This window comes from Zingiber officinale, chromosome 7A (assembly GCF_018446385.1).
Source record: "Zingiber officinale cultivar Zhangliang chromosome 7A, Zo_v1.1, whole genome shotgun sequence".
In the NCBI taxonomy this organism is placed as follows: Eukaryota; Viridiplantae; Streptophyta; class Magnoliopsida; order Zingiberales; family Zingiberaceae; genus Zingiber; species Zingiber officinale.
In genome coordinates this window covers 45,834,995-45,979,173 of record NC_055998.1, presented here as the reverse complement: position 1 = coordinate 45,979,173, position 144,179 = coordinate 45,834,995, and the positions used below count along the sequence as shown (strand labels likewise).

At 38.9% G+C, this 144,179-nt stretch overlaps 1 protein-coding gene across 2 annotated transcripts; it reads left to right on the top strand.

The window, feature by feature from the left end:
- Nucleotides 1–66,085: 66,085 nt before the first annotated feature.
- LOC122001378 (peroxidase P7-like) lies at nucleotides 66,086–105,072 on the top strand. Of its 2 annotated transcripts, XM_042556094.1 has the most exons (4): nucleotides 66,086–66,450; nucleotides 104,113–104,304; nucleotides 104,376–104,928; nucleotides 105,022–105,072. In XM_042556094.1, the coding sequence occupies exons 1-3, from the start codon at nucleotides 66,226–66,228 to the stop codon at nucleotides 104,925–104,927; spliced, it is 969 nt and encodes a 322-aa protein (XP_042412028.1). In that variant the 5' UTR covers nucleotides 66,086–66,225; the 3' UTR covers nucleotide 104,928; nucleotides 105,022–105,072. The 2 variants fall into 2 exon arrangements, with proteins under 2 accessions (XP_042412028.1, XP_042412027.1); XM_042556093.1 differs by having other exon boundaries at nucleotides 104,376–105,072.
- The last annotated feature ends 39,107 nt before the right edge of the window (nucleotides 105,073–144,179 follow it).

The following is a 144,179-nucleotide window of genomic DNA, read 5'->3' as shown; positions in this document are numbered from 1 at the left end:
AACAACAGATTTAATTCAATATTAATCCAAATCTATAAACATCTTACCCCAATCCATATCAGCAATAGCTACCTCTCTGAAGAAAATCCAAATGCAGCTATGAGGGACAGAAGCTGCTGACCTTCCTAACCTCTACCAGAATTGGTGGCTCTATTCTGCTATGAACTCGTGAAATAATCCTTCCCACCACAAGGATCGCCACGACCAAAGATCTCAACCCAACACACCGTAAATTAAAATCAACACTTCCTCCATTGAGCACAAGATCAAATACTCAACCCTCACCTTTCTGTCATATTGTCGGATTAGAACAGCTTGATCGAAAACTTCATGTCGAACCAAGCAAGGAGATCTAGCACTATCTCTAAAGGTAGGGGACCAACCGGAGTGGCGGATATAGTGGCTATAGCTAGGGTACGACATCAAGCGATCCGTCAATACGAAGAGGGCTCGGCTGGGGTGAAGCATACTGGAGGAAAAATATCGGATGGCTGGAGGTGCGGCACACAAGTTCTGTGACGAGGAATGGGAGCTAGGGCTCTGATTCCCCCCACCTCTTGGTTAAAGTGGCCAGCGACTCAACAAAGATCGGAGAGAGAATCAGTCGAGACTGCACTGATGGTCGGATGCGGATGGTGGCGTTCTCGGTGATTGAACGATGTCGGCACTTAGTGAAATGTTAGAGAAGTGGTGGCACGAGCAGATCGTAGGAGGGCCTGGCCGTCACCCCTGTCTCGGCTGCGTCCCATGCCGATGACCGTGCGCCTAAAATATCCGGCCCTCATGGTCATCGTCGTCGCCATCTAGTAGCCGACGGCTGGTAATCAGAGTAGCACGGGTTGGCATCACGTGATAGGGGAGAAATCACGAGGGAGAGGGGGAAAAGAAGTGTTCGGCGATTTAGGGCACGAGTGGGGATTTATAAACTTAGTCATTATAATTAAACTCTAGGTTCATTTCTCAATCAACTCTCATTTGATTGATATTCCAAATATATCTCCTCTGAGCCCAATAGTTATATCCCCTTAAAATATATCATACTATTGGGTGCTACTCAGAATTTCGTCCTATTTCCCCTGTACAAAAATTTATACAAGCACAAAACTTTTCTTAGCAACTCATGTGCTTTCCAAAAGTTAAACTTGGATTGCAAATGAAACTTAACATTATTAATCCAAGTTCAACTCATGTGTTCATCAGAAGTTAAACCATATTACAGAAGTTGATTAAATATCTATTTCAAGGATTGACTTCTAGGTCGTTGGCGAGGCACTAGGTCTTCTTGGGTATGGGAGCATCCACCACTTCCTAGACAAAGCCTTTCAAAGAAATTGAATATTTAAACTCCTTACAGTAAACCCTAGGTTTAACTACAGAGACCTCAATCGAAATACAAGATCGCTAGCCTCTTGTGTTGGTATTTCAGGATCCATACAAAGGAAAACTAAACTAGTACACAACGGAAACAATTAACTAGTTATACCTTTCTTTGTATCTTAAAGACCTCATGGTCTTCTGCTATATTCCTCTCCTCCTCTTAGACATCATGTGGGCGACGATCTTCCAAGACAACACCACCCGAACCACTTCTTTTCCTCCAAGATTTCCAGCCACCAAGGGATGCTAGGATAGGGAACCTCCTTCTCTTCTTCTTCTCCTCCAAGTAACCGGCCACAAGAAGATGGACCCTCTTGATGTCGTTGGCCCTTGGTAAAGGAAATAAGGTGAGAAGAGAAAAGGAAGAGGGCCGGCCAAAACAAGGATTCAAAGAGGAGACTTAGGTTGTGTTCTCTCATAAGGCACCATCTACCTCTCTTTTATAATCCTTGGTGAATGTAAAAAAGGAAAGATTTAAAATTAAAACCTTCCTTTTAATTCCTATTATGTGTGGCCGACCCTTATTTGGGCAATCAATTAAGGACAAATTTTAAATTAAAATATCTCTTTTAAACCATTGTGGATGACTACAAAAAGGAAAGATTTTAAAATTAAAATATGTCTTTTAAATCTCTTTGTGGATGGCTATAAAAGGAAAGTTTTAAAAATTAAAATCTCTCTTTTAAATCACTTAGAGGATGGCTATAAAAGGAAAGATTTTAAAAATTAAAATATCTCTTTTAAATCCCTTTGTGGATGACCATAAAAGGAAAGTTTTAAAAATTAAAATCTCTCTTTTAAATCCCTTGGAGGATGGCTATAAAAGGAAAGATTTTAAAAATTAAAATCTCTCTTTTAAATCCTTTTGTGGATGGCTATAAAAGGAAAGTTTTAAAAATTAAAATCTCTCTTTTAAATCCCTTGGAGGATGACTATAAAAGGAAATATTTTAAAAATTAAATCTCTTGGAGGATAGCTATAAAAGGAAAGATTTTTAAAAAAATTAAAACTCTCTTTTAATTCCTTGTGGTCGGCCCCTTACTTGGGCACCAAGCAAGGCTTGGCTGGCCACCTCTTGGGCTCCAAGCAAAGCTTGGCCGGCCCTTGCTTGGGCACCAAGCAAGGATGTGGCCAACCCATTACTTAGGTAAGAAGTGGACTTGGTTGGATACGATGCTTTATACATAGAGGCTACAACAGGGACCTAGAGGAGGAATTGACTTTGGCCTCCTGATAACTTGAGCTTCCTATGTTCGACCTGAACACCCAACTCAAGTTCATCAATAATAGCTCATACCACTAAAGAGTTATTATTGAACTACCGCACCAATCCCACATTACATTATGGGTTCCTTCTTATCATGAGTACATTAATCTCCCTGTGTTTAAGATATCGAATATCCATTAATTAAATGAATTACTGACAACTCACTTAATTAACTTCTAGCTCCAAGAGTAGTACCACTCAACTTCATTGTCATGTTAGACTAAGTCCACTTGCAGGGTTTACATGACAATCCTTATGAGCTCCTCAAGGGGACATCATCAACCTAGATAATTAGGACACAGTTTCCTTCTATAATCAACAACAGACCATATATTAATATTATTTCCTAACTTATCGGGCCTATTGATTTAATGGATAAATCTCACCCTTTGATAAAATAAAGAAATAAATACTAAGTACATGTGCTTGTTATTATATCAGGATTAAGAGTACGCATATCCATAATAACAAAGGTTCTGTTCTTTTATGCAGTTAGTATAAAAGGAACAACCTCAAATGGTCCTGCTCAATACACACATAGTGTACTAATGTAATTTTATAGTCAAGATAAACTAATACTAAATTACACTACAACCATTCCAATGGTTTGTCCCAATCCATCTTGGTTGTGAGCTTCTGTTTATAATTTATAAGGAACTGATAATATGATCTTTTGTGTGACACCACACACCATGTTATCTACAATATAAATTAAATGGACAACTGCATTTAACTAAATGCAAACATTTGACCAATGTGATTCTCATTTCAAAATAAATGTTTATACAAAAGGCTAGGCTTTTAGTATACATTCTAACAATCTCCCACTTATACTAAAAGACTATGCTACCATATATGCTGCCATACATCTGATCCCCATCCCCTCAACATGCCTATCAAAAGCTCTCATCGGAAGGGCCTTAGTGAAAGAATCTGTCAGGTTATCTTCTGATGCAATCTTGGCGACAACAACTTCTCCTCGCTTTATGATGTCTCGTATCAGGTGGTACTTGTGCTCAATGTGTTTACTTGCCTTATGGGCTCATGGTTCCTTCGAGTTTGCTACTGCACCACTATTATCACAATAAATTGTGAAAATTTTGGGCAAATTAGGAATCACATCTAAGTCCATTAAGAAGTTTCTGAGCCATACAACATCTTTGGCTACCTCAGATGCTGCCACATACTCAGCTTCCATGGTGGAGTCCGAAACATATTTCTGCTTAACACTCCTCTATGCTATGGCTCCACCTCCCAAAGTAAACACATACCCTGAGGTCGACTTACTATTATCCCTATCGATTAGAAGTCCGAATCCGTGTAACCCACAGGGAGCAAATCATCTACCTAGTAAACTAGCATATAATCTCTAGTCCCTTTCAGGTACTTCAATATATGTTTTACGGCAGTCCAATGTCCTTGTCTTGGGTTACTTTGATATCTGCTAACCATGCCCATGACAAAACAGATATCCGGTCTCGTACATAGCATCGCATACATTAGGCTTCCTACAGCCGAAGCATAAGGAATTGCCTTCATGTCGTCTATCTCCTTTGATGTTTTAGGAGACATCTCTTTAGATAAAGGTTATCCATGCCGAAAAGGTAGAAAAACTTTCTTGGAGTTTTGCATGCTAAAACGAGATAGAATAGTATTGATGTATGAAGCTTATTCTTTTCTTGCGATCCCTTATTACTTTGATCCCAAGAATATGTCCACATTCTCCTAAATCCTTCATATCAAACTCCTTAGACAACCATACCCTTACGTCTGACAACACTGTGACATTGTTCCCAATAAGAAAAATATTATCTACCTATAGTACAAGAAATACCACCACGTTTCCGTCACTCTTCTTGTATACACAAGACTCATCCGGACACTGAGTAAATCCATAAGACTGGATCACTTCATTAAATCGGATGTTCCAAGATCTTGAAGCTTACTTCAGTCCATAGATAGACTGATTGAGCTTACATACAAGATGTTCTTTGCTCTTCGCAATGAATCCCTCTGGTTGCTTCATATGGATATTTTTTTTTAAGACTTCCATTAAGAAAAGCTGTCTTGACATCCATTTGCCAAATCTCATAATCAATATAAGTGACAATAGATAAAAGAATCTGGATAGACTTAATCATGGCTATCGGTGAAAAGGTTTCATCATAATCGATTCCCTTTTTCTTAGTATATCCTTTTGCAACAAGCCTTGCTTTGAAGGTTTCCACCTTCCTATCTGTCCCTCTTTTTCTTTTGTAGATCCATTTACATCCAATGGCTTTTACACCATTTGGTGATTCTACAAGCTCCCAGACTTGATTAGAGTACATAGATTCTATTTTAGAGTTCATTGCACTTTGCCAAGATGCTGCATCTTTATCTCGGAGTGCTTCATCATATGTCTAGGGATCAAGTTCATGTTCACCAAGGATCAAGTCCGAAGATTCTCCCAAAAACATGAATCTATCAGGTTGCCTAACAACCCTCCAACTACGATGAGGCACTACTTGTAATTATACATCATTTGTGACACGTGTTGTAGTTTCTTGTGGTATCTCATCTTGTACCATTGGTACTAAAGTAGACGTGTCTTCTCTTATTTCCTCAAGAACAATTTTACTCATGGGCTTGTGGTTCAATATATAGTCCTCTTCTAAAATCGGGCATTGGTGCTAATAATGACCTTCTGATCTTTAGGACTATAAAATAAACCACCTTTCCTTCCTTTAGGATAACCCACAAACAAGCGAACTTCTGTACATTATTCCAACTTATCAGCGTCTCCTTTCAGCACATGTACTAGACTACCCCAAATCTGAATATGTTTCAGACTAGGTTTACGCCCATTCCATAATTTTGTGGGAGTAGAGGTTACTGACTTAGAAGGTACCAAGTTCAGAATGTACACTGCCGTTTCCAGAGCATATCCCCAAAATGAATTTGGTAATTCTGAATAACTCATTATTGATCTAACCATTTCCATAAGAGTCCTATTCCTTCGTTCTGCCACACCATTCTATTGGGGTATACCAGGTACAGACAGTTGTGATTGAATCCCGACCTCTGATAAGTAATTCCTAAACTCTCCTAAGAGGTACTCACTACCACGATCAAACCATAGTGCCTTGATACTTTTACCATGACGTTTCTCCACATCATCATTACATTCTTATCAAAGCACTCAGACTTCCGGCACATCAAGTAAATGTACCCATATCTTGAATAGTCGTCTATAAAAGAGATAAAATATTCGAAACCACCTCTTGCCTAGATAGTCATAGGTCCACAAAAATTAGAATGAACCAATTCCAACATATCTATACCCCTTGGCCTTAAAAAGTTTCTTGGCCAGTTTTCCTTCCAAGCAAGATTCGTAGGTTGGAAAATTTTTCACCACTAATGAACCCAAAGGTCCATCAGCTATTAGTCTTTGAATCTTACTCAAGTTAATATGACTAAGCCTTAGATACCAAAGATATGTTTGGTTTATTTCCAAAGGTTGCTTTATCTTATTAGAATTAGAAGATGTGTTATTAATTTCCATTTGTTGTATCATGGGAGTTATTGTATTTAGAGTATATAAATTACCAACCAACGTACCAGAACAGATAACTATCCTATTTTTCTTGATAACTACTTTGTCATCAGAAGAAATAGAATATCCATCCATAAATAGTTTAGAAATTGAAATAAAGTTCTTTCTAAAACATGGTACATAAAGACAATTTCTCAAAATCAATGTTTTATTTCTATCAAAAGATAAATAAACATCTCCCACTACAACAACCGCCACTTTTGTAGCATTGTTTATGTAGACAGTAATCTCCCCTTCATGTAGTCGTCGAGTTTCCTGGAACCCCTGCAATGAATTGCAGACATGATCAGTGACTCCCGTATCTACACACCAGGTACCGGTAGATAACACCACTAAATATGTTTCAACCACTAGAGAATAAGATATACCTTTATTATTCTCCTTTATACGAGGACAACCCACTTTCCAATGTCTAGACTGCTTGCATGTGAAGCACTTGTCCTTCGGCTTCTTCACACTTGCATGCGACCCAGTCCTAGAGATCGATTCACTTTCTTTGTTGAACCAACTTGTTTCTTTTTCTTCTTTCTGCCTTTCAGCTTAGAAGCAGAAACATTTTTAGCAATGTGAATTTGAGAACTTTGATGAAATAGCCCTTCTACAGCTTGAAGTTCAGTCAGAAGTTTTGCCAACGAATAAACCCTTTTTTTCATGTTGTAGTTCAGGTGGAACTGCTCAAAACTTTTAGGCAGCATTTGGAGAATGATATCGACCTGGGGTTCCCCATCGATTTCTGCTCCAAGGACTTCCATCTCATTCAAAAGAGCCAGCATTTTGAGGATATGATCCGTTACGAGTGTCCCCCCAGTCATGGTGGTCGTCATCAATTTTCTCATAGCCTCCTGCCTAGCAGCCCGATTCTGGTGTCCAAAGAGTTCCTTGAGTTTGCGCATCAAGTCCTAATGTTGATGTTGCAGCACATTTGACATAGAAGCCAAAATATAACACCACGTCATCTCATCTGCCCTGACCCATTTCTTATGATACTCAATCTCCTCTTCACTAGAATCGCTATTAGGCAGGCTTGGACAGATCTCAAAAAGTATGAACTTGTAACCTTCAGTAGTTAAGACAATGTCCAAGTTTCATTTCCAATCAATGTAATTGGGACCAGTAAGTTTGTTTTCTTTCAATATAATAGCAAGAGGATTGAAAGCCATTTGAAATCCTAAGAATCATAAAATATTTGGTCAAAACTTTAGAATTTAAAATAATATTAATTCCTCAAACAATATCATTTAAATTCACCAACACCTCAAAACACCGTGAATTTTATATGCCATGATAGTGTAGACGTATACAAATTCAAACATTTATAAGAGGCGGTTTTACCCATTAATTTTATTATCTTGTCAACCTAACTTTATGACAAATAAAATTAATTATTGATTTTTTTTCGGTCACACAAATAATAGTAGTGACTCCGATGGAGAGGATACTATTTAATGCACCTAAGTGTATACCATTACTTGATGCTTAGTCCATTAAATAAGATTGTGGCCCATTAGATGGAGAAGATCACACAAACCTAAATAATTTCCGATAATCATCTATAAATGGAGTTTGATCTAGTGATCTGCAAACAAACTCATCCGATGTGGAGGAAGGCACTCAAAGCCAATGCGCAAGTTTGAATGCATCACTTACAAACTAGTAATGAAGACCGTGGAATATAAATAATTCCTCTCCCACTTAGTTATTTAAAATGAGAAATTTTAACATGCAAAAACACACAACACATATAAACAACATAAAAGGCAATAAATATAAAAAATATTTTTCCAACTATTATGGCCTCATCCATAGTTGTCCTCCGTCTGCCACCAACCCTAGCCGCCGCCAACGGGTCATGTCGTCGCGTCTATCTTGCTTCCTTTTCCACTGTGCCTCTGGTCCTCAAATAGCACCATGCCTCGCAAGGATACGATCCGTGACAAAAATAAAATTTTACATTTATCAATCCTATATTCCACAAGGGATTGTACATGTAATCTAAATTGAACATAATGTAAAATCCTAAAACTAATACAGCTCCTGCTATATTTAATAATTACAATCATGCACACACATAAAATGCCCTCGACATGCCCGAGGGTCCAAATCACACACAAACACAATAGGGTCATAATAGTTGGAACTAGGATGTCTGCAACCACAGAGTTAATCTTTTTACACATCCTACTATTATCCTGCCTAAATTTATGTATGAAAAGTACATAATTTAACTAAAAACCAAACACACAGAGGCAGAAAACTAGCTCTGATACCAAATGTTGGGTGCTACTTGAAATTCCGTTCTGTTTCTCCTGTACAAAAATTTATACAAGCACAAACTTTTCCTAGCAGCCCATGTGCTTTTCAGAAGTTAAACATGGATTGCAAACGAAACTTAACATTATTAATCCAAGTTCAACCCATGTATTCATCAAAAGTTAAACTATATTACAGAAGTTGATTAAATATTTATTTCAAGGATTGGCTTCCAGGTCGTTGGCGAGGCACTCGACCTTCTTGGGTATGAGATCATCCACCACTTTCTAGAGAAAGTCTTTCAAAGAAATTAAATATTTAAACTCCTTATAGTAAACCCTAGGTTTAACTACAGAGACCACAATCGAAGCACAAGATCGCTAGCCTCTTGTGTTGGTATTTCAGGATCCATACAAATGAAAACTAAACTAGTACACTGCGGAAACAATTAACTAGTTATATCTTTCTTTGTATCTTAAAGACCTGTTGATCTTCTGCTATATTCCTCTCCTCCTCTTGGATGTCCTGTGTTGGTGCGGTTAGCACTAACGGTCTAACTCAGGTTTTGATGAATGACAAATCAGGTTAAGTTAGGTGTGTCGTGATCTAACACTCTGACCGAGTGTGCAAGATAAGTCCAAACAGGTCGACGGGCTGACCGAATGTCTGGCACGAAGTCCAAGCAGGTCGACGGGCTGACCGGACGCTTGACGAGAAGTCCAGTTAGGTCAACGGGCTGACCGGATAGCTGGCGAGAAGTCCAAGCAGGTCGACGGGCTGACCGGACGCTTGGCGAGAAGTCCAGCTAGGTCGACGGGCTGACCAGATAGCTGGTGACAAGTCTAGACGGGTCGAAAGCTGACCGGACGTCTGGCAGGTGAGTAAAGGTAAGTCACTAGAAGGGAGTGACTGTGAGGACGCGTTCCCAGGAAGGGATCATTTGGCGTCGATCCGGCTTAAATCCATTTCGGATATCTAAGTCGAGATCTTGACTAGATTTCGGTCTCGGAAAGACGGAATCTAAGTCATACTATCTTTGTCAAACTATAAACTGAACTAACACTCTTTTTTGCAAGTTATAAATTATATATTTGCCTCAGACTAATCTTGTCTTGCAGGAGAAGAAGCCTTCTGGAGAAAGGAAGTCCGGGCGCCCCGGGCGCCCGGAGGTCTGGGCGCCCGGAAGGGATCCGGGCGCCCGGGAGGCAACTTTTATCCAAACTCGTCGTCGCCACGTGGAGCTCACTGGTTGGACCTGCCACGTCCCACCAGGGCGCCCGGAAGGGATCCGGGGTGCCCCAAGCTTCATATAAAATAAGGGGCAGGGGTGGAGCTTTAACAACAACTCAGAACTCTCTGCTCTACTGTGCTCTTGCGACGCCTTGAGGCTACTCCGACAAAGCGCTGTCTTCAGTTTACTTCTTTTCAGTTTGTCGGTATTAATTTTTTTTATTAGCATTCCTGCAATTCTTAATTGTAACATTCTTCGAATTGCTAGTGAATTGCCCAACGAAAGCACCCTTGTGTGCGGGCCTTGGAGTAGGAGTCGCCAAAGGCTCCGAACTAAGTAAAATTGGTTCTTGTGTTAGCATTGCATTGTCTTAATTTTTCCGCTACGTTTAACTCTCTTATCGACGAACATTTTTCGATATTCACCCCTCCCCCCCTCTATCGAACATCTACGATCCAACAAGTGGTATCAGAGCAGGTACCGCTTTGATTTGGTGCAACCACCAATCAGACAAGGGGGTGATTTGCTTTTTATTTTTTTTTCAAATTTCAGCTTTTCGTAAAGATCCAAACTGGTATTATTACCCTTTTGGAAATTTTTTTTCATCATAATTGAAACTAAATTGGTCCAACACCAATTTAGTTATTTTTATTTAATTCCTCCCGCACTACTAATCCAAGACCAAGTCTTGGAACCTCTCTATATTTTTTTGTGTGCAGATTAAAAATGTCACAGATCGAGGGCTTCAGCACAGTGCGACCTCCCCTCTTCAACGGGGATGATTTCCCGTACTGGAAGATGTGAATGGAAGTGTATCTCAAGACAGACTTTGACCAGTGGCTGAGCATCACAAGACCCTACAAAATACCAGTAGACAGTTCCGGGAATCTACTAGATCCAGAAGATTGGACAACAGACCTAAAGAAGAAGGCATCAACAGAGAACAAGGCAATCAACACCTTACAGTGCGGATTGACTAGAGAAGAACTGAATCGGGTCGGACCACATAATAACGCTAAGGAGCTGTGGGACAAACTGATCGAGCTGTACGAAGGAACGAGCGACGTTAAGGTAACAAAACGAGACTTGCTCTTAAATAGAATTTTTAACATAAAAATGTAGGAAGGAGAAATGGCCAGCCAACTCCACACAAGAATCAAAGACATTCTCAACGGACTCCACGCAATAGGGCACCAAATGGAGAATCGAGACTTAATAAGGTATGCCCTAAATGCTTTTCCACGCAATAGCTTGTTGGCATCTATCGTAGATGCCTACAAGATATCAAAAAATTTATCTAAATTAAAATTAGATGAGTTTTTCTGTGAATTAGAACTGCATGAGAAAACTAACACCGGGGTCGAGAAAGGTGTAGCTTTATTTGCAGGTTCCTCAAAAGAAAAGAAGAACAAGTCTGAACCAGAAAAAGATTTTGACCAGAACTCTGAAGATGAAGAACACTTGGTGAACCTAGTAAGGAAGATGTTCACCAGGAGGAAAAGAAGCTTCAGCAAGAAGGACCTTCAAAAGATCAATTCTCCAACTGAATCGAGGAGAGTGACGTGCTTCGGATGCAACAAGAAGGGCCACTACAAGAACGAGTGCCCAAGATTGAAGATCAACAAACCGAAGCCAACCAAAAAGAAGGCCCTCAAGGCGACGTGGGACGACTCCTCCTCGGAAGAATCGGAAGCAGAGAAGCACCAGAGCCACCTTGTGCTAATGGCCCGCGAAGCAGAATCAGAAGAAGAATCGGAAGACGGGTCCGAACCCGAATCGAGTCACGAGTCCGTACTCGTTTCCGAAGGTTCCAAAGAGGTATTCCTAAAATTAAACCGGAAATTTTTTAAAATTATTTCGTGCTTAAATAATAAATTAGTTAAATTAGAAAATGAAAACAAAATTGCTCCTCGAGGAAAATCAAATCCTCAAGGAACAAGTTGTAAATAATAAACCAACTCAAGATCTAACACTTAAGGAGGAGAACTCATCATTAAAATTATAAATTAATAATTTAAAAAATATGTTAGAAAAATTTACTACTAGATCAAAAAATTTAGACTTAATTCTAAATAATCAAAAAGCATGTTATAACAAAACCGGACTCAGATATAAGTCGAACTCAAATAAAACGTTTAAATCATTAATAACCCAATACAAGTCAACGAACAAAGCTTGGGTTCCGAAAGCGTGTTTGACCACGCAAATAGGAGCTAACCAATATTATATCCCTAAAGATAAAATATATTATATAAAGTCAAATAAACCAAATAAAAAACCAGAATACAAACCTGAACAAAAAAATTTAAAATCTAAACATAATAAAACTCAACAAAATGTAAACTATCACCAAGTAAAATATAATTATAAAGGAAATAGATATAAACCGAGAACAAAATTAAATTAAATGACCATTAATTCAGGGGGAGGCTCCAGAATAGTTGGCATCTCCAAAACTAACCTACTCGACAGGGTAATTAGGATTAGTTAAAAAGGGTTCAAGTTTAACTTGAAAAATGGTACTGGTGAAATATTGGATGATAGTACGTTAGGGAAGCTTAGTCTATGCATGTCTAGGAAGATATGTCTTCGACCTGGTGCATTTGGTTAAGTGGAACTGACTGAAGCTACCCTTTATGTAACGACCCGACCCTCTTGGCCCATTTGGCGGCCCATTTGGCGACCTCTCATGTCGTCGACCGTCGGCTCTTATGTCGTCGGCCCATTTGGCGACCTCTAATGTCGTCGATCGATGACCCTTGGCCGTATCGTTACTCTAAACCTCGAAGGCATGGTTACTTTAATGATGTCCAAGTGACTCACCATAGCCCAGAAGTTTATCCAGAGAACGCCTATTTGTTGAACCTAAAGCTAAACCTGAATCAAACACAAGTTAAAAACAAACCTTAAAATTGAACCTAATTCATCTCATAAAATTATAGGATTCCCTGATTAAAACATAGATCGGGTGAGATGACAAAGGAATTAAAATTAAATTTAATTAAAATTAAAATTAAAATTAAATTAAATTATAATTAAAATTAAATAAAATTAAAATTTAAACTTAAATTTTTTTTACTTAAAAATTGTTTTAAAAATTAAAACTTAAATTTTTTTAACTTAAAAATTATTTTAAAAATTTAAATTTAAATTTTTTTAACTTAAAAATTATTTTAAAAATTAAAACTTAAAATTTTTTTAAATTAAAAATTATTTTAAAATTAAAACTTAAATTTTTTTAACTTAAAAATTATTTTAAAAATTTAAACTAAAATTTTTTTACTTAGAAATTAAAACTTAAATTGTTTTTAACTTAAAAATTATTTTAAAAATTAAAACTTAATTTTTTTATCTTAAAAATTATTTTAAAAATTAAATCTTATTTTTTTTAACTTAAAAATTATTTTAAAAATTAAAACTTAAATTTCTTTAACTTAAAAATAATTTTAAAAAATTTTAAACTTAAATGTTTTTCAACTTAAAAATTTATTTTAAATTAAAACTTAATTTTTTTTTCATAAAAATTATTTTAAAAATTAAAACTTAAATTTTTTTTAACTTAAAAATTATTTTAAAAATTAAAACTTAAATTTTTTTAACTTAAAAATTATTATAAAAATTAAAACTTAAATTTTTTTTAACTTAAAAATTATATTAAAAAATTTAATACTTAAATGTTTTTCAACTTAAAAATTTATTTTAAAAATTAAAACTTAAATGTTTTTTTTTAAATTTATTAAAACTTAAATTTTTTCAACTTAAAAATTATTTTAAAAAATTTAAACTTAAATGTTTTTCAACTTAAAAATTTATTTTAAAAATTAAAACTTAAATGTTTTTCAACTTAAAAATTTATTTTAGAAATTAAAACTTAATTGTTTTTATTTTAACTTAAAAATTATTTTAAAAATTAAAACTTAAATTTTTTTTAACTTAAAAATTATTTTAAAAATTAAAACTTAAACTATTTTTTTAACTTACAAATTATTTTAATAATTAAATTGTTTTTAACTTAAAAATTATTTTAAAAATTAAAACCAAAAATAAAAAGAAATCAAAACCGGAGTCAAAAACTAGGTGCGAGCGTCCTTGGTATACGGGCCCGGGGCGCCCGGATGGGCCCGGGGCGCCCGGATGGTTCCGGGCGCCCCGCCCCACTTGCAACTCCTCTATTCGCTTTCGTTCAAGCTTTTTCCAAGCTTTACTACGAAAGCATTCAAAATTAAATTTTTCCTCGTTCTATGGTTAATACGCGACCGCGAATCAACCGAGATCGTCAGTTCTAAAAAGATTTTTTAGCAATGGCTCCTCGGTAAAATTCTTGTCTTCTATTTAAAATTTTAGAATATTGTTGCATGTTTGTTTTCTTTAATTAATATAATTTTGTTTTATAATTTAGGAAACGTTCTAAATCTGGTGTTGGGCCCTCTACTCCCAGTGTTGACCATAGGTTTCCCACTGATGAGCTTAGGATTAAGTTTGAGTCGACCATTTACATGGCCATTAGGACCAAATGTATAGATAGAGCGTTCTTTTTACGCTCTTGCGTTCTAGCTATAGAGGCTATAAACCACTATAGGTTGCAAAACCTTGTTGAATGTACTAGCCCAGTAAACATAAGTTTGTGTGCCGAATTTTATAACAACCTAGTAAAAGTAGACAACTTTACCTATACCACTAGGGCAGCTGGCACTAATATCACGCTGTCCCCTACTACCATCCGTAACTTTTTGGAGTTACGGTAGTCTACCTGTCCCTTTCAGTGCTATCCTCCCAGGGAGCTACCATTTGGAGATCCCTACTCGCATATTTCTCTTAATACGATCTATTCATATTTTTTTGGGGGCGAGCGAGTACCCACTATGACCCAGTTTAGGTCAGTTACCCTTCGAGTCCAGGACTACACCCTCTATAGGGTCTTAGTCTTTTGCATTCTACCACTGAGCACTCGGGACATCGCGATGATGCGCTCATTCCACTCCTTTCTCCTCTATGCCCTGTGTCATAGGTTAGATATTGATATTAGCCTATATATCTTTTCCACCATTATCTACTCGGCTAGATACGTGACTAGTGGGCGAGTTCATATGCCTTACTGTCACATTCTGACAGCATATATGTCCTCTTTGGGAATTGATGTCACCAGAGGTGACATCCTCTATATGACCGAGTTTGATGTTATAGGAGCTAGGAACTTTTCCCTAGCTAGTATTCATATAGATGGTGAGGGTATCATGACTTGGCAGAGGGGGGCACAGCACCAGCCTGACCCGGAGGAAGCAGAGCAGGATGAGTTCTTTCTCGCACTGTTTCCTGATGAGGCCGCTCCTGCACCAGCTCGAGCCCCACGTCCCGCACCTCGCACTCTAGCCGATCGAGTATCCGGACTAGAGAGAGCTATGTCGAGCCTCCAGCAGGAGTCCTCCAAGTTTCACCGAGACATACGGCGAGAGGTCTCCGATCTTCGACGAGAGGTGCGACAGGAGGTCTCCGATTTGTGACGAGATGTGCAGTAGGAGATCTCCGACCTGTGACGAGACCTACGAGAGGACGACCGGACTCGTCACATTGAGCTATTGGCACTGCTTCGGTCGTTGGGTTCCGGACCACCTCCTTCATCATCTCAGTAGTCGTCATGGTTACATAGCACTGTTATGACACTATTACAGCTTTTGTAGTACATATTGTTCTATTGATTTTCATTTCAGATCTGATTGGTTATACTCTAATTTAATAGACTAGGACTTTTCAAAATTCAATAACTATTTTCAAAAAAAATAATTGTTTTAAATTCTAGGTTAAAATTGTTTTATCTTTTTAAAAAACTTTCCTTCTTTTAGAATTTCAAAACAAGTTTAGCCTTAGACTAGAGAAATCCCTTTAGAAATCATGTTCCCCCAGGACTAGTATTTGAGCATCTCACCAACACCCTAGGTTTACTTTGCTTGTGATTGACATACATAGAATGGGGTGAGATATATAGGCCTACTGCCTGTACTTAAGATGTTTATGTCAGTGCATCAAAATAAGTCTGGACGTTAAATACAAAACATACATTGATCAAGCTAAGTTACTCAGTTAAGTCAACTGCTAACTGATTACAATGAACTTAACTTGACTAACTAAGTGAAAGCTGCTATCTTCTGATAGTCAGTAAGTAGCTAATTGGTTAGACAACTATTTTATATGTCAGGTTTAGAGGGAGAATTAAATCAATAATTAACACCAAAATTATTTCTCCACCTTAAACACAATATCTTTTCTAAGTTTTTTTTTTCAGTTTTGAGATTAAATTTTAGTTTTCAAATTTAAAGTTTTTACAAACTTAATCAGTTTTGAAAAGTAAATATCTTTTAAAACTTAGCTATGAAATCCTTAATCTTGAAAACTTATGTGTTAAATTTTCTAAACTAGCTTTTATAAAACTATATTCTTCAATTAGATTTTATAAACTAAGATTTTGAATCTATTGCAAACTTAGTTTAGTAAATATCTATTAAAACTCAGCTTTGGAATCTCAGGTTTGAAAAGTGTTTCAAAATTAAACTTATGTTTGATAAATATAGTTTTGAAAACTTAGTCTTAAAATTTTGATTTTGAAAACTTATGTTTGAAAATACTTCAAAATTAAAACGTATTTTGAAAATTTAAACTTGATCCTAAAATTTGAAACTTATACACTTATATTGGAAAATTAGCTTTTCAAATTTCTAATTAGAAAATTCTCTTTGAGTTTGCAAAGTCATTTTTGAAAATTAAAAATGATCTATAAAAATTAACTACTCTTTCAAAACTTAGCTATTTTCTAAAAGCTAAAGCTAATGTTTTCGAAAGTTTAAACTCTCCCAAGTTAACTTGACATCATTCCTTACATTCTTTTTATGTATTCTGTATTTTTGAGTGTTTAACTTTTGTCCTTGTTTGATGAATGCCAAAGGGGGATGGATAGGTGGTTAAGTTAGAGAAACAAAATGTCAAAGTTAAAAAACTAACTTAAACCTCATGCTGGTTTTTACTCGCATATTTTTCACTAACTTAACCAGGTTATCATTCCATCAAAAAGGGGGAGATTGTTGGTGCAGTTAGCACTAACGATCTAACTCAGATTTTGATGAATGACAAATCAGGTTAAGTTAGGTGTGTCGTGATCTAACACTCTGACCGAGTGTACAGGATAAGTCCAGACAGGTCAACGGGCTGACCGGATGTCTGACACGAAGTCCAAGCGGGTTGATGGGTTGACCGGACGCTTGGCAAGAAGTCCAGCTAGGTCGACAGGCTGACCGGATAGCTGGCGAGAAGTCCAAGCGGGTCGACGGGCTGACCGGACGCTTGGCGAGAAGTCCAGCAAGGTCGACGGGCTGACCGGATAGCTGGCGAGAAGTCCAGACCGGTCGAAGGGCTGACCAGACGTCTGGTAGGTGAGTAAAGGTAAGTCACTGGAAGGGAGTGACTGTGAGGACGCGTTCCCGGGAAGGGAATATTAGGCATTGATTTGACTTAAATCCATTTCGGATATCTAAGCCGAGATCGTGACTAGATTCCGGTCTCGGAAAGACGGAATCTAAGTCATACTATCTTTGTCAAATTATAAACTGAACTAACACTCTGTTTTGCAGGTTATAAATTATATATTTACCTTGGACTAATCTTGTCTTGCAGGAGAAGAAGTCTTCTAGAGAAAGGAGGTCCGGGCGCCCGGAAGGGATCCGAGTGCCCCAGAGGCAACTTTTATCCAAACTCATCGTCGCCACGTGGAGCTAACTAGTTGGACCTGCCACGTCCCACCAGGGCGCTCAGAAGGGATCCGGGGCGCCCCGAGCTTCATATAAAAGAAGGGGCAGTGGTGGAGCTTTAACAACAACTCAGAACTCTCTGCTCTACTGTGCTCCTGCGACGCCTTGAGGCTACTCCGACAAAGCGATGTCTTCAGTTTACTTCTTTTCAGTTTGTTGGTATTAATTTTTTTTTTATTAGCATTCCTGTAATTCTTAATTGTAACATTATTCGAATTGCTAGTGAATTGCCCAACGAAAGCACCCTTGTGTGTGGGCCTTAGAGTAGGAGTCGCCAAAGGCTCCGAACCAAGTAAAATTGGTTCTTGTGTTAGCATTGCATTGTCTTAATTTTTTCGCTGCGTTTAACTCTCTTATCGACGAACATTTTTTGATATTCACCCCCCCCTCTATCGAACATCTATGATCCAACATCCTGTGGGTGATGATCTTCCAAGACAACACCACCCAGACCACTTCTTTTCCTCCAAGATTTCTGGGCACCAAGGGATGCTAGGATAGGGAGCCTCCTTCTCTTCTTCTTCTCCTCCAAGTAACCGGCCACAAGAAGATGGACCCTCTTGATGTCACTGGCCCTTTGTAAAGGAAACAAGGGGAGAAGAGAAAAGGAAGAGGGGCGACCAAAACAAGGATTAAAAGAAGAGACTTTGGTTATGTTCTCCCATAAGGCACCATCTACCTCTATTTTATAATCCTTGGTGAATGCAAAAAAGGAAAGATTTAAAATTAAAACCTTCCTTTTAATTCCTATTATGTGTGGTTGGCCCTTATTTGGGAAATCAATTAAGGAAAAATTTTAAATTAAAATCTCTCTTTTAAACCATTGTGGATGGCTACAAAAAAAGGAAAGATTTTAAAATTAAAATATCTCTTTTAAATCCCTTTGTGGATGACTATAAAAGGAAAGTTTTAAAAATTAAAATCTCTCTTTTAAATCCATTGGAGGATGGCTATAAAAGGAAAGATTTTAAAAATTAAAATCTCTCTTTTAAATCCCTTTGTGGATAGCCATAAAAGGAAAATTTTAAAAATTAAAATCTCTCTTTTAAATCCCTTAGAGGATGACTATAAAAGGAAATATTTTAAAAATTAAAATCTCTCTTTTAAATCCCTTTGTGGATGGCTATAAAAGGAAAGTTTTAAAAATTAAAATCTCTCTTTTAAATCCCTTGGAGGATGGCTATAAAAGGAATGATTTTAAAAATTAAAATCTCTCTTTTAAATCCCTTGGAGGATAGCTATAAAAGGAAAGATTTTAAAAAATTAAAACTCTCTTTTAATTCCTTATAGTCGACCCTTTGCTTGGGTACCAAGCAAGGCTTGGCCGACCACCTCTTGGGCTCCAAGCAAAGCTTGGACGGTTTAAGATAATAACTCATACCACTAAAGATTTATTATTGAACTACCTCACCAATCCCATATTACACTATGAGATCCTTCTTATCATGAGTGCGTTAATCTCCCTATGTTTAAGATATCGAATGTCCATTAATTAAATGAGTTACTGACAACTCATTTAATTAACATCTAGCTCCATGAGTAGTACCACTCAACTTCATTGTCATGTTGGACTAAGTCCACTTGTAGGGTTTACATGACAATCCTTATGAGCTCCTCAAGGGGACATCATCAACCTAGATAACTAGGACACAGTTTCCTTCTATAATCGACAACATACCATATAAATAATATTATTTCCCAACTTATCGAGCCTATTGATTTAACAAATAAATCTCATCCTTTGATAAATTAAAGAAATAAATACTAAGTACATGTGCTTGTTATTATATCGGGATTAAGAGTACGCATATCCATAATAACAGAGGTTCTATTTTTTTATGCAGTCAGTATAAAAGGAACAACCTCAAATGGTCCTGCTCAATACACACATAGTGTACTAGTGTAATTTTATAGTCAAGATAAACTAATACCAAATTACGCTACAACCATTCCAATGGTTTGTCCCAATCCATCTTGGTTGTGAGCTTCTATTTATAATTTATAAGGAACTGATAACATGATCTTCTGTGTGACACCACACACCATATTATCTATAATATAAATTAAATGGACAACTGCATTTAACTAAATGCAGACATTTGACCAATGTGATTCTCATTTCAAAATAAATGTTTATACAAAAAACTAGGCTTTTAGCATACATTCTAACACATACGAGATCCAATTAAATCCCAGGAAATTTCTAAAAATTCTTGAAAAATCCATTATGGTTATTTTTTTTAATAACACTTATTATTGAATTATTATTTGGGTGACATATCTTACATTCTCTCTCACTAATAAAAATTTGGTCCACAAATTTACTTCACAATTTAGGGATCCTCATTTAAGGTGACTGTTGCAATTCTGTGTTCTTTGTTTGTGTTAACAATTTCTGTTAAAGCCCTTTGTTAGCTGTTAAGTCAGTTAGCTTAATAGAGTAGTTAATTTCTATAGTGGTCAGTTAAGTTAAGGTTTGATACTTGCAATTTGGTAGAATTTCATTCATGGTAAGTTTGAATTGTGGAATTTGACCTCTTATTAAGAACTATTTGATTCCTGCAACAAATAACTGTAGTGTTTACAAATTTATTTCTTGTTTATATTTCATTTCAATACAAATCCCCATTTCATAATTAGAAAACCCAAAAAGAGTGTTCGAATCCGAAACAAACACAATGCTAGCGTAATCCTTGAAAAATTCGACTCGGGCCTTATACTAAAATATTTCTTTGTGTAGTTGTGGGTTTTTGATCTTAATATTAATTTGGGAGTTTATTTGTGACATCAATTTGGATAGTTATCAAATTTTGACGTCGTTGGCAGGGAGAACGGTATTTGATAATTTAGGATTGTTCTTTATTTTGGAAAACTTTAAAATTTTTATTGTTTCAATTGCTTTCATGTCATATATCCATGTGTTAATTTTATATGTTCTTGAGTCTTCTGATTTTATTTTCTAGTCTTCAGTGTAAGAACAGGAAATTCTTTTTATCATGGATCCATATTATCAGCATTTTGGAGATTGGAGTCAGAGTTATTATTATCAGCCTCAGACTGGGATTTATGCTCCTGAATATCAATATGAGGAAGTACAAGAACAATTTATAGAGTCAGTATGGAAATGCAATGAGGTTATGCAACAAATGAGTGAGCATCAAGAGCAAAAATTTGCAAGGATACAGAATATTCAGAGTCAGTTAGATCAGATTGCATTATCCATCAATCATTTACAAGCACAAAACTCCAGTGAGGAGATGGATAGTAGTGATTCTATCAGGCCTGACCCTACTCCCATTTCTTTGCAAGATTTTTCTAATTTAATTTGTGATGATGAAGTAGTTGTTCAGATTTCTGATTCTACTAATGTTGTTGCTTTAGATGTTGAGAATGATGTAGGAAATGAAAATTTGTTTGATGATTTATGTGTAGGGGAATGCTTACTAGAAGCATTACCTCAAGAATCACTTGGATTTGATGATGATGAGGATGTAAGTGTAGGGACTTGTGCTATGGAGCCAAGCACCCAAGAATCACTACATGAAGTTGTACATTCTCCAAAACCAGAGCCTGAGCCATTACTTGATGAGGAAGAGGTAAAAATCACCACTCTAAGTACCTTTCAAGATGACAAGGTGAGTATTTCTTATGATTTTTTAGAGAATTTTATAGAGATACCATTCATTGATTTTATTAGATGTAATTCATTTCTCGATATATTTTCTACCCACACTAATATTCTCCTATTTTCTTCTTGTCCCACACGTGTGTGGGAGGTGTTTTACTTTATTGATTGTGTAGGAGAAGTTGAGCTTCCAGAGTGGGTACTAAATCTGAACCGCCTTAGACCTCCAGAAAGAATTTTCAAGGGAAAAAGGATTAATAAGAAGAATTTGAGTAGAACCATGATTACTCCGCTTCCGGGGTGGATTCTACTTCTAAACCTTCTTCAACCATCGGGAAATGAAAGGGGAGTTGGTTCTAATTTAGCTTTCTTTTGCATTTTAATTCATGCTTTGTTAATAAATTCTTTTTGAGCTACTTTCTTTAGTTTCATACTTTACATTTGCATTTTGTTTCCACACTTTGCATTTAGTTTAGTTTTTATAGCATTTCATTTTGAATAAAAGTCTCTATGGAATTGTTTAGTAATATCTTTAAGATGGTAAAAGTTTCTTAAATTCGACCATCAAATTTTAGGTCATGGGACATGAGTGGATGCTTTACTTACATGATGTCGGTTAGTTTGGTGGTGGATTCCAATTTGATTAGTTGAGCTTGTTTGCATGAATAATACCTAGAGAGGACCACTTTAAGCCTATACTCTATTATTTTCTTTGTGTGGCATGCACTTACAACAATTGAAACTCTAGAACTTGCTTTCCTTCTTTTCAAAGTCACAATAGCATATGTAATCATGGAAATTAAGGATTGTTTTCATTCTTGATCCCACATAAATTCCAATTCCTTTCTTCACAATTTTCTTAAACATTTTCCTCTAGCATTTTAACCTTTGATTACTTTTGCTTGGTCCATTTCATTGAGGGTATTGGTTGACTATCTTGATGAGTTAAATTTGCAAGATGGATTAAGGTTTAAGTGTGGGGGAGGTAGTTTGCAAATGTTTAGAGATCATGATGATTGTGGATGATTACATGCTCTTGCTATTTATGCTTGATACATATAATGTGCAGTAATTAAAGCTGGAATTTGAAGGTTCTGTTCTTTGGTTTTGTTTTGGATAGTTGTATTGTTAATTACAACAGTGTTATATTCACAAGAGATGAGATTATGGAAGAAGTTGTGTAATGCATCAGTATCAGGTGTGAATCTGAGAAACAAAGAAGCATGAGGTATTGAAATGTCTTAATAATTCAGATTCTGATTTCTAGGGAAATGTATTCTGTTTTATGGCAATGCAGGATTTGAGAATCACACTTAATTGTCATGATCTACATGTGAAGTTCAGAAGACTTAGGACATGTAGATGGTATCATTTGGGTCATTTAAGAACTTTTGTTTAATGTCAATCCTCAAGGATGCTAATATGAAATTTTCACAACATAGTTTCATTGATTTAACTTCAGCAATTTAAAGCTTACTGCAGTTACCAGCTTAAGTTGTGGAAATTTGAGGCTGTAAGGAATCAAAGTGCTGATACTTAACCTGGAAAATATACTGTAGGAAATATATTTCTGAAGCTGAAAATTGAGTCTACAGTTTCTGAAATTTACAGAAACTGAACCCGAATTCTTATTGCAATTTTCAAGTGAAGTGGAGTTTGATTTGAAATGAATGGAAGTTAAGCCATGTTGATGCATTATCAAATGAACTATCTTTTAAGGCTTACTAGCTAGACAATTTTGGCTGAAATATCATTGAAGTAAAATATGAAATGCAGAAACTGTGCAGATTTATATAGGATAAGTGCTGTCCAGATCAAGGAAAGCAGTGAATGAAATTGGAAACTAAATTACAGTTTTCAATTCAGAAATGAAATTTCATTGAAATCTCTGTCAGCAGGAAGTAGAAAACAAACTACTATCATCTCTGTGTTAAATGGAGTCTTGGTTAAGCTGAATCATAGTTTTTAATTTCCGAAATGACAACTAATTGAAGAACTCCTTGACAAAGAAGAATTTGATGCCAATATGTTTATGTGATTTTTAGATAGCAACAATCTAAATTTGAACTTCTAATATTCCATAGCAGAATGATACTCTCATCCTAGTTAGATTCTATTTGATTCAAGCTGAAGCCACCTCAGAATTTCAATGCTGAAACTTAGTCCTTAATTCTGAAAATTCTGATTTTAAATTCTGAGTTCTGAGCTTAAAATTACAGAGATACCTTAAGATTTTTGGAACTATTATGGAAAAGAAATGCTGGAAATGCTGTTATGAATGAAGTGCTCTTAAGATTGTATGTTAATGTATCTATTTCTTGAGTTTTATCATGTCAAGAGCAAGTTACAATTGCTTTGGATTTAGAGACTTAATACTATGTTGATACATTTTAAGCTCTAGGAGACATATGTTGGAAGAAGATGTTGATGTGCTAAATGCTGCAGAGATGAGAATGAAGTTGAAATTTACATGTAAATTGCAGAATTGTTACACGACATAAATTCAGAATGAATTTGCAGTGAACATTGCAAGAATTCTGCTGGGACACAGAATGAAGAAACAGGGAGCTTTTGGTAGCTACTGAATTTGATTTAATGGACTAGAATTAGAAATTTAATTGGTGGTTATTCCCCTAACGAAGCACTTGAAATAGCATTATTTAATCAGGAATGAAGGAAGATAGTGATGAATGAGTGTCTTTGAATATGATTTCCCAGTCCAGATTTTTGAAATTCTGAACCTTGTGTGGTTTAATTCATCAAGCTTTGCTGGAATTATTTTCTTAAGTTCTGATTTGTAGTATAATTAATTGGATTCCTGTTGAACTATGCTTGTTTCAGACTACCAGAATTTGAATTTGTAATAAGGGACAAGTGCAGGAAAAATCAGATTAATTGTACAAGGCTGAAATATTGAAAATCAAAGCTGTGTTACTTGGGAAATTTTGATTTGTTAAAGATGAAACTAATTGAGATCAAGCTTGAAGTGATTGAATGATAACTGAAACAATTTTTAGGGATAGAATGTTGGAGCTTGATCAAATTCAACTAAACATTCTAACCATTCGAAGTCAAAAAGATGGTGTTGAGCTTTTAAATTTTCTTGTATCATGTTGGTATCAAAATCTGTGGGCAACCCTCAAATCAGTTATGAATTTTACTGGAACTTTGTTAATTTCAATAACAAATGGTATTTTTGTATTTCTATGTCTTCTACAAGCTGAATGGACAGATTTCTAAAAATCTGCTGCTGAAAAGTAGAAATAGGAAGCTGAAGGCTAGGTTCTGAAATACAAATTTATGAAATTGAAATGCAGAGATTTCAGAGGTGGTTTGTTCATTTGATCATTGCTATTAAAATTTGTAAGTTCTTTAAGAGTATATGGAATGCTATGAAGAAACTGTTTAAATTCAATCCATATATCATTTAAGTCATTACTTGGGTTTTAGATTTTCAAATTGCATAGCTTCAATGCATTGTTGATAATCAGAGGTTGCTACCATCTGATGTTTGCAAAGGAAGATAAAAAATGTTCAGTGCAAAATTGGAATCCTGTCTTCAGATTTTTGGAGAAGCATAAACCATAACTGTTAAGTAAAGAGAGAAGATGATACAATGTAGTATTGGGAAGGAAATTGGCACACCACACTACATTCTTTTTGTGCATTTTTTCTTGCTGATGTTGATGGGATTTAAGTTAAAGTCTAATCATACAACACTAATGTGAAGAAGTCTCAAGCAATAGATTTAAAAAATGCCATTCGAATGTTTGAACTGTAATGCTAAAAACTGAAGAAGTTGCTGCATTTAAATCCTTATGTACAGAATTTCAAGGTTCTGAAAGTTTTGGTTCTAATTTTTTTTATTTCAATGATATTTACATTATGGGCTTACTGATTTGGTTATAGTTAGTTGAATCAAGTGGTTGTAAAAAGAACAAGAACTTAAATGGAACATGATTTATGAAATTCTGAGCTTGTCTTGTGAATTCCTCAGATGAATTATAGAAGTGCTGAAATTTTCAAGAAATGCAGAAACATTCAATAAGTTACATTCGAAATCATGCACTTGGAATACAAGTAGAAGTTGCAACTTGTTGTGCCTACTTTGGAGATGAGTTACAACAAGCTAGAGTTGTTCAAATATGAAAAACATCCTACTGAAATCATATTTCTGAGGCTGAAACTAAGTTCCCAGTTTCTGAAATTTTCATAAATTGATTATCAATTCTCATTTCAATTCTCAAGTGAAGTGAGAGGAGTGTAAACAGCTTGTTGGATTGCTGGAATTCGTGGGAATTAGTGAAGATTAGTGAAACTGAATCTGGGAAACTGAATTATATAATCTGAAGTTCTGAAATTTCATATTGTTCCATATTTCTTTTCAAACTGAAAGTTTCAAAAGTATAGAAATGACACCAATAACTTCAAACTGAAATGCAGAACCTAAAACCAGTAATTTCAGAATTTTGTAATCATGTTGTGGGTTATGAAAACAGAGTGGCTGAGATGCTGAAGTGTGTAGAAATGGTATTTTGCAGCAACGAGAAGCTTGGAAAATGTGTATCAATTATAGAGTGCCAAGCTTCTTGTGCAATTCCCTAATTAGTGATATATTCAAGTTACATTCTTGGTTTATTCATTGACAAAGAGTGTTTCTAATTATCCAACTGTTTCAAATTCTGAAGTCATGTTGTGCAATTGTGTGCCAATTTTTTTCCCTTGCAGAATTCTCTAGCAAATGGAAAAGATCAAGGAAAGCTAGATATATATGACTTATATATTTTTCAAGCTGTATGTAGACTGATTTCTGTGATTTCAGTGGAGCTTGGAGTATAAATCTGTTGTTGATGAGTGTTTTAACTATTGACTGCTGCTGTGGTATTGAATGGTGGATTAGAAATTTGTTTCCGAGTTTTAGAAGTGCAAAGCTCATAGTAGTACCCTGTCACACTTCTGTAATCTTCATATCTGCAAATGCAGATTAGAAACACTAAAATCTAAGTTCTGTAATGCAAAAAGTCTTTAAGTTGTTAGTTGTATCAAAGAATCTATAGCTATTCTGAAATGGACAAATGCTGTAGAATTTGCAAGTGATGTGAAGTGTTTGTGCCCAAATTTCTTTTGCAAACCTCAGGACAGTAAAATGAGCTCCTGCTGGAGCTATATCTGAATTAAGAAATGGACAGGAGATGGAGAATAAAAAATAAAAACAGTGGTTTAAAGTGTATTAAGAATTAGATAGCATGATGTGTTCTATTGTCTGAGTCGATCAAGATTTTAAGTGTGGGGGAGGGAACTCTTCTTGGCAAGTTAATGTAAGTTTATTTTAGTTTCAAAATGCTGAAATTGAAGTGCAAAAACAGTGAAGAAGAAAGGAAAAATAGTGGCAAAACAAAAGAGTATCAAGTGTAGAGATAGAGTATTAAAATTTTTGGACAGCCATCAAATTAAAGGGGAGTTTAGCTTGATCTTTTGTATTGATAATGACAAATGATATTCATCTTTTACACATCAAAATTGGTCAACTTATCAAGTATATTCCTTCAATTCTCTCATCTCCTCAATTTTTCACTAAATTCTTTTCTTTTGCCTATTTCATTCATTTTTATTGTTCTTCTTGCTTTCATTTCTATTCTTGTTGAAAATCCTTTTGATTCATGTATGCTATGTTTATAGTGGTGGAGAATTAGAAAATAAGCAAGCTTATGGTAGTGAAATGTTGTGAGTTGTATTGAGTGAGAATATACTCATCAAGTATATTGTTAAGTGTTGCAACATGTCAATTGTAAAAGAGGATGTTAAGACAAAAGAAGTGAACATCTGCAGTTGAAACTGCATTCTGATTTGAAGGCAGACCAATTTGCTATTCTGATATGTAATGAATGGAAGTTAAACCATGTTGACTCGTAATCAAATGAACTTTCTTCCGAGTTGGCTGGAATGAATTGAAACAGAATTAGCAGAACTTGAGGACAGTGTACAGTTAGAATTGGAGCTGGGAAGAAGAATTTTGAAATTGCAGACTGATTTCAACGAGTCCATTTCTGTATCTAATTTCCTAGTTGAATCTAATCTGAGACGAATGAAATTCAAGACTCTTGCAATGCAAAATTAAATGAGTTATTTTATGAAGTTTATTGCTGAAAATATGTGTTAGAGTGTCCTTGTTTCAGAATTTAGAAATTAACAGTTGGAAATTGTCCAAATCATTTAGTTGAACTAATTTGCTGATTAATTGCCTGATTTGGAATCAATGAAGACTCAACCTCGAGTTTAGCAGAAAGTAAAAGAATTTCGGATTGTAGGATTTAAACAGTGAGCTGAAAAGTAGGAGCTGGACTATGAAAATTTAGATGAAGAGTTTAGCCTAATTTGCAACCATACTCAGTTAAGATTGAAAATTTAGAAGTCCATGTCATGGCCGGAATTTAACATCACATAGTATTCTAGTTCCATGTCTTCCACCTCAAGTTGAAACTTGTTTTCTTCTTTGCTTGATTAGAATTAATTCTTTCATTTACATATGAATTTACTCTCATTTCCAATGGTTGTAAATTTTCATGATTGTGCATCTTAATATCTGCGATGGAGGTAAAAATTAGATGAAAAACAAGCTTATGGTAATGGATTGGCTATGAGTAGCTTGAGTGATCTCCACCTTTGCAAGATTTGAGATTAGGAAGAGAGCCACTTCAAATTACCTTGTGAGACTTAGAAATGTTATCATTTTCATCTTATTCATGATGGATGAAATTATTTATTGTTGAACTAAGGCAAGAATAGAGGTCATGAATGTGTGAGTCTATGAAACTTGATACTTACATGTAACTTCCTTTTACTTTCTTTTGGAGATGATCAAGCATAGTTAGGAGAAGGAGGTACCATCTTAGTCGTTATTTTAGTTGGTTCACTTGCACGAGGCGTGCAAGAATAAGTGTGGGGGATTTGATAAGCTGTGATTTGATACATTGTTTTTGGGTTGATATGTGGTGCTTTTTATACATTTGCATATTCTAAGTTCCAATTTTAACCATATTCTTCAAACAAGGTCTTTGATGAGCTTTATGATGTTTTTCATTTTTTTAATGCATGATTTATTCCTCATGATGTGAATGTGGTCTTGTAGGGTAAGAATGGATTCATGTTTCAAGTGGAGGCTTGGTCTACCAAATGAAGTAGTGTACAACCACATTTGGGCTCAACTAAACCTGGATTTCAATTGATTTCATCGAGCCTAAACCCAAGCTAGAGTACACATGAACCTTAATCAAACTTAGGTCTCAATTGGAAAAACCCTAAGTATAAAAACAGAATTTGGCACGGTGAACAGTGAGCTTGCGCTACTGTTCATCGTGTCATTTCCCCGACAATGGCGCCAAAATTTGATAACAAGTCAGTCACACTCGTAAAACAAATTAACAATGTATATTCACTGAACCCCTTTAATTCCACAATAATATTATAATAATGAGCCCAGGATCGATCTCTTGAGGAACTAGCAGTCGGATGATAACCTAGGATTGTACGTTATTCTCGTTTTTTGGGGATTTTAATATAAAATGGAGTTTAAGCCTTGAATCTAAATCTAACAAATGAAAGCACAGCAATTAAGAAATTACTCTAATGCATAAAGGAAACCTAACTAGGTGCCAATAATCCAACCATAACGTATTGTCACCCTACGTTGTGATTAAACCATTAACACACATTTAAACTAGTAATGAAATAACAAGGCATGAATGGAATACGATCTATAGCAGCAATTAAACCTGAACTACAGAAACTAAAATACTCAACAGTGCTACAAATTAAGTTAAGCAGTCTTAAGAACAATTTCAAACTCAATTAAAACTAAATTACCCAAATCACTTGAATTAAAACAATTAAACTAAAAAGATCTATAATTAAGGAATCCAAATAGCATAAACTGAAATCTATATCTATCAACAGTAAAATAATGCAAAAATTAAAACCCTAAACCATCTCAACACCAAACCAATCTTCACACGACAACTTCTCCTTGCCGTCACACAAGGAACATCCATGAAACCTCACTTACGCAATCAGGGAAGAAAATCTCAGTAGCTACACTCAGCTCAACCTTTACCAGATTCACCAGACACCTCTCCAAGCGAAGCTGACGAAGATCGGAGCTGCCAACTTCAAGAAATCTGACAATCTGTGAGCTGCAACCTCAGATCTGATGTGGAGAAGATGAATGATGGAATGTCGTCGGGAATGGCCCAGTAGTAGTGGAGGAACACCGCCAAAGCTCACTGATGGGAAGCGGAACCAACAATCGGAGGAACATCTCCAAATCGGGCGCGGCAGAACAGAGAATCGCAGAGCAGAATTCTCGTCGTAGGAACGCCTTAGAGTGAGGTCAAATCACCGGAAGCTGGTCGCAAGCGTCTAAGAGCATCGTCGCCGATGAAGTTGGCCGGAAAATGGGTCTAGAAGTCGAGATGGGGTCGAAAATCCCAGACAAACGCCGCGGGACGTGAAGCTACATGAGGAGATCGACGAAGCCAAAGGGTACTGTAGCTTCTGTTTTGAATCTGATCCAGATCTAAACGGACGGCTGAAATTGATTTGGAGCTTGATCAACAGTGGAAAGTCACTTAAAATCTGATCCGAAGGTACTGATCTTGATCTAGGGTCTGGATCTACTCCCCCTTAGGTCGGATGGACCAGATCTTCTCTGGTTGGCTCAGATCTATCAAATCTTTGATGAACGGCCCATAATGTTCTGCAACTTGATCTTCTTGTTTAAACTCCTATTTGAGCACAAATTCGGTTCAAATAGATTCAAATCCAAGATCCTTTGATGCCTACAAAATAAGAATCAAATATTAGCATCAAATAACACAAAAATAAAATAATTTGTGATTAAGTCCAAAATCGATACAATGCATAAAATGTGATGTAACCATGATTTAAACCTATGAAATCAACATCAAACCATGCATGTATGAATCAAAATAATACAGTAAAATCATGGTTATCAGTAACCACCAAGCAACATACTCATATATCACTCCATCCAAATATCATAAACAAATCTTCAACCGTAAGAGATGACTCTGTGAGTTATGAGCTCACCCTGCTTCCCCTACTCCCACACTGCTATCTAACCAACTGTGGATAAATCAATTGCCTCTAAAATCCATAACACACACTAATAGCAAACCTCTAACGTCCATATAATGTGCTCTGACTATCCATCTGTCTGAGGGTGAAAACCTTTACTATAACAGAGCTCCATACTCACGATCTTCTACAAACTCCATGATGTTTTTCTTCTTGTCGTTCCACCAATAGGAACACCTCAAATCTTAATACATGCGGGTTCCGCCTAGGTGGATAGCAAATCCGGAGCGATGAGCCCCGTGAAGTAATTTCTCCATAACCGGGTGAGATTGAGGTACACATAATCTGCCTCAGATATACATAATACCCTCGTCATCTCGGGTGAACTCCATCTGCTAACCGGAAGCTAACTAGCTGCTAATGGAATGTAAGCGCTGATCATCGACCTGGGCCTCTCAGATCCTCATCCTTATTGATGACTGGGATGTTGGGTTTTTCGGGCCGCGAAAACCGCTTTTTCGCGTCGCGGAAACCCCGAAACTCCCTAGCCAACGGATCTGTGCGAAGAGTATAGAACAAAATTTTTACATGTACGAGTTTACTAACTAGATCTACTCTTAGATCTATATGTTTAGAAAATTACCTTGATGCGTGCCCTTTTCGAATCCCGCTCGTCCAAGGAAGTGCCAGATCTCAAGATTGTCAACGTAGACAATCCTCTAGAAGTATCCACACGAACAAGATGTGTTCTCTAACACACAAGGATGGAGAAGAGAACACCACAAGTGTGCTAGCACTTCTTGATGCTCTCGGATAGGGTTGGAAGAAGAAGAAAGGAAAAGAAGAGAACACACTCCTCTAAAAAATCTCTATGTGACTTTCACTAACCTTTCTTCTTGGATTAGACTCACTCTCCTTTCTTCTCCCTTGCTTGAAACCCACGACCAAGAGAAGAGAAGGAGCAAAAAGAGAGCTTGAGGAAGAAGATGATGTGAATGTGAGTGAATGAAAAATTCATTCTCATTCAAAATCAAAAAGGTAACCCCCATTCTCACTAAATGTGGCCATTAAAGAGAATAGATTTGTAACCCCCATGAGGTGGCACACTTTAATGATGTGGCACATCATCATTAGTCCTCCTAATGCCAAATCACTAATGATGTGGCAAATAGTCAAGTCAAACTTGACTCTTCCTCTTCCTCTCAAGTCAAGTCAAACTTAACTTAATCTCTCTCATGGTTGATCTAATCCAACCATTTAATTCAAGCCAATTTAATATAATGAATCTAATTCATTTAATTAAATTGATTCAATGAGTCATAATCTAAATTAGACTCATTGAACACATGAATCAACTTGAGTCCAACTCAATTAGCCCAATTAGGATTACTCTTAATCCAATTTGATTCATCACATAAATCTAATCCTCTTGGTTCATCATATGAACCTAATCTCCATCCACTTGTTCTTTGTGTGTGACCCAATAGGTTCTTGTAACGTTGGCAATGCCCCTAAACCCATTTAGGGCCATAAGTAATGAGCGGTATCTAGCAATACATCATTACTACCCAAGTTACAAGAATGTTGAGATCCAACATCACCTTGTGACTACTAATTGTGACTCCTCACAATATATGACAAGTGTCCTTCTATCCTAGACATCTAGATTGATTAATGTGAGGCATAGACTGTGTCATCCTCTAATCAATCTAAATCTTGAACTCCAAGTAGACTCACTCAATCAAATGAGCTCAATATCTCATATTGCTCATTTGGGCATGACCACGCACTTCGTGGTCTCACTCTATCAAGAATATCGATGTCTCTCCCGTCATATAGGAGGGATAGATCCCATCTACATCACTCATATCCCTCTGCATAATTTGTTACATACCCAGTAATCGCCTTTATAGTCCACCCAGTTACGGGTGATGTTTGACGAAACGAAAGTACATAACTCCTTATGTAGGGAACCATAGTAACTTCAGGTCTAAGGACTAATAGTCATGCTAATAGCCACATGAGAAAGTATATGACACTCATATAACGATCCATGATACTTTCTCATGGTGGGTCATTCAGTATACATTCTCCAATGCATACCCATGTGTCAACTTGATATCTCCATATCCATGACTTGTGAGATTAAGTCATCAAGTTGACCTACATGCTAGCCTTATTGTATTAACTTTGTCCCTGAATGATAATACTCAACTAGGAATGATTAAGAGTAGTGTTCCCTATATCATCTCACTATCGATTCAACCAATTGATTGATATAGGTAAGAACCTTCTACTCAAGGACGCTATTATACTTAGTTTATTTGGCACCAATACAAGTAAGTATAATAACCAAAACAAATGTCTTTATTTATTTAAGACTATGATACAACAAGTTCATAATATAATCATCAAATGATTGGCTCTAGGGCTCTAACTAACAATCTCCCACTAGCACTAGTGTCAATCAGTGTAGGCTCTAAGCCCCAATGACCTAGTGTGACCATCATGCTTTCTCTGTGCCAAAGCCTTGGTCAAGGGATCTGCGATGTTAGCCTCTATAGGTACTCTACAAATCTTCACATCTCCTCTGTCGATAATCTCTCGAATGAGATGGAAGCGCCGTAGTATGTGTTTGGTCCGCTAGTGTGAGCGAGGTTCCTTAGTCTGTGCTATAGCTCCATTGTTGTCACAATAGAGCTCAATAGGGTCAGCAATGGTAGGAACCACCCCAATTTCAGTGACGAACTTGCGAATCCAAACTGCCTCCTTTGCTGCCTCTGATGCAGCAATATACTCGGCCTCTGTCGTAGAATCAGCTACTGTGTCCTGCTTCGAACTCTTCCAGCTCACAGCACCACCAACCCTGACTGCGATCGATAATCATCCTGGTCGGTCTGGAAGCTAGCATCACTATAACCCTTTACAGCTAGCTCATCATCGCCTCCATATATTAAGAAATATTTTTTAGTCCTTCTTAAGTACTTAAGAATATTCTTGATCGCTATTCAGTGACTTTCACCTGGATCTGACTGGTATCTGCTTGTCATGCTCAAGCATACGAGACATCAGGTCAAGTACATAGCATGGCATACATGATAGATCCTATGGCTGAAGCATAAGGGATCTGATCCATGCAGTCTCTCTCCTCTCTAGAAGAGGGACCTTGAGTCTTCGAAAGACTCACGCCATGTGACATCGGCAGAAACCCCTTCTTGGAGTTCTGCATGGCAAACCGAAGGAGTACCTTGTCAATGTATGTACTCTGACTTAGGCCAAGCAATCTCTTAGATCTATCTCTATAGATCTGTATCCCTAGAATGCGGGATGCCTCACCTTAGCCAAGTCTTGACAGACTGTAGCAAAGGGATGTCTTTCCCAATGAGCAGTATGTCATCCACATACAATATGAGGAAGACAACTATGTCCCCTACAACCTTCTTATAGACACAAGGCCCATCTTCGTTCTTAATGAAACCAAACTGTTTGATTGCATCATCGAATCAAAGATTCCAGCTCCGAGAAGCTTGCTTTAATCCATAAATGGACCTATGCAGCTTGCATACTCTGCTAGTATGCTGTGGATCTACAAAACCCTCAGGTTGTGTCATGTACACATCCTCGAGCAGGTTTCCATTCAGAAACGCAGATTTGACATCCATCTGCCATATCTTATAGTCATGGTATGCTGCAATAGCAAAGCATGATCCGAATGGACTTAAACATCGCTACTGGAGAAAAAGTTTCATCATAGTCAATACCATGAATCTGCTTGAAACCTTTAGCTACCAAGCTACCCTTATAGATAAGTCCATCCATGTCAGTCTTTCTCTTAAAGACCCACTTACACCCAATGGGTTTTTACCCCTTCAGGTGGATCAACCAAAGTCCATACTTAGTTGGTGTACATGGATTTCATTTCGGATCTCATGGCCTCTAACCATTTCTCAGAATCTGGTCTCATCACAGCTTCCTGATAGGTGGTAGGTTCATCCTCTAAGAGTACTACGTCATCATGGTCAGACAAGAGAAATGAGTATCTCTCAGGCTGACGACGTACCCTATCAGACCTGCGAAGAGGTATGTCTACTTGAACTGATTGTTGTTCCTCAACTCTTTGTGGAACAACATCATCCACAACACTTTGTGATTCCAGTTCAATTTCTATCAAGGCTTCAGTGCTATTGTTCGCATCTTGAACTTCTTCAAGATCGAACGTGCTCCCACTAGTCTTTCTAGAAACAAAGTCCCTTTCTAGAAAGACCCCAGTCTTTGCCACAACTACCTTGTGCTGACTGGGAATGTAGAAGTAATATCTTTTAGTTTCCTTGGGATATCCAAAGTAGCACTTGTCAGATTTAGGTCGTAACTTGTCTGAGACTTGACGTCGAACGTAAGCCTCACAACCCCAAATTCTCATGAAAGAGACCTGGGCATCTCTCCTAGTCCATATCCTATATGGTGTCTTTATCACGGCCTTGGATGGAACTCGGTTGAGTATAAAAGCTGCCGTGTCTAGAGCATAGCCCCAAAGATATATCAGAAGATCTGAGTGACTCATCATAGATCGTACCATATCTAATAAGGTACGATTCCTACTTTCGGATACACCATTCCACTGTGGTGTTCCATGAGGAGTGAGTTGGGATAGAATCCCACACTCAGCTAGATAGTCACGAAACTCATGGCTAAGGTATTCTCCACCTCGATCTGATCGAAGTATCTTAATACTCTTGCCAAGTTGGTTCTGTACTTCATTCTTGAATTCTTTGAACTTTTCAAAGGATTCAGACTTATGTGTCATCAAGTACACATAACCATATCTACTGAAGTCATCAGTAAATGTGATGAAGTACCTATAACCGCCTCTAGCAGCGACATTGAAAGGTCCACATATATCACTATGTATAAGTCCTAACAAGTCAGTCGCTCTCTCGCTGTGCCCACTAAAGGGAGTCTTGGTCATCTTGCCTAGTAGGCATGACTCGAACGTCTCATAAGATTCAAAATCAAATGAGTCCAGCAAACCATCCTTATGGAGCTGGGATAAGTGCTTGTCATTTATATGACCTAAGCGACAGTGCCAGAGATAGGTTTGGTTCGGGTCATTTGACTTGAACCTCTTGGTATTTATGTTATAAATAGGGCTTTCAAGATCTAGAATATAGAGTCCGTTTATCAGAGGTGCGCTACAATAGAACATATCGTTTAAATAGACGGAACAACATTTGTTCTTTATTGTAAACGAGAAACCTTTCTTGTCCAAACATGAAACTTATATAATGTTCTTAGTTAATGCAGGCACATAACAACAATCATCTAATTCTAGTACAAGCCCAGAGGGCAGAGATAGATGATAAGTTCCTACATTAATAGCAGCAACCTGTGCTCCATTGCCTACTCGTAGGTCTATCTCACCCTTCGTCAATGCCCTGCTATTTCTCAGCGCTTGTACATTAGTACAAATGTGCGAAGCACATCCGGTATCTAATACCCACGATGAAGAAATAGAGAGGTTGACTTCTATAACATGTATACCTGAAGTAGAAATCTTATTTCTCTTCTTCTTAAGATCTTCTAGGTATTCTTTGGAGTTCCTCTTCCAGTGCCTTGCTTGTCCTTGATATAGGTGACAAAAATGTTCAACCATATCGTAAGCGCCCATCAACTCATGTTACTTCTGAAGCTCAGAGTTCATGGTTGCGAGCATAAGACAGGACACATCTAATGCGTCATCTTGATGCTTCTTGTAACCATCTCGGTCTGCTCGCATGGCAGTGGCAGGAGGAGCCTCCGGAATGGGCTGCTCTAGAATGTACAATTTACGTTCTTGGGTGAGAACTATTCTCAGGTTCCTGTACCAGTCCAGGAAATTTGCTCCGTTGAGCTTGTCCTTCTTAAGGACAGAACGCAGAGAGAAGTTGTTCGTGTTTGACGTCATGGAAATTCTACAACAGAAATAGATGCAGAAATAAATATCATATTCTTTTAAATCATTTAATTAGGCCTTCAACTAAATGATGCTCCCACTAAATTCTATAATTCATGTGGGACAAGATCCAGATCATACTAACCCTTGAGTTAGCTTTGGCTAATACGCCCAACACTTAGTATGATCTGTAGGTAACTAATTACCAATTACATCTCTATGCAACTCTTGTTTATAGGATCAAAATTCGCATTTATATTAAAACTCGAGTTAGCTTTGGCTAATACGCCCAAGAGTTAATATAAACGTGATTTTGACATATCTACCAACCATTGGATAATGCCTATAGTTAAACTCGATCCAATTGAGTTAACTAGTTACTCAATCTAATTGAGTTGTACTCACCCATGCGTTGATAGGCGGGACCAAGATTGTCCCTCCGTACCCTACCAAGATAATATGTGTTGCTCTGCTTTGGCAGATTCAACAACGACATGTGATCGAGGTAGTAGTAGGTATCACGGCACGGTAGGCATTTTGAGTTGTCGTGATTTAGATCTAATCTAAATGTCGATGTTGTATCATATACTCGATATAGATCTAATCTAATCGATAGAGTGCATCTTGTACACGATGTAGATCTAATCTAATCGTAAGGGTGCATCTTGTGCACGATTTAGATCTAATCTAATTCATTAGGCACTAATTAATTACTTAATTAACTAGCATGCATCACATACACACAAAAGTAATTAATTAAATAATTTTGTGATTATGTCATGGCCCTACTACGATCTTCTCAAGCCAATGAGAAGATCGGATGGTCAACCTAAGGTCAACAACTTCTCAAGCGCCTTCCTTTTGACCACCTTGTGTTGCTCGCACCCTCCTCGCAACTCCGTCTTGAGTGGACCTTCCATCGCTTCAAAATTTACATTACAATTTTGAAACTCGAGTTACATTCGAGTCTAAATCTAATTTACAACTAGAATATAAATAGGGAGGCACGACGCGCAGGTCGCGTATCAAATACAGCACACACAAACACATGACAGCACGCAGGCCGTATTATAAATTACAACACAAATCCAATCATATTGGGTCTTTTTGGGCCATGACTATCACAAAAATAATATATAATTCAAAATTATATATTTTCATAATTTTCTGTAATTTTTCATAATTTTTACAATTTTTATGAGTAAAATTTTCTGACGGTCTCGTTTAGCGATTTTCAGGCGCAGTCGCGGAACGAATCCCCCTGCGGGGCCAGGGGCAGCGCCCCTACCCCCGATCTAACCATCGCGAGGGTTCCTTTGCGATCTAACAGCGCCTTAGCCCGCTGTCCCAAAAAGATTTGGGGCGAAACTTGGCCGTTTTGGATAATTCTTCTCGGTAGTCGAAGCCTACAAGTGTCGAAACACTTGTGCTTCGCTTCTATGAGAAAAATACTCATAAAAACCATTAAAAACATAAAATTACAGAAATTCACAGAATGTTTATTTTTCATAAAAACCAAAATAAACTCGTATTCGTCTTCGCACGTGGCTCTGATACCACTATTGGGTTTTACGGGCCGCAAAAACTGCTTTTTCGCATCGCGGAAACCCCGAAACTCCCTAGCCAACGGATCCGTGCAAAGAGTATAGAACAAAATTTTTACATGTACGAGTTTACTAGCTAGATCTACTCTTAAATCTATATGTTTAGAAAATTACCCTTGATGCGTGCCCTTTTCGAATCTCGCTCGTCCAAGAAAGTGTCGGATCTCAAGATTGTCAACGTAGACAATCCTCTAGAAGTATCCACACGAACAAGATGTGTTCTCTAACACACAAGGATGGAGAAGAGAACACCACAAGTGTGCTAGCACTTCTTGATGCTCTCGGATGGGATTGGAAGAAGAAGAAAGGAAAAGAAGAAAACACACTCCTCTAAAAAATCTCTATGTGACTTTCACTAACCTTTCTTCTTAGATTAGACTCACTCTCCTTTCTTCTCCCTTGCTTGAAACCCATGACCAAGAGAAGAGAAGGAGCAAAAAGAGAGCTTGAAGAAGAAAATGATGTGAATGTGAGTGAATGAAAAATTCATTCTCATTCAAAACCAAAAAGGTAACCCCCATTCTCATTAAATGTGGCCATTAAAGAGAATAGATTTGTAACCTCCATGAGGTGGCACACTTTGATGATGTGGCACATCATCATTAGTCCTCCTAATGCCAAATCACTAATGATGTGGCAAATAGTCAAGTCAAACATGACTCTTCCTCTTCCTCTCATGTCAAGTCAAACTTGATTTAATCTCTCTCATGGTTGATCTAATCCAACCATTTAATTCAAGCCAATTTAATATAATGAATCTAATTCATTTAATTAAATTGATTCAATGAGTCATAATCTAAATTAGACTCATTGAACACATGAATTAACTTGAGTCCAACTCAATTAGCCCAATTATGATTACTCTTAATCCAATTTAATTCATCACATGAATCTAATCCTCTTGGTTCATCATATGAACCTAATCTCCATCCACTTGTTCTTTGTGTGTGATCCAATAGGTTCTTGTAATGTTGGCAATGCCCCTAACCCCATTTAGGACCATAAGTAATGAGCGGTATCTAGCAATACATCATTACTACCCAAGTTACAAGAATGTTGAGATCCAACATCACCTTGTGTTAGTTAGAGCCCTAGATCCAATCATTTGATGATTGTATGGACTCATTGTATCATATTCTTGTATATTAATAAAGGCATTTGTTTGGTTATTATACTTATTTGTATTAGTGCCAAATAGACTAAGTATAATAGCGTCCTTGAGTAGAAGGCTCATACCTATATCAATCGATTAGTTGAATCGATAGTGAGATGATATAGGGAACACTACTCTAAATCATTCCTAGTCGAGTATTAACATTCAGGGAAAATGTTAATGCAATAAGACTAGCATGTAGGTCAGCTCGATGACTTGATCTCACAAGTCATGGATATAGAGATATCATGCTGACACATGGGTATACATTGGAGAATGTATACTGAATGACCCGCCATGAGAAAGTATCATGGATCGTTATATGAGTGTCATATACTTTCTCATGTGGCTATTAGTATGACTATTAGTCCTTAGACCTGAAGTCACCATGGATCCCTACATAAGGAGTTATGTACTTTAGTTTCGTCAAACGTCACCCGTAACTGGGTGGACTATAAAGGCGATTACTGGGTATGTAACGAATTATGCAGAGGGATGTGAGTGATGTAGATGGGATCTATCCCTCCCATATGACGGGAGCGACATCGCTATTCTTGATAGAGTGAGACCACGAAGTGCATGGCCATGCCCAAATGAGTCAACATTAGATGTTGAGCTTATTTGATCGAGTGAGTCTACTTGGAGTTCAAGATTTAGATTGATTAGAGGATGACACGGTCTATGCCTCACATTAATCAATCTAGATGTCTAGGATAGAAGGACACTTGTCACATATTGTGAGGAGTCACAATTAGTAGTCACAAGGTGATGTTGGATCTCAACATTCTTGTAACTTGGGTAGCAATGATGTATTGCTAGATGCCGCTCATTGCTTATGTTTCTAAAGGAGTTTAGAAACATTGCCAACGTTACAAGAACCTATTGGGTCACACACAAAGAACAAGTGGATGGAGATTAGGTTCATATGATGAACCAATTGGATTAGGTTCATGTGATGAACCAAATTGGATTAAGAGTAATCCAAATTGGGCTAATTGAGTTAGACTCAAGTTGATTCATGTGTTCAATGAGTCTAATTTGAATTATGACTCATTGAATCAATTTAATTAAATGAATTAGATTCATTATATTAAGTTGGCTTGAATCAAATGGTTAGATTAGATCAACCATGAGAGAGATTTGGTCAAGTTTGACTTGATTTGAGAAGGAAGATCAAAGGTCAATTTTGAATTGACCATTTGCCACCTCATTTGTGAGTTGGCATAAGGTGGACCATTGATGATGCTCCACATCATCATGGTTGCACATGTGTGTGACACCTCATGGAGGTTACAAATCCCCTCTTTAATGGCCACATTAAATGGGAAGGGGGTTACACACACATGAAGGAGAGTGAATGCAATTCATTCTCATTCATTCCATCTTCTTCCTCCTTAGCTCTCTCTTGCTTTCTCCTCTCTTTTGGTCGTGGGTTCCATGAAGGGAGAGAAGGTGGTTGAGTTGTATTCCAAGAGAAGAAAGAAAGGGTGAAGGTCACAAAAGAGGAGACTACTTCTTGAGTGTAAGAGTTTCCTTTCTTCTTTCTTTTTCCCTCCATTTAAATCCTATCCGAGAGCTCTAGAAAGTGCTAGCACACTTGGGGCTCTCTTCTCCATCCTTTGAGTGTGAGAGACACTCCTTGTTCGTGTGGATATCACTAGAGAAGTATCAACCTTGATACTTTGGAGATTCGACAAGTACCTTGGACGAGCGGGATTTTGCAAGGGCACGCATCGAAGGTAAAATGGTTTTTCCTTTGTAGATCTACTGTAGATCGTAGTATCGAACTCGTATTTGTGTTTTCGAAATTTTTTCCTTGCACGGATCTACGGCTTTGGGTGATTCGGGGTTTCCGCGACGCGAAAAGCGGTTTTCGCGGCCCGAAAAACCCAACACCTTGTGACTACTAATTGTGACTCCTCACAATATATGACAAGTGTCCTTCTATCCTAAACATCTAGATTGATTAATGTGAGGCATAGACCGTGTCATCCAATAATCAATCTAAATCTTGAACTCCAAGTAGACTCACTCAATCAAATGAGCTCAATATCTCATATTGACTCATTTGGGCATGGCCATGCACTTCGTGGTCTCACTCTATCAAGAATATCGATGTCTCTCCCGTCATATAGGAGGGATAGATCCCATCTACATCACTCATATCCCTCTGCATAATTTGTTACATACCCAGTAATCACCTTTATAATCCACCCAGACACGGGTGACGTTTGACGAAATCGAAGTACATAACTCCTTATGTAGGGAACCATGGTGACTTCAGGTCTAAGAACTAATAGTCATACTAATAGCCACATGAGAAAGTATATGACACTCATATAACGATCCATGATACTTTCTCATGGCGGGTCATTCAGTATACATTCTCCAATGCATACCCATGTGTCAACTTGATATCTCCATATCCATGACTTGTGAGATCAAGTCATCGAGTTGACCTACATGCTAGCCTTATTGTATTAACTTTGTCCCTGAATGATAATACTCAACTAGGAATGATTAAGAGTAGTGTTCCCTATATCATCTCACTATCGATTCAACCAATCGATTGATATAGGTAAGAACCTTCTACTCAAGGACGCTATTATACTTAGTTTATTTGGCACCAATACAAGTAAGTATAATAACCAAAACAAATGCCTTTATTTATTTAAGAATATGATACAACAAGTCCATAATACAATCATCAAATGATTGGCTCTAGGGCTCTAACTAACATGGGAAACCATGGTAACAAGGATACCTTACTCAATCTGTCTCTGCTCCTCAAAGCCCAACTCGGAGAAACCCTGAATCAAGTCCATGACTAAAACTCGGTGGCAAGCTAAAGTCCCTTTGGACTTCTGGCTAAGTGCATTAGCAACCATATTAGCTTTCCCTAGGTGGTAGCTAATGGTACAGTCATAATCCTTCAGGAACTCCATCCATCTCCTCCGTCAGAGATTGAGTTCCTTCTGGGTGAAAAGATATTTGAGACTCTTATTGTTAGTGAGAATCTTAAATGTAATGAATACCATACAGGTGATGCCGCCAAATCTTCAAAGGAAAGATAATTGCGGCCAGCTCCAAATCATGTACTGGGTAGTTCTTCTCATGCTCCTTCAACTGATGAGAAACATAGGAGACTGCCTTGCCGTGCTACATCAAAACAGTGCTCAAATCCTGTAGAGAAGCATCGGTATAGAGTATGAATCCGTCCTCTCCAGAGGTCAAAACCAGAACTGGTCCCGACACTAATCTCCGCTTCATCTCCTGGAAGCTGGTCTTGTAGGCTTCTAACCACATGAACTTCACGCCTTTCCTATTCAAGCGTGTTAGTGGCATAGCAATGCGGGAGAAACCCTCAACGAACTATCTGTAATATCCGACCAATCCCAAGAAACTATGGATCTCCTGAACTGATTTCGGTTACTCCCACTTGGTGACAGCTTCGATCTTCTAAGGATCTACTAAAATACCTCTACTAGAATCCACGTGTCCCATAAAACTGATTAAGGGTAGCCAAAAAGCACACTTATTGAACTTCGCATATAGATAATGTCGTCGAAGAGTCTCCAAGACTATGCGAAGATAATAGGCATGTTCCTCCTCGGAATGCGAGTAGATCAAAATGTCGTCAATAAAGATGATAATGAACCGATCTAGATACTCTAGGAAGACGTGGTTCATCAAATCCATAAATATCGCTAGAGCATTGGTAAGCCCAAATGGTATTACCAAAAACTCATAATGTCTGTATCTAGTGCGGAATGTTGTCTTCTGAATATCAGAATCTTTAACTCTTAGCTAATGATATCCAGACCACAAATCAATCTTAGAATACACTAATGTACCTCTGAGCTGATCAAACAAATCCTTAATCTATGGTAAGGGGTACTTATTTCTGATGGTCACTGCATTTAGTTGCTTGTAATCGATGCACAACCTCAGAGTACCATCTTTTTTCTTAACGAACAATATCGGAGAACCCCACAGAGATACACTAGGGCGAATAAATCCCCTGCCCAATAACTCCTGGAGTTGAACCTTTAGCTCGTCTAACTATTTCGGTGTCATACGGTAAGGAGTTTTCGATGCCGGCACGACCCCCGAAATCAGCTCAATAGCAAACTCCACTTGCCTTCGGGGAGGCAAGCCTGGTAGCTTATCTAGAAATACTCTTGGACCACTGGAACGTCTGAGAGCTGAGAACCACTGCTATTGTCAGCATTAATCAACGACAATAGAAATCCCTGACAGTCATGTGACAGTAGCTTCTGAGCTTGAATCGTAGAAATGGTTGATATACAGTCATCCTTGATGCTAGTGAAATTCCATGAGAGTTGGTTCGGATGTCAAAATGTGACCACCCTCGTCTGGAAATCAACCGTGACATGATATGCTAATAGTCAATCCATGCCGAGGATAATGTCGAACTTAACTATTTCCAGTACTAATAAATCTGCAGTGAGTATAATGTTGCCGAAGTCTAACGGGCATCCTCTGACCTCCTGAGTGACGTCCAATGTATCATCAAACGGTAGGGAGACGATTATTCGTTGCGGCCTAAGAGTAGGTAGTCTACCAATCTCCCTCATAATTACACGAGAAATAAAGGAATGTGAACTACCAGTATCAATTAGCATATCAGCTGACAATGCATAAAGTAAAACAATACCATAGACGACGGATCTGTCGGCCCGCTACGCATCCTCTCTGGTAACCGTGTAAATTCATCCAGTCTCTAGCGAGGGTGGAGGTAGTAGCACTGCCAGAGACTGCTACGCCTGAGCTTGAGACTGCCACTAAGACGGTGCTGGATACTGAATCGGATACTGAACCAGTGGCTGGGGCTGCAGCACTGCACTAGTGGCTGAGGTTGCGACTGGTACTGAACCAGTGGTTGGGGCTGCAGCTGATACTGCACTAGTGGTTGAGGCTGTGACTGATATTTCCCTTGAGTCAGATACTGAGGTCCTAAAATAGAACTCTATGATGTTGTTTGAGCATTAGAGTGCTCCTGTCCGTGCATGCCATATGCAGCTACTACAGGAGGGGCTATCCTTTAGTAGTGATGAGAAGATTGGGCTTTCTGCCTCCCTCGCTGAGTCCCTGTCTGACTGAACTGTCCTCCTTGAATAGAAACCCCGGAAGCCACATACTGAGCCTTCAGCGAATAATCTCGGCTCATATGGCCAGGTAGTTTGCAATAATAGCAAACTGATTGTCCCAAGGAGCAGGCTGATGTGACGTGATCTCTGGACCCACATTGGGTGCAGTGCATGTCACTGGCAGACTATTTCCGGTTCTCCTGAGAAGACCGAAAATGTCCTAATGATGTCCGCCCTGAATTCTGAAGCGGCCAGATGCCCCAGAAGTACCCTGATCCAACTAACTGTGATCACTCTGCTGCTATCCGGTAGTCTGTGGCTGCTGGGTCTATCCTGAAGTCCAATCTTTCTGCTTTCTTTTCTTGTCCACATTCGCTCTCTACTGAGCCGACTCAATCATAAGGGCTTTATCCAATGTCTCTATGTAAGATGAATTACCAAAACCTGCAATCTTTACTTAAAGATGTCCATCCAGTCCCTAGACAAATTGAAGCATACAGGACCTATCCTCAGCAATTAACTCTGGACAAAACATGCCTAACCGATTAAATTTAGCATTGTATTCCATCACTGTGCTGTTGGTCTACCAAAGACTCAACAAATCCTGATGGTGCTTCATCTGATAAGACTGTGGAAAATACTAGCTCTCAAAGGCCTCCCTAAATCTCACCCAGGTGATGTGCTACTCGCCTATGATCGAGCGCTGCGTGTCCCACCAGATATTGGTCTCGTCTCATAAATGTAAAGCAGCCAGCTTTGTCTTCTCCCACTCGGAGCAAGCCATATAGAAGAAATTCCCCCCCATCGTCTCTATCCAAGATTGAGCCACACTCAGGTCAGTCTCCCTACGGAATAGCGTGAATCAGCTTTTCATCGACTCCGCTAAAGCTGGGATCCAAGCTCATGCGACAATCATAGTAGGGTGAGAAAGGATTGCCGCAGGAGATGGCGAAACTATTGGAGCTGATACTATGGGTGGTACCGCTGGAGAGGTCGGGAAAGGTACCCCTGGTGCTGCATAAGCCGGGGTAGGTACCGCTGGTGGCACTGCAGGGTCAATGTAGGTAGGAGAGGTTGGAAGTATGGCAGGTGTTGGTACCAGATAAGGAGTAACTGGTACTGTTGGTGCGGGTGCTTGGTAGGTAGTAGCAGGCACCGGTGGCAGTGGTGCTGGGTACGCCGTAGGTGCGGCTGGAGGAGGTGTCAAGTACGTAGCAGCAGGCACTGCTAGAGGAGGGGCCGGGTATGCCGCAGGTGGTACCATTAGTGGAGGAGTTGGGTACACCGTAGGTGGTACCACTGGTGGTACAGTGAATATTGTAGGGGTGGGTCCGATGGGTATGGTTGAGGTGGGTACCTCTGGAGAAGGAACCGTCGAATTCTGAAAGCCCGACACAACCACAGTACCATGAGGAGTCTATCCCTTATTGACAGGCTCGATCCCAGCAGACCTCTCTGGCGACTCCATTGCTAGAGATTCCAATGCCCTCTTGCGTGGTCGTCCTACACAACGTCTCAGTGCGGGAACACGTGTATTTCACTTCATATCTGTTAAATTATTACCAGGTATTAATATGGGTACTAAAATTATAAAACTTAATCATTTTACCTATTTGCCGTCTGGAGATATTCTGTTGCCACCAAGCCCCCAAATATGACCGCGTCAAAGAGTATCTCGAAATTCTGAAACAAGAAAACCGACGGAAATCCATACAAATCCGAAAAGTATCCAGATTAACTAGCAAAACCTCACTCTGATATCAAATAAATTATCACGCCCCAAAAGAGTCCTTGCCAACAAAAATCCGGTAGCATCTCCCCTGTATCGGTGACTGTTGGGATGTATACTATAAGCCTAGCTTTTGTATGAACATCTATTTTGAAATATTTTGAAATGAGAATTACTTTGGTCAAATGTTTACATATTATATTTATATATATGTCAATGCAGTTGTCCATTTAATTTATATTGTAGATAACATGGTGGGTGGTGTCACACAGAAGATCATGTTATCGGTTCCTTATAAATTATAAATAGTAGCTCACAACCAAAATGGATTAGGACAAACCATTGGTACGGTTGTAGTGTAATTTTGTTGGGTTTTTCGGGCCGCGAAAACCGCTTTTCGCGTCGCAGAAACCCCGAATCACCCAAAGCCGTAGATCCGTGCAAGGAAAAATTTCGAAAACACAAATACGAGTTTTATACTATGATCTACAGTAGATCTACAAAGGAAAAAACCATTTTACCTTCGATGCGTGCCCTTGCAAAATCCCGCTCGTCCAAGGTACTTGTCGGATCTCCAAAGTATCAAGGTAGATACTTCTCTAGTGATATCCACACGAACAAGGAGTGTCTCTCACACTCAAAGGATGGAGAAGAGAGCCCCAAGTGTGCTAGCACTTTCTAGAGCTCTCGGATAGGATTTAAATGGAGGGAAAAAGAAAGAAGAAAGGAAACTCTTACACTCAAGAAGTAGTCTCCTCTTTTGTGACCTTCACCCTTTCTTTCTTCTCTTGGAATACAACTCAACCACCTTCTCTCCCTTCATGGAACCCACGACCAAAAGAGAGGAGAAAGCAAGAGAGAGCTAAGGAGGAAGAAGATGGAATGAATGAGAATGAATTGCATTCACTCTCCTTCATGTGTGTGTAACCCCCTTCCCATTTAATGTGGCCATTAAAGAGGGGATTTGTAACCTCCATGAGGTGTCACACACATGTGCAACCATGATGATGTGGAGCATCATCAATGGTCCACCTTATGTCAACTCACAAATGAGGTGGCAAATGGTCAATTCAAAATTGACCTTTGATCTTCTTTCTCAAATCAAGTCAAACTTGACCAAATCTCTCTCATGGTTGATCTAATCTAACCATTTGATTCAAGCCAACTTAATATAATGAATCTAATTCATTTAATTAAATTGATTCAATGAGTCATAATCCAAATTAGACTCATTGAACACATGAATCAACTTGAGTCTAACTCAATTAGCCCAATTTGGATTACTCTTAATCCAATTTGGTTCATCACATGAACCTAATCCAATTGGTTCATCACATGAACCTAATCCAATTGGTTCATCATATGAACCTAATCTCCATCCACTTGTTCTTTGTGTGTGACCCAATAGGTTCTTGTAACGTTGGCAATGTTTCTAAACTCCTTTAGAAACATAAGCAATGAGCGGCATCTAGCAATACATCATTGCTACCCAAGTTACAAGAATGTTGAGATCCAACATCACCTTGTCACTACTAATTGTGACTCCTCACAATATGTGACAAGTGTCCTTCTATCCTAGACATCTAGATTGATTAATGTGAGGCATAGACCGTGCCATCCTCTAATCAATCTAAATCTTGAACTCCAAGTAGACTCACTCGATCAAATGAGCTCAACATCTAATGTTGACTCATTTGGGCATGGTCATGCATTTCGTGGTCTCACTCTATCAAGAATAGCAATGTCGCTCCCGTCATATGGGAGGGATAGATCCCATCTACATCACTCACATCCCTCTGCATAATTCGTTACATACCCAGTAATCGCCTTTATAGTCCACCCAGTTACGGGTGACGTTTGACGAAACTAAAGTACATAACTCCTTATGTAGGGATCCATGGTGACTTCAGGTCTAAGGACTAATAGTCATACTAATAGCCACATGAGAAAGTATATGACACTCATATAACGATCCATGATACTTTCTCATGGCGGGTCATTCAGTATACATTCTCCAATGTATACCCATGTGTCAGCATGATATCTCTATATCCATGACTTGTGAGATCAAGTCATCGAGCTGACCTACATGCTAGTCTTATTGCATTAACATTGTCCCTGAATGTTAATACTCGACTAGGAATGATTTAGAGTAGTGTTCCCTATATCATCTCACTATCGATTCAACTAATCGATTGATATAGGTATGAACCTTCTACTCAAGGATGCTATTATACTTAGTCTATTTGGCACTAATACAAATAAGTATAATAACCAAACAAATGCCTTTATTAATATACAAGAATATGATACAATGAGTCCATACAATCATCAAATGATTGGCTCTAGGGCTCTAACTAACAATCTCCCACTAGCACTAGTGCCAATCAATATAGGCTCTAAGGCCTAAAGACCTAGTGTGACCATCATGCTTCCTCTGTGCCAAAGCCTTGGTCAAGGGATCTGCGATGTTAGCCTCTGTAGGTACTCTGCAAATCTTCACATCTCCTCTATCGATAATCTCTCGAATGAGATGGAAGCGCCGTAGTATGTGCTTGGTCGTGTGAGCGAGGTTCCTTCGCTGTGCTATAGCTCCATTGTTGTCACAATAGAGCTCAACTGGTCAGCGATGCTAGGAACCACCCCAAGTTCGGTGATGAAATAGCGGATCCAAGCGCCTCCTTTGCTGCCTCGATGCAGCAATATACTCGGCCTCTGTTGTAGAATCAGCTACTGAACTCTTCCAGCTCACAACACCACCATTTAAGCAAAACACGAACCTCGATTGCGATCGGTAATCATCCCGATCGGTCTGGAAGCTAGCATCACCGTAACCCTTTACAGTTAGCTCATCATTGCCTTCATATATCAAGAAATATTCTTTAGTCCTTCTTAAGTACTTAAGAATATTCTTGACCGCTATCGATGACTTTCACCGGATCGACTGGTATCTGCCGTCATGCTCAAAGCATCGAGGACATAGCATGGCATACATGATCGATCCTATGGCTGAGGCATAAGGGATCTGATCCATGCGATCTCTCTCCTCTCTAGAAGAGGGACCTTGAGTCTTCGAAAGACTCACGCCATGTGACATCGGCAGAAATCCCTTCTTGGAGTTCTGCATGGCAAACCGAAGGAGTACCTTGTCAATGTATGTACTCTGACTTAGGCCAAGCAATCTCTTAGATCTATCTCTATAGATCTGTATCCCTAGAATGCGGGATGCCTCACCTAAGTCCTTCATTGAGAAGCAACTCCCTAGCCAGGTCTTGACAGACTAAAGCATAGGGATGTCCTTCCCAATGAGCAGTATGTCATCCACATACAATATGAGGAAGACAACTGTGTTCTCTACAACCTTCTTGTAGACACAAGGTTCATCTTCGTTCTTGATGAAACCAAACTGTTTGATTGCATCATCGAATCGAAGATTCCAGCTTCGAGAAGCTTGCTTTAGTCCATAAATGGACCTATGCAGCTTGCATACTCTGCTCTACAAAACCCTCAGGTTGTGTCATGTACACATCCTCGAGTAGGTTTCCATTCAGAAACGCGGTTTTGACATCCATCTGCCAGATCTCGTAATCGTGGTAAGCTGCAATAGCAAGCATGATCCGAATGGACTTAAACATCGCTACTGGAGAAAAGGTTTCATCATAGTCAATACCATGAATCTGCTTGAAACCTTTAGCTACCAAGCGACCCTTATAGATAAGTCCATCCATGTCAGTCTTTCTCTTAAAGACCCACTTACACCCAATGGGTTTTACCCCTTCAGGTGGATCAACCAAAGTCCATACTTGGTTCGTGTACATGGATTCCATCTCGGATCTCATGGCCTCTAGCCATTTCTCGGAATCTGGTCTCATCACAGCTTCCTGATAGGTGGTAGGCTCATCCTCTATGAGCACAATGTCATCATGGTCAGACAAGAGAAATGAGTATCTCTCAGGCTGACGACGTACCCTATCAGACCTGCGAAGAGGTATGTCTACTTGAACCGGTTGTTGTTCCTCAACTCCTTGTGGAACAACATCATCCACAACACTTTGTGGTTCCGGTTCAATTTCCATCGAGGCATTAGTGCTATTGTTCGCATCTTGAACTTCTTCAAGATCGAACGCGCTCCCACTAGTCTTTCTAGAAACAAAATCCCTTTCTAGAAAGACCCCAGTCTTTGCCACAACTACCTTGTGCTGACTGGGAATGTAGAAGTAATATCCCTTAGTTTCCTTGGGATATCCGATGAAATAGCACTTGTCGGATTTGGGTCCTAATTTGTCTGAGACTTGACGTCGTACGTAAGCCTCACAGCCCCAAATCCTCATGAAAGACACCTGGGCATCTCTCCCAGTCCATATCCTATATGGTGTCTTTATCACGGCCTTGGATGGAACTCGGTTGAGAATGAAAGCTGCCGTGTCTAGAGCATAACCCCAGAGGTATGTCGGAAGATCTGTGTGACTCATCATAGACCGTACCATATCTAATAAGGTACGATTCCTCCTTTCGGATACACCATTCCACTGTGGTGTTCCAAGAGGAGTGAGTTGAGATAAAATCCCACACTCAGCTAAGTAGTCACGAAACTCATGGCTTAAGTATTCACCACCTCGATCGGATCGAAGTATCTTAATACTCTTGCCAAGCTGGTTCTGTACTTCATTCTTGAATTCTTTGAACTTTTCAAAGGATTCGGACTTATGTGTCATCAAGTACACATAACCATATCTACTGAAGTCATCAGTAAATGTGATGAAGTATCTATAACCGCCTCTAGCAGCGACATTGAAAGGGCCACATACATCACTATGTATGAGTCCTAACAAATCAATCGCTCTCTCGCTGTGCCCACTAAAGGGAGTCTTGGTCATCTTGCCTCGTAGGCATGACTCGCATATCTCATATGATTCAAAATCAAATGAGTCCAACAAACCATCCTTATGGAGTTGGGATAAGCGCTTGTCATTTATATGACCTAAGCGACAGTGTCAAAGGTAGGTTTGGTTCATGTCATTAGACTTGAACCTCTTGGTATTTACGTTATAGATAGGGCTTTCAAGGTCTAGAATATAGAGTCCGTTTATCAGAGGTGCACTACAATAGAACATATCGTTTAAATAGACGGAACAACATTTGTTCTTTATTATAAACGAAAATCCTTTCTTGTCCAAACAAGAAACTGAAATTATGTTCTTAGTCAAGGCAGGCACATAACAACAATCATCTAATTCTAGTACAAGCCCAGAAGGAAGAGATAGATGATAAGTTCCTACAGCAATAGCAGCAACTCGTGCTCCATTGCCTACTCGTAGGTCTATCTCACCCTTCGTCAATGCCCTGCTATTCCTCAGCGCTTGTACATTAGTACAAATGTGCGAAGCACATCCGGTATCTAATACCCACGATGAAGAAATAGAGAGGTTGACTTCTATAACATGTATACCTGAAGTAGAAATCTTATTTCTCTTCTTCTTAAGATCTTCCAGGTATTCTTTGGAGTTCCTCTTCCAGTGCCTTGCTTGTCCTTGATATAGGTGACAAAGATGCTTAACCATATCGTAGCGCCATCAACTCATGTTGCTTCGAAGCTCGGAGTTCATGGTCGAGCATAAGACAGACACATCTAATGCGTCATCTTAATGCTTCTTGTAAGCATCCCGGTCAGCGTGGCGGTGGCGGAGGAGCCTCGGAATGGGTGCTCTAGAACGTCACGTTCTTGGGTGAGAACTATTCTCAAGTTCCTGTACCAGAAATTTGCTTCGTTGAGCTTGTCCTTCTTAAGGACGTAACGCAGAGAAAAAGTTCGTATTCGATGTCATGGTTATCTACAACAGAAAATTTGCAGAAATAAATATCATATTCTTTTAAATCATCTAATTAGGCCTTTAATTAAATGATGCTCCCACTGAATTCTATAATTCTTGTTGGACAAGATCCACATCATACTAACCCTTGAGTTAGCTTTGGCTAATACGCCTAAGGCTTAGTATGATCGGTAGATAACGATTACCAATTACATCTCTATGCAACTCTTGTTTATAGAATCAATACCCGCATTTATATTAAAACTCGAGTTAGCTTTGGCTAATACGCCCGAGAGTTAATATAGATGTGATTTTGACCTATTCTTTTCCAACCGTTGGAATAATGCCTATAGTTGACTCGATCCAACCGAGTAACTAGGAATACTCAATCTAATTGAGTTTGTATTCATCCATGCGTTGATAGGCGGGATCAAGATTGTCCCTCCGTACCCTACCAAGATAATATGTATTGCTCTGCTTTGGCAGATTCAACAATACATGTGATCGAGGTAGTGATAGGTATCATGGCACGGTTAGGCATTTTGAGTTGGTTCGATCTAGATCTAATCTAATCGAGAAGGATGCATCTTGTGCATGACTTAGATCTAATCTAATCGCATGGGTGCATCATGTGCACGACTTAGATCTAATCTAATCGTAAGGCACTAATTAATTAACTACTTATTAAATATGCATCACATACACAAGCAATTAATTAATCTATTTGTGATTTAGTCATGGCCCTACTACGATCTTCTCAAGCCAATGAGAAGATCGATTGGTCAACCTAGGGTCAACAGCTTCTTCAAGCTCCTCCCTTTGACCACCTTGTGTTGCTCGTGCCCGCCTCGGAACTCCGTCTCGTGTGGACCCTCCACCGCTCCAATTTGTACATTACAATTTGAAACTCGAGTTACATTCGAGTCTAAATCTAATTTACAACAAGAAAATAAGAGAAGGCACGACGCGCAGGTCGCGAATATAACAAACACATAACGGCACGCAGGCCGTATTATGAATTACAACACATCCAATCATATTGGGTTTTGGGCCATGACTATCACAAAATTTATATATAATTCAAAATTATATATTTTCATAATTTTTCTATAATTTTAAAACTAATTTTTACAATTTTTATGAGTAAAATTTCCCGGCGGTCCCGTTTAGCGGTTTCGGGCGCAATCACGGAACGGATCCCCTTGCGGGGCCCATGGGCAGCGCCCCTACCCGCGATCTAACCATCGCGAGGGTTCCTTTGCGATCCAACAGTGCCTAAATCCGCTGTCCCAAAACGATTTGGGCCGAGACATTGCCGTTTCGGAAAAATCTTCCCGGCGGGTTCGTTTTTAGCGATTTCGGGTGCAATCGCGGAGCAAATCCCCTTGTGGGGTTAGGGACAGTACCCCTACCCACGATCTAACCATCGTGAGTTGCTCCTTTGCGATCTAATGGCACCCAAGCCCGCTGTCCCAAACGGATTTGGGGCAAAACGAAACCGTTTTGGAAAAATCTTTCCGGTAGCCGAAGCCTACAAGTGCCGAGACACTTGTGCTTCGCTTCTACGAAAAAATTACCCATAAAAACTATAAAATCATAATTTTACAGAAAATTACAGAAACTTTAGTTTTCATAAAACCAAAAAACAAACTCGTATTCGCCTTGCACGTGGCTCTGATACCACTGTTGGGTTTTTGGGTTTTTCGCGTCGCGGAAACCCCGAATCACCCAAAGCCGTAGATCCGTGCAAGGAAAAATTTCGAAAACACAAATACGAGTTTTATACTACGATCTACAGTAGATCTACAAAGGAAAAACCATTTTACCTTCGATGCGTGCCCTTGCAAAATCCCGCTCGTCCAAGGTACTTGTCGGATCTCCAAAGTATCAAGGTAGATACTTCTCTAGTGATATCCACACGAACAAGGAGTGTCTCTCACACTCAAAGGATGGAGAAGAGAGCCCCAAGTGTGCTAGCACTTTCTAGAGCTCTCGGATAGGATTTAAATGGAGGGAAAAAGAAAGAAGAAAGGAAACTCTTACACTCAAGAAGTAGTCTCCTCTTTTGTGACCTTCACCCTTTCTTTCTTCTCTTGGAATACAACTCAACCACCTTCTCTCCCTTCATGGAACCCACGACCAAAAGAGAGGAGAAAGCAAGAGAGAGCTAAGGAGGAAGAAGATGGAATGAATGAGAATGAATTGCATTCACTCTCCTTCATGTGTGTGTAACCCCCTTCCCATTTAATGTGGCCATTAAAGAGGGATTTGTAACCTCCATGAGGTGTCACACACATGTGCAACCATGATGATGTGGAGCATCATCAATGGTCCACCTTATGCCAACTCACAAATGAGGTGGCAAATGGTCAATTCAAAATTGACCTTTGATCTTCCTTCTCAAATCAAGTCAAACTTGACCAAATCTCTCTCATGGTTGATCTAATCTAACCATTTGATTCAAGCCAACTTAATATAATGAATCTAATTCATTTAATTAAATTGATTCAATGAGTCATAATCCAAATTAGACTCATTGAACACATGAATCAACTTGAGTCTAACTCAATTAGCCCAATTTGGATTACTCTTAATCCAATTTGGTTCATCACATGAACCTAATCCAATTGGTTCATCACATGAACCTAATCCAATTGGTTCATCATATGAACCTAATCTCCATCCACTTGTTCTTTGTGTGTGACCCAATAAGTTCTTGTAACGTTGGCAATGTTTCTAAACTCCTTTAGAAACATAAGCAATGAGCGGCATCTAGCAATACATCATTGCTACCCAAGTTACAAGAATGTTGAGATCTAACATCACCTTGTGACTACTAATTGTGACTCCTCACAATATGTGACAAGTGTCCTTCTATCCTAGACATCTAGATTGATTAATGTGAGGCATAGACCGTGTCATCCTCTAATCAATCTAAATCTTGAACTCCAAGTAGACTCACTCGATCAAATGAGCTCAACATCTAATGTTGACTCATTTGGGCATGGCCATGCACTTCGTGGTCTCACTCTATCAAGAATAGCGATGTCGCTCCCATCATATGGGAGGGATAAATCCCATCTACATCACTCACATCCCTCTGCATAATTCGTTACATACCCATTAATCGCCTTTATAGTCCACCCAGTTACGGGTGACGTTTGACGAAACTAAAGTACATAACTCCTTATGTAGGGATCCATGGTGACTTCAGGTCTAAAGACTAATAGTCATACTAATAGCCACATGAGAAAGTATATGACACTCATATAACGATCCATGATACTTTCTCATGGCGGGTCATTCAGTATACATTCTCGAATATATACCCATGTGTCAGCATGATATCTCTATATCCATGACTTGTGAGATCAAGTCATCGAGCTGACCTACATGCTAGTCTTATTGCATTAACATTGTCCCTGAATGTTAATACTCGACTAGGAATGATTTAGAGTAGTGTTCCCTATATCATCTCACTATCAATTCAACTAATCGATTGATATAGGTATGAACCTTCTACTCAAGGACGCTATTATACTTAGTCTATTTGGCACTAATACAAATAAGTATAATAACCAAACAAATGCCTTTATTAATATACAAGAATATGATACAATGAGTCCATACAATCATCAAATGATTGGCTCTAGGGCTCTAACTAACAAATTTGATATTAGTCTATCTTGACTATAAAATTACACTAGTACACTATGTGTGTATTGAGCAGGACCGTTTAAGGTTTTTGATTTGTACTGACTACATAAAAGAACAGAACCTCTGTTATTATAGATGTGTGTCCATTTAATCCCTATATAATAACAAGCACGTATACTTAGTATTTATTTCTTTAACTTATCAATGAGTGAGATTTATTCGTTAAATCAATAGGCCTAATGAGTTGGGAAATAGTACTGTTTATATGGTGTGTTGTTGATTATAGAAGGAATTTGTGTCCTAATTATTTAGGCTGATGATGTCCCCTTGAGGAGCTCATAAGGATTATCATGTAAACCCTGCAGGTGGATTTAGTCCGACGTGATAATAAAGTTGAGTGGTACTACTCTTGGAATCAGATGTTAATTAATTGAGTTGTCAGTAACTCATTTAATTAACGGGCATACGATATCTTAAACACGAGGAGATTAACACACTCATGATAAGAAAGAGCCCATATTGTAATATAGGATTGGTGCGGTAGTTCAATAATAACTCTTTAGTGGTATGAGTTATTATTGATGGACTTGAGTTGAGTGTTCAGGCCGAACACAGGAAGCCCAAGCCCATCAGGAGACCTAAACCAATTCCTCCTCTAGGTCCCTGTTGTAGCCTTTATATAATGTCTCGCATCCACCCATCCAGTTTGTTTTTTGTTTTGGTTTTCTCTTCCTTACCTAGGGCCGGCAGCAAGGCTTATAAAAGGGAGTAAGTGGCGCCCCCTAAAACCTAATTTTTCCCACAAGCTTCTCCTCCGTTGCTAGGGACGGCACCCCCTCCTCCTTTGCTAGGGTCGGCGCCCCCCTCCTCCTTGCTAAGGGTCGGGACCCCCTCCTCCTTGCTAAGGGTTGGCGCCCCCTCCTCCTTGGAGAAGAGGAAGAAGACAAGAAGGAAGAAGAGGAGAAGGCGCCCCATCCTAAAGCTTCACTTGGTGGCTGGTGGTTTGGAGAAATGAAGGAAGGGTGTTTGTTGTCTTGGTAGATCGTTGCCCACACGACGTCCAAGAAGAGGAGAAGAATACAACAGAAGATCAAGAGGTCTTTAGCTACAAAGGAAAGGTACAAGTAGTTCTTTGATTCCGCTGTGTAATTAGTTTAGTTTTCTTTGTATCGATTTTGAATACCAACACAAGAGGCCATCGATCTTGTACTTCGATCAAGGTGTGCTTTGATTCGTCAAGAACTTACTTGATTGATCAAACACATGTCTGATCGAACATGCAGGTTGCTAGGAAAAGTTCTACACTTGTACAATTTTTTTACAGAGAAATTTAAACAGAACGGAATTCTAGCACCTTCAGTGACAATATGAATCATAAATACATAGCCCTCAGGGCCTCACAATCCTCAGCCAACACGGTCGGAACATATACCATAAAGTAAATAAAACATTCCATGCAATTTAATAAAGAGAGCCTTCGGCTGACAACACAATACGAAAAGATGAGAAACGGTATTAAAACATCACAGATATATATATAACCTACTCCACTACAACGAGGGAAACACAACCCACCAAGAGAAACATTTGTAGTGGAAAAATGAGGTAGCATACCCCAAAACCCAATACTAAAATCCACAAACGCAAGACTACAAATCACGAGTCTGTAGATCACATAGCAAGGAGACAAAGGACCAAAAATAGTAACTATCATGACATGGAGAGGGGACTAGCAGTTGGAACCTCTTGACGACTTCAACCTGAAATAAGAATAAATCAACATAGTGAGTTCAATGAACTCAGCGGGCATCTAGAAGACATGTATAGTAATATAACTATCAGTAATAATCATGTAGTACAGTCCCTTGAACAATAATAGGTAAAGTAAACTAAACAATAGAAGAAATTATACTCACCAAGGCCTCCTATCCTGACATAAGAGTGTGAACCATACAAATAGATGCAGGATCGTTAGGCCAAATACATAATGTTGTTGGATCGCGGCGGCCGACTAGAAGGTGGGTTGAATAGCCTGAAAAAATAAAACACAACCCTTCTCGGACTCTTAACCTAACACTTGTAAAATAATGAAAGCAGAAAGTAAATCAGAAAAGACGAGGCACACCAGATTTGACTTGGTTACAACCGGGAAGGTTGTTAATCCAAGGAAGATGATCGCAGTACTATCTCCTTCAGGCGGAGAAGCCTCTTACAGTAATGAAGTGCACAAAAAGAAGCTAAACTACAAATGAAGTACAAGTGTTGAAATAATTGCTTGAGTTCTGATTGATGTAAAGCTTCTAGACAAGGCTACATTTATAGCCTTGGTCGGGGCGCCCTGAGGGTTCCGAACGCCCTGGGAGGAATAAACTTTATCCTCCAACGTTCAGATCGAGTCAAAACTTGATCCTGTGAAAAAGTCAACTCCGGGCGCTCAGAAGGGTTCTGGGCGCCCCGGAGGGGTCCAAGCGCCCCGGACAGCTCCGGGCACCCCGCCTGGAAAAGTCAACCCTATTGACTTTTTCCAGCCCGGGTCTTCTGCTCCGGCTCCGTTCGCCTCAGACCGAGTCTTCCGCTCGCTTGGGTGATTTCTACCATCCAGAATAGGGCTCACCCGAACCCAACTTTCGGTCTTTTCGAGCAAGCTTCCCTCTGGCTTCTCGTCCCTCGGAATCGCCGCGTTCTTCCTTCTGGTTTGCCAGCGTACTCATCCGCAGTCTTCATCCCTCGATTGCACCTCGTGCCAACCTTCTCGCTAGCTACGTCTCTTGCTCCTCGAGCAGTCTTCTGCTCCGGCTTCTCGTCCCTCGGAACCATTGCACGTTTCATTCTCGTCTGTCGACATACTCTTCCGCAGCGCCTCGTCCCTTGGACGCACCGCATGCCGTCCTTCTCACTAGCTGCGTCTTTCGCTCGACTACCTGTGCTCCTAAGTTTCTACACACTTAGACACAAGGTTAAAAATACACAGGACCTAACTTAACTTGTTGATCACACCAAAACAACCATGGGGTTCCAACAAATACCTCTTGTATGCATGTCAATCATATGCAGCCACCAAAATATAGCATCCAAAATGCAGCAATCACACACAAATAAATGCAATCCATGCATTATTATGCAAATGACGTGGTCACCCCTGACACCAGTCAGCCACCGTCATCGCGATGATGAGGTCGAGAGGGTAGGGGTAAGACAACTGTGCACTCTTCCATCACTACTCCTGAGTGACCTAGTGGATAGGATGCTATCGGAGTACACCTATCCTACTACCCCAACTAAATGGGGGAGCCGAAGCTCTCATCTCCCTGTGTCATAGTCAAGAGGAGGGATCTCTGTCCGCTACAATGCTGCGTCACCACTACCCATGAGTGGCCAAGCGGAGCCCTGACAGAGCAACTGCACACACCCTACCTGATGTACCACTAACCCATGAGTGGTTGTGTGTGCAGATCATGTAACTGGCGATGTGCTCAACTACAAAGGAGCCGACAATCGCACAACATGCAATCATGCAAGATGGTGTATGACATTAAGCATGTAACACCTAACAATATGTGCCTCCATCCGATGTGTACCAAAAAGAACAATGAAGCCTTAACAATAAACTAGGTATAATAATGTCTAGGTACACATGTCAGGTATAACTAGTAGCTTGTCTTATACCTAGTAATGCATCGTATGTCGCTACTTCTATGAACATAATTACACATGACAAGAATCAAGATGATATAGGCATGAATGTGTAACAGATAAAAACAAAGGCATACCACATATATCAAGTAGTGACATACGAAGGCAGATATAAACATAATAATTACTACTACTATAATATACTATACATATCATAATGACAATATCAAAAGAAGATAACTCAAAGGTACCCACCTTTAACTGTAGATCGTGTTAAACAATCGCACGTCGAGATGCTTGTCTCGAATCAAAGTCCTGTAAATCACATGATGTACAGTTTAGCTAATTACATATACAACAACTGTTGGTTGCTACTCGGAATACCATCCTAGTTCCCCTGTACAAAAATTTGTACAAGCATAGAACTATCCTAGCTACCCATGTGCTCTACTGAAGTTAAATTTGGATTGCAAACGATACTTAACATTATTAATCCAAATATTTTTACTCCAAGTTTAATCGATGTAATCTTCCTAAGTTAAACCATATTACAGAAGTTATCAAATATCTTTTTCAAAGATCGGCTTCCTGGTTAAACAAGGCGAGGCACTAGGCCTTCTTGGGTATGGGATCATCCACCACTTCCTAGAAAAAGTCTTTCAAAGAAATTGAATATTTAACTTCTTACAGTAAACTAGGTTTAACTATAGAGACCTCAATAGAAACACAATATCGAAACATGAAATCGAACAATAAAATCAATAACAAAAATGATAACTTAAAACCGATAACCTCTTGCGTTTGGTTTTTCAAGATCTATACAAAAGATGAACTAGTCATGACACGGAAACTAATAACTAGTTATACCTTTTGTAGCTTATAGACCTCTTGATCTTCTATTGTATTCCTCTCCTTCTCTTGGACGTTGTGTGGACGACGATCTTCCAAGATGAAATCCACTCAAGCTTCTTCCAAGGCTTCCAAGATCCGGCCACCAACTAACCTCCAAGGGATGTTAGACAAGAGAGCTTCCTTCTCTTCTTCTTCTCCTTCAAGCAACCGGCCTCCAAGAGATCTCCACACAAGATACCGCCGGCCACCAAGAGAAAAAGCAAAAGGAGAAGAGAGAAGGACAAGGGTCGGCCACCAAGGATTGGAAGAGAGGAATAGAAGATGTGTTAATCTCATGAGGCACCCCTCATCTCTTTTATAATTCTTGGTCTTGGTAAAAAAGAAAAGTTTTAAACATAATTAAACTTCCTTATATTCCTTACCAATGACAAAAAAGGAAAGTTTTAAAACAAAAAAAATTAAAACTTCCTTTTTTTCTTGTCATGGTCGGTCACCTCCTTGTGCTCCAAACAAGGAACGTTTTAAACACAAAATTAAAACTTCCTTATTTGTTTCCGGTAAGAAATTTTAATAGAAAATTTTCTCTTTTAAATCCCTTGTTGGTTATAAAAGAAAAATTTTATAAATTAAAATCTCTCTTTTAAAACATGTGGATGGTTACCAAAAAGGAAAGTTTTATCAAAAATTAAAATATTTCTTTTAACTATAAATAAGGAAAGATATCAAACCTTTCTCTTAATCATTTGTAGAAAACTATAAAAGGAAGGATTTTAAAATTTAAAACTCTCTTTTAAAACCATGGCTTCCACAAAAGGAAAGATTTTAAAAATTAAATACCCTTTTAATGTGATGTGGCAAGCCACCTAGCTTTGGCTCCAAGCTTGGCCGGGCATATAACATGGCTTTAATTCTTAGCTTGGCAGGCCTTAGCTTGGGCTCCAAGCTTGGCTTGGCCGGCCACCATAAGATGGGTAAGAGGCTTGACTTTAAGTGGATATAAGGCTTTATAAATAAGAGGCTACAATAGGGACCGAGAGGAGGAATTGGTTTTGGTGTCCCGATGAGCTTGAGCTTCCCATGTTCACCTCGAACACCCAACTCAAGTTCATCAATAATATCTCATTCCACTAAAGAGTTATTATTATACTACCGCACCAATCCCATATTACAATATGGGTTTCTTCTTATCATGAGTGTGTTAGCCTTCCTGTGTTTAAGATATCGAATGCCCACTAATTAAACGAGTTACTGATAACTCACTTAATTAATATCTTAGCTCCAATAGTAGTACCACTCAACTTTATTGTCATGTCAGACTAAGTCCACCTGTAGGGTTTACATGACAATCCTTATGAGCTCCTCAAGGGGATATCGTCAACCTAGATTACTAAGACACAGTTTCATTCTATAATCAACAACACACCATATAAATAATATCATTTCCCAACTTATCGACCCTATTGATTTAACGAACTAAATCGCCCCCTTTGATAAATTAAAGAAATAAATATTAAGTATATGTGCTTGTTATTATATCATGATTAAGAGTACACACTTCCATAATAACAGAGGTCTTGCTCTTTTTAACAGTCAGTATAAAAAGAACAATCTCAAATGGTCCTTCTCAATACACTTAGAGTGCATTAGTGTAATTTATAGTTAAGATAAACTCATACCAAATTACACTATAACCATTCCAATAGTTTGTACCATTCCATCTTGGTTGTGAGTAACTATTTATAATTTATAAGAAACTAATAACATAATCTTCTGTGTGTCTCCTCACACCATGTTATCTATAATATAAATTAAATGGACATCTACACTTAGCATAAATGTAGGCATTTGACCAATGTGATTCTTATTTCAAAATAACTATTTATACAAAAAACTAGACTTTTAGTATACACTCTACCAATAACTAGCTAAACCTAAACCCAATCCTAACTTGATTCGGTAACCATGTTTAATTCCACCTAATGATCCAAATCCAATTAGATAATTAATCCATCCATAATCCACTAATTAATTCCTTAAGTCTCATAAATTAATCACTAATCAAATCCAATCACCTCATCTAACAACTCCAATAATCCTCAATCAACACAATCATTTCCTCCTCCAATTCACATTCATATTTAGTAATTCATTTACAACCAAACTTAGCACCATCATTACTTAACAACCAATTCATCAATAAAATGCAAACTAATCTCCAAACGCACAAATGAGTCAATCCTTTTTCACAATTAACACCCTCAACTTCATAATGAAATCTCGACCAAAACAACGGATTTAATTCAATATTAATCCAAATCTATAAGCATTTTACCCCAATCCATATCTGCAATAGCTAGCTCTCAGAAGAAAATCTAAATGCAGCTATGAGGGACAAAAGTTGCTAACCTTCCTGACCTCTACCAGAATTGGTGGCTCTATTCTGTTGTGAACTCGTGAAACAATCCTCCACACCATAGGGATCTCCACGGCCAAAGATCTACAACCCAACACACCCTAAATCAAAATCAACACTTCCTCCATTGAGCACAAGATCAAATACTCAACCCTCTCCTTTCGGTCACATTGTCGGATCAGTACAGCTTGATCAGAAACTTCATGTCGAACAAAGCAAGGAGATCAAGTCTATCACCAATCTCTAAAAGGTGGCGACCGAAGGTAGGGATCTGATGGTCAGCGGTCCATACGGCTAGGGCACGAATATGGGAGATCGGGAGAGGGCTCGGATGTGCAGGAGGTGATCGGGCGGTGCTAAGCGGCTACGGAATGGGAGCTAGGGCACGGCTGTTTCTCCCAAACCTCTTGGTTGGAGTGGCCAGCGACGTAAGGAATATCGGACAGAGAATCGGCCGGGTCTGCGCTTATGGTCAGATGCAGATGGTGGCGTGCTCAGCGATCAATCGATGTCGGCACTTAGTGAAACATCAGAGAAGTGGTGGCACGAGCAGATCGTAGGAGGGGCTGGTCGTCACCCCTGTCGCAGCTGTATCCCACGCCGGTGGTCGTGCGCCTGAAATGTCTTGTCCTTATGATCATCAACGTCGTCGTCCAGCAGCCAGCGGTCGACAATCAGAGCAGCATGGGTTGGCATTGCGTGATAGGGGAGAAATCGTGAGGGAGAGGGGAAAAAGAAGTGTTCGACGATTTAGGGTACGAGTGGGGATTTATAAACTTAGGCATTATAATTAAACTCTAGGTTCATTTCTCAATCAACTCCCATTTTATTGATATTCCAAATAAACCTTCTCTGAGCCTAATATTTCTATTCCCTCAAAATATATCATACGAGCTCCAATTAAATCCCAAAAAATTTCTAAAATTTCCTGAAAAATCCATTATGGTTATTTTTTTCAATAACACTTATTATTAAATTATTATTTGGATGATGTATCTTACAAGACTCATCAAGTCAACTACACGTCCAAATCGAAGATCCGCTCAACAGACTTCACTCGATCAAATAAAAAGTGAAGAATCATAATATTATAAGGTATACCCTTAACGCATTTCCAAGAAACACTTTATGAGCATCTATGGTAGATGCTTACAAGATTTCCAAGAATCTCATATATTAGACTAGACGAGCTATTTTTTGAAATTGAATTGCATGAATAGACTAATGCACACTATACCAAGAAGGGGAATGCATTTTTTGTAAGAAAATTCAAGACTAATAAGTCGAAACCCAAATTCTGACCTGAACCTGAATTTGAATTAGACTTAGAAGATGACAAGGAGATCACCTCTGAACTAGTTAGCCTAGTTCGAAAAATGCTAAAGAAGCAAAGAAAAAGGAAAGCCCTGAAAATAATGTGGTCCAAGTTATTAGAAGACTCTGAAGAAGAAGAACAAGCTCAAGCGAGCTTCCTTGCTCTACCGGTACAAGCTCACTTGGTCGAGACTGAATCCAAGAACGAGTTTGAGACCGAATCCAAAGCCAAGTCTGTGTCAAGTCACAGATCCATAACCATTTCTGAAGGGCCATACAACACTATAAGTTCTTCTTTAGTTGATAAAGTTGTATAATTTAATAAACTTTTTGATGCATAAATTAGTTAAGTCTAATGTTCAGGTCAAGTCACTCCAAAAGGAGGTAACAACCTTTAAGGAATGACAAACCTAAGTTCCTTGACTGATCAAGTTTAAATGAAACTTATACTCAAGTCTAACAACTTGAGAAAGAAATTCACTTTTAAAAGTCATGTCAAAGAACTTAAGAGCACACTGGAACGGTTAATTTACCTTGGATTCCAAGAATTTTGATATGATTCTTGGAAAATAAAGGGTCATATACAATAGATCCGGACTAGGATATAAAGCTAATTCTCGCTTCAAATCGTATCTATCAATTGTAAATAGAAATAGAAACCATATCCAAGCATGGGTCCCTAAGTTAAGCTTGAATAATCAAGTTGGACCGAACCAATATTAGATTTCCAAGGATCAAATTCACTACCTAGATAGACCATATCGAGGTTACGATCCTGGGGGAGCCAATAGAAAACCTATTTTGGTAATTAGATAAACCTAATTGATTGTTTGATTTACTACGTTGATATGCATGCTTAGTTTAATTTCAATTTAAGCCAGAATGGTTGGATAAGGACTTAGGCTTTTTTGACACTTGCTCAACCTATTATCAGGATGGAATGAGTTGATAGTACATTAGGGAAGTTTGGTCTAGGAGTTAAGTAAAGTAAAGCGTATCCTATTTGGTCTACTTAGCTAAGTGGAACTAACTGAAACTACCTTGTCATATCCTAGCCTAATTAGACCAAGGTTTTTTAATAGAAAAATTAAATACACAATTTCTTTAAAAAACTTTATCTAGAAGTGATCGTTGTTCTAATACCCAAGTAGATCCCTGTGCCTTGCCATATCCTGGAAGCTAATTTTGAAATATGTATTTAATTGACCGACGATTAAATCTGAATCTAACCCAAATGTTAATCAATCCTTATATTTTAAATTAAATTAATAAAGATAAAATTAATAATCATCTCACAATACCTATAAGATTCCCTATTCGAAAACTTAGAATGGGTAAGATACTAAGGTTAAATTTAGTTTTATTAAACCAACATAACTTAATTTAATCTAATCCAAATTTAATTTATAATATTACTTAATTAATTAAAGATAAATTAATATAACTCAATTAATTAAAAATAAATTAATCTAAACTAATTAATCAAATTAAATAAATAAACAAATTCAACTTAATTAATTAATTGATTTAAAATCTCTTCATCAAACTCAAACTCAAATTAATAAAACCTAAACTAATTAATTCAACATAATTTTTTATTAATCTAATTAATTCAAACCAATTAATTAATCTAATTAACTAATCTATTCAACCTAATTAATTTAACTTAATTAATCAATTAAAATTAATTCAATCTAATTAATTCAAATCAATTAATTAATCTAATTAACTAATCTATTCAACCTAATAAATTTAACTTAATTAATCAATTAAAATTAATTCAATCTAATTAATCAATTAAAATTAATTCAATCTAATAAATCAATTAAAATTAATTCAAAATACATATGAAAAATGAAATAAAAATTATAGACAGCTAAACTAAAGAGTGATGTGCGTCCACTAGTTATATCTCCACAATTCAAATTATTTTCTTTCAATAGTATGCTATGTAGAATTGCTATATTTACTGTTCATTTGCCACTAGGTCTTATCCACATACAGCTATAGTAGGTTCGTTTGAATTGAATGTTGTATTTTTTTCCCCCTTCAATAATTTTTCTCTCTAATGGTTTTGACATTTTATACTTTAAATGAATGGATGATGTTGTTCTCTAGTTATTGAACAACTCAAATTGATGCATGCATATGAATAAATATTGGTAACTAGTGTTGCTATTGATTTGATACTACCTAGCTAAATGACAAGCCAACAACCAGGATTATGCGTCAAACAGTACACACTAATAATGGTTAATTCGCCCATTGTACCCTTTGTTTCAAAAGAAATATTCTTCTTTTTCTATTAATATATATATATACTCATTTATACACCTGATGAGTTCTTAGAAATTATATTTATATTCGGAAATATGTTCGATCTTAGCACTGTCTATAATTATATAAAGAGACATGTAAAAAGGACTTCACAATATTCCCATGATTAATTGAAGTGCTTAAACGTGGAGGGTTAGGTCTATTGTAGCTGTCAAATGATGTGTGATTATGTGATCTGCTAGATCAATTATTAGCATTAGTCCAAGCTCCTGATCAGATTAAGATCAAGGATGGAAGCTGACAACGATTCACAACCAAACTTATTGCTATAAAGATCCAAAGGAATGTAAAGATGAGTGTGCTTAATTGTATTTCGGTGAATTGAAGTGAAAGGATGCGTGCAAAACAAGTCAAGACAATATGTGAATAGCTAGCACTAACAGTCTAGGGATGCAAGGATATATACGCCTCTCGATCAGTGAAAGTTCCTAGATAGCTAGTCTTCAATCATGGGCGCACATTTGGCCAAAAGCTTCATATTTACGGTGGTTTGCATGGTTGCCTGCGGTAGCGTCGTGGTGCTGGTTCGTGCGCAGTTGTCGCCTTCATTCTATGCAGAAAGCTGCCCCAACTTGGAGCTCATCGTCCGGTCGGCGATGACGCAAGCCGTCGCTAAGGATGCCACCTTAGGCGCTTCCATGCTCCGCCTCTTCTTCCATGACTGTTTCGTCAACGTGAGCTAGCTATCTCATATATGCATACCTTCTGCTTTGAGTTTGCATGCAAGCCTTCATTAGTTGGTTCATGCATAAAATTTGATAACCACCAGTAAGTAGTTCTATATAGTTGTCTAATTGTTTTATGGGATGTCTCCGAAGAGATATCTAAGTTGTTTCCGGGGTTATAGTATCACGGTAGGATATTTAAGTTGTCACCTAGGTATCTGTGATTCAAATCCTAACTACGACGTATTTATAGAAATTTTTCTTCCAAATGGGGAGCGTAACTAAAGGATATTGGACTTCTGAGCTAGTCGTCACGTGCGCTTCTCGATTTATCCTAGTGATCGATGAAAAACTTTCATGGGACTGAACCGATCACTCCAGAAATAATCAACGAGGCTTGATTAATTATCTAATTGTCATAAAGTTGTGGGACAAAGCACACTTGTAGTAGAAATAGAACATTTTGAAAATTTACATAGAAAAGCTTCAAACAAATTGAAGCAAAAATCATTATAAAAGAAACTTACAATTACAAAAGGATTACTTCTCTCTCTCAAAAGAAGAAACCGTCAAAAGAAAGACCAAAAGTATTTTTTTAAAAAAAAACTTACCTTAAACTATATTTTTCATATAGCTAAAAGTGTAATTTTCAGTCAAAAGAGAATATAGACTAAGTCTCAACTAAGTCACTGAGTACTAAAAGTAACAAAAGTAATTTTATTATCACATTTCTCTAATTTAAAATCTTATTTTACAACTGTGTAACCCTTTCATCCTTTCTACTTTTATCATTTATCGTTGCTTATGTTTCTACAAGGCCAACAAAGGATCGATACCATATAAAGTTGTCAGTATTGATTGTCTTCGTTAGGATTTCAGTTTGGATTTTTTTTGAATAACCACACTTCCTTCACCTTCTCACGAATAAATCGTGATATTGCACTCAAATGTGTTTTATCGCCCTCTAAATGTTAAATTTTTTTAACTAAGTACAAAATATTTTAATTATCACAAAATAAAGTAATTTTTCTTTATTTGTATTTGAGCTCCTCCATTGTTATTTATAACCAAATGGCCTCTTTACTAACTTGTGTAGCTGTAACATAATCGGCTTCTATTGCACACGTGGTCACAATATATTGCAGCTCCTCCAACTAGAGAAAATGCGTAAACTATGGTGGATTTACTTTTATTAAGATCACTTACATAATCTGAGTCAACAAACCTCTAATGCAAAATTGATCCTCCATAATATAATGCAACATTTGAGGTACCCATTACATATCTCAAGATCCTTTTTATAAATTTATAATTGTTTTTATCAGATTTACCATGTATTGATTAATCACTACCACTACTTGCGCAATATCTGATCTTACACAAATAATAACAAACATTAAGCAGGGGTGAAACCAAGATTTTATTTATTATACAAATAATAACAAATAATAACCAATTTAAAATAAATCATCATATTTAAAAATATGAAAAAATTTTATTCATAAAAAATTAATGTATCATATTATATAACAAGTCTTTCATATCATAATATTGATAATATTCCAACAAATTATTAATAAATAATTTAAAAATAAAACACAGATTAAAAGAGTATAAATAAAATAACCATATAAGACATCAGAAATATAATAAATCAAGTTCATTGATACTATGTTTTACTCTACGAGACTTCTCATCAAATGCATCTATTATGGATTCGACATCTAGGCTAGTTAGAAAATATTTAGAATTTTAGAATTTGAGTTAAATTTAAAGTCTTGGATATAGAGAAGAAGACATAATAGGCTAGTTAGAAAATTTATAATAAACTTTGGGTATTTGGATTATATAGTATACCCTTATAAGGAGGGGACTACGCCCAGGCTAGTCCCCTCTTATGTCTCGCCTCTGACATCAAGGTACCCACTATTGATGTATATGACACTCGAAATATCTCCATCCTCTCCACTTCATTGTTAGGACTCATACCTGAGACAACTTAAAAATAATAAGAATAGGGGTAGAAATTGGCTTACAATCTTGCATATAAAAAGCCGTAAGATTTTTTTTCAAATACTTCCTTTGGAAAAGTCATATGACCAAGAAGTCATAGGTTCGATTTCGAAAATAGTCTCTTGCAAAGTAAGATAAGACAGAGTATAATAAACCTTTCCCAAGCTCCCATATTGACGGAAGATTCGTGCACTCGAATGCCCTTAGTTCCTTTGGGAAGCGAAATCTTTCTATTATTTTTATCTCGATGAATTTGCATCCATATAATTTTGTTTGTTTGTCCCAAGTTCATTTCAAATTTCCTAGCCAATTGAGCCTTCAAGTTTACAATATGATTTTGTTAAGGCCTGCAACCAACAAGTCATTGACATACAACAACAAGATAATAAAATCAACATTACCAAATTTCATGTAATAAGCACAAGGATTTAGTTTTTGTTTGTTGTATACAAGGCTCATGATTAAGGAGTCAAATTTCTTATACCAGCATCTTGCATCTTGATGCATGTTAAACCTGCAAACTAAGTTCTCTTTTCTTCTTTCTTTAAATCCATCTAATGGAAGTATATAAATCTTTATTTCAAGTTCTTCATGAAAAAAGCTAATTTTCACACATCTAACTATTCTAATTGTAAGTCAAATGTAGCACACATGTTAAGGTCTACTTGAATTGTAGCTGATATAACTATAGGAGAAAATATTTCATTGAAGTCAATACTCTCTTTCTAATATTATCCTTTCCCCACCAATATTCTCGCATGATACAACTTGACTTGGTCATTGTCATCACTCTTAATCTTATAAACCCATTAAATGCCAATGGCTTTTCTTTCATGTGGCAGTGGAAACAAGCTTCCAAGTTTTGTTCTTATGTAGAACTTCAATTTCTTCTTACATGGCTGTCATCCATAGAGATGCGTCTTGGCTATTTACTATCTCATGGAAAGTTAATGGCTCACCTTCCTCTATTAGCAAATAACATTATTACCGATAATAATACTCAGAACGCCAAGCAAGCTCTCTTCTCTCTCGAGATGAGTGTTTGACTTCTTGAACTATAAATCAAACTTTTTCTTCTTCTTAGTGCTCAGGTGTTGCTTTTGCAGAGTCTAAAACTTCTCATTCTTGCCTATTTTCTATTTGAATTCTCATAGTCTCTGATTTCTCGTTTGAAGTATTATCACATTCTTTGTCTTGTACCTTATCTTTTGCAAATATTACATCCCTAGTGATAATCACTTTGTGGGCAATGAGATCGATCCCGCAAACACTACCCCTTGATTCCATCAACATATCCTAAGAAAATACATTTCCTAAATTTTAGATCCAACGTTGATATTTCATGAGAGTTGGACATTACATATACAAAAGATTCAAATATACAGAGAGATGAATAGTTAGTAGGTTTACCTTTACCAGTCCATGTCTCGATCAGTGTCTTCATCCCAATTGCAACTGATGGTGATTGATTTATCGTATAATAGATATTTTTGACTGTATTTGCTCAAAATGACTTTTATAGTCCTGTAGTTTTTAATATTGCTCTTGTTCTTTCCAACAAGGTTCTATTCATCCATCCTGCCCCTCCATTCTATTGAGGAGTATATATAACAAAGAAGTCTTTACCTGCCTTACTGTCGACAAAAATCATCAAACTCATTGCTAGTATACTTGCCTTCATTACCTGACCCTAGACACTTGATCTCCTTTCTTAATTCATGTTCTACCCGTGCTTTGCTTTGAAAATTAGAAGCACGTCCACCTTGCTTATAATTAGATACACCCAACATCACCTGGAGTAATCATCTTCAAAAGAAACAAAATATTTGCACCTCCAAAAGACAAAATGGGTGTTTGCCAAACAAGAATAGCTTTACTTCTAGCAGTAATTATTAAATTTCAATCTATAACACAATGCTCACAAAAGAGTAATGATACTTGTCTTAGTTCGAAGAAGAAGATTTTGTTGTTAGAGAATCCTCAAATATTGTTCCGACATATTGCAAAGTTTGTGATGTCACGTCATTGTTGATTCTTTTGTAGAATTTGTTGATGCAACATGTGTCTCTCCTTCTTGTAATATTTCTCCATATAAAGATTTGTAATCATCTTCTCAATTTCATTACCACAAGTGTGCATTTGACAATCTTCATGATCCCATCTTGAATATAGGTCTTACAACCATTGCCATCTAATTGCCCCAAAGACAATAGATTATTCTTCAAACTTTTTACATGTGCATCTTGGATAGTGCAAATTGTACCATCATGCATTTTTAATTTGATAGTACCGATACTAGTAATCTCCAAAGCGTGATCATTTCTCATAAAAATAGATTCGCTTGAGATTGACTTATGTTAATAAAACCACTCTCTTCGAGAAGTCATGTTTTATCTAGCTCTTGAATCCATAATCCACACATTAGCAAAATGAGTTCTACCATAGTTGCCTCACTATATATAATTTCACCATCATCTAAGGTACTTGCAATATTACCTTGAGGATTAGTTGTATTCTTCTCTACATTCTTGTAGTTTTTTTTAACTTGCCAACTTATCCTCTTTGCTTTTCTTCTAGAACAACAATCCTAACATCCTCAAAGACTAGATAGTCTATGAAAATAGTAAACTTTGAAGTAAAAGCTTGGGACGTACATTTGTAACCCAACTTTGAGGACCAAGAATATACTATTGATGTGATCTACAACAAAAGTAAAATTTGACATTCAAAGAGTTTATAGAGTTATCTCTTTGAGAAAATCTTATTGTGTAGTGACTTGCCTTGATAGACTATCCCAAATTTCTTTTGTTGTGTTCTCCTTTACGCTTGGAAAGACCTCATTGGCCAAACTAAGGTGGAGACTAGCCATAAAATTGTTGTTCATTTTTTCTATTTTCTATTAGTGATCACCACTGGTCTCTCTCCAATTGCCTTCGTGTAGTCAAGATTGTCTTTATCTTCATTTTCTATAATGAGAAATTACTCCCATTGATGATAACTTCTTTATTTCAAATTTTGTTGCCATCGTTATGGTGGCTTCTTCTCTTATAATTGGATTGAAACATTGCATCAAAACGAACTAGCATTACAAGAAAAAAGTTAATAGACAACGCTTTTAAAGCATTGTCTTTGTGCCTGAAAAAACGTTGTTAAAGGCACTGTTGTTAAAAGTCTGCTCAACGACAACGCTTTTAAAGCGTTGTCGTTTGTAGTGAAAACAACGATTTTGCAACGCTTTAAAAGCGTTTTCGGTTTATGCAAAGACAACGTTTTTGCAACACTTTTAAAGCGTTGTTTTTGGTAGAAAAGATAATGCTTTTGCAATGCTTTAAAAGCGTAGTCCTGTTTTGCAAAGACAACACTATTACAATGCTTTAAAAGCGTTGTTGTTTTTTTTACAAAGACAACACTTTTTGCAACGCTTTAAAAGTATTATCGTTTTAAAGAAAAAAATTAAAAAAATTATTTAAAAATCATTATTTTTATATTTACGAAACTATTATTTTTCTTTTACCATATCTAGATTCGAATTTTACATATAATCAACTCAACTAATGATTTCAAACTCATACCAAAATAATAGAATTCTGACATTGAAGTAATATTAGTATTTAATTACATGAGAAGCTAGTAAATATCAAACTTAACACTAATTCTGTTTCAAAGTAGATAGTGATATTCACATATAAAACAAAAGAGCACAAAATAACTAGCCGACCTCGAAGCCAACAATCTATTTGCTTCTACTAGCTACACTCAAAAAATATTATCGGCTTGAGAACGGGACAAAACAGTACAGTAATTACTACCACAATATTGAAGAAGTAGCTTGTCTTTCTCAATCTATTACAGGAATAAGCAATTAGATTTTGTCTAGGATCTTTGTGAGCTTTGAACAGATTGAACAGTTGGCCTGAAATATAAACAAAAAATTATAGTCAATAGTTTGAACCAAAAAATTACTTCTACTAGCTATTTTCTATAAATGAACCAAAACTCATTACTCAGAAATGAAATGCTTGCAGAAAGAAAGAAAGCAAGCTTGCATAAATGCAACGTTTCTTCAAACTGCAGAAAGAAAGCTTGCAGAAATGAAACGCTTTCTTCTCTGCAAACGCTTTCTTGCAAAAAGCACTGTTGTTGCAGAAATGCAACGTTTCTTCAAACTGCAGAAATAAAGCTTGCAGAAAGAAAGCTTGGCTTGCAAAAAGGCAACGCTTCTTCAAACTGCATTCTAAAATGCATGCAGTTTCTAAACTGCATTCTTCAAACTGTGCGGTTTCTAATATGCAGAGAAAGCTTGCAATTTCTCCATTCTAAAATGCATACAGTATTTCTCCATTCTAAAATACATACAGTATTTGCAGAAAGAAAGATAAAATGAAACGTTTAGAATATGAGCAATTTCTCATCAATTACTGAATCCAGACGCTCCGTAGTGTACTGATCTCGACTGTCCTGTATCCACCAACAAAAGTAGCAATAATATGTTTCAAGTCTATACATGAGCATTACTGATGGCTCTCAAAAGAAATAAAACAATCATTGGAGACGAATGAATGAATACTCACATTAACCAATATTATACAAGGTTAACAAATCAACATACCAATGACCTTACACGAATTGTCCTATTCTAGAAACAGCTCAAAAGCCACATTCAAAACAGAAATGCCAAAAAGGTGAACAACCCATATAAGAAACTTCCAAACATAAATGGAGGTACTCAGAGAATACCCACTGGTATTGATCAATATTAGAGTTGTGAAGGTTACAGCATTGCAATGGCGACTTCATAGCAAACAATAAAAAGTTGCATAAAGAACCAAACACCAAATTTTACCATCAAACATTAGTAAAAGTTTTAGACATTTCAAATCAAAATAAACGAGTTCAAAATGTGAAACTTTGCTAGAGGATCAACTATAATATGATAAACTGTGGTTTGTAGTACTCAGTATAACATCCATTTCTCAGTTTTTTGTCTTATGTTACATCTGTGTTTTTTATTTCATATTTACATGAAGTATATGTCATGCCCCGGAGGAGTCCCTGTCCGAAGAAATTTCGGCAACATCTCCCCTGTACGGCGGATAATCTGAAACTTTCTACATCGCCCCCAGGGCTACATATACATCGGCCAACACGGCCGGAACAATAAATAAACAACAATCACCATCTAACATCCACGCAGTTTAATAGTGAACAACTAAGAAGCAACGATAAGAAGACTAAAAAAAAACCCTACTCAACTACACTCATAAAGCACAAAACTGATATCCTACTCCACTACACCCATAAAGCTCAAATCCGACGATAACATCAACTCACCTCTTCTGCCGTCTAGGCAGGCATGTAGTAAAACATATCCAATCCAAACCCATCGACAAATAAAAATCCATATAAGATCCAAGTGTATCAAAATAGAACAAGTCTCAACATAGTCTAGTAAAGAACACCAAAAGACAAATAAACATCCTCGTGGACTGCAGGGGACTAGCGACCGGAACTCTTCGGACAGCATCAACCTGAAAATAACAACGGAGGAGGGTGTGAGTCCAACACTCAGCGGGTATCAACTGATATGCATAATAAAGAAAATAACAACCAGCACTAATCATGCGTACAGTCTCCTGATACAAGAAGGATAAATGCAACTGAAACAAGTAGGAGAAAACTGTACTAACCAGGACCAGGGTATAAGTACAACAGGGTCGTCAGACCGAGAGTGTTATAAATCCTATATGCATGTCAATCATATGCATCCATATAAATGCAGCAAACAAATGCAGCAAACACAAGCAATAAATGCATCATGCATATGATGCCAATGTCATGGTCACCCCTGACGCCAGTCAGCCATCTCACACACAATGGTGAGACCGAGTGGGTAGGGCTGTGACAACCGTGCACTCTGACGTCACTGCTCCTGATGAGTGACCGAGTGGATGAGATGCTGTCGGAGTACACCTATCCTCCTACCCCAAATCATAAATGGGGGAGCGCAATGCTCTCATCTCCCGATACACCATGACGGGGAGGGATCCCTGACGTGCTACCACGCTACGTCACACTACCCATGAGCGGACCAACGAAGCACCAACAGAGCCCAAACTGGCGTGCTACCACGCTGCGTCACGTTACCCATAAGCGAACCAACGGAGCACCGACAGAGATGAAACTGACGATGTGCTCAACAATAATTGAGCAAACTATCGCACAACATGCAATCATGCGAATGGTGCATGACACTAAGCATGACAATATCCTGATCAGCATAGCAATATCCATGTATAAATATAAAATGTGTACCATAGAACAATGAGCCAAATCAAAGGTACACAGATCAGATAAGGTATCAAAAACCCTAGGTCTTGAACATAATATTTAACATGGTTGTGTCACTACCCCTATAAGCATGTATAATCAGATAAGGTCTAACATGATGTGCGTACAAATAAACAAACAAGAATGTAATAGATCGGGTAGTGATCAACCGAAGCAAATGAGAAACACAATCATTGCTATATGTTAAAAACATTATTATGCATATCGAATGACATCAAGTCAAAAGTACCCGCCTCCAATATAAAGGATCATATCTGGTCCAAATCCGACGTCGAGATTCTCGTCTCGCGTCAAAGTCCTGTAGTAAATTGTACAGTTTAGCTAAATTAATTATAAACAAATAGCTAAACAAATTCCTAATCCAACAACCATCTAGGGTTAGCTTCATTAATCCTAATTACACAATTAGGTTAATTCTAAACCTAAGTTAACAATTATTGCTAACACAACTAGCAATCATCTACAACGAAGATCAATTCCTACACTATACCTAAATTCCCAACCGTTGTTGTTGCTGGAACAAGGGTTGTTTGCTGTTGGAATTTAAGGTAGCAGCTGTTAGAACAGAGTGAGCCAATCTGCTGTGATTCCAAATCAAGGTGAGATCAAGCAACAACACCCAAACAGATAATCAAGCCCAAATCCACAGTTAGGTATGACACTTACCTCCAACCAGTAGCCCTAAATTTCTTCCGCAAGGAAGGAGTCTGAGCTCCGATTAGGGGAAGTAGCAAGAAACGATCCAAAATCTTCCTCCTTGAGGATCGCTGCTAGGGCACGGGAACACCGGCGATGGATCGGCAGTGGCACGCAGAGACAAAGAAAGTCAGGCAATCGTGTGGAGACGGCTAGGGCACAAATAAACTCGGCCACCGACGCTAGGGCATAGGCTACAGCGGCGCTGGTTCGGGTCGAGAGACGGCAGCGGCTCCGAATACAAACTAGGGCAAAGGAGTTTGGCCGGCGCTAGGTCGAACCAGTGGCCGGCCGAGGTGGATCGGCATCGGCGCGCAGATCCGAAGAGGGAAAGGGCGGCGCTCAAGTGTCGGCAAGGAGAAAACGGGAGCAGCACAGGAGGAGAAGGGATCGGGCGGCGCGGCTCGGAAGAGAGGGGAAGATCGGCACTGCTCGACCGTCGGGAGAAGGAGAGGAAGCGAAACCCTTGCCGAGGGGTTAATGTAACGACCCCCCTTCTTACTACTACTCTCTAAGGGTGACCGTTACCTAACTACTACTCTACTTACTAGTGTCACTTATGCTATTATTAGCAACACTTAGATTTATCACGACCCTAGAGGAATTCCTACCAAAAAATTTCGACAGTCTCCCCTGTACCGGCGACCAAATCAATAATACAAACAATGTATACACAGCCACAGGTGGCTGGAACATATTTTTCATAATCACGCAGTGATAAAAACCATAATAAGAAGAAAGAAACTACTCTAGCAATAGTAAACGACTATATCACTCCATGAATAATAAAAGAAAACTAATTACAAGTGTGGAATAAACTCAACTACAATCCCAATTGCATAATAACATTAAAAGAGAACTAAAAGAACTAAACAGAAAAGTCTTGGCAATTTGCTAGCTCATTCTGGATCTCTCCATAGTCCAGTCATCACACACCTCCATCACCACCACCTTGTGATGTACTTTTGGATACTCACATACTACCCGGACATCCTCCTGCTTGAGTCATTTCTGCTCTTCTGCCTTTACTATGTATGCAAGAAAACCAGCACACCCTTTAATGCTGCTTCCATGTGGTGCAACTGTGCAGGCTGGCCTCCATATTGCAATGGCTGTGGCTGAGGTGCTTTGAGCTTGTTAGGACATTCTTTAGCCATGTGTCCTTCCTGACCACAGGAGTAACATCCAGTCTTACCCAACAGACAGGCTCCTGGATGTGTTCTCCCACATTTGGGGCAGGGAGAGAACTTGGTCTGCTTGTTTGCTGGTCCTCCCTTCTGGCTACCTCCTGTGTTCCACTGCTTCCTTTTACTACCTTTGCCTTTCCAGTTCTTCTTGCTTGACTGCGATTTCTGGCTCCCCACTGTCTTGTCCTCTGTCTTGACTGGCTTGTGTTGTGTTTGTTGTGCCTTGTTGCTGTTCAGATAGTGCTCACTAATGCCCTCCTGACCAGCTCTTCACCAATCTATGGTCGGTGAGTTTCACTACTCACACTAGGTGCTATTTCTGGTCTCAGCATTCGGAGCATCAGTCTGACTCGTTCTTTCATTGTACTTACTAACTCTAGACAAAGGCGAGCTAGCCTGTTCAATCTTTTGACCTCTTCTTCTACTGGTAGGTCACCTTGTCTGAATTCTATAAGCTCCTCATACTGTTTATTGGTGATCCGTTGACGGAAAACTTCCTCATAAAACTCTATCTCGAAGTCAACCCAGCTTATCTGGTTGACTGCTCTCTTACTCTTAACTCACTTCCACCACATACAAGCATCTCCAGATAGGCAGAAAGAGACACACTTAACTTTCTCGACTTTTGGCCAGTCAAGAAGCTCCATTGTGCTCTCAAGTGTCTTGAACCAAGCCTAGGCATCACAGGGCTCAATCGTGCCTGAGAAGCTTTCTGGTTTTAGCTTCAGCCATTAGATGAGGTATGCTTCTTATCTTCTAGGTGTTGTGGCAACTTCCAGGGCAACTGATGGGACTTCAATCATCACTGGGGTCTCCACATTAATGGTTGGGGGAGTGGGAGGAGCTGGCTTCTGATTGGCCATTAGATTGGCAATCACTTGCTGCTACTCGCTACTTGTCTCTGAAGTTGAGCAACAACTTCAGAGAGAATAGGCCCCGGAGTTCTGGGCTCTTCGTTCTCCTGAACTCGGTCCTCAATATGAACGGTATGGGGACATCCTCTTCTTGACATCTAATTATGCAGAGGAAAAGGCTTGATAGCTTCTCTAACCCTTCTAATCATACTTATATATGAATATAGAAAAGGGAAACAAAATCTTTTATCTTACTTAAGCATTCAAAAACAAATACTCTATACTGCAGTTAATAATAAGGAAAACAGAATAAAGAAAGAATTTAAATACTTTCTTACTTGAAGACGGCAAGAATGATGCTGATGTGTGTGTGATGCTGGAGAATGAAACGCTGCTCTGATACCAACTGTAATGACTCCCCTTCTTACTACTACTCTCTAAGGGTGACCGTTACCTAACTACTACTCTACTTACTAGTGTCACTTATGCTATTATTAACAACACTTAGATTTATCACGGCCCTAGAGGAATTCCTATCGAAAAATTTTGGCAGAGTCTCCCCTGAACCGGTGACCAAATCAATAATACAAACAATGTATACACAGCCACAGGCGGCTGGAACATATTTTTCACAATCACGTAGTGATAAAAACCACAATAAGAAGAAAGAAACTACTCTAGCAATAGTAAACGACTATATCACTCCATGAATAATAAAAGAAAACTAATTACAAGTGCGGAATAAACTCAACTACAATCCCAATTGCATAATAACATTAAAAGAGAACTAAAAGAACTAAACAGAAAAGTCTTGGCAATTTGCCAGCTCATTCTGGATCTCTCCATAGTCCAGTCATCACACACCTCCATCACCACCACCTTGTCGCTTTCATTTTATATTTTAGCTTTTCCTTTATCTGCAGTAGGAGGAAAAATAGATCTATAAGCGAAACGCTTAGTAAGTAAATGCATAGAAATAATGCAACAATAGTAAAACTGAAATGCTAAAAGAAAAGCTGCATGTACTCATCTAATAGCAAAGTACTCATGGTGTACAGAAATAAAACTGAACACTGGAAATAATACTAAGCATGCTCACTAAACTGATAAGAAAATAATGAAACTAATGTTGTATATATGCTTAGAATTAAAGGAACTAAACTCCTGTTGATTCTAAACATAGATGGTACTTGTTTCATTTTCTTATAGCCTTATACTAGAAATTAAACTTTTAATTCTCTTTTACTTTCTTCTTCTTTTTCTTTTACTCTTTCTTTCTTTTTCTTTTCTTTGGGCCCAGGCTTAGTACCATCTTTTGTGCGCTCTCTAATAGAGACTGAGGTAGCGAGCCTCTAGTCCTATGAGGTAAAGACCTTGGTCTTACCAGGGCCAAGACCTTGGAATTGGTCACCTGGATTTGTTTAACGACAACCTTGGAAGTCGGGTACTAGCCTCTTACTTTAAATGATTTACTGGTTAGCTCTTTTTAACTGGACCTTGGTCTTTTTCTTACTTATAGCTGCTTATTACAGCAAGGAAGGTCCAAACTAAATGTTATGTGCATATATGTATATGCTAAAATCTGTTCATGCACATTTTAAAGTAAGAGAAATAAAAATCAGCATACTACTACATGCTATAATCTGTTCGTGCATACCCTAAAGCAAAGAGAAGCAAAAATCAGCATATTACTACATGCCATAATCTGTTCATGCACATCCTAAAGCAAAGGGAAACAAAATCAGCGTACTACTACATGCTATAATCAAACATCTACACATGATATGCCAAAGCACGCATCACTAAAATCTACTCAGGTTGGATTATTTCCAATTAAGCAAGGTATAAGGAAAAGTTGTTTCTACTGACAGTAAGGATGTATTCTGCACTTACTAATATAACAATAAAACTGCTCGTGTTCATAAACTAAACAAGTAACCAAATTTGAAATGCTATAGAAACAAAACTATATCATAAATAAATCTGCACTTGTTTAAAGAAGCTAGACCAAGTTTGCACTTGCTAATAGGAAAAGGCATAATCCGATTCTGCACTTGCTAATAGGCCAATTTATTTTCTTTGCAAAAGATCAGGCTCAACTTACTGTAAAGCTAAAACAGACATGTATATCAAACCCACAGCTTAACCCTTCTTGTAAGGCAACCCCAAATTCCGAATTCTGTTTCATCAGATTGGCACAAAACAAGAAATGTAATGAACCTATTCTAAAGTCCCTAACATCATCATCTCCTACAACCCAAAATCCGCAGCCCTCCAAGCAGATTCCTCTCTCTGTGATTCACGGCAGCAAACCCTATCTTAAACATGTTACAGAATATGTGCAAGGAAGAAAAGGCTCTAGCATACTGTTCTACACGGCACAACAAAACCGAAAACAAGGAATGAAAATCTGAAACTCGGAGCTACTCCTACCACAGGTGAGTAGTACTTACCTACTGTTCTTGGACTTACAACCGACGGTAGGGCTGCTAGGGCTTCCGAGGAGATGAAGACTTCGGCTTCCCTTTCGTGCTCACGCATTCTCTTAGGCGAGAGGAGCTCAGATCCGCAAGGTTCGCTGGAAGAAGGCCTTCGCCAGCCGCCAGAGACCAAAACCTAGCTTCTTCTTCGCTGTCGCTCGAGCAGGAGCGCCGGACGCAGTTGGGATCGGGGAGAAGGGCAGATAGGGTTTTCGGCGAGAAAGGGAAAACTTATAACTAGGTTTAAATTCTGCTCCAACTACAACTTAATTAAATTCGCTCCCCTTCTGAATCACAAATCAACCGCAGACCAGTTGGTTGGCTGGGTTCGGTTGAGGTTCGGCTCGGGTCGAGGTCGCGGGTTTGAATCTCACCTTCAACATTTTTGGTCAAAACTTCTTTCTTTTTGTAAACATACTAAACGACCTCCAAAAATTATATAAAAATACTCTAAAAATTCCTAAAAAATCTCTAGAATATTTTAAAAGTATTTCTAAATATTTTTATGGACTTTTAAAACTTGAAATAGGGAAAATTGGGTCGTTACAATCCCCCATACCTTATAAAAAGTTCATCCTCGAACTTAGAATAGCTCTGGATACTTCTGTCTCATACTGTCCTCCCGCTCCCAAGTGACTTCCTCGTGCTTCTGGTTCTGCCAGATGACCTTCACTAGTGGTACTTCTTTATTTCTTAATCTCTTTACTGCTCTGTCCACTATCTGTGTAGGTCTGCTCTCATAACTAAGATCCTCTTGGATCTGCACTGACTGAGGCTGAATCACTTGGCTCGAGTCGTGGAGACACTTCTTTAGCATGGAGACATGAAATACATTATGTATTGTTGACATGTCTTGTGGTAAGTCCAGCTTATAAGCTTCCTTCCCAATCCTCTCTATAATCAGGTAAGGTCCTACATAGCGAGGACTTAATTTGCCCTTCTTGCCAAATCTCATGACTCCCTTCATAGGAGCGACCTTGAGGAAGACTGAATCTCCTACTTGAAATTCTAGTGGCCTACGGCGTGTGTCAGCATAACTCTTCTGTCTGCTCTGGGCAGTCTCAATTCTCTGTCTAATTTTCTGGATCGCCTGAGTAGTCTCATCTATCAGCTCTGTCTGAATGCCCAGCTCTACTTCCATTTCTTTTCTCTCACCTGCTTCTTGCCAGCAAAGGGGTGATCTGCACTTCCTGCCATACAGTGCCTCATATGGTGCCATCTTGATGGTCGCCTGATAACTATTGTTGTAGGCAAACTCAGCTAAGCATAGATAATTGCACCAACTTCCCTTGAAATCCAGCGCACAAGCTCTGAGCATATCTTCTAAAATCTGATTTACTCGCTCTGTCTGTCTATCAGTCTGAGGATGGAAAATCGTGCTGAACTTGAGTTTGGTGCCTAGTGCAGTCTGAACACACTCCCAAAAGTGTGAGGCGTCCATCTCTATCAGAAACAATAGATTTAGGAACTCCATGGAGTCTGATCACCTCCTTAACGTATAGTTGTGCCAACTGCTCTATGGAGTGGGACACCTTGATGGCTAGGAAATGGGCAGACTTAGTCAATCTGTCCACTACTACCCATATTGCGTCATATCCATTTGTAGTTCTTGGAAGACCTGTTATGAAGTCCATGGATATGTCTTCCCACTTCCAATCTGGTATTGGAAGAGGCTGAAGAACTCCTCCTGGTTTCTGGTGTTCTGCTTTGACTCTCTGACAGGTCAGGCAGGTACTGACATATTTAGCAATGTCTCTTTTGAGTCCTGACCACCAGAATCTCTGTTTCACATCTTGGTACATCTTGGTAGAACCAGGATGCATGGAGTATGGTGTGCTATGAGCTTCTTCTAAAATCTTCTTTCTCAGTTCTTCATCATTGGCACACAAATGTGACTCCCTTGATAAAGAATCCCACTGTCCATTACTCGAAACTCTGCTTTGTCTTCTTTCTGTATCCCTTGCTTGATCTTCTAAATGTCTGGGTCATCACTTTGCTTTCTTTATATGTCCTTAAGCAAGGTAGACTCTAAGGTCAATGCGGAGAGCTGTCCATAAATAATTTCAAGTCCAAAATCTGACAACTCCTTCTGCAGTAGCAGGACTAATGATGACAGAGACATCAGGGATGCATTGGACTTTCTGCTTAGTGCATCTGCCACTTTGTTAGCTTTCCCTGGGTGGTAGAGGATTTCACAGTCATAATCTTTGACCAACTCTAGTCACCTACGCTGTCTCATGTTTAAGTCCTTCTGAGTGAAAAAGTACTTAAGACTCTGATGATCTGTGAAGATTTTACACTGAACTCCATACAAATGATGTCGCCAGAGTTTCAGTGCAAAGACCACAGCTGCCAGCTCAAGATCGTGAGTGGAATAGTTCTTCTCGTAGTCTTTGGGTTGTCTGGAAGCATAAGCTATAACTTTTCCTTCTTGCATGAGTACAGCTCCTAAGCCCATCTTGAAAGCATCACTGTAGATGTCAAAACTCTTGTCACTCTCTGGAACGGTCAGAATGGGAGCACTGGTTAGTCTCTTCTTAAGCTCTTGGAAACTCTGCTCACATTTATCTGACCATTCAAACTTCTTGTTCTTCCTGGTGAGGGCTGTTAGTGTAGAGGCTATCCTAGAAAAGTCCTCCACGAATTTCCTGTAGTACCCAGCTAAACCAAGGAAGCTTCTGATCTCCCTGGCATTTTTGGGTCTACTCCAGTTGTTGACCGCTTCTATTTTGGCTGGATCCACCTGAATGCCTTCTTTAGAAATAATGTGACCTAGAAATGCCACCTGATCTAACCAGAATTCGCACTTTGAGAATTTAGCATAAAGTTGTTTCTACTGTAGAGTCTGTAGTACTATTCTCAAATGTGTATCATGCTCCTCTGGGGTCCTTGAATAAACTAGAATGTCGTCGATGAACACAATGACAAATTTGTCAAGGTATTTTCTGAACACTCTGTTCATCAAGTCCATAAAGACCGCTGGTGCATTAGTCACACCAAAAGGCATGACTACAAACTCATAGTGTCCATATCTGGCCCTAAAAGCCGTTCTGGGTATATCCCTTTCTTTCACTTTCAACTGATGGTACCCAGAGTGTAGGTCTATCTTCGAGAATATTGTTGCCCCTCTTAACTGTTCAAATAAGTCATCGATCCTGGGAAGGGGATACTTGTTCTTGATCGTCACTTGATTCAGAGCTCTGTAATCTATGCACATCCGCATAGATCCATCTTTCTTCTTGACAAACAACACAGGAGCTCCCCAAGGTGAGTGACTTGGGTGAATGGAGCCTTTGTCAAGTAACTCCTGTAGTTGTGCTTGTAACTCTTTCAACTCTGCTGGAGACATGCGATACGGAGCTTTTGAAATTGGATCAGTACCAGGAACCAATTCAATCTCAAACTCCACTTCTTTGTTGGGAGGTAGTATAGGTAGCTCTTCTGGAAATACTTCTGGATACTCACATACTACCCGGGCATCCTCCTGCTTGAGTCCTTTTTGCTCTTCTGCCTTTACAATGTATGCAAGAAAACCAGCACACCCTTTAATGCTGCTTCCATGTGGTGCAACTGTGCAGGCTGGCCTCCATATTGCAATGGCTGTGGCTGAGGTGCTTTGAGCTTTTTAGGACATTCTTTAGCCATGTGTCCTTCCTGACCACAGGAGTAACATCCAGTCTTACCCAACAGACAGGCTCCTGGATGTGTTCTCCCACATTTGGGACAGGGAGAGAACTTGGTCTGCTTGTTTGCTAGTCCTCCCTTCTGGCTACCTCCTGTGTTCCACTGCTTCCTTTTACTACCTTTGCCTTTCCAGTTCTTCTTGCTTGACTGCGATTTCTGGCTCCCCACTGTCTTGTCCTCTGTCTTGACTGGCTTGTGTTGTGTTTGTTGTGCCTTGTTGCTATTCAGATAGTGCTCACTAATGCCCTGCTGACCAGCTCTTCACCAATCTATGGTCGGTGAGTTTCACTACTCACATTAGGTGTTATTTCTGGTCTCAGCATTCGGAGCATCAGTCTGACTCGTTCTTTCATTGTACTTACTAACTCTAGACAAAGGCGAGCTAGCCTGTTCAATCTTTTGACCTCTTCTTCTACTGGTAGGTCACCTTGTCTGAATTCTGTAAGCTCCTCATACTGTTTATTGGTGATCCGTTGACGGAAGACTTCCTCGTAAAACTCTATCTCGAAGTCAACCCAACTTATCTGGTTGGCTGCTCTCTTACTCTTAACTCACTTCCACCACATACAAGCATCTCCAGATAGGCAGAAAGAGACACACTTAACTTTCTCGACTTTTGGCCAGTCAAGAAGATCCATTGTGCTCTCAAGTGTCTTGAACCAAGCCTGGGCATCCCAAGGCTCAATCGTGCCTGAGAAGCTTTCTGGTTTCAGCTTCAGCCACTGGATGAGGTATGCTTCTTATCTTCTAGGTGTTGTGGCAACTTCCAGGGCAACTGATGGGACTTCAGTCACCACTGGGGTCTCCACATTAATGGTTGGGGGAGTGGGAGGAGCTGACTTCTGATTGGTCATTAGATTGGCAATCACTTGCTGCTACTCGTTACTTGTCTCTGAAGTTGAGCAACAACTTCAGAGAGAATAGGCCCAGGGGTTCTGGGCTCTTCGTTCTCCTGAACTCGGTCCTCAGTATGAATGGTACGGGGACGTCCTCTTCTTGACATCTAATTATGCAGAGGAAAAGGCTTGATAGCTTCTCTAACCCTTCTAATCATAATTATATATGATATAGAAAAGGGAAAAAAAATCTTCTATCTTACTTAAGCATTCAAAAACAAATACTCTATACTGCAGTTAATAATAAGGAAAGCAGAATAAAGAAATAATTTAAATACTTTCTTACTTGAAGACGGCAAGACTGATGCTGATGTGTGTGTGATGCTGGAGAATGGAACGCTGCTCTGATACCAACTGTAACGACTCCCCTTCTTACTACTACTCTCTAAGGGTGACCGTTACCTAACTACTACTCTACTTACTAGTGTCACTTATGCTATTATTAACAATACTTAGATTTATCACGACCCTAGAGGAATTCCTATCGAAAAATTTCGGCAGAGTCTCCCCTGTACCGGTGACCAAATCAATAATACAAACAATGTATACACAGCCACAAGCGGCTGGAACATATTTTTCACAATCACGCAGTGATAAAAACCACAATAAGAAGAAAGAAACTAATCTAGCAATAGTAAACGACTATATCACTCCATGAATAATAAAAGAAAACTAATTACAAGTGCGGAATAAACTCAACTACAATCCCAATTGCATAATAACATTAAAAGAGAACTAAAAGAACTAAACAGAAAAGTCTTGGCAATTTGTCAGCTCATTCTGGATCTCTCCATAGTCCAGTCATCACACACCTCCATCACCACCACCTTGTCGCTTTCATTTTATATTTTAGCTTTTCCTTTATCTGCAGTAGGAGGAAAAATAGATCTATAAGCGAAACGCTTAGTAAGTACTAATCTATCTCACAAAAACTCGAAATGCATAGAAATAATGCAACAATACTAAAACTGAAATGCTAAAAGAAAAGCTGCATGTACTCATCTAATAGCAAAGTACTCATGGTGTACAGAAATAAAACTGAACACTGGAAATAATACTAAACATGCTCACTAAACTGATAAGAAAATAATGAAACTAATGCTGTATATATGCTTAGAATTAAAGGAACTAAACTCCTATTGATTCTAAACATAGATGGTACTTGTTTCATTTTCTTATAGCCTTATACTAGAAATTAAACTTTTAATTTCTCTTTTACTTTCTTCTTCTTTTTCTTTTACTCTTTCTTTCTTTTTCTTTTCTTTGGGCCCAGGCTTAGTACCATCTTTTGTGCGCTCTCTAATAGAGACTGAGGTAGCGAGCCTCTAGTCCTATGAGGTAAAGACCTTGGTCTTACCAGGGCCAAGACCTTGGATTTGGTCACCTGGATTTGTTTAACGACAACCTTGGAAGTGGGGTACTAGCCTCTTACTTTAAATGATTTACTTGTTAGCTCTTTTTAACCAGACCTTGATCTTTTTCTTACTTATAGCTACTTATTACAGCAAGGAAGGTCCAAACTAAATGTTATGTGCATATATGTATATGCTAAAATCTGTTCATGCACATTTTAAAGCAAGAGAAATAAAAATCAGCATACTACTACATGCTATAATCTGTTCGAGCATACCCTAAAGCAAAGAGAAGCAAAAATCAGCATACTACTACATGCCATAATCTGTTCATGCACATCCTAAAGCAAAGGGAAATAAAATCAGCGTACTACTACATGCTATAATCAAACATCTACACATGATATGCTAAAGCACGCATCACTAAAATCTACTCAGGTTGGATTATTTCCAATTAAGCAAGGTATAAGGAAAAGTTGCTTCTACTGACAGTAAGGATGTATTCTGCACTTACTAATATAACAATAAAACTGCTCGTGTTCATAAACTAAACAAGCAACCAAATTTGAAATGCTATTAGAAACAAAACTATATCATAAATAAATTTGCACTTGTTTAAAGAAGCTAGACCAAGTTTGCACTTGCTAATAGGAAAAGGCATAATCCGATTCTGCACTTGCTAATAGGCAAAGCCTAATCTGGTTCTGAATTTATTTTCTTTGCATAAGATCAGGCTCAACTTACTGTAAAGCTAAAACAGACATGTATATCAAACCCACAGCTTAACCCTTCTTGTAAGGCAACCCCAAATCCCCAATTCTGTTTCATCAGATTGGCACAAAACAAGAAATGTTATGAACCTATTCTAAAGTCCCTAACATCATCATCTCCTACAACCCAAAATCCACAGCCCTCTAAGCAGATTCCTCTCTCTGTGATTCACGGCAGCAAACCCTATCTTAAACATGTTACAGAATATGTGCGAGGAAGAAAAGGCTCTAGCATACGGTTCTACACGGCACAGCAAAACCGAAAACAAGGAACGAAAATCTGAAACTCGGAGCTACTCCTACCACTGGTGAGTAGTACTTACCTACTGTTCTTGGACTTACAACCGACGGTAGGGCAGCTAGGGCTTCCGAGGAGATGAAGACTTCGGCTTCCCTTTCGTGCTCACGCGTTCTCTTAGGCGAGAGGAGCTCGGATCTGCAAGGTTCGCCGGAAGAAGTCCTTCGCCAGCCGCCGGAGACCAAAACCTAGCTTCTTCTTCGCTGTCGCCCAAGCAGGAGCGCCGAACGCTGTCGGGATCGGGGAGAAGGGCAGATAGGGTTTTCGGCGAGAAAGGGAAAACTTATAACTAGGTTTAAATTCTGCTCCAACTACAACTTAATTAAATTCGCTCCCCTTCTGAATCACAAATCAACCGCAGACCAGTTGGTTGGCTGGGTTCAGCTGAGGTTCGGCTCAGGTCGAGGTCGCGGGTTCAAATCTCACCTTCAACATTTTTGGTCAAAACTTCTTTTTTTTTGTAAACATACTAAACGACCTCCAAAAATTACGTAAAAATACTCTAAAAATTCCTAAAAATCTCTAGAATATTTTAACAGTATTTTCAAATATTTTTATGGACTTTTAGAACTTGAAATAGGGAAAATTGTGTCATTACAGTTAAATCGTGAGGGAGAGGAGGAACCACCGACGGTTAGGGCTGATCGGCCGCGAGGGCGAAAGAAGGCGCGGGGGAAACGGCTCGGCACGGGTTCGGCGAGGAAGGGAGGAAACGAAGGAATAAAAAGAAAAGAAAATAAAGAAAAAGAAATAGAAAAGAAAAAGAATTTAGAAAATAAACATTTCTTCGCTAAAACGGGGTAACCTAAACAAGCTTTCCCGGCCCCGGTTTTATCCCCGTAAACTCGTCCATACGAGCTCCGAAAAATCCCAGAAAAATTTCTAAAAATTTTAAAAAAATTCCCTTATCATTATTCTCCATTTTCTGGTATTTTACAGTATATATCTTGTAATACAAGAAAATATCCTGAAGTTCAATAATACAGATCTATAGTAAGCTTCTACGCCTACAACCAATGAAGTTCTATAAGAACTTCTTATGAGACATCAGTTGAGGTTTGTGTTGTTTATATTCCTTTCTAATTTATTTGTATGGAGTCATTAGAAAAGCCAAAATGAAGGGTAGAAACTCAATATAGCCCGAAATTCATATTTCTGGTACGTATGCAAACAAACATATATAGAGCAGACTTTTTATTTCCCAAATTGTGTACACAAATGATTTCATTTGTAACAATCAAACCATCAATTAGTCCACTTACTAGATTCTCCATAATTTAACAGAATGAAGTGTTTACATTTTTAATACTGCCATGATAGAGAATAGACATATATATCGTAGCTAAGAACATATGCATTATATCCCTTCATGTATACCATATTATTATTGTTGACGTGACAATATGATTCATCTAAACTCTCCAGGTTATTGAAATAACAGAAGAATTGAGCAAGTGGACTATCATATGGCTACAACTGATATAAAAAATTTAGCAAACAATTGTCAAAATTAGAAGCTCAGGGAGGACATCTCAGTATTTCTCCATTCTGAAATGCATTCAGTTTCTTGAAGCAATATCTTCCTTTGACATCCATTCTTTGTCCATTCTTGTAACAACTAAATAACCAACAATGAGCTAACACCTTCAAAATAGTTGTAAATAATATACAAAATATTAACACAAACACAAGTTTAAAAACAACATATAACAAAGGAAAGGTAGATAGCAAAAAACAAAAATAAAAATAACAACAGATATTAATTGCAAATATTTTAGAATATCAACAACAAAAGAAAACAGCAAACAACAGCAGATATTTATGAATTATGTTTTCTAGGCATAAGTTTGCTAATGCAGTGGAGATATTTATATCTCCCAACAGAAGTAGGTGGTTAATATTTTGTAAAGATAAGGGAAAATTGAGTTTTTCACTTGTGATGAAAATCTAAACAGTTAGAGAATGAAGTTTGACTTCTTGGATGTAATTATTATATGATTAGCATGGATTAGAAGATGGATTTAATGAAAGAGAATGATTTTGATTTTTGGGTGAAATTACAATTGGTATTTTGACTTCTTGGAGGCGATACATACGCAGCGAGAACATCAAAATTCCTGGCAAAGAAACTAAAACATTAGAACATTGAAAATCCACAATCACAAAACACAATTCGAAGTCATTATACCGATTCCTCAAAACTAAAGATGACGAAAAACCACACATATTGATTAATCAATTTATATTGCTGATTTGGGACTTGAATGCAATGGCAAGACAAAGGACAACAACAAGGAAAAAGAAACAAGACTAAAGAAGGGAGCTTGAGAAATATCTCAAAATTTCACAAAAGGTCTCAAATTCTCACAAGGAAGCTACTGAAAGCACACTGCCTCAACGTCATTGGGGTTACAATAGCATACCAGATGAAATCACTCTCACAAGGAGTTTCAAGGCTTGGAGGAAAACTTAAAAGGTACTAGGACAAGGAATCATTGGGGTTACAATAGCATACCAGAAGACAACGGGATCTGCTGTGGTTACACTGCCTCAACGTCGGGGGCGAAGGAGGTGAAGAGATGGGTCGATCTGTCGTGGTCGATTGCCTCATCACCGAGATCTACCGCTTGACGAAGGTGTGGTCTTAACGAAGAGGAGTTCGGAGGAGTGGTTCGCGGAGAGGGGTTCGCCAGAGAAGGGTTTGCCGGAGAGGAGTTGGATGGAGAAGGCTGCGTGAGATGAGGAGTTAGGAGAAGGGTTTGGGATCAAAAATGATCGGAAGATAGGAGTTGGGAGAAGGGTTCGGGTTTTCTAGTCCTTACTTAGATCCAACGGTTTGTATTAATCAAGATTTAGATGAGAACTTAACAATAGACAACACTTTTTAAAAAACGTTGTTGTAAACACTAAAAAAAAGTCTAATAGACAACGCTTTTTACGAAGCGTTGTCTTTGACCCGTAAAAATCACTAATAGACAATGGTTTTTAGAAAAGCGTTGTCTATTAATTAGAAAATAATGAAATAGACAATGCTTTTAACTAAAAGCGTTGTTAAAAAAAAAAATAGACAACGTTTTTTATAAAAAGCGTTGTCGTTTAAGTGTTGTAGAATCCCAATTTTCTTGTAGTGTAGTATGAATTTCACTTTGCCCCCACATATTAGCACAGTTGATATTGGTATGGATAGTTGCTCCAATAAACATTAAGATCAATTATTAACGGCTGTAAAATGTCTCATTAAATGTCTAACCTCTTCTATGCAAAGGGTCCATGATTTATCCTCTTTCAAAAAGTATGAAATAGCGCTAGAGGGATCACTAAGGTGACAATTTCACTTTCATCCTTTTGCTCTAATAGTATGAATCTCACTCTGATACTACTACTATAAAGTTGTGACCTCAAGTAGACACTTGTAGTGGAAGTAAATATGAGATCCAAAAAAAATATGGTGAAAAGATTAGAAATATTTAAGAGAATCCTATTTATACTCTCTAATACTCTCTCTGTCACGCCCCGGGGGAGTCCCTGCCAGAAGAAATTTCGACAGCATTTCCCCTGTACGGGTGATAATCTGAAACTTTCTACATCCATCCAAATACCTCGACCAACACGGCCGGAACAATATATATAAAAACAAACAATCACCACGTAGTTTAAAAGTAAAACTAAACAAATGCAACGATAAGAAAACCAAGTCAAAAATCCTACTCAACTACACTCATAATGCTCAAAACCGATATCCTACTCCAATACACCCATAAAACACAAATCACAACGAACTCACCTCTTTTGCCATCCAGGCAGGCATGTAGCAAAAACACATCCAAATAAAACTCATCGACAATAAAGATAACACAATATCCAAGTGTCAAAGCTAGAACAAGTCTAAAAAGTACAATAAGAAACCAAAAGATAAAACACATCATCGCGATCTGCAGGGGACTAGCGACTGGAACTCCTCCAGATAGCCTCAACCTGAAAATAGTAAATATCCACAGGGTGAGTCAACTCCTCAACAGTTAGCTACTTATATGCATAATAAAGAAAATAACAACTAGCACTAATCATGTGTATAGTCTCCTGATATAATAATGATAAATGCAACTGAAATAAACAGAAGAAAACTATACTAACCATAAGCAACTGTTGCAGGGGGGGCAGACATCTGCTGACAACGCGAAGATTGGGCTCTCTGCCCTCCTCGCCGAGTCCCTGACTGACTGTGCTGTCTTCCCTGAACAGTAACTCCGGAGGTAATATGTTGAGCCTTCAGCGAACAATCTCTGCTCTGGTGCCCAGGCAGTTTGCAATAATAGCAAACTGACTGTCCCAGAGAGCAGACTGAGGTGATGTGGTCTCTGGACCCACATCGTAAATAGTGAATGTCGCTGGCGGGTTGTTTTCGATTCTGCTGAGGAGATCGGAAACGTCCTGAGGAAGACTGCCCTGACTTCTGAGGCCGACCAGATGGCCCAGAAGTACCCTGGCCTGACCGACTGCGACCACTCTGTTGCTGTGTAGCCTGTGTCGGCTGGATCTGTCCTGATGTCCGATCTGTCTGTTTCTTTTCTTGTCCGGATATGCTCTCTGCTGCGCTGACTCAATTATAAGAGCCCTGTCCAATGACTCCAGGTAAGACAAATTCTCAAAGCCGGCAAGTTTTACTTGCAGATGTCCATCCAGTCCCTGAATAAACTGCTGCATACGGGAACTATCCTCAGCAACCAGGTCTGGATAAAATCTAGCCAACCGATTAAACTCGACATTATACTCGGTCACCGAGAAGTTGTTCTGCCGCAGACTCAGAAAATTCTGACGGTGAGTCATCTGATAGGCCCGTGGAAAGTAACGACTCTCAAAAGCCTCTCTAAATCTGGCCCAAGTGATGTTTTGCTCGCCTATTATGGAACGTTGCATAACCCACCAGGTGTCGGCCTCATCCCGTAAATAGAAAGCAGCCAGCTCTGCTTTCTCCCACTTGGAGCAAGCCATATAGAAGAAGGTCTGCTCCATGGTCTCTATCCAGGACTGAGCCACGCTTGGATCAAGCTCTCCTCAGAAGAGTGTGAATCGACTCTTCATCGACTCTGCCAATGTTGGGATCTGAGCTCGTGCCGCAACAATATCTTTGAGGTGGGTAGGGATCGACGCGGGAACTGGCGGAATCCCCTGAGCTGGTGGTACAGGTGGTACCGCTAGATAGACCGAGGGAGGTACTCCCGGTGCTACTGCATAAACTAGGGCATATACCACTGGTGGTATTGCAGGGTCGAGATGGGTAGCCGCGGCTGGAGGTATGGTAGGTGGTCGTACCGGAAATGGAGCAACCGGTACCGCTGGTGCGGGTGCTGGGTACACTGTACGTACTGGGGGCACATGTGCTGCTGGTGTCGGGTACATGGTAGGTCCATGTGACGGTGGTGCCTGGTACGCCGTAGGCTCGACCGGAGCAGGTGCGGGATTTGCCAGTGGTACCCCTACTGGTACCGTAAATACGGTAGGGGTGGGTACAGTGGGTGCAGCCGATGTAGGTACCTCTAAAGGAGCCATCGGGGTCTGAGAGCCCGACACGCCCGCAGTATCCTGAGTCTGTCCCTGACCGATAGGCTCAAACCCAGTAAGGATCTCTGGCGAGTCTGTTGCCAGAGATTCCAAAGTCCTCTTACGTGGCCGTCCAGCACCACGTCTCACAGCTACTCGTGTAGATCTCCTCATATCTGTTAAGTTATAACACAGATATAACTTTTATACCTATTTGTCGTCTGGAGATGTTCCGTCACTGTCCAGTCCCCATTTTACCTCGAAATTTCGGACGAGAAAATCGACGAAAACCATATAAATCTGAAAATAAATACCCAAGTTAACTAGCAAACTTGGGCTAACCCTAAAATCCAGAACACCAAAAGTAGGTATCGCAACCCTTTTGATACCAATAAATTGGTATCAGATAAATCTCAAAAATCTGTAACACGAAAAACAAACAAGTATCGCCAACCTGGCTCTAATACCAAATAAATTGGTATCAGATTATTTTGAAAATCCAATACACAAAACTCGACTCGCCACAACAAAATACGAAAACCAAGTATCCGAAACTTGGCTCTGATACCAAATAAATTATCACGCCTTGGGGGAGTCCCTGCCAGAAGAAATTTCGGCAGCATCTTCCATGTACGGGTGACAATCTGAAACTTTCTACATCCATCCAAATACCTCGCCCAACACGACCGGAGCAATATATATAAAAATATGTAATAACCGCGCAGTTTAATAGTAAAACTAAACAAATGCAACGATAAGAAAACCAAGTCAAAAATCCTACTCAACTACACCCATAAATCTCAAAACCGATATTCTACTCCACTACACCCATAAAACACAAATCACAACGAACTCACCTCTTCTGTCATCCAGGCAGGCATGTAGCAAAAACACATCCAAAAAAAACTCATCGACAATAAAGATAACACAATATCCAAGTGTCAAAGCTAGAACAAGTCTAAAAAGTACAACAAGAAACCAAAAGATAAGACACATCCTCACGATCTCCAGGGGACTAGTGACTGGAACTCCTCTGGATAGCCTCAACCTGAAAATAGTAAATATCCACAGGGTGAATCAACTCCTCAGCGGGTAACTACTGATATGCATAATAAAGAAAATTACAACTAGCACTAATCATGTGTATAGTCTCCTGATATAATAATGATAAATGCGACTAAAATAAACAGAATAAAACTGTACTAACCAGGACCTGGTGTATGGATAATCAACCGAGAAGTATAGGAATCCTGTATGAATGTCAAACAAATGCATCCATCCAATATGCAGCATATAAGTGCAGCAAACACAAGCAATAAATGCATCAATGCGTATGATGCCAATGACATGTCCTGGTCACCCCTACTCTCTAGTCAGCCATCTCACACACGATGGTTAGACTGAGTGGGTAGGGCTGTGACAATCGTGCACTCTGTCGTCACTGCTCCTGATGAGTGACCGAGTAGACGGGATACTGTCGGAGTACACTTATCCTCCTACCCCAAATCATAAGTGGGGGAGCGCAATGCTCTCATCTCCCTGAGACAATCCAGAGGAGGGATCCCTGATGTGCTACCACGCTGCATCACGCTACCCATGAGTGGATCAGCGGAGCACTGATAGAGCAAAATTGTCACACACCCTGCCTGATATACCACTAACCCATGAGTGGTTGTGTGTGCAGATCCATAAAACTGGCGAAGTGCTCAACAATAATGGAGCCGACTATTGTGCAGCATGCAATCATGCGAGATGATACATGACACTAAGCATGACAATATCCTGAACCTATCCATCTCTACATAATGTGTACCATAGGACAAAGAATCAAATCAAAGGTCTAGGTACACAGATTAGATAAGGTATAAAAACCTAGGTCCTGAACAGAATGAAGCATGGTTATGTCACTACCTCTATAAGCATGTATAATCAGGTAGGTACTAACATGAAGTGCATAACAAGTAACAAAACAAGCATGTAACAGGTATCGGGTAGTGACCAACCAATGCAGATAAGAAACATAATCATTACTATTTGTTAAAAACATTACTATGCATATCAAATGATAAATCTAAAAAGATAAGTCAAAGTACCCGCCTCCAATAAGAGGATCGTATCTGAAATAAATCTCTCGTCGAGACACCGTCTCGAATCAATGTCTTGTAATATCAAATATATAATTTTAGCTAATACCTATAGCTAATAAAATCTCCAAACCTATTCAATAATCTTATCCTTCCTTTATATTTAAAATCCTTGAATTAAACAAATCCTAACCATTTCATCTTTCAATTAAATTTTGCTACTAACCTGATCAACCTAAACTTAAATAAATTCGAGTCCAATTTCATTCCTAACCTTTCCTTCAAATTGGTGCATGCTACAACAAAAGAAACAATTGCACTACACCTTACCTAAATTCTCACAGCCACAGTTATTGATCCACAACCAAGGAAGTTTGCTGCCGGAAAGGATTAGCGCCTGGAAACCACCTCGTTGCCTAATATGTTTTGGTTAGCCACCTTATCAGAACACACCTAAACCTAAATCCAGATTTAGGAGAAGAGCCTACCTCAATACTGGCCGCCGGAACCCTAGGTCAACGATGGCAGAGAAGGATTGTGGAGAGGGCATTGGCAGATTGGGCACAGGTCTCTGCCCCTAGGTCGAAGATCATGTTGCGCAGAGGTAACACCTCTGATCGAAAGGACTAGAAAGGGGTTGACGGCGAGAGATCGGTTCGTGGCAGTCAGCTTCAGGCTAGGGCACGGCGTAGAGGAGGTCAGCGACACTACGGGTGGTGACGTCGTCGGGTGGAGAAGGCGCGGCCAAGAAGATGGCTAGGGCTCAGAGAAACAAAATGGTGGTCGGCGCCACACTGCTCGGAGTCGTGAAAGGGAGAGGGAGGCAGCGGCGCTAGGGCACAGGGAATGCCGGCGGCACTTCCGGGCAGCAGCGGTGCTGTGCAGAGGCGCTTGGTGTCGCTAGCGACAATGGGGATGGGGCGTCACGAGGAAGGAGGAAGAAGGGTTCAGCTCGGGGAGGAAGAAGGAGAAGAGGAAGGGATCGACTTGGGTTTTGTACGCGGGAGGGGGAGAAACTACTCGCGGTTAGGGAAAATCGACGTCGGGGGAAAAATTAAAATAAAAAAGGAAGTATAAGGAGGAAAATCAAACATTTCCTCGCTTAAATCGGGGTAGCCTAAATGGGTTTTCCCGAGGCCCAATATTTATCCCCGTAACCTAAGTCATACGAGCTCCGAAAAATTCCTAAAATTTTTTTAAAAATTCTGGAAAAATCTCTTATGGTGATTCGCCCATTTTTGATATTTTACACTCTCTCTCTCTTTCTACACTTAATATGAGATGCTCCGAGAGTATATTTTAAAATATATTTATAAATTTGAAGTGATAATGTGTTAAATTGACATTGGACAAGATAGTGATTATCTTGCAAGCTGATGAGAAAATGAAATTGAGGAGAAGATAAGAATAGACATCACAAAATAAAGAGAAAATCATCATTCTCTAGGTTTTACCCAAAAAAGATTAATTCTCAAATAGTTAATTACATGTTTATATTGACTCCATACACTAATACCTAAAGAAAGAAAAGAAATTTTAATATATAGACTCTAATTCCTATCTTATAAAAAAGGGAAAAAAAAATCTAAAATAAAGGAAAAATTATTAATAGACTCACAATTCTAAATTCCTAAAGATTCAAAATACAAAAAAAATATATAAAAGATAGAAATTTCTAAAATTACCTAAAATATTAAAAATGCCCAAAAAGTAAAAAATTATCAAAAATAATAATAATAAACCATAGATCTTCCTACATCAGTCATTCTGGTTTGAAAAAAACTCATCCTCGAGTTCAAAGTAGTGACATCAAGAGGTAGCCTAGGAGAAAGTTCATCTGGTATCAATTTGGTAAAATCTACTAGCAATTATTGGATTTTGAGAATCCTCGTTGATCCACCAATGATCACAGCATCGTAGATGTTGCTCTTGTCCATTTATAGATAAACTTTGTTGGTCATCTTACTCTCAGCTAAAGAATCTTGTGTCTGTATCGATCCAGTTGATGATATGAATTGTTGCTTAATGGAACCTAAAAAATTAGAAAAGGAGAGGCTAGCTAATTTATGTGTCCTTTGAAACAACCAACCAAGCTCATTTAGGAAGAGTACAGACTATCCTCCTTTGACCTGTAACAAGGTCTATTACTAATTGTTGGATTGTGAAAGATGAGAGGGGGGATTGAATCTCGTTAGATTAAACTTTTTCTTTTTCCTTTTTAGTAAAATCAAGTCAGAGTTAAGTTCGCAGCCGAAATAAAAATAGAACAAAACTTAAAGACATAGTTATTTTTACTTGGTTCAAAGCTCAGCTGACTCCTACTCCAAAGTTCGCAATCCTTGACCTCTTTTGTTGGGAAATTCTAATATAGTTTTCCCAAAGAAGCATGATCGTACAAGTATAAAATGCTGATAGTAACAATCCTACTATTTTCAAAGAAGGTGCAAGAGAAAAATACAGTTACCAACAATAATTTAAATGTAAGATGTAGCGTAATTGTCGGAGATTTTCTCAGAGCAGAATTGTCAAAGCTTGCATGAAAAGTGTAATAGGGGAAGTATAGATTGGAGATGAAAAGTTGTTTTTGGCTCAAACCTGGAGGTCTTCTTTTATAGGCATCGTTCGATCGACTGGAAAACAATTCGATAGACTGAACTCAATACCCTTCCTTGTTTGCCATGATTTGATCCATCCGATCCTATGATTTTTGGTGTTTGGTCCACTGATCATGCTTATCCATCGACCGAACCACTGAGTTGCCATTCACGAGATAATTCGATCTAATTTCTATTGTTTCTTTTTATGGTTTGGTCAACTGATAAACTTTATCAGTCAACTAATCTCTGTGTAATACCAAATCTGTAATCTTCGCTCTGATCATCTTATTCTACCCTTATCGGTCGACTAATCCTTTGGTTCAGCCGACTGAACCATTTGTTAACTCAATATTTTGATTTATGTGCAAAATAGAGTTAGCAAATAATAGTGTCCCTACAAAACATAGGTAAACAGAGAGATATATGCATGAATAAGGCAACATTGATTGTCCTGATCTTAACTTACAAACCTCCGTTGATTTCTTTGGTTGGATCAATGCTTAAGGTTTGTCCTTATTGGAACATGACCTCACTACACTACCTCTAGTAGTTTACCTCAACTTCTCTGCCAAACATCTAGTCGTCCAAGCTTGTTTGGATTTTCTCTACTCAGTGTCTGATCACTTAATCCACTAAGACTTTCCTACAATACTAAATTAGTACAACAACCAATAATAGTAATACAAAATAGTATTGGTAAAACTATACTTAGGTTTATCAAAATTTACTAGTCTAGTAGACCCTGCAGGTCGATCAAAAACCATTTGGTCACATATGCTTAGAGTTCACTGCTCCATGACTTCTCATTACCTAAGGTTATCTCCTCTTAGGATTTTTCATTGTCCGACTTCACTCACTAGGGCTTTCACCACCTAGTTTGACTCACTAGGGCCTAGCTTCACTTAATGAGACTTTTACTTGGAGTTCATTCTTCCAAGACTTCTCATTACCTAGGGTTACCTCCCCCTAGGTACCTAGGATTACTTCTCCCTAAGGTTTTCCTCTTTATCTAGGGTTACCTCTCCTAGCTATCTAGGATTATCTCCCCCTAAGATTTTCCTTTGCTAAGCATCAGGTCACCTTAACCTACTTGGACTTGTTAGTCACTCGATAAATTACTCACCACTTGTAGTCACTCGGTAGACTACTCACCACTTACCAGTCATCTGGCCAATATTGACCTGACTAGACTTCAGACTTGACTAAGTCAACCTTAACCAAGCTCCATTAAACATAATGCCAAAAAAAATATATAAAAACCCTGGAGGTCAATTGCACCAACATTAGCTTGTTCCTCTGTGATGACATCTGATAGGAGCTAGAATATCCTCCAAATCTGCTTCAAGGGTACTCAACTCATGACAAATGCTAACATTAGCAATAATGACAAGAAAGTTGTTCCTTTTGAAACCATTTTCCACCTCAATAAAACATCGACCAAATCCCTCAAAAGATATTAAATATGGTTGATAGCATTAGCTTTAAGCACAATATGTTTGACATTGTTTATATCAAAATTCTTGTCCAACGGAAGTTGCTTAATTTTATTAGGGAAGTTTCCTTCGTAGGTTGTAACTACTTTCCAACCTGCACCCTCACCAAAAGAAATATGTCGCATAAATGTATCTTCCAATTCTCAGTAAAGCTACAATGTAAGAGCCCTTGTACCTTTAGTAGTATTAGCCATTTGCTCACCAAGCTTGAATAATTCATCTTGCACAACCTAGTACTTATCCAGTAATCTAGTGAGAAGGTATGGAAGCCTGATCTTCAACCTTTCACACATCTATTTACCAAGGGTGTCCGCCAAAGCAACCCTGCTAAGTTTCCTTTATGGAGCTCCAGTAAGTATTGCTTTAACACTTTTAGTCTCAGATTTCCAAGTTGTTTCCAGTGAATTATCAGAAGCACTCTTCGGTGTTATATTTAAGAGATGCCCCAAAGGCAATCACATTAAATATTGTCTTATTGATTTGATAAATAAAATTTATTATTTGGGTATACATTATATATGTATGTAATTCAATATTAAACTTAATTAATGAAGTCCACAATATAATATATATCATGAGAAAAATTATAATTGGATTACAATTAGTGGATATATCATAATATGTAATTATGTACATATTGAATATTTCCTAGTTCATGAATTGATGAAACTAGACATCATCAATTTTGTGAGACTAGCACATATTATACTCCTTAGTTTATTCAAGTAGCTGATCCTCACTGGCTAGAAACATAGGGATATTGAGAGTTAATATGTGGATGATAGTTAAAGGTAACTAGTTTATCAGATGTGATATGCTATGAGACTTTATGTGGTTCTTTATATGTCAATGAAGATCTCATTGCAGCTCGAGTAAAAGTTTTCTTAGATTTGATGTATTCAAGTCATCTTGGTTATGAATACTTATACTTTGACATCTTAGCAAAACATCTTATAGGAGGTATAAGTATGAGATGATTGGATATAAGTCAATATATCTAAACGTATTTGAATAGTTAAAAGAGGATTTACCATGACTTTTATAAGGAGATGTATATCCTATAACCTCTTATCAGAATTGCTACTTATACGTCTTCGGCCAAAGTTAATATATTAAGAAGAAGGTCTTCTTGGATATATATTTTGAGTAATTTGAATCCACAAGGCAAGAAACTACAAATTGGGTTAGGTGTGACATAGTCAGTCTAGTGAGCACTAACATATAGACCATGTCTTGAACCAAGTAGATATAAGATAAATGAAAGGAATAAACACATTAATAACTATAACTATTGAAGGGTTCAGAATATATTCTGAAGTCAACCGTGACTTTTTTTATCAATTGAGAATCATGATATACTACTAGATATCACTCATGATTTACTCATAATAAATGGTTAATTATGAATGACCAATATAGCTTGAAATCTATTGGGTTACATGCACTACGAGTATGTCTTAAACACTTAAAAATAAGTTATGAAATAAGATTCTCAAAAAAAGAAAAATTGAATTTGGTTGGAGAAGGTGAAGGACAAATATGGAAAGTACTTGCCTCGACAGAAGCACTAATGGGGCATGCCTCTTGTAGGTGAGTTGGGCCTACTTATGTAACATGGATTTGGATTTTATGTTCATGCTTCTTGTAGACAAATTGGAACAACACATGTGATGTCGGCTTGGGCTTGAATCTCAAGTTTTAATGAAGAGCTATAAAAGACCTCACCATGGAGCAGGAGGTTAGGGGGTTTTGTTTTTGGTTTCCTCTTGCTTGTGCCACCGCCCCCTACTTGTGTTGATGCCCAACCAAGAGCCGCCGAACCTTGCCACTACCATCCCCCTTGTGCCACCAACTTCTTCTTCTGTCACCCCTCCTTTGTGGCCCAATTGCTGGCCGACCATCCTCGCTTGTGTCGTCGGTTTCCAACCTTAGTATCGTCGGCCCTTCTCTTCTCTTGTGTTGTCTCATTGATTTGGTTAGTACCAAATGGAGTGGAACCTTGTGGATTGCAAAGTCATCTTGAAAATAACTCAGTGTGGAAAATAATAAAGGCAAGTCTTGTGAAGCTTGCTCTTTGATGTCTTTTCTTCTAGACATCATAAGAAATATATTGCTCTTAAACTCGTCTTGATCTATGATTGTGTATTCTACATGTATGGTCTTGTCATTTTGGGATGCACATAATCTTTTTAAGAAAATTATTTTCTCTTCTGTTGCATGTTATATTATAAAACATATGTAATTTTTCATGTAAACCCCAACATTCGGTCCCTGATTCAACTAAAGAGCTTGAACAACAATACTTTTTTGGTCACCAATTGCTTGATCGATTTTGCTAATGATACCGACAGTCTTAGTTCTACAGGCTCCTTTAGCAAGATAACTTTTGTTGTTACAAAGAACCCTGAGAAATTCATTTGCCACTTCAAACCTTTATTTCCTATCAATTCCATCAAAGTGAGTAAATATCAAACCCAGAGAAGTTGTAGCAGACCACTATCATTGTTCATGCTCATATTCAAACAACCATCTTAAAAGGAATTCTAATGAAAAAGACACCACTATATGAGCTGTTGAATATAAGACCATGCATAGGGCAACAATAACAAACACAATGTTTGAAGATATTCGAGGAATATCCCTTGCCCCAACTTTGCACAATGTCTTCAAGATGTCATTGGCATTTTTTGAACTATTGTAGAATGGAGAAGATGATTTATCATCATCAAAAGTAACCAATGCTTCCAGCTAGTTATGCATAAAGGTTGGGTACCTAGTCACAAGAACAATCATTCCATCACCGAGAGATTCTTGAGAATCCACCATTTTCATCTCCATTCCAACATGACCAGCCGACAACAACAACTTCTAATTGATTGCCTTAATGGCAGTGACCAAAATCATGGCGGTATGAGCATCCAACCTGCCAAGCTCTTCTTTCCACTTTAGTGTCTCCTCCATGATGCATGACCTTCTTGTAAGGCATAACCATATTAGTTCCTAATTTGTAGACTTGCATCTCGAGGAGGTATCACGAGGCGAAGTCGATCTCGCCTCCTCTGAGCACAACCAAGAGCTGGTTGGGATTGAGAATTTGTGCCAAAATTATAGACCCTCCTCGACTTCCTTCCTTCTCCTATACACAACCAAAGGATGTTGGGCGTCTTGGTAGCCCGTCATGAGCGCTTCCCGATTTATCCTAGTGACCGGTGGAAAAATTTCGTGAGGCCGGGCCATTCATCCCAGGGCTAACTAGGTTTATCATTTTTTTCCTTTTCCTCCCCTTCTTATGGGTTGTCTCAGTCGGTAGACGTGATAGCAAAAATTGAGATGCAATCCAGGGGAACCCAAGAGGAGAAGATGATGGGGAAGCCGTAGGTTTTGGAGCAAGGTAGAACCTCAGATGATGGCTGTTTAGCTACATCCTCCTTTGGTAGAAATGTAACTTAAGCCCAAATTTTGCCAAAACTCCATCAACCTTCACCCTGTTCTTCTGAATCCCTCTCGGAAGCTCTTCCCAATTATCTAGACTCTTTCTCTCTCTCTCTCTCATGCTAGATTCAAAAAAAATAATAATAATAAAGAGTTCCTTCTTTTTCTTCATCTACTTGGGTCAAATTTCTGACGAACAATTAAAATCTTAAGGTTATCATCATAAAGTATCCCATCAACTCCGTCATGGTCATCTTGCGTGTTAAAGCTATCATTCTTTATGGCATTTTCTAATCGTCCCTAGAATGAAATTTGAGTGTAACCAAATGAAAAAATTGACTCTCCATCTTTCTTTTTATCCGTAAGCATCACAAGCTCTCCCATCATGTTAATGCTCAACCCTTGAGTCTGATAACAATTAATTTCACCTTCATCTGATTCAGAACTTGATTATAGTCAAAGAACCTCTCCACTTTGTTGATTCAATCAATAACATTCTCTGTCTGTGATTTACTAGAAAATTCACATAGAACAACTTGAATTCTGAGGTGTCCATGTCAATCCTCTTGACCACATACCTTGAAAACTTCAAGATTTCACATCGCCTCAGGCAAACATTGGGTTAAATTGTAGCTTACCTCTGTAAATCCACATTCATCAACCGTATTTCACGATGCTCGGCTTCCTCCATCGGAACATACCTACCGTGACCACAACCACTTTCCATTGGATTTGATCTGCTTTGATATCAACTGACATTGAATAGGATAATAATATGTTAGGGTTGTAAAGTTATAAATATAGTCTCACATTAAAAACACATGGGAAAGATCATGAATTTATAAGAGAAAGATATCTTTATTGTTATAAGGTCTTTTGGATAGAGCCTGGTAGCTCTGAAATTACTTAATCATTTTTCGAGCAAAATCATAAGGGCTTAGATCCAAAATGGACAATATCATATCATTGTGGAGGTATCTAAATTTCTTTTGGTCCTAACAATTGGTATCAATGCGAGGTCTCTCTTCATCGGACTAATCGTCGGAAGAAGTATAGGCTAGAACCATGATCCAAGATTGAATCATGTGGGTTAAACCTTCAATGAAGTAGAGGAGACCAGTGACCTGCTGCTAGAGTGGAGGTCTTGAGTAGGTCAAGAGTGACTCGATACTTGAAGGGAGATCCTGTAGTCCTTTCTTTGAGAGGGAGATTATTTGGGTTGTAAGGTTATAAACATAGAGCAAAACCATAAGGGATTAGACCAAAGTGTACAATATTATATCATTGTGGACCTAACATAATTATCATTTGAGCTTCTATGTTTTACTAAAAATAAAAATTTATTAAGAGTAGAGGATTAATCCTCAAATAGCTAGTTACATGTTTATATAGATTTTAGATTCTAATACCCAAAGAAAGGAAAAAAATTCTAATATATGAATTCTAATTCCTACAAAAGAAAGAAATTCTAAAATAAATAAAAAATTTTAATAGATTCACACTCATAAATTATTAAACATACTCAAAATAAAAAAATATAAATTACTAAAAATATCTAAAATATTAAAAATATCTTAAATATTCAAAAAATAATAATAATAATAATAATAATAATAATAATAATAATAATAATAATAATGCTTCTCCAATGTAATATCTACATTTCTAGGTAACAAAAAATAATTACTTTATCATGTAGCTAAAAGGAAATTGTGTTTTTATACATATTCAAAAATAAATTATACTTTCCAAATTGACTTTAAAAGTATTTTATCAATTTCTAAATCATTATGTACTAAAAATCACAAAATCATATGTTAGGAATATTGGCTGAATTAATAGGATAGAATGTTCTTTTTCTTTACACAAAACTGCAAGTGTAAATTGCATGGAACAAGTTTTTGAAAATTAAATAACACTAGTGTTGTTTGCCACGCTCTTATCAGGGATGCGACGCCTCTGTCCTCCTCGACGACACGCCGTCCATCGCCGGCGAGAAGAATGCGCCTCCAAATCGTAACTCCCTCCGCGGATTCGTCCTCGTCGACTCCATCAAGTTGCAAGTGGAATTACAATGCAGAGCAACTGTCTCTTGCGCTGACATTCTCGCCATCGCCGCCCGCGATGGAGTCAATTTGGTTGTAGCTGCTTCAAATTCCATTAAATTATGCCTTTTTCTTTCAAGCGATTAACCAATGGATTAAACCAGCTGGGTGGACCGAGCTGGGTGGTGGCACTCGGTCGCCGGGACGCTCTGACTGCGAGCTCGTCCGCGGCAATGTCCAACCTCCCGCCGCCGACGGCTGGCCTCAGCACCCTCGCGTCCACCTTCGCGTCCAAGGGGCTCAGCATGCGCGACATGACGGTGCTCTCCGGCGCCCACACCGTCGGCAACGCCCGCTGCAGCAGCTTCCGCGGGCATATTTATAACGACACTAACATCGACGCCGGGTTCGCCAACAGGCGGAGGCTGGGGTGCCAGAGGGTTGGCGGTGACGACAGCCTGGCGCCTCTGGACGCCACGACCTCCACTAGATTCGACAACGGCTACTTCCAGAACTTGATTGGTCGCCGGGGGCTGCTGCACTCCGACCAGGAAATGTTCAATGACGGCCCCGCGGATTGGCTGGTGCGGTTGTATGTGAACGATCCGGTAGCGTTTGCCACAGACTTTGCAGCGGCGATGGTGAAGATGGGGAACATTACGCAGCTCACAGGAGACATGGGAGAGATCAGATTGAACTGCAGGAGGATCAACTGAAGTATAATTTAGCAATCTCTATTGCAAGTATTATTAATGATTCTATAGCAAAAAGATGATTATGCTGTCTCTCATAATCGTTGCTAAATTCTAGGAAAGAAGATAAATTATGGAATTAGCTCCACAAGAGACATTGAAGAGATCAGATTGGACTACCGCAAGATCAACTGAAGTATAATTTAGCAATCTCTATTGCAAGTATTATTAATGATTCAATAATAAAAGATTTCAGATATCTTTTATAATCTATTTCTAAATTTTATAAAAAAAAAATCAACTTATAACCTATAACCCAGTGTCAAATAATAATTAATAACTTAATACTTGTTAATAGAGTAATGATTCAATATATCGGTGCTAGTGATATTATGCCTGCCTTGATTGTGTTGCCTCTTCCAAGGGGATTTCCATATTTAACTTGAGCGATTATAAATGAAAAGAAGTTCATCAAATCAAAGGCCATATAATCATAAATACTCAGTCCCCTCAGGGTGGGGAGCAGGTCTCTTGGTTAATAAAAAAAATAGATCAAGAGATGGATTATTCGTAATTGTGATCCGATCTTGATCATGATTTGATCGTAATTAGTTGCGATTTCTCTGAATTCACCGTCCTCATCAGTTTATAATTTGGGTCGGAACGGGTGGTCGGGGACTGCCCCCAGCTCAGTGCCCGACAACTTGAACACTTGCCCACTTCTGGTGGCCTCCGGGAGGCCCCCAACAATCCCCTTTGACCCAAACTATAACATACTAGAGACGGTGAATCCAGGGATGGATTGCAACCAATTGCGACCAGATCGTACCCATGATCCGACCGTAATTACTTGTAGTCCATCCCCAACTTTTTTATGGACCAGGAGATTTGGTCTTCTCAGGGTCGTGCAATGGTTGCGGCATGTGGTATTACCACATGAGGTCTTGGGGTCGAAACTCGACAAGTCCAAACATGTCCTCCCTCATACTTTGGTCCCTTATACTAATGGCTAGTAGTCATCCATAATTTATCTCCTTCATGTTAACTTAATAATGAGTTGACGGAGACACTAAGAATAAACAAATCACCTGTTTACCTCATATAATCATAATATTGTTGGGTGTTACAAAATGATCCTGTCCGGAAGCTGAGTCGGACACAGGAGGATTGCGCTGTCGCTAGTGTTGACAGAAAAGTCGTTGCGAAGCCTGGTCGATCTGCAACCCCCGGAAGGGCTCGCACGGGCGGATGACTGGGGGGTGATGACGGAGATGAGGAAGTAAGGACCCTGCGCACACTCAGACGAGCCCCCTCACGTTAGAGACCAATAACCAGGGAAAAAGTCTCCGGGTCAGGCCCTCCGACGCTCAAGTCAAGTACTTTTTCCCTAAAAACACAGAGAAAGGATGAAAAGTAAAAGACGAGTACGAAAAGACGAGTGAGCGTACCTGTGCAAGGGATAAAGCTTTCCTTTTTATACTGCAAGGGATGCTTCTGGAGTCTGGCAGGTGTCAGGGAATGTCGGATGTCAGGCTTTGTCTGGCGATGAATGACACGTGGTGTCCTCTTATAGGTCTAGAAAGGAATCGGCGGGTGGTGAGCACTAGACTGTTAGCGCACATATTCTCTGATAGGCAGTGATTATTCCCTGACAGGTTGTTACGATTCCCTGACTTGCTTGTCGTGTAGTGTATGCTTGCTCCGATCTGTTAACCCTGGACTGGGCTTCTGTGCCTGCCAGCCTCACTTTGTGGGGTGTAGACCTATATTTCCTAACCTGCATTTACCGCTTCACAAATCCAGATCTGTACACCAGCCCTGTCCTGCGTGTCCTGTCTTGTGAACTCCTGACCTGCCTTACTTTGTATCGTGACATGTATACCATGGTTTGGTTCCACTTTGTTGGAGCAATCCCAATGGTCCGTGCGACCATGTGTTTTGATGTTTGGGCAAATGGTTTAAGTTAGGTTCACCCTTGTTATTTGATATGTGTACGTGAGTGTGTAGGTATGCAGGATACACATGTGACTCAGGTTGACGGCTTCGGGTCCAGTGAAGGATGGAGCATCCGAGGGACCGTGGACAAGGCAGCGAGGAGAAGGGTCGAGGGTGTTGGAACCCCAAAGTGTTTTGATGTGATCAAATAAGCTAAGTTGGGTCCTGCGTTGTCTAACCCTTGTGTCTAAGTGTGCAGGAGCTTAGGAACACAGGAAGTCGAGCGGAAGACGCGGCTAGTGAGAAGGACGGCACGAGGAGAGAGCCGACGGGCTCGGTGCGTCCGAGGGACGAGGTGACCGCGGAAGAGTACACCGGTGGACGAGAAGAATGTGCGCGGTGTTCGAGGGACGAGAAACCGGGAAGGAAGGCTGCTCGAGGAGAAGGCCAGAATTTAAGCCTGGAGGAGAAGATCATCTCACTTGGTTACCAGGATTCATAAACTCTAGTACTTAAGCCTGGAGGTCTAGAGTTCGAATTCTGATGGAGGCAAAAATCCACTGGCCAGGGGTGGAAAGTCCTAGTGAGTAACGGCACGACCGATGGTCGACGGTCGACGACCCGAGGGTCGCCAAATGGGTCGGGTCGTTACATTAGCTAAGACTTTCAAAGTATTTCAACTTACCTGAAGTATACTTTAATATGTTTTTCAAACTTTACAACATATTTTTCAAAGAGTTCGACTAAGTTTCAAAAATTGGCTAACATTATCTTTCAAAGTCAACGTTTTATTAGCTTTTTAAACTCAGTTGAAAGAAAAATATCTCTTTAGACCCTTATTTCACTTAGCTAGGAATTCTACAATTAATTTCAAAAAGCTAAGTGTTATCAAAGTATCTTTATCCCTCTTTAAAGCCTAATGTTTATTTAATTCTCTATTTTTCTAACTATAAAATCTGTTTGAAAAGTTAGAATTATTCAAACTTGCTTATTTTTGATAAATGACAAAGGGGGGGAGTAGGAAAATTCAAAGTAGGAAAATTCAAAAGTAAAATTTATAAAGAGAGCCTTTATTAAAGGGGAGCCTTACAAAGTTTAAGTTAGTTTTAGCTTAACTATGCTTGAATTAAAATTTTTTTAACTTGTTTAAACTTTGAAAAATATTTATGCATCTATTTTACTTAACCTTGAATTTCAGTTGCCATAATCAAAAAGGGGAAGATTGTTGGTGTGGGAAGCATCCGACGATCGAACCGTTGTTTTGATAATGGCAAAGGAATTCAAAGTTAAGGTTATGTTGTTATCTAACAAGGTTCATGGAGCTTGCAGGAAAGTCCTAAGTGGTACTTAGGCAAAAGTCCTAGCTGCAGTTAGGCAGGTGGAAAATCCTAGGGGGTGGTAACCCTAGGTCATAGGGGGCGGTAACCCTATGCGGAAAGTCTTGGCGGGTCAAGGGCTTCAGGCAAAAGTCCTAGGGGGTGGTAACCCTAGGTGGAAAGTCCTGGTGTCACGAACCAGATGGAATATTGGACGAGCCGAGAAGCGGGAGTACAGCAGAAAGTCTGGAAGCATCGAGCGCCGAGCAAAAGTACAGTCGATCTGGAGGATCGTACTAGCAACAGGTAAAACTATTGAGTGGAGTAGGTAAGGATGCGTTCCCCGCAGAGGGAACAGTAGGCGTCGGGTTGAACTAGAACTTCCGGTCGGAAATCCGAAGTCAGACCCGGATAGTCTGAAGACTGTTAGAATATTCTATTATCATGATTAATATCTATGCTAACTTGGTTTTGTAGGATGTGTTTGTATTTGTAGACTAACATGTTTTACAGGGCCAAAAACTAGAGTTTAGCCTCGGATAAATAGTGTCCGAGGCGTGTCCATGGAGCTTGGAGGCGCCTCGGGTGCAAGCCGAAGCCAGCTGTCCAGAGGAGCTAGAGGCGCCTCGGATGAAGCTGGAGGCACCTTGGACCAAGGCTTGAAGGCACGTTGAAGAGACTTGGAGGCACCTTAAACCAAATAAGGTGCGACCAGGCCTGTGCTAATCCACCCGTGGGACTCGGCGGTGTGGAGGCGCCTCGAACAGGCTTGGAGGCACCTCTAGCATAGTATAAAAGAGGGTTCGAGGCAGCACTCCATATCATCTTTGTTCAAGCGATCCTTCTGCAACAAGCTGCTAACGACACGATCCCGAAGTGCTACGACAACCTCCCGACGACCCAGAGCTTCGTTTCTTCATCTCTTGTTGTCGGTATAAGATCATCACTTTAACTTGAGCTGTAATTGTTATACTTGTAAACTTAATTGATTTTATAGTTGTTGCCCACCGAAAGCGATCAACGACAGCGGGCCTTGGAGTAGGAGTCATCACAGGCTCCGAACCAAGTAAACGACCTGTGTTCGCATTGTGTGCCTTTTATTTCCGCTGCTTTATTACTCTTATTACTCGTCGAGTTTTACGAAGTCGATTCCGAAACACGAAATAGCCACGAGCGCTATTCACCCCCCCCCTCCCTCTAGCGCTTTCGATCCAACAATATGTTTGTGAGATAATTGTTAATTTTATCTTTGTGAATTTAATTTGAATTCTAATGATTGATTGACATTTGAGTTAGATTTAGGTTTGACAAATAATCAGTTAAGTGCACATTTCAAAAATCAGCTTCAAGGTTATGGCGAGACATAGGGGTCTTCTTGGGTATCGGAGTAATGATTACTTCTACACAAAGTCTTTTAAATAGATTTTACACTTAACTTTCTTCTTGAGAAACTCTGGTCTAACAAGAATAGGATGTAGCGAGATATGTTCGGTTAGTTCTACTTACCTAAGTATACAAAGTAGGGTTTGTCTTACTCCACTTGACTCTCTAGAACAAATTTTTCTATCGTACTATCATCTCGTCCCAACCTAGTACTAGGTTGGGCAAACATCAATCAAGCCTAAGTCTTTATCTAACTTCTTTAAATTAAGTAGCAAATAAACTAAACATGCAAAGTAACACAGTAAATCAATTAAGCATAGAAGTTTATCTAATAACAAAAATAGTTTTTTTTATTAGCTCCCCTGGATCATAACCTCAATAAGGTCTATCTAGGTAATGTATTTGACCCTTGTGGATCCAATATTAGTTTGGTTCAACTTGATTAATCAAACTTGATTTAGGGACCCATGCTTTCGCTTAGTTTCTAGCAGTTCAATTTACTAAAGATAAATATCATTTGAAATGAGTTTTAGCCTTGTATCCGAGTCTAGATCAATTGTATACAACTCTTTATTTTAAAAGTATCATGTCAAGATTTTTAGAACCCAAAGTAAACGGTTTCAATGATTATTTAAGTTATTTGATTTGAACTTTCAGAGTAGAATTTTCTTCCTCAAGTTATTGAACTTGAGTTGAAGTTCCACTTTGAGCTTGAGTTGAAGTTCCACTTTGAACTTGTTTAGTTGAAGAACTTGAGTTAATCTCCTTTTTAAGGCTATTATCTCCTTTTAGAGTGATTTGACCTGGACATTAGATTTGACTAATTTACAAGTTAAATATGATATCATATTATATAATTGTTCAACTAACGCAGGATTTATAGTGGGGTTTAAACCTTTTAAACTAGATGTGGATCCATGTCTTGACTTGGACTCTGCTTCAGACTTAGTATGGGACTCATATTCAGATTCGATCTTAGCTACTTGAGCTTGTGTTGGTAGTGCCAATAAGCCTACTTAACCTTGTTCTTCCTCATCCGACTCTTTTGATGACTCAGACTACATTGTTTTCAGGACCTTCCTTCTTCTTTGCCTTTCAGTTTCCATTATGTTTGGATATTCCATCTAGTAGTGTCCTTTTTTTATTGCACCTGTAGCATGTTACTTCTAACTTGGGATTCGTGGTTTAACTCAGACACGATTGCTTGCTCTTTGATTGGATCAACTTCTTTTTCTTGAGCATTTTCCAAACTAGTTTGACTAGTTCGAAGGTGATCACCTCGTCGTCTTTCAAATTCGATACATCTTTGGATTTATGCTCGGTTCGACACTTGTGTTTTAGATCCTTTGAATTGATTTTGCTTGCAATCAAAGCGATATCTTTCTATGTTGGAGTAGTGTTAGATAGTTCATGTAATTCAAATTCTGAAAAATGTTTATCTAGTTTTACCTTTGAAAGGTGTCTTGAAACTGTGTAGACATCTACTATAGATGCCCACAAGGTGTTTCATAGAAACACTTTTAGAGTATACCTGATCATGTCCTGATTTTCAACTTACTAACTCATCACATAAAGGTCATTGAGAAGATCTTGGATTTGACCATGGAGTGGACTTTCTAATTCTCCATCATGCATTTTAATATTAAATAATTTATTTAAGATTAAATCATGTTTACTTACTTTCATATTGGAGGTCCCTTTGTGGACCTCGATCAACTTCTCCTATAGGTCCTTGTCACTTTTGATGGGTCTGACTCAGTTCAGCTCTTCTTTAATCAAGCTACAATAAAGAGTCTGAATTGCCTTAGTGTCGGCCTTGATTTCCTTCTTCGTTGGTGTGCCCCATTTGTCACAAGAAAGGGGTTCTCTATCTTCAATGGGGAGTGTGAATCCTATTTAGATCATGATCCACATCTTCACTTGTGTCTTCAGGTGATACTCCATTCAACCTTTCCAGTAGTCGAAGTTCTCACTAGAGAAAAGTGGCAGTCATGTAGTATTATAGCCTTCTTGATGAGCCATTTACTAGAAAAGATCTTACACAGTAAAAAAAAATTGATAAAGAAGGTTGTCAAGACTAGGTTTTAGATTAGTAGTGAGGGAGAAAAGAAATAAGGTGGAAAATGACTTGAGTATATTGCACCAATTTTGAACAATTAAAAAAACTGAAAGATTTGTCAGAAGTGGTGATTGCACCATTTCTGACTCAAGGCAAAAATCTAAAAATGAAAAAAAAAATCAAAAAAAGGCGTATGTCAGAAGAGGTGATTAAACCAATTCAGAATGACTCGACTCTGATACCAATTGTAGAATCAAAGAAGTGCTAGAGGGGAGTGAATAACATATGCCATTTTTTCACGATTTTGAAAAATATGTATCAGAAATGAAATAAACATAAGCACAATGCTAACACAATTTCTTTTTTACTTAGTTCATAATCTATGCTACTAGTCCAAGACTCGTGATCTTTGATCGCTTCAGATAGGAAATCCACTAAAGATTCAAAATTATACAAATATGAGTATAGAAAAGAAATACAAATAATACTAATACTGACAACAAAATGGAGTAGAGACTTGATCGTTGTTGTTAGAGCAGTACCTCAGTGTCGTTGTAGAATTTCGGAGCAACACAAAGATTGTTTGTGCATAGAAAAGTGATGAATTGAGCTTTTGGTCCTAGGCTACTTTTATAGTGTATCTGAGGTGGCTTGAATGACCTAAGGTGCCTCAAGTATGCCTTATCTGATCCTCTTCATTCGCTCGTTATCCTCTTGATAAGAATTTTGATCTAAGGCACCCTAGATGTTCTAGGGTGCCTAAAACCAAGGCACCTTGAACCTTCCGAGGCACCCTGGATTGTTCCGGGGTGCCCTAGATTGTTCCGGAGCGCCTGAACCTTCTGATGCCTAAAATCTCCTCTAGGCGTCTAGAAGTTCGTCTAGGCCATTTCTTCGGCTACCTACATCACAAAGTTAGCACACAAGTATAATATTAAAGCAGACATAAAATAATTTTGACAATCTCAAGACTATCTGGTCCTAACTTTCAAATTTCCAGTGAAATGCTAGGTCGGACCAACATCTACTATTCCCTTTAAGGGAGCACTCCCTCACCTATTCCTCTTAGGAGGGTTTACTTGATTTGCCAAACATTCGATCCTCCAAAGTTATTTGGACTTTATACTCCATATCCGATCCTCTAAACCCCAGGGATTCCTCTCGATATCTGGTCCACCAATTTTATTGAGCTGCCGATGTCCTATCTTTTAGACTCATCTAGTCTTCCCTCTTACTGTATTCAATCTGCCAAGTCTTTCTGCCCAGTCCAACTAAACATGACTTCCTTATCTATCCACAACTAGGACTTTCACTTGCCTAGCCACAATTATGCCTTTCCTTTTGCCTAGCCGCCACTAGGATTTTTATCGTACCTAGTATCTAGTCAACTTGACATACTAGGGTTTTTTGGTTGAGCTACCTGCACAGTTACTCAACTTCATTAGATCACAACACAGTTTAACTTTGAATCCTTTACTAATATCAAAACCCATGTTTGATTATCTTGTGTTTCTTGTACCAACAAGTGTAATATACCCTAGGCGGGATTAAACCCTCGTTGTCTTGGATGCTCATCCCACTTTTTACCATTGATTGCACCATAGTCCGGGGGTGGGCCAAAACAAACTATGCATATTGGCTTACTGGGTGTGGGTCAAATAGACAAAATGAAACAAGTAAAATAGATGAAGCTAGCTATCTCTTTGATTCAGACCAGATCATAAGATAGCAATTAACGTAGATTAAATAAATCACTTCACTAGAAGAAATATTTTATTATCATCATAAAAAAAAATGTATCCATTACTTATAATATATTTATATAATCTCAAATATAAAATAATATAAATGCTTGCTAGTATTCAGGAACAATAGTATTTATTATATCCAACAAACAGTCAGAATTCCACTGGTATGCATAATTCACATGAGTGGAGGCAAGGGCCAGCCATGCATAACACTAGCTAGCCAGCCTATATAAAACTATTAAAACAAGCAAAATGCCATATCAAAGTTGACGTACACTTTGTTGGTTTCCAATACAACAAAATTATCATACCTAAACAGCAGTACTCCATGTCCCTCATCCAGTGTCCCGCACGGCAAATGCTCAATCATACACCCAATTATTTCCCTCACCGACGTCAATAATTAACATCATAAAAACTTCAGTTACGTACGTAAACCTCTCTGTTCATTATTCTTCCACGCAAGCTGCAACAAATTAATACGATCAAATCACTCCCATTTCATTTCAGTGCTCACTTGCAATTCTTAATTAATTTTCTACACGCCAAACATCTTGAGACCTTGTCCGAGGGCAGACAGCACCTAACTAAGTATGTACCTACAATTCAGCAGTCAGCGCGTAACGTGATCGACGTTTGTCCAAACTTTGTTGCCTAGTTACCTGCTACATGCACATGATCGATCTGGCCAACCAAGTTAGGCACCTCTTTTCAGAGATTCTGTGTATTTTACATATATCCATCGGTGGATGAACAATAAAAAAGAGTTATCTGTTTGCATCGGGAAAGAAGAGGGAAAGGATACAATTTCAGTCCTTTAGTCAACGTGCACAACATGCACACTTGTGTTGCATATGTATTTGCAGGCATTGGTCAATCATCATATGCACAATATCTCAAGTATTGTTGAGACCTCTAAAAAAATAATAATAATATCTAGACATTTTATATATCAATGCCTTAGATATTTTCTGATCAGATATTATATATAGAAAAATAATTTACAGAGATAAAAATTTTAAGGAAAAATTTAAGAATAAATACGTAAAATGATGAGCCCATAAAAGGAAAAATAAATTTATGTATATCTTTGAATTTTTCCTTAGGAGTACTTTGAAATGAACATGACTTAATGAAATATTTTAGATGTATTTAGGATGGTTGTGTTTGATATATTTTATGGATTCAAATAGATAATCAATTATGATTCATCAAGTCTTTGAGCTTGCAAAAAAATAGTCAACCATGTATTAGAAAATATAATTATATATTATTATATTAAAAAATCATATGAAATTTTAATTCTCTTTATTATCTCATTTTTACTTATGAGAATCATTGAAATTTGAGTTATCTCTTATTATTTGTTGAAAGAAATAGAAGAGTATTTATCCGAATCTCACAATACAACTAACATTACTGATGATACAATTAGTATTATATTTAGCAAGGAAGCTTGAGATAGAGTGTGTGGAATGCGCTTTGGAGTTGTACCATCGAATGCCATATATACTTTTTTTTTATAGGAAATAATTATGTTACTGAGTGAATTTTTTTATACTAGTATGGATTGTTTTGTTTTACTAAGTGAATTATTGTTATTAAGTGAATTATGAACCACAGCATGCGTCGCGCATCGTGATTGCTATTAACCACAGCGTGCGGCAGCAAGTTGCGAATGCTCTTAACTACAACGCATGGACACACGCTGCAAATGCTCTTAACTACATCACAAGATCGATGTGTTAGGACCTTTAACAACTTTGAGTTGTACAGCATGTAATGCGTGCGGCAGATAAAGTAATTATGTGTTACAAAAAGTCATATTTGTTATAGTTGAACCATCTTAATATTTATATTAAGTTGATTTTTCAACCTTATTCTTATAAAGAACAAATTTCTCTATAGTTTTATCCTTATTGTTGAGAAGATACATATAACCATATTTTGTGTTATCATCTATAAAAATAATAAACTATTATTTATTCCTATCTCGTATCAGTGTACCTTTTAGGTTGCAGACTTTGTTGTGAATTAGGCCAAATAGTTTGTTATTTCTATCAACACATTGAAAGGATGAATTATCAATTTTACTTTAATACAAATCTCACATTTGTATTTCAGATCTAGATGGAATGTAGGTATGTTTTGCATGTTAATTAATCTATGCAGCACATCATAGTTAACATACCCTAGTTTGTCATGCCACAAACATGAAGACTCAAGTATATAAATGGAAAAGTTTTCAATTTTATTAATCTTAGACTTAATAGCCATTACACTAGGCTTGAATAGCTCATCAGGTACATAATTCTTTCCTAAAAACACTCTATTTTTAGATAGAACATTTCTGTTTGACATAAAAATAATGCAATAGTTATGTTTACTTAATATTGATCTGGACACTAGATTCTTTTGAATATTTGAAACATATAACACATTGTTGAGAGTCAACTCCTTGTCGAATGTCATCTTCAAAATCACTTTTTCTTGGTTCATGATATTCGAGGTTGCTGAGTTTCCCATGAATAATTATCCCTATCTTTGATTTTTTTTTAAAGTTGTGGAGTAACTCTTTATTACAGTATATATATCTAGTGGCATCAATATCGATCCACCATTGCCACAAGTTTGAACCCATCAGATTCAGTTCGGAGACCAAGACGTAATAGTCATTCATCTTTGGTCTCTTGTTCAGGTTGGTCTCCTGCTTCCTTTTAGCCTTTCTCCACTTTCAAGATTTGTGATTGACACGGTCATAGTTGAAGCACTTCCTATAGAATTTTTTTTTTATTATACCTCCTCTGGGCCTCATCTTGGAAGACTTAGGTTTCTTTCATTTCGAGTTTAGACCGTACTCGACCACATTGGCTTTCACAATAGCTTGAGAGAGCAACTTTCTCTCTGAACTCTTGTTATCTTCTTCAATTCAAAGTCTAACAATGAGTTCTTCTACATTTATCTCCTTCTATTTGTGCTTTAGGTGGTTCTTAAAGTCCTTCTAGCCAAGAAACAACTTTTTAATAATAGCAGTCACTTTGAAGATTTCACTCAGAGCTATATCTTTTGAGTAAATCTTGTATAGGATCATTGATAAGTGTGAAGTATATAGGGTTTACATAACATTTTTAAGCTATATTCGACTTACTTTTGCATGCATGATTCATGATATCTTAATTTTATGCCTTATTTTTCATATTTTATTACTTTTAGATATTGCTCTCATATATTTTGGATGACAAAAATGAAGGTTGGAGTGAAATGGGGAGAAAAGAGAACAAGAGAAAGAAGCCTTGTCCAGACATGGGTGCTTGTGCCTAGCAGCATGAGTCGTACCCAGCTTTGCCAAATCGCTATGATCGTCCATGACTAGCAGCACAGACCGTGTCCCACTCAACTAAATTGCCACGCCCTACTCATGCCCAATAGCACGGGTCATGCCCCGCTTGGTAGGATTGGCAAGACTTGCACGTGCCTAGTAGCACAGGTCATGTCTGGCTCTGCTAGTTTTCCATGGGTGCCCGTGCCCAACAGCACAGGTCATGGCTGCTAGATCCAGCACCTCCACTCTTGACACGAGCGTTATTGCCAAGCGACATGATCGATGTGGGTGCCCTATTTTCTAGCACTATATAAAGGGATCTTCTCCATTGGATTGGGGATTGCGATTTGGGGTCATCCAAGGACCCCCAAGGAGGCTAGAGGAGGAGTTTTGAAGGCATTTCAGACCCATCTATGCAACAAGGAGAAATTATGAGAGAATAGGAGGAAGATTCATGAGTAATCCTAAGCTTTTCTTCCTCTCCTCTATTTTTCTAGATTTGAATATATTTTTATGAGATTGTTAATCAAGTTTGGTGATAGTAGCCCCTTGTTTATGGTTTAATTTCCTGAAATCTAGGATTAGGGAGTAACCTCCATGTGATGTAGATACTATTTCTTTGATCCATGCATGTTTTCTTATCTTATTTCTATGATGTATTAGATTGTGTTCATGATCTACTATGTTAACACAATCTCGATGCTAAAAGTATGAGATTCATATCCTACGAGGGTTTGGGGATGAACCGAATGGAAAACCCAATCCTTGGACCCATAGGAATAGAGATGCAAAAAGTTGGATATGAAAGTGCAACCCAGTATGCTGCGAGGAACCCTATGCTGTTATAGAGTTTAATGGATCAAACCTAATTTGTAGCAACATAGTAGGAAAGAATGGTAATTAGAGGTCATGGGATCTAGTGACAAGGTCTCCCCTAGGTTATGATTATTAGTTATGATCCTTCCAATAGTTTACAATGATAAAGGTTGATACGCCATTGTAGAAGAAAAAGTTCACATCAGATACCATAGGATGATTTACCTATATAAGCCAATATTGAGGACAAGAACTGAGACATAGATCAAGTGTTTGCTAGCATAGAGGTGAAATCGAAATCCTAGAATCAATTTTCTTTGATTGTCTTTCTTCTACTTTATCTGTCTTCTCTGACTGTTTGCTTTGATCACATTCTATCTTCCTATTGTGATCTCTCTAACTTTCTTCACTTTCTCACCCTCTTCATTCTCTTTTCACATCTAGTCTTCAGTAATTACGTTCATGATACTCAACATTCCTGATTTGGTCTAGATAATTAAGTTTGATTAGTAAGTTAGTACTCAATCACCAGTCCCTATGGATTCAATCTTTGTATTATCTGACGACACTTCCATGCACTTACAAATTCACCCCATAACAAGTTATTGGCACCATTGTCGGGGATTGACGTAGGTTGATATTAGCTAAATATCAAACTGGTTGGATTAGACTGTTTCTTTTCTTATTTATTTTATTTTTACTCTTCATTTTGTATTAGTCTTCCTTATCTTGATCATTTATCTTGATCATTTTACTCTTCTTTTCAATAGATTGGAGAATGATTTGAAGGATCGAAAAGAATTTAGATATCTTTACAATGGTATGATATTATCCACTTTGAGCCTAATGCCTCATAATTTTACTCTTGGGCTCTACTTAAAAGGTCTCATGCCAATGGAGATATCTTTTTCTTATAAATCTGTGATCTTTCTTATGTGTTTTTAATGTGGACTATGTTTGCAATCTTACAACCCCAATAACTCTCGCTCAAACAAAGGACCACAAGGTCCTCCTCAAGCATTAGGTCACTCTTGACCTATTCAGGACCTCCCCTCAAGCATCGGATCACTCTTGACTTGGTCAGGGCCTCTCCTACTTCATTCAAGATTTTACCTACATGGTTCAATCTTAGATCATGACTTTGGATCATGCTTCTTCCAGTGGTTAGTTCAGTGAAGAGCGACCTCGCTCTGATACCAATTGAAGAATCGAAAAGAATTTAGATATCTCCATAATTGTATGATATTATCGACTTTGGGCCTAAGGCCTCATGGTTTTGCTCTTGGGCTCTATCCAAAAGATCTCATGTCAATGGAGATATCTTTTTCTTATAAGCCCATGATCTTTCTCATATGTTTTCAATGTGAGACTATCTTTGTAATCTTGTAACCCCAACATGATTAAATGGAAGTCATGAGAATAAACAATATTGTAAGACCCCTGAAGGATTTCTCGGTGCCTATATTCCAAGCTTTGAGATCTTGTATTGTCAAATCCTTGATTAAGACTAGTGAATTTGAATTAAACCTAGGATTGATCTGTATCATCCAACAACAATAGTTTGGGGGCACACTTCGAGAGGATTCGTACAAGGACTTGGATCATTTTCTAACTTGTTGTAATACAATAAAGCGAGATGACATTTATGAAGATGCAATAAGATTAATGAGATTCAATTTTTCTTTGACTAGTAAGGAAAGTGATTGGTTATTCTTACTCCCACCATGAAGCATCTTTACTTGGGAATATATGGAGAAGTGTTTTCTAGAAAAAATACTTTCCCCCAGCTAGGACAATAAAAATGAGAAGTCAAATCATAAATTTCCAATAGGCTGAAGGGGAGTCGTTGGTTACATCTTGGGAAAGACTCAAGGGATTTTTGTTATAGTGCCCTCACCATGGCCTAGAGGAGTAGTTTATACTTCATTTATTTTACATGGGGATTTCAACAAGAACTAGGGCTTTGGTGGATTTAGTGGCTACGAGTTCCTTCATGAAGAAGAGTGTGCAGGAGGCTTACTCATTCTTAGAGAAAATGATGTCGAATATAAGCTTCTAGGAAGTAAATGCAAGAGAAACCCTCTCTATTAAAGGTGAAAAAGATGGAGAGCAATGGACGACAAGTGTTGAGGGGGTGAATAAGGGCACTAACAAAGTAAGACAAAGATATAGAGGGCTAGTTTCTCATGAAACAAAGCACCTACTGGATTTTTAAACCATCACCAACCTCCATATGGAACGACATTGGGCAAGGAAGATTTCCAAAAGGATGAAGCTCTAGAATTGGAAAGGGAATTTTAGACGAAGGCAACTTCATAGCATGGAAAGCCATTATTGCTAGATTATGTAAGGTTCCTCAAAGATGCATTGACCCCAAAAGTTAAACTGGAAGGACGGAGTGTCTTAGCATTGTCTAAGGAAGGTTGTGCTCTTATATTAGATGGGGGACCCCTCAAGCTATAGGATCATGGAAGCTTTTAATATCATGTACTATTGGTGACATCTACATCAAAAGAGTTATTTGTGACCTGGGGTCCAGAGTGATCATCATGCCATATGCATTATTCAAAAGGATAGGACTGGAAGATTTTTCTTTGGCAGATTATAGATGTATCCTTACAGTTAGTAAATCTTTTGATTCGACATCCGTTGGGGAGAATAGAGGGTGTGCCAATTGAGATTGAAGGGTACATGATGCCAGCATATTTCATGGTTTTAGACATGAGAGAAGACCCATAGACTCCACTTTTATTAGGGAGTCCATTTCTAGCTACCATCAATGCAGTGATTGACATTAAAAATCATCAGCTCTCATTAATGCTAAATGGAGAGAAGGTTGAATTTGATTTATCAAGGGCTATCTAGCAACCTTCTGAAATTGACACATGTTGTAGGGTAGAAGTGTTGCATAAAGTTATTTAGGAGAGGCTGCATAACGAGATATATGGGGAGGAAGAAGATCTCAACTTACTATAGGTAGTGAATAAAAAATCCAGACCTATTCAGGATGGAAGAGGATTGCGGTGACTCTGATCCAAAAAAGATGATAGAGAGAAGGTGAAGGCCCCTCATATTGAGTTGAAGACACTTCCTTCAAGCCTCATATATGAATGTCTAGAATCAAGCTCTACTTACCTCATGATTGTAAGTGTCGATTTGACCGAGACTGACACTCAAAGACTACTGGAATAGCTCAGACGACACAAAAAGTATTTGGATACATGATTGAAGACATAAAATGATAAACTGATCTTATTGTATGCATAGGATTTTACTCGAGAATGACTACAAATCCTTAGTAGAGCACCAGAGGCAATTGAATCTAAATATGAAAGAAGTAGTTCAAAAGGAGGTGTTACAATTGTTGGACGCAAGGGTGATATACCAAATTTCAAACAGTGAGTGGGTGAGCTCGGTGCATACAATTCTGAAAAAATGAGGAATGACAGTGGTTAACAATAAGAATGATGAGTTAATCTTAGCTAAGACAACTACAAGGTGGCATATATGCATCGATTATAGGAAGTTGAACAAAGAGGTAAGAAAAGATCATTTCCCCCTACCATTTATTGATCAAATGCTGGAGCAGTTGGTTAAGCACTCTTATTTTTGCTATTTGGATAGATATTCAGGAATCTATTATATTCCAATACAACAAAGCAACTAAGAGAAGATTACGTTCAGTTGCCCATATGAGACCTTTTCCCACAAAAGGATGTCTTTTGGGCTGCGTAATGATCTGGCCACTTTCCAGCACTATATGGCCATTTTTTGGATCTCATCGAGGAAATAATGGAGGACTTCATGGATTATTTTTCTATGCATGAGACTAGCTTTGATTCCTGTTTGACAAATCTTTTCAAGGTATTGCTGAGGTGTGAAGATATCAACTTGGTCTTAAATTGGGAGAAATATCATTTTATTATTCGAGAAGGGATAGTTTTGGGATACTAAATTTTTGAGAGGGGTATCAAAGTTGATAAAGTCAAGGTCAAAGTGATAAAGAGATTACCTCCCCTAGTGAATGTGAAAGGGGTGCAGAACCTTCCTGGGCATGCTAGATTCTATTGACGTTTTATAAAAGATTTCTTTAAGATTTCGATGTCGCTGACAAATCTACTCTAGAAAGATGTTAATTTTAACTTTGGGCCAGAATGCTTGGAGTCCTTCTTAAAATAAAGAGAGTGTTAGTGACAACCCCAGTGATGCACGCCGCTAATGGGAGTCTACCTTTTGAAATTATGTGTGATGCTAGTGATTAGGTAGTTGGAGAGGTGTTGGAACAAAGGAAAGACAAAAAACTGAACAACATACACTATGCTAGCAAAACACATGATGATGCACAAGTTAATTATGCTACAACCGTGAATGAACTGTTGGTAGTAGTGTTTGTTTTTGACAAATTCAGATCATATCTAGTTGGATCAAAGGTGATAGTTTAAACTGATCATGCAACAATTCTATACCTTCTCAACATGAAAGACGCAAAACCTTAACTCATCCAATGAATATTATTGCTCTAAGAGTTTGACTTGGAAATCAAAGATAAAAAAGGAATAGAAAATTTGGTAGCAAACAATCTCTCACACTTGAGCCAAGAATGGAAGGGAAGGAAAAGTGACAAATTACCTATCAATGACTCTTTCCTTGATGAATAACTTTTGGCAGTAAGAAGCTTAGGAGCTCCATGGTACACAGACTTAGCCAATTTCTTAACATGTGGGATTCCACCCCCAAGATACACATATCAATAGAGGAAGAAGTTCTAAGTGGATGTAAAATATTTTATTTAGAATGAGCCATTTTTACATAGAAGATGTGCGGATAGTATCTTCAGAAGATGTGTGCCCGATGAGGAGATTTGAGTCATCCTTTATTATTGCGATGCTTTAGCTTATGGAGGCATGCAAGAGTTATGAAGACTGCAACAAAAGTTTTGCAAGCTGGTTTCTATTGACCTAACATATTCAAAGATGCAAGAGCTTTTGTAATGGCATATGATCATTGTCAAGGGATCGGAAACATCACCAAGAGACAAGAAATGCCACAAAATGTTATTATGAAGATGGAGCTCTTTGATGTTTGTGGAATGGACTTTATGGAACCTTTTTCCACATCGGGGGTGAACACATATATTCTAGTAGTGATTGATTATGTATCAAAATGGGTTGAGGCTACGACTTCTCCATCATGTGATGCTAAGATAGTCATCAACCTCTTCAGAAAAATTATCATTCCCCAATTTGGAATTCCACGAGCAATGATTAGTGATGGGGTAACACATTTCATTGAAAGAAAATTTAGAAATCTGCTAAAGAAACATGAAGTGAGACATAAGGTAGCCAAGCCACCCGGTACCATCCCCAAACAAGAGGTCAAGTGGAGATATCAAATAGGGAAATTAAAAGTATACTGGAGAAGACAGTGATAGTATCTTGAAGGGATTAGTTCCTTAAGTTAGATGATGCATTATGGGCATATCAGACTGCTTATAAGACTCCCAAAGGAATGACTCCATTTAGGCTTATTTATGGAAAGTCCTTCCATCTGCCCGTGGAACTTGAGCATAAAGCTTTTTAGGCTATTAAACAAATGAATTATGATTTAAAGGTAGCTAGTGAAAAAAGGAAGCTTCAACTAAGTGAATTGGAAGAAATCCGACAGGATGCATATGAACATGCCAAGAAGTACCAGGAAAGGACCAAAACATGACACTACAAGCACATCATGAGAATTGCATTATGTGAGGAGGACTAGGTATTACTATTTAATTCGAGGCTTAAACTTTTCCCTGGTAAATTAAAATGATGATGGTTAGGCCCTTTTTAAGTGGAGAAGATATATTTGTTTGAAGATGTGGATATTTGGAATAGAACGATGGGAACATTTAAAGTGAATGTGCAAAGATTAAAAAAGAATCATTCTGACATACAAGTGGAGGAAGGGGAGCACAACATGTCTATGAACCCCCTAACCTGGCCTGAGTGACCAACCCTGAGTAATGGTGAACTCTCTTTGTACATATTGTTTCATTCTGTAGTATATTTACTTTTTTAGTCGTTGGGTAGAATCATTTAGGTTGCTATTCTTTTGATTGTTCATGAAGCATATAGAGCATGAGATGCCCTTTAAAGCATGATTTATGTGATTGAATTTTATTGATCCCATGTGAACATGTTTCTTTATTTTTGGTGATTTATATTTTCCTATCCCCTAGTAGAGATTTGAGAAAGCATATTGAGTTTATTTGCTTTCTCTATAGCCTACCTGATAGTTTGATATTTACTTCACTAATGATTTTTTTCCGTAGGGTTAAGTTAGTACAGCTAGTCGTGATTCCTTTAGTTGGACTAGTACCAGCATGACCATAGGTGATTTCTTTCCCAACACTTTAGTTACTAGACTATGCTCTATAGAATCGAGATGTGCTAGAAGGGAGGGGTGAATAGTACTTATGACTTTTTCACACTTTTCGAAAAATAGAGAATAATGTAGCGGAAAGAAAGAAAAGAGAAACAACAGTAACAAGATCAAATTTTACTTGGTTCGGAGCCTGTGACGACTCCTACTCCAAGGCCTACGATCATTGATTTCTTTCGTTGGGCAATCACTATAATTTCAGAAAATCTTTACAAGTAGCAAAATTACAAGTGTAGTAATTTAATTACAATATACCGACAACGACAATGTTGAAATTGCAAGCTTCTGGTTGCCAGCATAGTGTTACGGATTTGTCAGATCATCTTCAGAGCAGTGCACAAGAGAGTAGTCATGAATTCAAGTTGTGTTCAACCCTTTGCTCGAACTAGCCTTATATGGGTTGTTGAAGGCACCTTCAACCCCCTTGAAGGTGCCTCCAGCTAGGATACTTATCCCCTCAGCGTCAGAGATGATAACTTCTACTTTTTGAAAATTTTATCCCTTCAAAGGCACCTTCAACCACAAGGAAGGTGCCTCGAATACTATTCATTAGAGGCACCTTCAGCCATATAGAAGGCGCCTTCCAACACTGTTCATCTGAGACTCTTTTATGCTTTCCACTTCCTGTAAGGCATATTAGTCTAAATACAAAATATACTCTATAAAATAAAGTTAGCACAATAAAATATGATTAATGAAATACTTGACAGTCTTTGGACTATTTGGTTCTGACTTTCAGATTTCTCGAAAATCCTAGGTTACACCGACACCTACTATGTTAGTATTAGCCCTAGTACCAATTATAAGATGATTGTAAAGGACTCCTTTTGTATCATATTTCATTATTAATAAAGGCAAAGTTGGTTATTATATCTACTTTCAATTCAGTGCCGAATGAATAAGTATAATAATGTCCTAGAGTAAGAGGTTCTAATCTACAATATATCAATTGGTTGAATTGATAGTGAGATATTGTAGATATACATAGAACACTACTCTTAACTATTCCTAGTCAAGCATTAATATGCAAGGACAATATTAATGTGTTGATACTAGCATGTAGGTCAATGGATGACTTAATCTCACAAGTCTTGGATATGAGATATCAGGTTGACACATGAGTATATACTAGAGAATATATACTGAATGACCCGCCATGAGATTGTTTCATAGATCGTTATATGAGTGTCATAAATATTCTCATGTGACTATTAGTATGAATAGTCTTTAGACCTGAAATCACTACGGTTCCCTACATAAGGAGTTGTATACTTTGGTATCGACAAACGTCACCCGTAACAGGGTGGACCATAAAGTCGATCACTGGGTATGCAATAAGTTATGTGGAGGGATGTGAGTGATGTAGATAGGATCTATCCCTTCCATATGACGGAAGTGATATCTATGAGCCCCTTGATTAGTAAGACACAAGAATGCATGGTCATGCTTAAATAAGTCAATATGTGATATTGAGCTTATTTAATTGAGTGTGTCTACTTAGAGATCAAGAAACATAAAAATTGATAAGAGGATGACACGGTCTATGCCTCATTGATCAATCTAGATATTGAGGATAGAAAGATTGATTCATACAAGATAATAGCCACAGAAAAGGTTAAGTCGGATCTCGACATTCTCATCACTTGGGTAGCAATGATGCTTTGCTAGATGTCACTCATTGCTTATGTATTTAAATGTTGATTTGGATATATTACCAACGTTACAAGAACCTATTGGGTCACACACAAAGAACAAGTCAATGGAGATGGATTCATATGATGAATCATTGGATTAAGTCTAATTCAAATTGGACTCATTGAGTAAGACTCAATTAAATCCAACTATTGGATTGAGTCACATTCAAATTAGACTCATTAAATCAATTGCATTGATGATTAATGAGTTGAACTCATTATATGATTTCATGAATTAATTGATGATTAATGAGTTGGACTCATTATATGATTTCATGAATTTGAATTCATAAAGAAAGAGGAGTGTACAACTTGAATTACTCATGCATTGGATGCATTGGATGAAGAGTGAACAATTTGAATTGCTTATGCATTGCATGCATTGGATGCATTGGATTCATTGGATGAAGAGTGAACCATTTGAATTGATTATGCATAGGATGCATTGGATTCATTGGATGAAGACAAACATTAATGTCAATCAAGGCAATTGACATTAAGGCATGAGGCAATTTCATGAATCTATAAAAAGAGGTTTTTGGATTCATTTTCATGATGAGTTTTTGGTGTTCTTGCTCTTCTTCCTCCTCCTCTCTTCCACTTGGCCAAAACTTCCAAGAAGGGTTGCTAGCACAACCTTTGCTTGTTTCATTCTCTACTTTGTGAGTTTGTGAGACAAACGAGGCTTGTTCGTGTGGATACCATAGAGGCATGACCACTTGATCGGCCTAAGATCCGCATCTAAAGAAACGTTGCTATCAGGATTGTGAAGGGTATGCAACGAAGGTATAACTTTCTCATGTAGAAAATTAGTACTTAGTATATGGCTTCCTTTCGTATGGATCTTCTGGAAAGGAGCTAGATGTTTTCCGCTGTGCTTTTGCGTGTTTAGCGCCCTAGTTCCTTACATACTGTTCCCTCAACGGGAAATGTGTCCTCACCTACTCTTTTTAGAAGAGTTTACCTTTTGCCAGACTAGTCCTCCAGACCATCTGAACTTTCGCTCAGTGTCCGAGACGTCATGACTTCATGATGAACGTCTGATCACCGATTTGTCCAGTCTTCCACCTAGTGTCTATAACCCTGAGGATTTTTACCTAGAGTCCTCGACTCTAGGATTTCATCCAATATCCTTGACTTGCCAAGACTTTGGCCAGCCCCTCGGGTTACCATAAGAGTAAGAACTAGATCATCGACCTACAACTAGGACTTTCCATAACTTAGGGTTACCTCCCCCTTCCCCCTAAGATCTAGGGTTACCTCCCTCTAGGGTTTTCCACCTGCCTAGAATCCACTAGGACTTTTTCCTAAAAGCACTTAGGACTTTCTTTCAAGCTCAGTCACACTTGTTAGATAACAAGATATCTTAACTTTTGAACCCTTTTTCCATAATCAAAACTTAGGTTCGATCGTCTGGTGCACCCAACACCAACATGCCTAGTGTGTGTAAGATTATTTGGAAAAATTAAAATCCCAATGTGAGAAAAAAAATGAGAAAAGAAATGAAAGAGAATACTTGTGTAAAGGTGTAGGATGAGAGGAAATAAAGGGATAAAAAATAGTTGTCATGAGTGAAAAAGATAGGATGCTCGTTTGAGACTGAGTTAGTGTAGGATCATAGATGTACTAGAGGGGGGTGTGAATAGCACGCGTTGCTTTCTCATTCGTTTCAGAAAACTCAAAGTAAATGCAATGGAATAAAGAATGAAAAAGATAAGCAACGCTAACAAGATTTCTTTTACTTGGTTCGAAGCCTGTGGCGACTCCTACTCCAAGGCCCACGATCGTTGATCGCTTACATTGGAAAATCACTATAGATACAAAATTCTTTACAAATATATAAGTACTGAACTTAAAATAGATTATACCGATAATAAATTATTATGAATTGGTTCGTCGATTTGTCAGAACAGTAGCTGAGCGTCGTTGAGTCGTTTCGGCGTGACTCACAGCTTAGCAGATCACTTGTGTAGAAATTGTTGTCTTGTAGTGTGGGTCGAGGCTCCTTTTATAGCTTCTTCAGACCTGATCCAGATCCACTGATCTCGGGATCAGGTTTGACTCAAACCAGATTGGTCGACCGATCCCCAAGTTCAGTCCACCAATCCCACCTGAATCGGTCAGCCTTCCAAGTCATGCCCCGGAGGAGTCCCTGTCCGAAGAAATTTCGGAAGCATCTCCCCTGTACGGCGGACAATCTGAAACTTTCTACAATGCCCTCTGGGCCACATATACCTCGGCCAACACGGCCGGAACAATAACAGATAATAAAACAATCACCCAAGCAGTTAATAATTTAACAAACTATAACAGTGATAATATGACTCAAAAACAACCCTACTCAACTACACCCATAAAGCACAAAACCGATGTCCTACTCCACTACACTCATAAAGCTCAAATCCGACGATAAAATCCACTTACCTCTTATGTCGTCTAGGCAGGCGTGTAGTAAAACAAATCCAATAAAACTCATAGGCAATAAGAATCCATACAAGATCCAATTGTATCAACACAAACAAATCCAAACATAGTCTAAAACAAGAAAGACTAAAAGTTCAACACGACGTCCTCGTGGACTGCAGGGGACTAACGACTGGAACTCTCCTGACAGCATCAACCTGAAAATAGTAAATATCCACGGGGTGAGTCAACTCCTCATCGGGTAACAACTGATATACATAGTAAGGAAATAACATCTAGCACTAATCATGCATACAGTCTCCTGACGTAATAAAGGTAAATGCAAACTGAAATAAACAGGAGAATACTGTACTAACCAGGACCTGGTACAAGGATAAACAGTCCGAGAGGTATAGAAATCCTGTATGCATGTCAAGCATGGCCATCCAACCAAAATACAGTAAACACAATCACAAGAAACAAATGCATCAATGCGTATGATGCCAATGATGCGTCCTGGTCACCCCTGACGCCAGTCAACCATCTCACACACAATGATGAGACCGAGTGGGTAGGGCTGTGACAACCGTGCACTCTGTCGTCACTGCTCCTGATGAGTGACCGAGTGGACGGGATGTTGTCGGAGTACACCTATCCTCCTACCCCAAATCAAAATGGGGGAGCGCAATGCTCTCATCTCCCGGTACACGAAGACGGGGAGGAATCTCTGCCGGCTACCACGCCGCGTCACACTACCCATGAGCGGACCAACGAAGCCAAACAAAGTCTCTGCTACAACACACTCTGCCTGAATCGACCACTAACCCATGAGTCGTGGTGTGTGCAGATCCATGTAACTGGCGATGTGCTCAACAATAATGGAGTGAAATATCGCACAGCATGCAATCATGCGAATGGTGCATGGCACTAACTATGGAAATATCCTAAGCTAATCCTAATATATATAGAAGGTGCACCTTAGGTCAATGAATCAAATCAAAGGTACACAAATAAGATAAGGTATAAAACCTAGGTCCTGAACATGGTGAAGCATGGTATATCACTACCCCCTATAAGCATGTATAAGCAGGTAAGAAATAACTGAGATGCAAAACAAGTATCAACCAAGCATGTAACATGTAAAGCCTGAAAATTCTCAAAACTGTTTTAGAAATATAGTATGATTTTTCTGGAATTTTTAGATATTTTTCCGGAATTTTCCGAGTAGCGGAAGTAGCAAAAATAATTAGAACCGTAAAATAGCTTAGGCGGGAATCGAACCCGAGACCTACGGTTTACGGGTAAGTTTAGTAACCGGTGAACCCAGCAGGGCCGTGCTGAAAGAAAGAGAAAACAATTATATTTATATTAGAATTAGGCCTAGTTACCCACTTAATATAAATAAGAACTTAAGTTGGGGTTTGGTTTATTTTCAAGTTGGTTCGGCAATTCCTCCTCACGAAAACCTCACGCCACTTTCCCTCTCCAAACCCTCAACGCCGAACACCCCTTCTCCTCTTCCTCTCTCGGCGCCCGAGTCCCAAGGGCTCTCGGATCACTTTCCGGAGACGACTCCAACACGAAAGAGGTTCTTCTCCGCGAGAGGAACGCGAAGACGTGATCGGATCGTCGAGAGGATCATCTCCACCGGAACTCTAGCGAATAGAATCGTAAGAAATTACGATCAAGAGGTAAGAAACCCCTCACCTACAGTATAATAGCTCCGTTTGGATTTTCTATGCACTAGATTAGTAATATGCAGATTTTGTTGACATGTAGGGTGTTTTAACCCTCCTCTCAGATTTAGGGATTTAGTTGAGCACCTTTAGATGGGCCGGACACGCCTACCCTCTTCAGTTGGGGTTGTAGACGTTGTCGGGTGCCTAAAGGTGGTCTCCCTAATAAAGAGGAGAGTTGGGGCACACTAAGTGTTCGATAAAATAACTAGAACCGTAAAAATGCAACCTAGGCATTTTAATACTACAGTTAAATGCATTAGAAGCGTTTAAAACAGTAAATCAATTTATTTTAGCTGTATGGGACTACGGTCCAATGGGTGGGCTCCCACAGTCGCCTCTAGGTTCAGACAACCTAGCTCTAGGTTCAGATAACCTAGAAACAACATGTTATATCAGTTAGCTATAGATATCAGTATTTTATTTTTAGTGGCACTGTACTGGATTAGATATCCATTGGGTGGGACTCCCACAGTCGTCCCTAGGTTCAGATAGCCTAGACAACCCTGCTAAATTCGGGACTTGCAACCCCGGGTCTAGTAGGGATGCGCGCACAGCAAGTACAGTTGTTGGGCCCAACAGCATGTTTAGTATTTTCACTTATTATGTATTAGATTTCAAAACTCAAAATCAGTTATGCTAGTTGAGTTTGTTTCCAGTTACAGATTTAGTTCAGTTAGTTTAGCCTATATTCAGTTCAGTGTTCATTTGGTTGCTTTGCCATGATTCAGTGCTTATGCCATGCTTATATGTTATGCCTTACGATTTCAGTATACCATGTCTTAGTAAGTTCAGTGCATATTTTCAAATAGCATGATTTAAAAGCATACTGCATCGAATGCATGATTTTGTGAGGTAGATGGTTTCTTACTAAGCTTTTTGGCTTACAGATACTATTTTCCTTATACTGCAGATACAGGTAAAAGGAAAATGGACTAGCAGAGGAAGCTGGAGGGCAATGCAAAGATGGTGGGTGTGTATGGATCTGGAATCAAAGGTCCTTAGGGGACGTAGCAAATTGAGCATTAGACTTTTAGCATTTACTTCAGCGTTTTATTTATTGGTTTTGGTTTCATGTTCTAAGCACTTTTAGTTGTGTGTTGCCATGAATTCCTAAACTATGCCCTATGTTAAGTTAGATTTCTAGTTTATGTCGTTAAAATGTTATTACATGTTGTTAGAATAGTTTATGATGCATTAGTTAGATGTTGTGTGGGGTTTTGGCACGCCAAAGTGCTGAAATCAGATTCCCCGGGTGAAATCAGACCCTGATCGGTCTCCAGACCGATCAGGGCCTGGCTCGGTCAGCCGACCGATCCAGCCAGGTACAGTATGCTACTGTATCCTCCTGGATCGGTTAGCCGACCGATCCAGCACGAGACAGTAGCCACCAGGAGATTTCCAGGTGCCTGGATCGGTCAGCCGACCGATCCAGACATACCTGGATCGGTCGTAGCGACCGATCAGGCCACACCTGGATCGGTCTGCAGACCGATCTAGGTGCGTACAGGAGCGATGTAGCTTCGGGATCGGACAACCGACCGATCCAGGGCCTTGTGAACGTACCAGTATCAGTAGATCGGTCTGTGGATCGATCTGGAGGGGGGTTACCAGTTGAAAATACCTCCCCTAGCCGGTGTACAACTCCAAGGTACACCCGGAATGTTAGTGTCAGAGTTAACATTAATCAGATAATTAGTAAAATTTTAATTAGCCCAGCTTTCCGCACAGTATAGTACAGCAACACCGTAGCGATTCGCCTGACAGCCTAGTAGTAGAAGGCGGGTTGCTACATAACAAGTATCGGGTAGTGACTAACCGAAACAGATAAGAAACATAATTATTACAATTTGTTAAATTCACTACTATGCATATCAAACGACATAAAGTCAGAAGTACCCGCCTCCAATAGAAAGGTCCAATCTGGTAATCGAGATACTCGTCTCGCGTCAAAATCCTATGTCACCAACATAAATATTTTATTTAGCTACACTCCTATAAATAGCTAAATAAAATCTCTTACACTAAATTAGGGCAAAACCCTAATCAACAATAACATAAACCTAATCCACATTCGACAACTAATTACAACCTCCAATTCAAACCTACACATAATCATGTAATTAAATCATTCCTAAATCAATCAATTATCCACTACAACACGCAGCCAAATTCCTACAACATACCTCAAACTCACAGCTAAAACAAGGTGGCTGCTGGAAATCCACCTCACTGCCCTAAAGCTTCTGTCGACAACTACCTAAAGAACAACAAAACATACATTCCTCTTAGAATCAGTCCAAATAACTGAATTACAGCAAGAACACTTCTGATACCCGAACCTTACCTCAATTCACAACCTCTCTTGATGCTAGAACAAGGGGAGCTGCTCATCGGAGTGCTGCCAGAACCAAACGAAGACCCCACAGTGGAATTAGGGAACGGAAAGGGACACCAAGGCTTGGGTTGCTGCTCCTAACCGAAGATCTACTCAAGCTTCCAGATTCCGGCAATCTAGGGCAAAGTGAAAGGTTGTTGCCGGCGGAACGAAAGAGACCGAATCTGCGCTAGCGACACCGAGCAGAGGAGATGAGGGTCGGCGTCGGGGACCTAGGCTCGAGCATAAGTCGACTGCGTTGCTTCGTGCGAGGACGGCGGCTAGGGCTCGGATGGTAGCGTCGGCAGAGAACAGTGGCGGCACGATGTGGCGTCGTCGTAAAAGAAGGGAGATCGGCAGAGGGTGCTAGGGCATAGGCGACGGCTCGACCGGCAGTGGCTCGCGCTCGCCGGCGCTTGGGCAGGCTCTGGGGAGGAAGAAGGAGAAGAGAAGAGGCGAAATCGGGTTCGGCGAGGGGGTGAAAACTGCCGCGTAGCAGTTAGGGCAGAAGATCGGGGGGAGGAAAGGAGAAGGCGCGGGCGTCGGGCTTAAAGCACAGTGACGAGAAAAAAATGAAAGGAAATAAGAAAATAAATAAATAAATAAACATTTTCTCACTAAAACGGGGTAGTCTAAACAGGCTTTCCCGGGTCCCGTTTTTATCTCCGTAAACTCGTCCATACGAACCCCGAAAAATTCTCGAAAAATTTCCAAAAATTCCAGAAAATTCCCTTATTAATATTCGCATATTTCCGGTATTTTACATTCTCCCCCACTAATAAAAATTTGATCCCCAAATTTCGTTATCTACCATCAACATGTACTAATAACAGATATAGAGTATAAATGCTGAACGATAAATTAAATCACGTACCTCAAGTGAAAAGATGGGGGTATCGAGCTCGGATAGTATCCTCGAGCTCCCAAGTAGCCTCCTCATCGGAATGATGCTGCCATCCGACTTTAACCAATCGGATTGTCTTGTTCCGCAACTGACGCTCCTTCCAGTCTAGAATCCGTACTGGAATCTCCTCATTAGTGACGTCAGGCTGAACTGGTACTGAGACATTTATCAGCACATGCGTCGGGTCGGGTACGTATCTCCTCAGCATAGATACGTGGAATACATCGTACACGCCTGCCAGGGACGGTGGTAGTGTTAGCCGGTAAGCTACTGCTCCAATCCTCTCCAGAATCTGGAAAGGGCCAATGTATCGCGGAGCTAGCTTACCTCGGAGGTCAAATCTCTTCACCCCTTTCCTGGGTGAAACTCGTAGAAATACATGGTCGCCTGTAGAGAACTCCAAAGGTCTGCGTCTTCGATTAGCATAACTCTTTTGGTGGTCCTGCGCCTCTGACATCCTCCGTCTGATAGTACGGACCAACTTTGCCTCCTGCTGAGCTCTATGAGGTCCCAACAGCTGGGCCTCTCCAACCTCATCCCAGAGGGTGGGTGTCCGACAAGGCCTACCATACAACGCCTCAAATGGTGCCATCTGGATAGCCGAATGAAAGCTGTTGTTATAGGCGAACTCTACCAATGGCAAGTGATCCTCCCAACTGCCTCCGAAATCCATAACACACGACCTCAGTAGGTCCTCTAAAGTCTGAATGGTCCGCTCTGACTGTCCATCTGTCTGCGGATGGAAAGTTGTACTAAATTGGAGCTGCATGCCCAAGGCCTGTTGCAGACTCTGCCAGAAACGAGACGTGAACCGGGGGTCTCTATCCGAAATGTTAGTCAAAGGAACACCATGTAATCTGATGATCTCCCGGCAATACAGATCTGCCAATCGATCCAGGGGATCAGTCCTCTGGATCGCTAAAAAGTGCGTGGATTTGGTTAATCGATCAACGATTACCCAAATCGCGTCATGGCCTCGTCGTGTCCTCGGCAATCCCACCCCAAAGACCATAGTAATAAGTTCCCATTTCCACTCAGGAATAGGAATCCTCTGAAGTTATCCTGCAGGTCTCTGGTGCTCAGCCTTCACTGCTGACAGAGAAGACATCTAGCTACAAATTCCGCGATGTCTTTCTTCATACCGTTCCACCAGTAGGAACGCCTCAAATCTTGATACATGCGGGTCCCGCCTGGGTGGATCACAAATCGAGAGCGATGAGCTTCCTAAAGTAGCTCCTGCAAGACCGAATGAGACTGAGGTACGCATAATCTGCCTCAGAAGTATATAATACCCTCCTCGTCTCGTGTGAACTCGGTCTACTGCCCGGAAGCTATCTGACTGCCAATAAACTGCAAATGCAGATCACTGGCCTGGGCCTCTCGGATCCTCGTCCTGATCGACAACTGAGCAACCATGATAACCAGAATACCCTACTCTGTCGGTCCCTGCTCCTCAAGGTCTAACCCAGAGAAACTCTGAATTAAGTCTGTGACTGAAACTCGGTGGCAAGCCAAAGTCCCTCTGTACTTCCTGCTGAGTGCATCGGCAACCACATTAGCTTTCCCCGGGTGATAGCTAATGGTACAATCGTAATCCTTCAGGAACTCCATCCATCTCCTCTGTCGGAGATTAAGTTCCTTCTGGGTAAAAATATATTTGAGACTATTATGGTCAGTGAGAATCTCAAATGTAATGTCGTATAGATAATGCTGCCAAATCTTCAAGGCAAAAATAATGGCGATCAGCCACAAGTCATGTACTGGGTAGTTCTCCTCATGCTCCTTCTACTGCCAAGAAGTAGGAGACTACCTTGTCGTGCTGCATCAAAACAACGCTCAAACCCTGTAGAGATGCGTCGGTATAAAGCACGAATCCGTCCTCTTCAGAAGGTAAAACCAAAATAGGAGCGGACACTAGTCTCCACTTCAGCTCCTGGAAGCTGTTCTCGCAATCCTCAGTCCAAGTGAACTTCACGCCTTTCTTGGTCAGGCGTGTAAGTGGCATAGAAATCCGAGAGAAACCCTCAACGTATCTCTGGAAATATCGAGTCAAACCAAAGGGAGTTGTGAGCCTCCTCTATAGACTCCGTCTACTCCCAATGGTAACGACCCCTATCTCCTGTGGAACCACGGTATACTACTAATGGTGACCGTATGTCTCAAACAACACACAAAAGACAACCAAAATACGCCCTACTGATCTTCACATATAGACATTTCCGTCGAAATATCTCTAGAACTAGGCGAAGATGGTGTACAAGACTCACCTCGGATCCGTAATAGATCACAACATCGTCAACAAAGACAATGGAACCCGATCCAAACATCCTAGGAATATCTAATTCATCGAGTCCCTGAAAACATCTAAGGCTCCGCAAGCCCTAATGATAAAACCAAGACACATAATGTCCGTATCACAGACATTTCTAACCATAAGATCCCCGACAACAAGTCAGGAATCTGATCACCAACAATATAAATCACCAAAGAATAGATCCTCCAGTGTGAGAGCAACGCTCCATCACAGGAAATACCACATATGTGGGAGCAACGCTCTACCACAATAAATCCTCAATATGTGGGTGCAACGCTCCACCACAACCATCCATAACATGTGGGAGCAATGCTCCACCACAACAATCCATAAATACCGCTAAAGCATTGGTAAGCCCAAATGACATTACCAAAAACTCATAATGGCCGGAAATGTGACCACCCTCGTCTAGCAATCAACAGTGGCATGATATGCGGACAAACAATCTATGCCAAGAATAATATCAAAGTTGACCATTTCCAATACTAAAAAATCTACCGTAAGTATCATGTTGCCAAAATCTAATGGGCAACCTCTGACCTCCTGGTGACGTCCAAGGTATCACCGGACGGTAAAGAGACGGTCAGTCGCTGGGGTCTGAAAGTGGGTAATCTACCAATCTCCCGTATAAAAGTATGAGATATAAAAGAATGCGAGCTACCAGTATCTATCAGCATATTAGCAGATAATGCATAAATAGAAATCGTACCGCGGAAAACAGATCCGTCGGCACGCTGCGCATCCTCTCTGGTGACCGCATGAATACTCCCAATCTTTGGCGGAGGAAGAGGTGGTAACGCTGCCTGCGACTGCTGCGTCTGGGAAGGAGCCTACCACTGAGGTGGTACTGGATACTGCGCCAGAGAAGTATGAGAGGGCGGCGACTGATACTGTACCGATGGATGGAACTGCGTCTGATACTGGGCCTGTGGCTGGGGTTGCAGCTGATACTGCCCCTGAGTCAGATAATGAGGTCCTGGAACAGAGCTCTGGGGTACTATGGGAGTACTAGGGTACTCCTGTCCGAGCATGCCAAATGCAACAGCTGTAGGGGGAGCAATCCGCTGCTGGCCATGCGAAGGTTGGGCTCTTCGCCCTCCTCGAAACGCAAGTAAACCAATATATCATCGATGGAAACAATAACAAACACATCCAGATACTCCAGAAAGACGCGGTTCATCAAGTCCATAAACACCGCTGGAGCATTGGTAAGCCCAAATGACATTACCAAGAACTTATAATAACCGTATCTGGTACGGAAAGCTGTCTTCTGAATATCAGATTCTCTTACTCTCAACTGATGATACCCGGATTGCAGATCAATCTTAGAATACACTGATGTACCTCTGAGTTGATCAAACAAATCATCGATCCGTGGTAAAGGATATTTATTTCTGACGGTCACTGCATTCAGTTGTCTATAGTCAATACATAATCTCATAGTGTCGTCCTTTTTCTTGACAAATAATATTGGAGAACCCCAAATATCAGCAGCTCTATAATTAGAGTAAGTCGATCCTCTGCTGATCGGACCAACCCAAAAATTGAATCGGTCATCGACTATCTAAATCTAGCAAACGTACATTAATCCTCCACAAGCAACTAAGGTAAATCGATCTACGACTACCTAAGTCGACAAGCTTAAATCAGTCTTCTATTGACTGATCTAACCAAAGTAAATTTATCAGTGGTGCGGGTGTCTCTGGTGCCGGGTACATGGTAGGTCCAGGTGGCGGTGGTGTCGGGTACGCCGTAGGCTGGTCCGGAACAGATGCGGGGTATGCCGGTAGTACCCCTGGTGGTATCGGAAATACAGTAGGGATAGGTACACTCGGCACAGTCGACGTAGGTACCTCTATAGGAGCCATTGGGGTCTGAGAGCCTGACGCACCCGCAGTATGCTGAGTCTATCCCTGACTGACAGGGTCAGCACCAGTAGGCATCTTTGGCAAATCCAGAGATCCCAAGGTCCTCGTACGTGGCCGTCAAGCACCACGTCTCGCAGCTATTCGAGTAGATCTCCTCATATCTGTTAAATTATATCACAGATATTACTACAAGTATAAACAATTACAAAATAACATCATACCTATTTGCCGTCTGGAGATGTTCCGTCGCTGTCCAGTCCCCAATTTGACCTCAAAATTCTGAACGAGAAAATCACCGTAAATCCATATAAATCCGAAATGGAAGTCCGAAACATAACCATAACGGAAATCCGTACAAACCGAAATAGATATCCAAATATCCAGAACACCATAAGCAGGCATCATAACCCGCTCTGATACCAATAAATTGGTATCAGTTAAATCTCAAAAATCCGTAACACGAAAAACAACAAGTATTGCCAAACTTGGCGCTCTTATACCAAATAAATTGATATAAGGTTATCCCAAATATCCAAAATATGAAAACAAAGGATCGTATAACTTGGCTCCGATACCAAATAAATTGTCACGCCCCGGAGGAGTCCCTGTCCGAAGAAATTTTGGAAGCATCTCCCCTGTACGGCGGACAATCTAAAACTTTCTACAATGCCCTCTGGGCCACATATACCTCGGCCAACACGGCCGGAATAATAACAGATAATAAAACAATCACCCAAGCAGTTAATAATTTAACAAACTATAACAGTGATAATATGACTCAAAAACAACCCTACTCAACTACACCCATAAAGCACAAAACCGATGTCCTACTCCACTACACTCATAAAGCTCAAATCCGACGATAAAATCCACTTACCTCTTATGTCGTCTAGGCAGGCGTGTAGTAAAACAAATCCAATAAAACTCATAGGCAATAAGAATCCATACAAGATCCAATTGTATCAACACAAACAAATCCAAACATAGTCTAAAACAAGAAAGACTAAAAGTTCAACACGACGTCCTCGTGGACTGCAGGGGACTAACGACTGGAACTCTCCTGACAGCATCAACCTGAAAATAGTAAATATCCACGGGGTGAGTCAACTCCTCAGCGGGTAACAACTGATATACATAGTAAGGAAATAACATCTAGCACTAATCATGCATACAGTCTCCTGACGTAATAAAGGTAAATGCAAACTGAAATAAACAGGAGAATACTGTACTAACCAGGACCTGGTACAAGGATAAACAGTTCGAGAGGTATAGAAATCCTGTATGCATGTCAAGCATGGCCATCCAACCAAAATGCAGTAAACACAATCACAAGAAACAAATGCATCAATGCGTATGATGCCAATGATGCGTCCTGGTCACCCCTGACGCCAGTCAACCATCTCACACACAATGATGAGACCGAGTGGGTAGGGCTGTGACAACCGTGCACTCTGTCGTCACTGCTCCTGATGAGTGACCGAGTGGACGGGATGTTGTCGGAGTACACCTATCCTCCTACCCCAAATCAAAATGGGGGAGCGCAATGCTCTCATCTCCCGGTACACGAAGACGGGGAGGAATCTCTGCCGGCTACCACGCCGCGTCACACTACCCATGAGCGGACCAACGAAGCCAAACAAAGTCTCTGCTACAACACACTCTGCCTGAATCGACCACTAACCCATGAGTCGTGGTGTGTGCAGATCCATGTAACTGGCGATGTGCTCAACAATAATGGAGCGGAATATCGCACAGCATGCAATCATGCGAATGGTGCATGACACTAACCATGGAAATATCCTGAGCTAATCCATATATATATAGAAGGTGCACCTTAGGTCAATGAATCAAATCAAAGGTACACAAATAAGATAAGGTATAAAACCTAGGTCCTGAACATAGTGAAGCATGGTATATCACTACCCCCTATAAGCATGTATAAGCAGGTAAGAAATAACATGAGATGAAAAACAAGTATCAACCAAGCATGTAACAAGTATCGGGTAGTGACTAACCGAAACAGATAAGAAACATAATTATTGCAATTTGTTAAATTCACTACTATGTATATCAAACGACATAAAGTCAGAAGTACCCGCCTCCAATAGAAAGGTCCAATCTGGTAATCGAGATACTCGTCTCGCGTCAAAATCCTATGTCAGCAACATAAATATTTTATTTAGCTACACTCCTATAAATAGCTAAATAAAATCTCTTACACTAAATTAGGGCAAAACCCTAATCAACAATAACATAAACCTAATCCACATTCGACAACTAATTACAACCTCCAATTCAAACCTACACATAATCATGTAATTAAATCATTCCTAAATCAATCCATTATCCACTACAACATGCAGCCAAATTCCTACAACATACCTCAAACTCATAACTATAAACAAGGTGGCTGCTGGAAATCCATCTCACTGCCCTAAAGCTTCTGTCGACAACTACCTAAAGAACAACAAAACATACATTCCTCTTAGAATCAGTCCAAACAACTGAATTACAGCAAGAAAACTTCTGATACCCGAACCTTACCTCAATTCACAGCCCCTCTTGATGCTAGAACAAGGGGAGCTGCTCACCGGAGTGCTGCCAGAACCAAACGAAGACCCCACAGTGGAATTAGGGCACAGAAAGGGACACCAAGGCTTGGGTTGTTGCTCCTAACCGAAGATCTACTCAAGCTTCCAGATTTCGGCGATCTAGGGCAAAGTGAAAGGTTGTTGCCGACGGAACGAAAGAGACCGAATCTGTGCTAGAGACACCGAGCAGAGGAGATGAGGGTCGGCGTCGGGGACCTAGGCTCGAGCATAAGTCGATTGCGTTGCTCCGTGCGAGGACGGCGGCTAGGGCTCCGATGGCAGCTTCGGCAGAGCACAGTGGCGGCACGATGTGGCGTCGTCGGAAAAGAAGGGAGATCGACAGAGGGTGTTAGGGCACAGGCGACGGTTCGACCGGCAGTGGCTCGCGCTCGCCGGCGCTTGGGCAGGCTCCGGGGAGGAAGAAGGAGAAGAGAAGAGGAGAAATCGGGTTCGGTGAGGGGGTGAAAATCGCCGCGTAGCAGTTAGGGCAAAAGATCGGGGGGAGGAAAGGAGAAGGCGCGGGCGTCGGGCTTAAAACGCAGTGACGAGAAAAAAAAGAAAGGAAATAAGAAAATAAATAAATAAACATTTTCTTGCTAAAACGGGGTAGTTTAAACAGGCTTTCCCGGACCCCGTTTTTATCCCCGTAAACTCGTCCGTACGAACTCCGAAAAATTCCCGGAAAATTTCCAAAAATTCTAGAAAATTCCCTTATTAATATTCGCCTATTTACGGTATTTTACATTCCAATTCTAGTTCTACTACTCGGATAGAGTTTCTTTATTCGCTCGATCGATCCCACCGTTCGATCGACCGATCCCCAGCTCATCTGGTCTAATCAACTTGGCTCGACCACGTCAATGCTTATCCTCAGTTTAGTCAACCGATCTCGAGGTTCGGTTGACCGATCCCGAGGTTCAGTCGACCGATCTCAAGGTTCGGTCGACCGATCCCGAGGTTTGATCGACCGATCCCCTGGTCAAACTCGGTCCACTCGCTGGAACTATGATCTTACTGCTTGGAGGTTTGGTCAACTGATCTAGACGTTCGATCGACCGATCCCTGTCGATTCTAACCCTGCACAAAGTGTTAGTCTCCTGCAAAACAAAGTTAGCACATAGCATATAATATGTAAATAAATAACTTGGATAGCCTTCGGACTGTCCGGTTCTGACTTTGGATTTCCTCTGGAAACCTTAGGTCAAATCGACGCCTACTGTTCCTTCACCGGGGAACGCATCCTCACCTACTCCTCTCAGAAGAAGTTACCTGTTGCCAGACTGGTCCTCCAGACCGACTGGACTTTCCGCCTAGGGTTACCACCCCCTAGGACCTAGGGTTACCTCCCTCTAGGGTTTTCCATAACCTAGGCGCAGCTAGGACTTTCCATCACCTAGGGTTACTGCCCCCTAAGACCTAGGGTTACCAACCGCTAGGGTTTTCCACTTACCTAGAATTCACTAGGACTTTTGCATAAGACAACTTAGGACTTTCCTGTAAGCTCAATCAACCTTATTAGACAACAAGATATCTTAACTTTTGAATCCTTTGTCATTATCAAAACACAGGTTTGATCATCTGGTGATTCCTGCACCAACAATATCCCCCTTTTTTATTATGGCAACCATGTTCAAAAGTTAAGTAAATATATAGTAGTTTAATGAAAAAAAATATTTAAAGAAAAATATAGCATTTTCTCACTAAGTATTAGCTCCCTCTTAATTTATCATTCCCCTTAACTTTTGACCATTCTCTCCCCCTTTGTCATATATCAAAAATAATTTAGGAAGGAAAGGTTGCGTGACAAAAAAGTTTTTACTCTTTTTAACTTAAACTCCACCTGAAGGGTAGAACTTAAAAAATAACTTAGTTAATTTTTAAGCGTTGAAATTATCTTAGCTTTTAAAAGGACTTAGCTAAATTTTAGCTTTAAAAATAATTTTAAAAAAAAACTTAGCTAAATCAAACATGCTTTGAAAATACTTAGCTTTTTCAACAAAAACTTAGCTAAACTTAAGTTTTGAAAATTACTTAGATTTTTCAACAAAAACTTAGCTAAACTTAAGCTTTTAAAAAAAATACTTAGCTAAATTAGAAATGATTTAAAAATACTTAGCTTTTTCAACAAAAACTTAGCTAAACTTAAGCTTTAAAAATATTTTGATAAACATTTCAGCTTTAAGAATATTTTGATAAAAACTTATCTTTAAAATATTTTGATAAAAACTTTAGCTTTAAAAATATTTTGATAAAAATTTTAGTCTTAAAAATATTTTGATAAGCTTGGATTTAAAAGGGACTTTTGAAAAAAAATATTTTGATAAAAACTTTAGCTTTAAAAATATTTTGATAAAAACTTTAAAAAGGCTTGGTTAAATTTGAGAAAGTCACAAAAAAAATTTGATAAGGACTTAGCAAAAAAATGATAAAAAAAAAATTAGCTTCCTTTTCCTCCCTCTAGATTAGTGGCAAAATATAAGAACTTTAAAGTCCTAAAGTCTAAGCATGAAAATTTAAGGTGAAGAAAAGCTTCAAACTAAATACCTATTTTCCTTTAACCAAATGTCTAACCTTTAGCTATTGGCTATTTACCATAAGCTAGCAGCTTTCACTTGGGTAGTCAAGTTAAGTAAGTGTTCTAGTTAGTTTGACTAAACATGGATAACCTAACTTAATTAATTTGATTTTAGTATTTATTGCCCAGACTTTATGTTGATGCACAGACATAAGCATTCTGAAGTCCAGGCAGTACCCTATGCATCTCACATCATTCTATGTATTTTTCATACACAAGCAAGGTAATACTAGTGTGCTTATGAGATGCTCTGGCTGAAATCTATGGGTACATGCTTTCTAAGGGAAAATCCTAGACTATTTCTAAACTTTTAAAAATTCTAGTAAAATTGGGAGTTTTGAAAATTATTTTTCCTAGAATTTTAAAACAAGGCATAATTTTGAAAAAGATAATAACAAATTCCATTCTATTGTACACATCCCTAATTCTCTTTTAAGTGTACTGGACTCAAGTTCAGGTAAGAGTTTGGTAAAGATGTCAGCTAGGTTTGACTTGGACTCAACATAATCAAGTACAATATCACCCTTAGCTATGTGATCCCTTACAAAGTGATGTTTAACTTCTATGTGTTTGGTCATTGAATGGTGAATTGGATTTTTAGTTAAATTTATTGAACTTATGTTATCAATTGAAATTTTTGTATTTTTGTATTCAAGTTGATAATCTTTTAAGGTGTGCATCATCCATAGCAATTGAGATGCACATTCTCCCATGACAATGTATCTTGCTTCAGTAGTGGATAGAGCAACACAATGTTGCTTTCTGTTGGACCAATTTACTAGACACTGACCTAGAAATTGGTAGCTTCCACTTATACTTTTTTTAATCTAATTTACACCCAGCATAGTCTAAGTTAGAGTACCCAACTAAGTTAAATGTGCTAGTCCTAGGGTACCAAAGACCTACACTTAGGGTCCCCTTTATGTACCTTAGTATTCTTTTTATATTTGTTAAATGTGATTCTTTTGCACAAGATTTGTATCTAGCACATATACCTACTGCAAATAAAATATCAGGTCAGCTTATAGTTAGGTACAATAGACTTCCTATTGCACTTTTATAGTATTTTAAGTCTACTGGTTTTCCATCTAAGTCAGAGTCAGTTTTAGCATTAGCTGCCATTGGGGTATTTATATTTTTAGAATTTTTCATTCCAAAATTTCTAATTGTGTATTCAAAGTCATCAAAGGCTTTGAACCAAGTAAAAATAAACTTGTTAGCATTGTTTTTTCTTCCGCTTATTCTTGCTCTTCCACTGCATTTTACTTTATCATGTTTTCTGAAAAAGCGTAAAAAAGTCATGAGCGCTATTCACCCCTCCCCCCCCGTCCGCCTCTAGCATAAATCGATCCTACAATTGGTATCAGAGTGGGGTCACTTTGAATCGGTGAAACCACCATTCAAGCAAATTTTTTCGTGGTATTAGTTTTAAATTTTTAGAGCCCATCAGAATTGGTACAATTACCTCTTGTCGATAAATTTTTCTCGCAATCAAGTTTTCTTCTCGAAATTGGTGCAACACCACTCGAGTTTGTTTATTTTTTTTTACTTTATTCCGTACTACTAAGCCAAGACCAAGTCTTGGGACATTTATCTTTTTCTTATTGTGTGCGAGATTTTTTTCAAATGGCCTACCAAGAAGGTTATAACATTGCATGCCCACCTATATTCTCCGGTGAAGACTTCAGCTACTAGAAGTACCAAATGGAGTACCACCTCAAGACTAAAGTAGAGGTGTGGATAATCATACAAACCGACCTTGCGCTTCCACTCAACAGCATTGGAAAACCAATATCATGCGAGAACTGGGACACA

Bases quoted from the DNA above. Each gene is read 5' to 3' on its own strand.
- LOC122001378 (XM_042556094.1), top strand. From the start codon at position 66,226: ATGGGCGCACATTTGGCCAAAAGCTTCATATTTACGGTGGTTTGCATG. The intron at 66,451-104,112 runs GTGAGCTAGCTA...CGCTCTTATCAG, and splicing joins TCCATGACTGTTTCGTCAAC to GGATGCGACGCCTCTGTCCT. The intron at 104,305-104,375 runs GTTGTAGCTGCT...GGATTAAACCAG, and splicing joins CCCGCGATGGAGTCAATTTG to CTGGGTGGACCGAGCTGGGT.